The 141,414-nt window shown below is 49.4% G+C and overlaps 3 protein-coding genes across 4 annotated transcripts; 1 reads left to right on the top strand and 2 right to left on the bottom strand.

The window, feature by feature from the left end:
- The first annotated feature begins 12,295 nt into the window (after positions 1-12,295).
- Positions 12,296-15,632, top strand: PRR22 (proline rich 22). The gene is made up of 3 exons (XM_026691600.2): positions 12,296-12,425; positions 13,311-13,367; positions 14,491-15,632. The coding sequence occupies exons 1-3, from the start codon at positions 12,296-12,298 to the stop codon at positions 15,630-15,632; spliced, it is 1,329 nt and encodes a 442-aa protein (XP_026547385.2).
- A 6,941-nt stretch (positions 15,633-22,573) lies between these two features.
- RFX2 (regulatory factor X2) lies at positions 22,574-84,164 on the bottom strand. The gene is given in 22 exon segments (XM_087948776.1): positions 22,574-22,766; positions 22,768-22,801; positions 22,891-22,933; positions 24,377-24,530; positions 25,324-25,532; positions 32,522-32,671; positions 33,395-33,492; positions 35,908-36,059; positions 36,395-36,513; positions 36,689-36,807; positions 38,705-38,820; positions 41,362-41,481; positions 43,035-43,216; positions 48,776-48,825; positions 48,828-48,849; positions 50,491-50,652; positions 50,655-50,757; positions 52,161-52,194; positions 52,197-52,239; positions 56,092-56,169; positions 57,624-57,721; positions 84,060-84,164. Coding segments are annotated over 21 exon segments (2,139 nt in total). The 5' UTR covers positions 57,714-57,721; positions 84,060-84,164; the 3' UTR covers positions 22,574-22,705.
- A 4,654-nt stretch (positions 84,165-88,818) lies between these two features.
- ACSBG2 (acyl-CoA synthetase bubblegum family member 2) lies at positions 88,819-140,894 on the bottom strand. Of its 2 annotated transcripts, XM_087948766.1 has the most exons (15): positions 140,826-140,894; positions 124,882-125,077; positions 114,201-114,262; positions 113,357-113,598; positions 112,191-112,279; positions 111,387-111,507; positions 108,376-108,456; positions 106,562-106,711; positions 105,475-105,651; positions 103,735-103,916; positions 98,644-98,877; positions 95,618-95,835; positions 94,356-94,495; positions 91,727-91,973; positions 88,819-90,892 (listed from the first exon to the last, which is right to left on the bottom strand). In XM_087948766.1, the coding sequence occupies exons 2-15, from the start codon at positions 124,995-124,997 to the stop codon at positions 90,804-90,806; spliced, it is 2,148 nt and encodes a 715-aa protein (XP_087804892.1). In that variant the 5' UTR covers positions 124,998-125,077; positions 140,826-140,894; the 3' UTR covers positions 88,819-90,803. The 2 variants fall into 2 exon arrangements, with proteins under 2 accessions (XP_087804892.1, XP_087804893.1); XM_087948767.1 differs by lacking the exons at positions 88,819-90,892; positions 91,727-91,973 and adding an exon at positions 94,092-94,268 and having other exon boundaries at positions 94,340-94,495.
- Between the last annotated feature and the right edge of the window lie 520 nt (positions 140,895-141,414).

The following is a 141,414-nucleotide window of genomic DNA, read 5'->3' as shown; positions in this document are numbered from 1 at the left end:
AAATGTTCAATTGATAATAGAAGTCCCAAAGAGCACCTGTGTAAACATTCTCCAGTGCTCTTCCCTCTATCTTATCGTTTCCAGTGACCTTGAGAGAAATTTTTTTCACAGCTCTCAACTTCAAATAAAGTATTTTCAAGCCTCTAGTTGGCAGTGTTACAAAGTTTCTTTAATCCACTCCCCTTCTTTCCCCCCAAAAGCCTATATATATATATATATATATATATATATATATATATATATATGTATGTATGTATGTATGTATGTATGTATGTATGTATGTATATGTATATGTATATGTATATGTATATGTATATGTATATCTATATCTATATCTATATCTATATCTATATCTATATCATCTATATCTATATACATTTAAAAAAAGATACTAAAGGGACCTCTATTTTAAAAAATATAAACAGTCAAAAAGGAGAAAAAAGAGCAAGTAAATATAAAAGAAAAACCAGTCTGATTAACTAGATCACAATAGAAGTTCAGTGAAGAAAAAAAAGTAAAAGTAAAAAGCCAAGCCTCACTTTGACATTCTTTGAAAAATTGCCACTAAGTCAAATTTTGTCAAGGATTTTACAGATTTCTTCTCACTCTAGAGTGTCCTTAAGTCCCAAGTATTAAAAAAAAAGTCCTTACCAGCCGATACACTTTCTCTTTCTGTCTCTTCCTTCCGGAGCTGTCCCAGCTTCAGCAGCTTGATGGTAAAGGGGCTTCTCCTGGATCCACCAGGGACTTTGCGATGTCCCTGGGATCAACAGAACGCACCCCTTACTGTCACCGTCTCTACGGGACGGTTTAGGTCCGTTGGGACCGACCAGGGGCGAAGATATCAGCTGCGATCTCGGAGCCCCGAGATTGCAGCTGTATCGCAGCGACGAAGCTCCGCCTTCTCCCCAAGGTTTGGGGAGACCTTTGAGGTCTTCTAGTCCAACCCCCTGCTCAAGCAGGACACCCCCTCCCACTTTGGACAAAGAGGTATCCAGTCTCTCCTTAAAAACCTCCAGTGATGAAGCACCCACAACTTCTGGTGGCAGGCAGTTCCACTGGTTAACTGTCCTCCCTGTCAGAAAGTTTCTCCCGAGTTCCAGGTTGCTTCTCCCCTGGATTAGTTTCTACCTGTTGTTCCTGGTCTGGCCTTTTGGTGCTTTGGAGAAGAGGTGGACCCCCCCCTCATCTTTGGGGCAGCCCCTCAAATATTGGAAGACTACTATCACATCCTCCATAATCCTTTTCATTAAACTAGACCTACCCAGTTCCTGCAACCGTTCTTCGTATATTTTAGCCTCCAGTCCCCTAAATCCTCTTTCTCGCTCTTCTCTGCACTCTTTCCACAGTCTCCACATCTTTTTTTTAATATCGTGGAGACCAAAACTGGCTGCCAACTATTCCAAGGGTGGCCTTACCAAGGATTTATAAACCAGGACTAACCCTTCACCAGATCTTGATTCTATCTCTCTGTTTAGGCATCCTGAATCAGAATAGAGCTGGAAGGGACCTCGGAGGTCTTCTAGCCCAACCCCTCCCCCCCCTGGCTCAAACGGGTGGCCCTCCAGTCTTTTCTTTACTTAACGTACTTGTTTTGTCAGCCAGGGTCAAATCCACCTGGGGGTGATGCTGTCGATCCCACGTTTTTTCTAGCTTATTGAGAAGTAAATTGTGGTCTACCGTGTTTCTCATATAATAAGGCTGGGTCTTATTTTTTTTTGAGCCCCGAAAAAATGGCTAGGTCGTCTTTTCGGGGGTGACTTAATTCCCTCCCCTTGCATCTTTGGGCAGGTGGCGACGGCTTGGATGTTGACCTCAGCATTGGTGGGGCACTTCGTATCGGGGTCAATGCAGGCAGCACCATATCCGGGTGTGCAACAAAAGTACTTCCTAACGGCAAGCCCCCCCACCATTCCCCACCATTTTGCATGTTTTAATATAGGCCTTAATTTGGGGGGAGGAGCTTAATTTCATTTCATGCCTATAAAACATGCTGGGACTTCCTATTGGGGGAGGCTGTATTGTTGGAGAAACAGGGTACCTTGTCAAATGCCTTATGGAAGTCCAGCTATGCTCTCTCCACAGCATTTCGCTGGTTTACTCATTTAGTCACTTTGTCAAGCCGTGCTGACTGCTAGTTACAACTTCATTTGTTTCTAGATCTTCGCAGATCCGGTTTTTTTATTCCCCCCACCCCAATCTATTCCCAGGCACTTTTCTAAAGTGGTTTTTTTTTTAAGTGCCGTGTCCTAAATGGCAGCCTGGCACTCGCTTCAAACCAAGTTTGTTCGATAAGGCCATTCAATTTAAAAGGGAGAAAAACTTGAGCAGGGCGCCCTATACCATTTCAGACAATTGACTGTCCACTCTTGTCTTTAAAAAAAAAAACCTCCGAGGAGTGCATTGGCTTGGCTTTTTTTGGCAGCCGCAGCATAGCACAGACTCATGCTCCAATAATGGCCTATGAAGACACCGACTCTAGGACCATTTCACAGGTGCTATGGTGCCCCCTCTTCCCTACCTGCGCATGAGCAAAGCATGGCGCTTCCTCCTGCTGCGGGAGAGAGGGCAAAATCAGCGGATAGAATTGGCGAGGTCTAGGTCTCCCCACCCCTCCATCCCCCGCAACACAGGAAGCCCAGCCCCTCCCTCTCTGAGGCATCGGATCTTAGCGGTGTCCCAAAGGCCCAGCTAGAAAAAAAATCAAGATTGCAGCCGCGACTTTGTGGTGGAAACTCTGCCAGTTCCTTACATGCATTGCAAGCACCATCAGTGACTTGAGCAATGATCCTAGAGAGAACTTGGTCTTCCCAGAGCGATTCATTGCCTGAATTCTGCAGGATTTCCTTTCTGGGACCTCTCCTTGGCCTCTGTTCCCTTGGCTAAGCACCCAGCTCCTTCCTTTCCCTTTTTTATAACAGGGGTCCCCAACCTCAACCCCCCCCAGGCCAGGCCATGGCAAGCCAGAAACCAGGCCTCACATATAAATGAAGCTTCGTCTACGGAATGCAAGCAGGATGCAAAACTATGTCCCCCTACGGTCCACGGGAAAAACCGCTCTCCGTGAAACCGGCCCCTGGTGCCCGAAAGGTTGTTTCTAATTGCCTCGCCCCGCCTCCTGGTCCTTCCTCGATTTCTCCAGTCCTCCTTAATATGACTCAGAATGCCTGGAGCACCATATTTGGGGTGGGGGCGGAGGGAATCTGACCAACTCACAATAAAAGGGAACCATTTTCTTTTTCTCGGATTCAGAAAATATTGTTCCGTTGAAGCTGTCCCGAATGGCATTCACCTTTTTTTTTTGCCGCTGGATGAGAGTGCTGGCTCTGTCGGTGTGTTTTTCAAGACTCTTTTTCAAGATAAAAATCTCTTCAAATCTTGTATGCAATTGATTTGAATTGTCCTGGGAGAGAGGGAGAGTGGAACATAGAACATAGAATAATAGGATTGAGAGGGATCTTGGAAATCCAACCCCCTTCCTACAGCAAGAAACCATATACCATGTCAGGCAAATGGAAGAAAAGGAAGTGTAAGGTCCCAAAATGTACTTGAGTCATCAGAATGCCAAAGAGAGGCTTTGGGGGAAATATCAGCTTTTATTTGTAAATAAAGAGAGCTGGATAGACATCCCACAACATACAGACAAACAGCAGGCAGTGAAAGGCCCCACCTTGGAGAAGGTATGGCGTCCTTTTATACCTTCAGAGACATCAGCTTAGTACCAATTCTGGGCCCCTGACCCATGCCTTCCCTGTAGGCCTGCATTGGCCGTGCAGCAAGGAACAGGGGGAGCTTGGTGCTTAGCAACACAGGTATTTGCCTGGTGTAACCCTGCCAAGTTATGACATATTCCATTCCAGGCATCAAGTTATAGAAAAAAACACCCCAAGATAACTGAAGTTAGATCACTGGTGGAAGCAAATGGCAGAGGGAATTATAATGCTTACAGAAGTGAAATAGCAAGTAACTATTATGTCCTTTCATTCCTCCTTTTTCTTTAAGGGCAGGATTCCTCCTGTCAATGGTGGACTAGGGGAGCATATTTAAAGGGGACAGTCTGGAGGACCATGATACTTGCTGGTGTATTGGGAGGGGTAGCAGACTCCCAATGAGCTGGATTAAAGGGATGAAACAGGTGAGGAGAAGGAGACCTCCAAAGGTTAACAACACTAGACATCCAATCCTGCTGTTTAGCTATTAAATTTAAAGCAATAGCAGTTTCATTAGTTATTATTTCAAGCACTGCCTATAATAACCTTATAATTCCAATCAGCATATTAATGGGAGTTCTGTAACTTATACATACTATCTTCTGCTCAAATGGCTGGTCCTTATATCTGACATTCTTTCTGGAGGCCGCACATCATCCTTCCTCATAAACAAGTACACCCAGTCATTCACCTTGTTAGATGGGCAGTAGGGAAGAAAAAAAACTAGGTTTCACAGAGCCTCATACACCTACTCCATATCAGCGGCCAGAAAATTGCACATAGGCAAAGTTTCCACATATCAAATATAAGCCATCTGGAGCGTGACGATTAAGAGTTACCACATCCATCCATAACTCAATCAGTCTAGTTATATTTTCACATTACTAGGTTGTGTCAGGGTCATTGCAGATTGAAAGGTCACATCAAGCAAAGAAAACATCCTTGCTTGTAATATGTGATGTTTCACACTGATCATTGCATTATATTCTCCTCCTATTAGTGCTTTGCATAAGAAAATTATTCCAGAATCAAATCAAATCGAATAGAATCGAATAGAATAAGGCATAGAATAGAATTCTTTATTGGCCAAGTGTGATTGGACACACAAGGAATTTGTCTTTGGTGCATAAGCTCTCAGTGTACATAAAGGGAAAAAATACATTCATCAAGAATCATAAGACATAACACTTAGTGATAGTTATAGGTCATATAAGTAAGTCATAGTCATAGGTTATAGTCATAGTTTACTAATAATCATAGTCACAATCATCATCATCATCATCATCATCTAATAATCAGAATCATAATAATAATCCTAGTCATAATAATCCTGGTCATAGATGATCATGGGTTACTAATAATTGAACCATTGCATTAAATCAATCCATTCTATATCTTCAGGGTTTATGATATCACAATCTCCTAGGTAGATTCAATTCAGGTTGATCTGAATTCAATGCCTCAATATACAGAGTTTATTATATGGGAGCAATCCTGTGCACAGCTCCACAATCACAGCATCCCACTATTCCCCGCAGGCGTGTATCAGTTCACAATCACAACAATAATGACAACAATATTCAATTCCCACCACGGAACCAACACAATTGGTAGAGTGCAAAGTTGCGCAGTTTCTTTTGGGATCTTCAGATGGAATAAGAGAGGCCTCAGGCTGGAAAGACCAAAAAGTTGCTACTTTCTACAACAAGAAAAATCACCAACAAAAACCATTCATACCACCATGACCACAACTGTTTTGGGGGATGTTTATTCTCAGCGGGTCTTCTCCAGGAATCACTTCCCACTCTTTTAAGTTCTTCCACTGGTCCTTTGACATGTGTGTGATGGTCCATGCTTGGTTTTTAGTTTGGACGGCTGTTTCAGTGGTCAGCAGGTAGGGCCTGCCCAGAGCTTGGCTAGGTTTTTCCTCAGGTCAGCTTTTATCATCAGGCTGGAACTTATGGACAGCAAATTCGAGAGGCAGAGTTTGAGCTAGAAGTCCTTTGTTTCAGAGGTAAGATTAAGAGGAAGAGAGGCCAAGTATACAGTTCTTTACAGATTTACAGATTAACAGAGTTGGAAGGGACCTTGTAGGTCATCAAGTCCAGGGGTCGCCAACCTTTTGGACCTCAGGGACCACCAAACTCATCATTTTAAATCCCGTGGACCAGAGACTTTGGGAAAATTCCCCCCAAAAAGCCTGCAGGAAAATCCCCAACCCCGTTTTCCTACCAATTGATCGTTCTTTATTTGGGATGGCAGGATACCGTCTCCAGCTCCGTTCTCAGGGAAAGAGAGAGACTTTTGGCTTCATGCAAGGAAAGCAGCAGAAGCTGCAGAAGTCTTTCTTTCTCTCCCCCAAACTCCGCCAGAAAGGAGCCTTTGCCGGCTCAGCCTCTTGGAGCAGGAAGCCTTGCAGGGTCCCAAAGACTCATTTCTGGCAGAGTTTGGGGGAGAAAAAGAAAGACTTTTGCTGCTTTCCTTGCGTGCAGCCAAAAGCAGAAGAAGAAAGAAGCGGAAAGAAGCAGCCCAGTGGAAAGAAGCAGCCAGGCGCATGGGGTGAGTGGGGCAAGTTCCCCCCCTCCACCCTTTCCCCCTTCCACTCACTACAGATTACAGATTACAGATAATCAGAGTTGGAAGGGACCTTGTAGGTCATCTAGTCCAACCCCCTGCCCAAGTGGGAGACCCTACACCATTTCTGACAGATGGCAGTCCAATCTCTTCTTGAAAGTCTCAAGTGATGGCGCTCGCACAACGTCCGAGGGCAACTTCTGTTCCATTGGTTGATTGTTCTCTGCAAAAAGTTTCCCCTTATTTCCAGGTTGAATCTCTCCTTGTTCAGTTTCCATCCATTATGCCTTGTCTGGCCTACAGGAGCTTTAGAAAATAGCTTGACCCCTTTCTGCTCCCTGTGGCAGCCCCTCAAATACTGGAAGACCGCTATCATGTCTCCCCTGGTCCTTCTCTTTACTAGACTAGCCAGGCCCAGTTCCTGCAACCGTTATTCGTATGTTTTAGCCTCCAGTCCCCTCATCATCTTGGTTGCTCTTCTCTGTACTATTTCTAGAGTCTCAACACTACCTCGTGTTGTTCGCAATGCAAGTGACGCAAGCCTTGTGTTCCCACGCAGCCTGGATTAATTGCTTGGGGGTGACATTTCTCTGTGGACCACCAGTGGTCCCCGGCCCACTGTTTGGCGACCACTGAACTAGTCCAATCCCCCGCCTAAACCGGAGACAAAGAGCGTGCAGTGGAAGGCCCCACCTTGGAGAAGGTATGGCGTCCTTTTATACCTTCAGAGACATCAGCTTAGTACCAATTCTGGGCCCCTGACCCATGCCTTCCCTGTAGGCCTGCATTGGCCGTGCAGCAAGGAACTGGTGGTGGTGGTGAGGGGATGTCTGGAGCCACCACTCCATCTTCCCTTTCACTCCACCATGGTTTGTTGGCAAGCTGAGAAACAATAATGGCTGCAACAGCAAAAGTGCTCTTCAGAACTTAACCCCCTAAAATGTAGGTGATACCTGGAACAGCTGTTAAGTGAGCAACATGGTTGTTAAGTGAATCGAGCTTCCCCCTGGACTTTGCTTGTCAGTAGGTCACAAAAGGGGATCATGTGACCCTGGAACACACACATACACAGTGGCGGGACTTATCTCCGGGGGTGGGTGGGATGAGTCTGCCTACCGAGATGAGGTGGACCGGTTGCTTTCATGGTGTGGAGACAATAATTTGGTCCTCAACACCAATAAGACTAAGGAGCTTATAGTGGACGAGAGAAAGAACAGATCAGACCTCCAGCCGTTGCTTATGAATGGAGAACGAGGGGAGCAAGTGGCCAGTTTTAAGTTTCTGGGTGTTACCCTAAAAGAGGACCTGACCTGGGGGGCTCACATTGCAGCCCTGGTCAAAAAGGCCCAGCAGAGATTAGACTACCTGAGGCTTCTCAGGAAACAACAACTGGATGGAAAACTGCTGGTGACCTTCTACCGCTGAGCAATTGCTTTATTTTTGCCGATGATGTAAAGCTATTCAACACCACCAACAATACTGCTACCCTTCAAAAAGACCTCGACTATGTATCAGAATGGTCAAACAAATGGCAACTTCAAATCTCAACAAATAAATGCTCCGTCTTACATATTGGCAAAAAAATATATAAAAAATCAGAAAATAAAATACAAGCTGGATAGTCAAGACCTTGTTGATGATCCAAGCTCTGTCAAGGACCTTGGAGTCCAGTCCTCTAAGTACTGGAGCCCACTGTAACTACATAGCCAAAAAGGTGTTAAGAGTTGTTAACCTAATCTTACGTAGCTTTTTCTCTGGTAATATCACACTACTAACTAGAGCATACAAAACATTTGTTAGACCAATACTGGAATACAGCTCATCAGTCTGGAACCCACATTACCTATCTGATATTAACACAGTTGAGAAAGTCCAGAAATATTTCACAAGAAGATTTTCCACTCCTCTACTCATTGCAGAATACCTTATGCCACCAGACTTGAAATTCTAGACCTAGAAAACCTAGAATTACGCCGCCTTCGGTGTGATCTAAGTATGGTATATAAAATCATACATTGCATTGTCCTACCTGTCAATGAATACTTCAGCTTCAACCACAACAACACAAGAGCACACAATAGATACAAACTCAAGGTTAATCGCACCAAACTTGATTGCAGGAAATGCGACTTCAGCCACAGAGCGGTCAATGTCTGGAATTCTCTACCTGACTCTGTGGTTTCTTCCCTAAACCCCAAAAACTTTAACCTTAGACTGTCTACTATTGACCTCAACCCCTTTCCTAAGAGGTCTGAGGGGGCGTGCATAAGCGCACCAACACATCCCTGTCCTATTGTTTCTTTGATTTTTCTTATATGTATCCATGTATTCATAGCTATGTTTTTACTTATACCTATTATCTTGTAAGCAATTGACAAAAATAAATTAATAAATAAAATAATAATAATTATTTTTTTAACTTACGGCACCTCTGTATGGTTTGCCAATTGCACAGGGGCAGATAGGAAAGCACTCCAGAGGGTCAACATCATTGCCCAGAGGATCAATTGGTTGCCCCCTCCCCTCTTTGGAAGAGCTTTATAGCTCCTGCTGCCTTAAGAAAGTTCAAAACATTCCCAAAGATCCATCTCGTCCTGGGCACACACACACACACACACACACCTTTTTTTTTTTTTAACTATTACCATCTGGCAGATGGTATGGGATAATAAAAACAAGGACAAATAGGCTGAAAAACAGCTTTTATCCCAAGGCAGTAACTCTTTTGAATTCTACTGTATAGTGCAGTGTTGGTGTGGTGTTGGGGATTCTCAGTTCCATGTGTGGCGTGTGAAGGATGTGTGTTTGTGTTTATTTTCCATGGTCATGATGTGCACTGAAGATGGTGTTTGATTTCGTTGTATGAGGTGCAAGGACAATAAAGTAAACTAAACATGAAAGCATTTTAGAGATACAACCAATAAGAGGAAAACATCTGTAGCTCAGAGCTGTGGGGTCCTTAGTAACATCCTTAGCTACAGCCCTGATGATATTACTTAGTTGGGTAATGTAACGTCTGCAACAAAACCACCAAGCTAAGAGAGCGCCAAAAATTCCACAGAGAAAGAAACAGGGATTAACACCAGACAAACCAGCAATACTTTAATCAAGGCACTATTAAGGGAGAAATCGCTCTCCTACCAACACAGACAAGGCAAGCCACTAGTATATGAAGAGAGAGCAAACTCCACACCTCCTACTAGCACTGATGATGTTATCTAGCTTGGTAATGAAATGTCTGCAACAAAATCACCAAGCTCAGAGAACACCAAGGAATTCACAGAAAGAGAAACTCAGATAAGCAGGGATTCACACCAGACAAATAATCAAGCAATATTCTAATCAAGGGACTATCAAGAGAAAGCCCCACACTCCCTATTGGTGGTCTAGTGGTTAGGATTCCTGGTCATCAATCCAGTCCCAGTGCAACTGAAGTTGCCCCGACTGTTAGGGAAAATACACCTAGGTATTCCATAGTAGCCTCTTAAAACCTGTGGGATCGACCCGAAAATGGGACATGTGGAGGCCAAAAAATGGGATGCACAGAGGCCAAAAACGGGGTGTGGCGGCTGAAAACAGTGTGCACGGAGGCAGCCATAGGCTACAGCAACCCCTGCAGCCTGAAACAGCTGATCGTTGGGAGGCCAATCCAAGCGACTATCAGCCGCTTGTGCTAATCAGGCTGTGCTGAAGCTGAAACAGGCTGTTTGCTGCAAAGGCAGATGTTTGTTTTTTCTTGTTTTCCTCCCCAAAAGCTAGGCATGTCTTATACTTTGAAAAATATGGTACCTAGTTGGGTAATGAAACGTCTGCAAGAAAAAGCACCAAACGGAGATAAGCAGTGTGTCAAACCTGAAGCTGGTTTGGCTGCAGCCTTTTTTTTTTTTTGCAGGGTTTTTCCTATTGGGGTTTCTTGGATGGATTCAGGTTGACACAGCTTGGAGCTGAAGGGAGGGTAGAGATAGATGGTGGTTGTAGCCAAAACAGAATAGTTCTCTTATGAGTCAGAGACATTCCAACAACTGGCTGGCCAGAGAAGGAGGGGAGACGTAACCAGGCAACCAGCCACTATCCAGATTGGACAATGTGGTTTATTGTTTTGAGAAAACAGGAAGCGTTTACTTTTTAATGTGGTGGAAAGTGCGGGAACATTCAGAGTTGGCTTTCCACCAGTTTATGCCAAGATTCAGCACTGGCTTTCTACCAGTTGATCTCCAAATAAAACTGTTCTTTGAGGAACCAATTTGGCTCGGAGTTCTGCTTGCAATGGGTGTATTACTTGGAATCTTGACACACTGGCCGCTCCTCACAGTCATAATGAAATTGACTTAATAATGACTTGAAATTCTAAAACTAGAAAACCTTGAATTACGCCGTCTTCGGTCTGACTTAAGCATGGTATATAAAATCATACATTGCAATGTCCTACCTGTCAATGAATACTTCAGCTTCAACCATAACAACACAAGAGCACACAATAGATACAAACTCAAAGTAAACCGCACCAAACTTGATTGCAGGAAATACGACTTCAGCAATAGAGTGGTCAATGTCTGGAATACTCTACCCGACTCTGTAGTTTCTTCCCCAAACCCCAAAAACTTTAACCTTAGACTGTCTACTATTGACCTCACCCCTTTCCTAAGAGGTCTGTAGGGGCGTGCATAAGCGCACCAACGTGCCTACCGTCCCTGTCCTATTGTTTCTCTTATTCTTTTATTTTTCTTATATGTACCCATTTCATGTATTCACAACTATGTATACACTTATACTTATTATCTTGTAAACAATTGGCAAATCAAATAAATAAATAAATAAAAATAAATAAATAATGTACACGGAAGATGGTATTTAATTTTGTTGTACGAGGTGCAATGACAATAAAGTAAACGAATTCATCCAAGAGTCAAGCAATATCCTAATCAAGGAAGTACCAAGAGGAAAAAATACTCTCCCATCAATACTGACAGGACAAGCCATTAGCAGATAAACAGAGAGCAAATCCCACACTCCCTACTAGCACTCTGATGAGGTTGCCTAGCTGGGTAAGGAACCACCTGCAGGAAAACCACCAAGCTCAGAGAACAGAAGGAGAAATTCAGATAAGCAGGGATTAACCCCAGACAAATAATCAAGCAATACCCTAATCAAAGAAGCCCCAAGGGAGGAAAATACATTCCTCCACCAACACTGATAGGACAAGCCACTGCTGTATAAACAGAGAGCAAACCCCACACCCCCTACTAGCACTGACGATGTTGCCTAGTTGGGTAGTGAAACATCTGCAAGAAAACCCCACAGCCCAGAGAGCACCAAGGACTCCCACCAAGATGCAACGGATCGGAAGGGCAAAGCCTTCAGAACAAGACCCAAACAAACCAGAGCACCACGGACACTCTGCCCCCTCCCCACAATATCCAGGACCCCAATGGGCTTGGGAGGGGGGGAAGGAGAGAGCAGGGAGACCCAGAAAAGGCCAGCCACGGACAGATCCTAACTGCCACACAAAGGGCAGAGCTTCAATTAGACACCAGGGTGGCCATCTTGCCTTTTTTGACTGCCCCTGCAGGTTTCAGGGATGAGGGGGAGGACACACCTCAGATTTGGGGAGCGGCCAGCCCTCTTGGTGCCCACGTGGCTCCTCCGTTCCACAGATGTGACTCTTGGAATGCCCAAAGGAGGTTCAAAAAGGATGACAATGGGGGCCCTGGATCTTCTGCCCACCCCAGAGAACCCCTTGCCCCATCTTGGTTCTCCCTTGCCCACCTTTTCTCCCCCAGCCCCTTTCTCTCTTTCCCACCCCCCCACCCCCACCCTGCTGTCCGTCCATCCGTCTGTCTGCCCCACAGGGGTCAAGGGGATGCAGAACTTGAAGGACCCACCTGGAACCTGTTTCTGAGTAACCATGCAAACAGAAGAAGGGTGCCCATGGCAACGGACTCCAGGAAGCCACGCCCCTCCCTCCACGGGGGTCCAGATGGGAAGACGGTCCTTCGGCCCCCAGAAGGAGCATGCAGCAGCCCAAAGTCTTCTACCCCCAGCACGAGACCTACGCCTCTCGACCCTTGGAGCGAACAGACGGGCAACAGCGCAACCGATGCTTCCCGGCGTTTGTCCTGCCCGAAAACCTTGCCTCTGTAGGTAGGCATCCCTTACTCGACCCATAGCTGGAGTGGCAGCCCTGGGGTGGGGTGGGGGGCTCATCTATGCCTTCCCAGGCTTGGACCCTCTTCTGGGAGGGCACAGTGCCCCATTGCAACTTCCTGGACCCAGATGGACCTCACGGACATCCCCAGGGAGCCCATGGGATGTTGCCCAAGGAAAGGGATGAATCAGTCTTATGGGTCAACAACCCCCCCTCCTGGGTTCATTCTTGGTGGGGCATCCTGGCTTTCCTACCCCCTTGAAAGGACAGGGCTGCAACCCCCCTCTTTCACTGCTTGAAACCCCCCCTCCGAGGGGATGACTGGACAGATGAAATTCTCAGCTGGGACAGGGGTGGTAGATTTTCACCATTTCTGCCAAGAAGGGACCCTTGGACCCCTTGCACTCAAAATCAACCTCTCTTGAAATGCCCTGATGGGATGGGGGTTGAAGACGCCCCTTCGCCCCCCAGGTAGCTGGTTTCCTACCACCCCTTTTCCTCCTCCCAGCAATTCTTCAACCTTGGAAGGAGATACAAAACTTCTTGCAAACTTCTGCAGGGGTGAAGTTGATGCAGCTTTCTGCTCCATTCCCCCACCCACCCACCCCCAATGGTTTCACCCAAACTTAAACCACCATCTGGCACAAATAGGAGGCCAACGGGTGGGAAAGGCACTTTAGAAGGCAAGGTCAAGCTAAACCAGGATTGGCGGCCCCTAAAAGCCGGCGGCCACACTTTCATCCGAACTCTACGCTGTTCAAAATGGGAAGCCAGAGTATAAAAACAGCAGCCAGAAGTGGTAAATGGGGGGAAGCCACCACTCCTGGCTTAATCAGCGAACCCTGGAAAGTGGCTGAATCGTCTTTGTGTTGTCATTACAGGAACACCCAGTTTGTACCACCCGCCCAGTCAAGACCTTTGCGCAGCGCCCCCAGCAGGTAAATATTCTGTGGTGCCGTAGAAAGGAGCCATTGTGGCAGAGTGGCCTTTGTGCAACACCAGGATGCTGGCTTGTCCCTTCTGTGCTCGCCGTTGCGGTTCACATCTCATCTCCAACCCGTTGGTGCAATATTTTATGGGGATGGTGGAGCAGGGGAGGGTTAAGGGAAACCGGAGTTATTTAAAAATAAAAGTTCTTGGGAGGAAAATTGTAGAAACTGGACAGGCATCTTGCAGGGGTCCTGGGGGATGGGTGGGAATTACCCTCCCCATTCTGAAGGTAGAGCTCCCCCCTCCCCGTCCAGGGGAAAAGACCAGGACTGGACATTGTGGTGTCCATCAATGTTCCTCTAATGCTCAAGATGATTGATTCATGTTGCAATTACCTTTTCTCTCTCTCATCTATCATTCTCTCATCTATCTATGTGTCAAATATCTATCATCATTCCCTCTAGTTTCATCATCCATCCATCTCTCTCTCTCTCCCTCTCTCTCTCTCTCTCTCTCTGTCAATCGATCATCTCTCCCTCTCTCATCTCTCATTCCCTCTATCTTCATCATATCTAATCTATCCCCTATCAATTCTCCTCTCTCTCATCTATCATTTTCTCTTTATCTTCATCCTATCTCTCTCTCTCTCTCATCTCTCATTCTCTTTATCTTCATCATATCTAATCTATCATCTGTCTATCGTCTCTCCTCTCTCTCCTCTCATCTATCATTCTCTTATTTCTCTCTTTCTCATCTATCTAATAGATCATCTGCCACGTCTCTCTCCTCTCTCTGTCTCTCTCTCTCTCTCTCTTCATCCTATCCATCATCTACCTACCTACCTACCATCTATCACCTGCCTACCTCGGCCTCCTGCGTCTGTCCCTCTTCCTGGCCTATGCAGTGCAGGAGGTGGGAATGGGGCTCCTTGCATGTAAAGCATCCGTGTATGGGCACCTGCTTCGGCTGGGCAAGGCCTTCTTCCCCGGACTTCAGGGCATCTCTGGCACAAGGAAAGCCATTTTGGACGCTTCCCAACCAACGGCGTTGCCCATCACATCCCGGCTGGGCTTAGGCCCCGGACTGGTTCCTCCCCTCCAGCTGTTCCTGACCTTTCGCCCTTCGTTGCAGGCTTCCACATGGCGCCCTGCGGCTGCTTCTTCGACCCCCGAATCTACCGCATCGAATGGGCCACGGCCAACTTCGTCCAGCCCTCAATGTACAAACTGTCCGGCGGGCCCAACCCCCAAAACTCGTATCTTCTGGACAACCAGAAGTATCTCAAGGGCTCCGTCCAGCCGCTGCCCTACGCCCCCTACCAACCCGTGGCCGGCAACCCCCTGTTTGCCATGCCCTTCTTCAAACCCGAGGGCTCCCCCGCCAAGCTGACTGACCACATCGGCTTTGTGGCCAACCTGGCCCATGGCTCCCCGTTTGTGGAGGTGCCCCGTCTGCCCGGCGAGAGCCTGATGCCCGTGGAAGACCACAAACTGTTGGCCGTGGTCCAGAGTTCGAGTCTCAAGGACCCGCAGCAGCATCCCAGCCAGATGGGCCCCTACCAACCTCTTGACCCCAGGCCCGGCCTAGCTTTCCCCGTCTTCAAGGGCTTCCCGGTGGAGGAAGCCGACTTCAAGGTCAGCGAGGTGCCCCTGGGGATGGGGGAGCTCCCCCTGAGCCCTGGCATCCACCCTGAAGAGCCAGTCCCCTGCGGGGGGATGGAACAGCTGGAGCCTTGCGTGAACCTGGAGGGGATTCTTCCCCGGGAGACGTCCTTGATGGAGGAGCCAGGCGGGGCCTTTCAGCTGCTGGACCAGGTCCCCCTGGAAGATGCCATGAAGCTGTTTGACTGCTCGCCCATCCATTCGGACACCGAGGCCCCCCTGGATGACCTGGGAGGCGGAGGGCAGGCGGCTCTTCCAGGGGAGGCTGTGGTGCAGGAGGGCTGCTTCTCCGGCGGCGAGGACTCATCCAGCGACATCCGGTCCCTCAACCTGCCGGACGAGCTGCTCTCCTTTGACTACAGCGTGCCGGAGATCCTCAGCGCCGTGACCAGTTTGGATTATCTCTACGACGTGAACTCCTTCGGGGAGGAGATCCCGTGGGAAGGCAGGCTGGGCTCTCCGCTGCCTCTCCCGAGACTCCTCGGGTCTCCCGCGGGCCTGGAGGAGAAGAGGAGGAACCTGGCACCCGCCAACAGAGCCAGGAAGCCCGAATGGGCCTGCATTCAGGGGGGCGACAGGGAGACCCCGGACTCTGCCCTGCTGGCCCTCTGAGACGGGGCAACCTGGGACGTATCTTTGATCGCAGAGAGTTGGAAGATGGATCTGGCGCATTAAAAAAAAAAAAAAGGGAGCGTATCCTGATACGCAGCAGCGGCCCCTGCAATGCGTGTGGCTCCTTTTCTGTCGTCCGGATTCGGCTTCATGGGAACCTGGGTTAGTTGCCCTGGAATCCTGAAGTTGGAGTGATCTCTCTCCACCCCCCCCCCCAATTCCCTGAGGACATCTAGTCCAACCCCTGGATTGGTGCAGGGGTCCAAGCGGAAGGGTCCCCGGGAGGGAGGGAAATTTGCCCATCTGGGAAAAGGGATATTTATTATGCAGAGGAAATTGGAAAGAATGTGTGGTGGGTCCGCCTTTAAATCCGCGAATGCCACAGGTGGGGGGGCTTGACTGGCTCTGCCAGGGTGGGAGTTAAACCCAGGTGGGAGTGGGAGGGCAGCACTGTGCTTTAATATACTGGGCTTGTTTAATTTCCTGTGTTGCTGATGTGAGCCATCCAGCAATATTATAAAAGTTCCTTCCTTCCTTCCTTCCTTCCTTCCTTCCTTCCATCCAACCTTCCTTCCTTCCTTCCTTCCTTCCATCCAACCTTCCTTCCTTCCTTCCTTTCCTTCCTTCCACCCAACCTTCCTTCCTTCCAACCTTCCTTCCTTCCACCCAACCTTCCTTCCTTCCTTCCTTCCTTCCTTCCATCCATCCAACCTTCCTTCCTTCCCTCCAACCTTCCTTCCTTCCCTCCAACCTTCCTTCCATCCTTCCTTCCATCCAACCTTCCTTCCTTCCTTCCTTCCTTCCTTCCTTCCTTCCTTCCTTTCCTTCCATCCAACCTTCCTTCCTTCCAACCTTCCTTCCTTCCACCCAACCTTCCTTCCTTCCTTCCTTCCTTCCTTCCTTCCTTCCTTCCATCCATCCAACCTTCCTTCCTTCCTTCCTTCCATCCAACCTTCCTTCCTTCCCTCCAACCTTCCTTCCATCCTTCCATCCTTCCTTCCATCCAACCTTCCTTCCTTCCTTCCTTCCTTCCTTCCTTCCTTCCCTACTTTACCCTTTCGTTTGATATGCTACCCATGTCAATAGCAGTAGTGATTAGACATATTTACCCCAGTGCTTTCCAGCCCTCTCTAAGTGGTTTACAGAGTCAGCCTCTTGACCCCCAACAATCTGGTCCCTCATTTTACCCACCTCGGAAGGATAGAAGGCTGAGTCAACCTTGAGCTGGCCAGGATCGAACCACTGGCAGTCGGCAGAGCTAGCCTGCAATACTGCATTCTAATACTGTGTTTCCCTGAAAATAAGACTCTGTCTTTTATACTCTTTTTGCCACCACAAAAGTCACCAGGTCTTATTTTGGGGGGATGTCCTCCTCTGAAAACCTCACTTGTGCGAGTCGCCCCCAGGCTCCTGTTCGCTGTCCGAGGCCTTCAAGAACTTCTTCTGTGGCCGGCAAGACTTCCCGGAAGGCCCCTGCAGCCGATAACAGAGCTCAGGATCGATCCAGAGCTTTTTTATCAGCTCCGGAGGCCTTCAGGAAAACCTTGCCGGCCTTGCTGGCTGCAGAAGAAATGGGCCGGCAAGGCAGGGGTCGGGGTGTGCCAGGCCTGGCTACAACTGTCCAAAGGTAAGTAAGTAGGGCAGCTCCATCCCCACCATACCTTAATTTTTACCCATCTACTCGGGAGTGGGTGGGATCTTAATTAGGGCTTATTTTGGGGGTCGGGCTTATATTGGGTGCATGTGTAAAAATCAAGCTAGGACTTTATTTCAGGGTAGGTCATATTTTCGGGGAAACAGGATAGATTGGATTAAGACAGAAGAAAGATAGATAGATAGATAGATAGATAGATAGATAGATGATAGATGGATGGATGGATGGATGGATAGATAGATAGATAGATAGATAGATAGATAGATAGATGATAGATAGATGATAGATAGATAGATAGATAGATAGATAGATAGATAGATAGATGATAGATAGATAGATAGATAGATAGATAGATAGATAGATAGATGATAGATAGATAGATAGATAGATAGATGATAGATAGATAGATAGATAGATAGATAGATAGATAGATAGATAGATAGACAGATACATAGATGATAGAAGATAGATGATAGATAGATAGATAGCTGGATAGATAGATAGATAGATAGATAGATAGATAGATAGATAGATAGATAGATAGATAGATGATAGATAGATAGATAGATGATAGATAGATAGATAGATAGATAATAGATGATAGATAGATAGATGATAGATAGATAGATGATAGATAGATAGATAGATAGATAGATAGATAGATGATAGATAGATAGATGATAGATAGATAGATAGATAGATAGATAGATAGATAGATAGATAGATAGATGATAGATAGATAGATAGATAGATAGATAGATAGATAGATGATAGATAGATAGATGATAGATAGATAGATAGATAGATAGATAGATGATAGATAGATAGATGATAGATAGATAGATAGATAGATAGATAGATAGATGATAGATAGATAGATGATAGATAGATAGATAGATAGATAGATAGATAGATAGATAGATGATAGATAGATAGATGATAGATAGATAGATAGATAGATAGATAGATAGATAGATAGATAGATGATAGATAGATAGATGATAGATAGATAGATAGATAGATAGATAGATAGATGATAGATAGATAGATAGATGATAGATAGATAGATAGATAGATAGATAGATAGATAGATGATAGATAGATAGATAGATAGATGATAGATAGATAGATAGATAGATGATAGATAGATAGATGATAGATAGATAGATAGATAGATAGATGATAGATAGATAGATGATAGATAGATAGATAGATAGATAGATAGATAGATATAGATAGATAGATGATAGATGATAGATAGATAGATGATAGATAGATAGATAGATAGATAGATAGATAGATGATAGATAGATAGATAGATGACAGATAGATAGATGATAGATAGATAGATAGATAGATAGATGATAGATAGATAGATGATAGATAGATAGATAGATAGATAGATAGATAGATAGATAGATAGATGATAGATAGATGGATGATAGATAGACAGAGACAGAGAGAAACAGCAATAGACTTATGGACTGCTTCACAGTCAGCCTCTTGCCTCCTCGTTTTACTGACCTTGGAAGGCTGAGTCAACCTTGAGCCGGTCAGGATTGAACCGCTGGCAGTGAGCAGTGAGTTAGCTTGCAATGCTGCGTTCTGATCACTATGGCTCTTACAAGGGGAAGGAAGGAAGAGAAAGAAAGAAAAGGAGAAAGAAAAAGGAGGGAGGGAAGAAGGAAGGAGAGAAAAGAAGAGGGAGAGAAAAAGAGAAGAGAAATAAGAGATGGAGAGGAGAGAAAGAAAAAAATGGAGAAAAAGAAGGGAAGGAAGGAAGGAGAGAGAGAAGAAAAAAAGATAGAAAGAAAAGGGCACAAAGTAAGAAGAGAGGAAATGAAGAGTAGTAACACTTAGACTTATATACTTTACAACCCTCTCTAAGTGGTTTACAGAGTCAGCCTATTTTCCCCCAACAATCTGGGTTCCCGTTTCATCGATCTTGGAAGGAAGGATGGAAGGCTGAGTCAACCTTGAACTGATGAGAGTCGAACCACTGGCAGTTGGCAGAATTAGCCTGCAGTACCACATTTAACCACTGTGCCACCATTCTCTGGGCTGCTTAAATCTTTTAAATTATTCTCTCAATCATGAAACCGAATGAAGGAAGGAAGGAATGAATGAATCTAACCAATGAAATACACAAATATTTTGCACGCCACTCTGTCGCTGCATTCATAGCCAAGCTCGTAACTTTGGTGTTCCCGTTTTTGGGCTGTCTCTCGCACGCCCACGATTGAAACCTGTGTGTGCAGTTGGCTAAAGAGAGACCCCACTTGTAAGCAGGCCAGCAATTCCCACAGGGGTACCTGGGCACATAAGAGTCCTGTTAAACCTTGGCATGCTGGGGTTGGCCTTTGTAGCTTGCTGAGGATTGTGGGGGGACCTGCAGGAGGATCCGGGTGCAACAACCTGGGGAGTTCTGGGAAGTCTGCTTGCAGGAAGAGGATTTTGCCATTGTGCCAGTCAAGTGGCTGCTTGAGGTGGGAGCACAGGTAGTCCTGGACTCAGCCCAACATTTCTGACGCCAAGCAAGAAATTGGTTCGGCAAGTTTGGCCTCCGTTTTACAACCTGTCTTGCCGCCGTTGAGTGAATGACTGCACTTGATCGGTTAGTAACCCAGTTGTTAAGTGAATCCAGCTTCCCCGTTGACTTTGATTGGCAGGTGGTTGCAAAAGGGGGTCACCTGGAACATTGCAACCATCATAAATACCCCGTTTCCCTGAAAATAATTATCCAAAAATAAGACCTAGCTCGATTTTTTTTTACACGTGTGTCCAATATAAGCCCTACCCCCCCAAAAATAAGCCCTAGTTAAGACCTCACCCCACTCTGGGAGCACAGCGTGGGGCGAGGTGCACAGGTAAAAATCAAGGTAGGGTGGAGATGGGGAAGGTGGAGCTGCCCTACCGATACTTACCTTCGGACAGTTGCAGCCAGGCCTCACCCCCCCCGACACCTGCCTCACCTTGCCGGCCCACTTCTTCTGTGGCCACTGATACGCGCCAATCCGGAGCTCTGTTTATTGGCTGCAGAGGCCTTTCCTGACGGCCTCTGAGGGCAAAACGAGGCCAGGGGTGAGGCAGGCGTCCACCAGGAGCCCGTTTCTCAGCTGCAGAGGCCTTTCCTGAAGGCCTCTGACAAAAGAACGGAGCCCAGGGACGATGCACTCAAGCAGCGGCAAGTGGCTACAGATGTGGGCTGGCAGCGGGCTCCTGTTAAGCGGGGCGAGTCAGCGGAAGGTGTCCCCCGAAAATAAGACTTGGTACCAGGAGTGGAATTCAAATTTTGTAACAACTGGTTCTGTGGGCCGTGGCTTTTTTGCAGCAACCCCCCTCCCCCCATTTTTGGGGCCTTCTGGGCCTCAGGGAATCTCCTGGATGGAGCAGTAAGTAAGCGAGGAGAATCCTGGCATAGCTAATCATAGGAACAGCTGATCATCGGGAGGGGGGGAAAAAAAGGAAATACCTTAAGGCAGGGTCCCCAACCTTTTTGTGCCAGGGACCAATTTCAAGCACAAACACTTTTTCAAGGACCGGGGAGTCCGAGTTTGGTGGTTTGCTTGCAGACGTTTCATTACCTGACTAGGTAACATCTGATGTTGTTACCTAGTCGGGTAATAAACGCCTGCCAGCAAACCACCAAGTTCAGGGAGCGCCTCGGCCCTGCCTCCCTCAGCCCCATCCCTCAGGTGTCTCCCTCCCTCCCTCAGGTGTCTGCCTGTTCTCTCTCAGTCGCTCTCTCAGCTGCTCCACCAGCCCAGGAAGAAACTGCTTCAAAGGAGCTGGGGGTGGGGTGGCTTTCCTGTCGCCGCAGCTCCTCCGAGCGCCCAGTCACCCCCACCCCGCCCGCCCACGCGGTTCAACCCAGTGCTCCGTTCTGCCTGCCTGCCTGCCTGCCTTCGCTTCGAGCAGCTTCGGCTGATAAAAAGAGGCGAATAGTTATTATTCTCAGCTGAAGCTGCTCCCAAACAACCAGACAGGCAGGCAGGCAGAACGGAGCACTGGGTTGAACTGCGCGCGGGCGGGCGGGTGGGGGTGACTGGGCGCTCGGAGGAGCTGCGGCGACAGGAAAAGCCACCCCCGGCTTCTTTGAAGCAGTTTCTTCCTGGGCTGGTGGAGCAGCGAGAGAGCGACTGAGAGAGGAACGAGGCGGGAGGAAACCGAAGCCGCTGAGCCAGAGAGCAGGACAGGCTTGGTTGCTTCCTCCCTCCCCTTCTTTCATTTGTGTCCTTGATCCCCGATCCCAGCAGCATTCACCGAAGGCGAAGAAAGCCGCCATTTTTTTTTCTTTGCGGCCCGGTACAGAGTGCTCCACGGACCGGTACCGGTCCGTGGCCCGGTGGTTGAGGACCCCTGCCTTAAGGAGTGACTGGATGGGGAAGAACACAGTCAGCTCGGTCATGTGCGCAATGTTGTGCATGCGCGATAAGAACTGACTGGGAGGGAAGGGGTGGGTGGAGAGGGGTGGGCCCAGCCAGGGGCATGATTTGCTGGTTTTCCAAACTGTGCAGAATCATAACAACCGGTTCTATAGAACCAGTCCGAACTGGTAGAATGCCACCCCTGCCTGGTACCTTTTTGGTGGTAAAAAAAATAAAAATAAAACCAGGTCTTATTTTCGGAGAAACACGGTATGAGCTGGGGACTGACAAGCACCTGAATTTGGATCCCGTGACAGCCAAGAATGCCGCAAGAGTCATAAGCTGGAAAAAAAAAAGGTCCCGAGTACCCTTTTTTCCAGGTCCCTTTAACTTGGAATGGTCGCTAAATGAAACCCTCGAGGACCACCGGCACTGCTCAACCTGGCTGGGGAGCTGAAGTCCAACCCATCTTCAAGCAGCTCAGGTTGAAAAACTCTCTCCTAGAGTATCCCACCTCGGGTGGTGGCTCCTTGAGGGCCCAGGAGAAGACGGCGCTTAGCCAGGTGAGACGATGGGCAAAGAGGAATGGAAGGATGACGATGGATGTTCGTGGTTGGCCACAAGTGCCCGTTTATTTAGCAAGAGTCGGAGAGGACACCGGAAGGACGCCCTTCCCCTTCTCTCGCGAGGCGCAGAATCGACCAGCGGCCCCGGATCACAGTGGCACCTTGGCAGGGTTTCCCCCCTCGGGGAGTGGAGTCAGTTAAGGCAAAAAGCATCAGAGCAGGAGGGAGGACGGGAAGTGGGCCGGCCGGGGGGCCCTTGCAAAGAGAAGGACCGGCCGACGGTCGAGGACCTTCTCTGTCTTGCCGGACACCGGCCCGTCTTTGGCAAAGACCCGTAAAAGCATGAGGAGGAGGAGGAGGAGGAGGGACGAAGAGGCACAGCGGCGTCCGGGAGGGCCAGGAGTCCTCGCAGGGCATCGTTCGGAAAGCTTTGGCACTCTCGGTGGAGTCGGGATAGAGGGGACGGGCGCACGGCTTGCCCGTCGGTTAGATCTCCTGCAAGGATGGTCCGGGGTCGCTGTGCTCTCGCTTTACCCGGGCTTCACCCGGCTCCGGCCTCGTGTCCCAAGGTGCCGAAGGCGTCTGTGGGAAAGAAGATAGGCCCAGCTTTACTCTGGGGTGAGGGTGGCCAGGGGACCCCTCCTCGTGGGGGAAGGCCAGAGGGCCCCTACCTTTCTCGAGCACCGCCGGGGACAGGGAGGCGAGGTCGCTGAACTGGAAGAGAGAAGACGACGGGGGTTTGAATGGGGGCTCCGGAGACCAGGCAGGGAGGGGCCGCTCTCCCACCCGGGCCCTCTCCCAGGGGTGCATGCAGCAATGGCGGCAGCAACGCTCAGGTCTACAGCCCCCGTGCAGCAGCCCGGAGGCCAAAGGGAGGGGGGGGGTCTCTGGAGGGTCTGCCAGAACTGAGCAGGACTCTCCCAGAAAGGGAGGAGGTGTCTCCAGCCCCTCCCGGGGTGTGTGTGTGTGTTATTTTTAAACGGGGAGAATCATCCAGCTGGCCAGCCTTCCATGGGACAACTCAGGGCAGGACGACTGAACCATTCAATGGGATTATTTCAAATAAATGGAAAAAGATGATTGTAATTTTTGTTCATCCACATTTCATGGTGCCTCCTTTTGCATCCGTTCTCTTTAATTGCCATAGCAACAGCACTTGGACTTATATGCTGCTTCACAGTGCTTTGCAGGCCTCTCTAAGCGCTTTACTGAGTCAGCCTCTTGCCCCCCAACAAACTGAGTCCTCGTTTGACCAACCTTGGAAGGGTGGAAGGCTGAGTCAACCTTGAGCCGATTAGGATCGAACTTGCTGGCAGTGAGCAGTGAGTTAGGCTGCAATACTGCATCCTGACCACTGAGCCACTACGGCTCTTCCTTCCTTCCTTCCTTCCTTCCTTCCTTCCTTCCTTCCTTCCTTCCTTCCTTCCTTCCTTCCTTCCTTCCTTCCTTCCTTCCTTCTCTTTCTTTGCCTTCCTTCCTTCCTTCCTTCTTTGCCTTCCTTCCTTCTCTTTCTTTTCCTTCCTTCCTTCTCTTTCTTTTCCTTCCTTCCTTCCTTCCTTCCTTCCTTCCTTCCTTCCTTCCTTCCCTTTTCCTTCCCTTCCTTCCTTCCTTCTTCTTTCTTTTCCTTCCTTCCTTCCTTCCTTTCTTTCCTTCCCTTCCTTCCCTTTCTTTTCCTTCCTTCCTTCCCACTTAGCACTTAGACTTATATACTGCTTCAGAGGGCTTTTACAACCCTCTCTAAGGGGTTTACAGAGTCAGCCTATTGCCCCGCAACAATCTGGCTCCTCCTTTTACCGACCTCGGAACGATGGACAGAAGGCTGGTCAGCCTGGAGCCGGTCAGGATCGAACTGCTGGCAGTCAACAGAATTAGCCTGCAATGCTGCCTTGTAACCACTGCATCCCTCCCTTTCCCTCGACATTAGTGCAAGTCTTGTCCTGCAGCGAGTTTTCCCGTGGCATAGACCGCCCCCCACTAAGCAGGGGACCCATGTTCTCCTGCCTCCCCGGCCATGATTCCTGCCCTGCAAGGTCTCCTGCTCCAGCAGGGGGTTGGACTAGAAGACCTCCAAGGGTTCCCTCCCAACTCTGGTTCTTCTGTTACACCCCTGGCTTGTTCCATGCAAGGCGGATGGGGAGCCGTTCCCGGCGCTCTCACCTCTCCCATCACCGCGATGGGCGTCTCCCCCGTGGCTTCGGCCACCCGGTGCTCCACCAGGTAGAACATGTACTCGTCGTACAGGAGGCGGATCAGGTGGAAGGAGCCGAAACTGGCGGCGCTGCGCAAGGTGAGGTCGCGGATCACCATGGAGCTGGGGGAGAAAGGAAGGGATGCCCGGCAGCTCAGCCTGAGACCCTGGGGGTGGGGGTGGGGGGGGGGAGCCCTCCCTGCCTTGGTAAGAGAGGAGGGGCTTTTCCTGCCCGGGGAGTGGGGAGGGCTCTCGGCAAAGCGACTTGTGTCTGGGTGTTTGTGTGTGCGTGCGTGTGCTGATAGAAGGGAGTATTTGCAGGGTTGAACTGAGAGGTCCTGGGGGGTGTCTCTGAACTAGACTGTTTTCTTGTAGACGTTTCATGGCCCAGATAGGTAATGTCATCAGTGCTAGAAGGAAATGGAGTTTGTAGGGAGGAGGAGGAGGAGGAGGACAGAGGGAGAGAGAGGGAAGGAGGAGGACTGTGGGGTCCTTGGGGGGTCTCTGATCATGGTTGTTTTCTTGCAGATGTTTTATTACTCCACTAGGTAACATTGTCAGTACTAGCAGGAAGAAGAAGAAGAAGAAGAAGAAGAACAACAACAACAACTGTGGGGTCCTTGGTGCTCTCTGAACTTGGCTGTTTGTTTGCAGACGTTTCATTACCCAGCTGGGTAACATCATCACTACAACTCCAGTGCATGATCGTGTCGGTGTGCATGTTTAGATACAACTTGATGGCGTAACAACATGCTCTTCCAGGTAAGAGAACCCTCCCCAAGGAGAAAGCTAGCAGAGCAGACCGCAATACCGGTCAGTTTCTACACACACACACACACACACACACAGAGGCCTCAGGTTCAGGCTCTGGCCCCAGAGGAGGGGCCGGGAGGGGCGAGGCGGGGGGGGGGCTTACCTGTAGAAGGACCACTTCAGCAGGAACTGCCGGGCCGCCCGGGGGAAGCTGGCCGCGCCCTCGTGGGGCTTCAGCACCTGCGACACCACCTGGCCCAGCCACCTCGCCCACTGGTCCAGGGAGCTCTGCTGCTGCAGCGTCACCTTGAAATCGTGCTCCAGTTTCTGCACCAGCCCCTCTTCGCACTGGCAGACCCAGGAGGCTTGCTCCTGTCCGGGGGAGGGAGAGGGGGGAGGGAGAGAGACCCAGAGAAGAGGAGGTTGGAGGAGCTGGGCGGGTTTTCTTGCAGGCGTCTCATGACCCAACTTGGTAACTTCATCAGTGCCAGAAGGGAGGAGGGTTTGCAGAAGGTTTGCAGGGAGGAGAAAGAGGAGGAGGACAGGGGGACCCTGTGTGCTCTCTGAGCTTTCTTGCAGACGTTTTATGACCCTGTTAAATAACATCATCAGAGCTAGGGAAGGAGGGTGGAGGAGGAGGAGGACAACGACAGAGGGGTTCTGGGTGGTCTATGAGCTTGGTGGCTTTCTTGCAGATGTTTCACTGCCCAACTAGGTAGCATCATCAGTACTAGAAGACAGTGGTTTTGCACTGCAGAGTGGTGGTGGAGGAGGAGGAGAAACAGGAGGAGGAGGAGGATTGTGGGGTCCTTAGGGGTCTCTGAGATTTGTGGTTTTCTTGCAGATGTTTCATGACCCAACTAGGTAGCATCATCAGTGTTAGAATGTAGCTGAATGCAACGAAATTTCATTTTAGTGTATGCCGACTAGAGCACATTCTATTTTATCATCTATCTATCTATCTATCTATCTATCTATCTATCTATCTATCTATCTATCATCTATCTATCTATCTATCTATCTTATCTTCTATCTATCTATCTATCTATCTATCTATCTATCTATCATCTATCTATCTATTTTATCTTCTATCTATCTATCTATGTTATCTTCTATCTATTATCATCTATCTATCTATCTTATCTTCTATCTATCATCTATCTATCTATCTATCTATCTATCTATCTATCTATCTATCTATCTATCTATCTATCATCTATCTGTCTCTGTGTGTCTTCTGTCTGTCTATCTATCTATCTATCTATCTATCTATCTATCTATCTATCTATCTATCTATCTATCTACATACCTACTTACCTATCTATCATGTCTCTGAGTGTGTGTGTGTCTACCTACCTACCTACCTACCTACCTACCTACCTATCAACCAACCTATTATCTGCCTGCCTATCTATCTACCTACTTATCTACCCACCCACCCACTCACCCATCCATCATCTATCCATTATCTGTCTGTCTATCAATCTTTATCTACCTACCTACAGTACCTACTTACTTTGTCTCTGCCTGCCTACCTACAAACCTACTTATCTATCTATCTATCTATCATCTATCTATCTATCTATCATCTATCTATCTATCTATCCTCTCTCTCTCTCTCTCTCTCTCTCCCCCTCCTCCTCCCTCCCTCCCTCCCTCCCTCCTCCCTCCCTCTCTCTCTCTCTCTGGAAGTTGCTCTGTGTTTACATATGGTAGCTTGGCTTGCCAGCGTTGATTATTTGTCTGGTGTTGATCCCTGCTTATCTGGGTTTCTCTTTCAGTGGGGGCCCTTGGTGGTGGTCTTCTTGCAGACATTTCACTACCCAACATGATAACACCGTCACTTGCCAGTATTAATGAGGAGTGTTGATTTTCTCCTTGGTAAGGTCCTGTACCTAAACAGGGAGCCCATCCTGTTTTCAGCCTGGGTGTTTGCAGCCAGGGTGTGAAACAGACGGCTTCCCCGCTGCCGCCCCTCCTTCCCTCTTCCCTCTTCCCCAAATTGCAAATCTGGACTTTCTCTTTAAAAGGACAGTAACTTTGGACTTTCAATAAATAGGGAAGTATTGTTATAACCAAACTCCTCTGAAGATTGGAAGCAATTTTATTTCCTGTGATAGAAGCAAAGAAGTATATTGAAGCCAGGAGCGAATGCTCAATACAAATCGTGGAGTCGACATAGTAAAAATATAAACTGTTCAAATTGCCAGTGCAAGACTATCTTTCTTTCTCTTTCTCTTAAAAGCAACAAACTTGGAAAGCATATTTAAATTAACTAGGAGGGGGCAAGAAATCCCATTCATCAAGGGAAAACAAAACAAAACGTTTCCTTTTGCCTCCCAGTGAATTGTTCTGTTTATCTCTGCTGAAGAAGGGGCCAGAGACCCCCCCGTCAACATCTTTGCATCTTTACAATCTCAAAAACTCAATCTACAAAACAAGAAAGGGAGTGTAAACCCTTGTTCATTGATTGTTTTTAAACAGCCCAGGAAAAGAGACCTCATGCCAGTTTATCAAGGGTTATAAACCTATTCTCAGATATAAGCAACAACTAAGCAAAACAAAGCAAAGCTTTAACCTTTACTTACCAACTCTGAATACTGCTTCATACTACTTACTTTCATTATCTCAAAAAATCAATTTCTTTAAAATAATCAATTTTCATCAAATGATTAATTGATTTATTGTTTTTTGCTTAGTACGATTGAATGCTTAGTGCATATAGTGTAATTACTGAATATCTGATTAGTAAAATCAGTGATTTAGTGAATTTAATTGACCAGTGTGTTTAGTAATTACTGTAATAAATTAGGCTGTTCGTTGCCGAGCAAAATTTGATTAGAGTGATTTGAATAACCAATTGATCGATATAAGCAACATTGGTTTTGATTTGTTCTCTAACATATCAATTACATTTATTAATTACCAACATTCATTAAGTAACTCTTTACCTATCACATTAACTAGCTATTGTAATTGATTACTGTACCATGCCAGCGAAAAACTCCAAACCAAAACAAAAGAAAAATATCTTTACCAATGACCTCCAGACTCCTGCACGTTTCAAATGTCTTGAAACCATCAATGAAAGCGAAATTTACATCAAATGCCACCTATGCGATAATCTAGCCCACCCTGCCTACTTAAACGCAAACAAAAACCTAGCTGATATGGTTAAAAATTCAGATACATTCTTTTTTCTATGTCCATCATGTTCTCCTAAGCTAAACAAAGTACCCTACCTGACAGAGTTGAAAGCATAGAATCACTCATTCACTCAATAGAAGAACGCTTTGCAACAAATTTTGAAACAACTATACAAGCAAGCCTAATCTCTCTTGAAAAAAAAAATACAGCACAGATAAGTGAGTACCTATCAGCTCAAAATCAAATCCCACAACAACCACAACCACTACCTCAACTACAATCACAACTACAACCAAAAATAACCACCAAACCACAACCACAAACAATTACTATCCCTTCAAATAATTCCACAAATAATATCTCCTTACTCATCAGAGACACCATGGAACGTGAACAGAAACGTCCAAATGCCATCTTATTTGGACTCGAAGACACCAAAGTTCGTGATATCATAAGCAACTCTAATACAACAAACATCTCTCCTGAAGATATCATTGAAATAACCAGAGATGGCCATGGGTACAAATACAATGACGGCTCTGTGGCCCCAAGATTTTGTAGAGTTGTATGCAAAAATGAGTCCAGCAAACGCATATTCATTCATACAATAAATGCCATTGCAAAAACCAATCCCAACCACAAAAAACTTCGCTCGAGACCAGACTTATCCATACTGCAAAGAATCCGCTCCCATGAACTCCACGCAGAACTCAAAAACCGTCTAGACAATGGAGAAAAGGACCCGTACATTGACTATAGAGCTGACTGAATCAAAAGAAAGTCACACAACCCACAACTCCGCATCCAACCCCACCCCACCCAATCCAACATCGCTCAAAACTAGGCATGCACGCCCCTAACTACCTCTATTCCAACCACAACTGGCCTTAAATGCAAGCTAGTCAATGCAAGAAGCCTTGTAATTTCTCCTCTTAATAAATATGGCTAAATTCGACATTATATTTGTCTGTGAAACATGGCTCAGCGCATCTCTTCCTGACTTCCATTACCTCAGTAAGAGACTATCATGTTTACCAATCAGATCGTGAAATCCGTAGAGGAGGTGGTGTTGCTATCTTCTATAAAAAGTCCCTATATCTAAAAAACATCCAAGTTACCCAGGAGCTTGCTATTCCTCAGACCATCATCTGTGAACTGTCCTTAAATATCACATTTCGGTTCTTATTATATTACAGAGCCCCTGATTATGACATCGAACATGCAAACAAGCTAAATACACTACTAACATGGGAAGCATCCTGCCCACACGCGTTTATCTTTCTTGGTGACTTCAATCTACCTCATATTAACTGGATCCTAAATGAATGTACAACTGAACCCACACATACAACCTTTTACAATGCAGTAACAAATCTGGGAATAGAACAACTAGTAAGTAACAACACTAGACTTAACAACTGCCTCGATCTCATCTTCTGAAATAGTTTGAATTCAATTTACGGAATACGAATTAAAGAACCCTTTTCCAACAGTGACCATAACATGATTGACTTTTGTCTCAACATACGTCCACACAAAAATCATCACAAAGACAGAATCCCCAATTATAACTTCAAAAAAGGCAACTATGATATTATAAACAACGATCTCTCTCTTGGCAATTTCTATTCTCTGGATGCAATACTGTAGAAGACCATTACAACATATTTTTACTTGAAGTCAAAAGAGCCATCAAACTATATGTACCAATAACAACTCCCAAAACCAGGAAAAAACAACAAATTACCCATAACAATAAGGAAGCTTCAATCCAAAAAGAAACACTTTGGCGGAAAAACAAATCTGGTCACGTTGCCAATTTCAAAAGCCAATACAAAAATTTATGCCACCAGATAAAAACTGAATGCACCAATTATCACATTAAACAAGAAGAAAACCTTCTACACACCAATTCCACCCACACCTTCTACAGTTTTATAAACAACAAACTAAAAGACTCAAGGTCCATCCCACCCCTGAAAGGACCTAATGGTAAAGACTGCAACAACAAAACTATTAAAACCAACCTCTTTAACACATTCTTTGGCTCAGTATTTGTAAAGAGCAATGGATCATGCCCAGTATTTCCTAGTTGAACCACAGACAACTACAATGATCTAATACAATTCGATTTTACAGAAGACATTGTTGAAAAAGCACTGCGCAATCTAAAACCATCTCTATCTATTGAACCGGACGGAATATGTGCCTACTTCTTAAAAAAGCTATCCACTGCTGTAGCCGAACCTCTAAGCATAATCTTTGAAAAATCTTTCAGGACCAGCTCCTTGCCAAAACTATGGTCACAAGCCACGGTCATCCCCACCTTCAAAATGGGAGACCCCAGCCTAGTTGAAAATTACAGACCAATCTCTTTATGCTGCGTCACCTGTAAAGTCATGGAATCAATTATTAACCAATCCATCATCCTCCACTTAGAGATAAACAACCTACTCTCCAATAAACAATTTGGTTTCAGAAAAAAACTATCCTGCAATCTGCAACTCTTACACTGCAAAAACATATGGACGACACAACTTGACCAGGGCAAAGCAATAGACGCAATCTACATAGACTTCTGTAAAGCCTTTGATTCAGTGGTACACGACAAACTACTCCTAAAACTAAAATCCTATGGTATCTCTGGACAACTGAATAACTGGATAGAAGCATTCCTGGCAAACAGACAACAAATGGTCAAAATTGGGAGCGTCCTATCAAATTCTGTACCTGTCAATAGTGGTGTCCCCCAAGGCAGTGTTCTAGGACCAACTCTCTTCATACTCTACATAAATGACCTCTGTGATCATATTAAGAGCAATTGCGTTCTTTTCGCTGATGATGTAAAGCTGTTCAATACCACAGACAATACTGCTACCCTTCAAAAAGACCTCGACTATGTATCAGAATGGTCAAACAAATGGCAACTTCAAATCTCAACAAATAAATGCTCTGTCTTACATATTGGCAAAAAAAATCAGAAAATAAAATACAAGCTGAATAGTCAAGACCTTGTTGATGATCCAAACTCTGTCAAGGACCTTGGAATACTCACCTCTAATGATCTAAGTGCTAGAGCCCACTGCAACTACATAGCCAAAAAGGCATTAAGAGTTGTTAACCTAATCGTAACTTTGGTAATATCACACTACTAACTAGAGTATACAAAACATTTGCTAGACCAATACTCGAATACAGCTCATCAGTCTGGAACCCACATTATGTATCTGATATTAGCACAGTTGAGAAAGTCCAGAAATATTTCACAAGAGTTCTCCACTCCTCTACTCATTGCAGAATACCTTATGCCACCAGACTTGAAATTCTAGACCTAGAAAACCTAGAATTACGCTGCCTTCGGTCTGATCTAAGTATGGTATATAAAATCATACATTGCAATGTCCTACCTGTCAATGAATACTTCAGCTTCAACCACAACAACACTAGAGCAAACAATAGATGCAAACTTAAGGTTAACCGCACCAAACTTGACTGCAGGAAATATGACTTCAGCCACAGAGTGGTCAATGTCTGGAATACTCTACCTGACTCTGTGGTTTCTTCCCCAAACCCCAAAAACTTTAACCTTAGACTGTCTACTATTGACCTCACCCCTTTCCTAAGAGCTCTGTAGGGGGCGTGCATAAGCGCACCAACGTGCCTACCGTCCCTGTCCTATTGTTTCTTTTTATTTTTCTTGTTCGTATCCATGTATTCATAACTATGTTTTTACTTATACCTATTATCTTGTAAGCAATTGACAAATAAAAATAAATAAATAAAAGTAAATAAAAGATTCACTAGCACCGATGATGTTCCCTAGTCGGATCATGAAACGTCTACAAGAAACACCACCAAGCTCAGAGAGCACTGAGGAACCCAAAGTCATTCTCCTCCTCTTCCTCCTCCTCCACCTCCTCTCTGCAAACCCCACTCCCTTCTATCACTGATGAAGTTCCCTAGTTGGGTCATGAAACGTCTGCAAGAAACACCACCAAGCTCAGAGAGCCCCAAGCGACCCCCTACTCTAATTCCAAAATTCTCACTATTTCTGGCAAACAAAAACTCTATTATACAGTATCGTTTTCGGGCCGCGTCCTGCTACAGAAGTGCCGGACTAGGAGTCCCATCCGGCAGTGTGCCTGTGGCCGCAAGGCAGCCCTCCCTGCTGCCTCCCCCACCCCGCCCAGGAGACCCCCGAGTCCTGAACTGACCTGCACGTTGGCAAAATCCACCCGGTTGAGATCGCTGAGCATTTGGTTGATCTGGGAGGTGTTCTGGAGGACGGCCCGGGCGGCCTGGGCCAGGTGGTTCAGAGAGGTGTACCTGCGCAGGGTCTGGGCAAAGGCACTCACCACGCTCACCTGGGGGAAGAGAGAGCAGGAGGCTGCCCAGGTAGGAAGCCAGGAGGAAGCAGCCCCCCCAGATACTTATGGTGACACCTGCCAGTTCCAAGCAATGCACCCATGGAAAGCAGACCTCCAAGGCAGACAAAATTCCCCAAGGAACATTCGATTGGATACATCATATGGGCACAAACTGGTGAAAACCGACTCTGAAAGTTCCCGCGGCTTTCGCCGGATTAAAAGTCAAAGTTTCCCTCTTTTTCCCCAAACAAACAGTCGCACGGTCCAATCCAAATGCTGTCCGGTTGCTTGGTTACTTGGCTCCTCCTCTGGCCAGCCCCCTGTGAGAAGGTCCTCGGTTCCCACAAGGTAACTTTCTCGTTTCGGCTACGAAACCCCCATCTGGCTATTTGCCCCCCCTTTTTCTGTTGGGTGGCAACCCCGAAGCCTCCGAGATGGCCATGGCCAGGCTCACTTTCAGGGTTGACCTTCCCTTTCTATATTTAAAAGACATTTTGTGTGTGTGTGTGCGCCCGAGATGAGATTAGGTCGGTCATGGGTCTCCACGGAATCCCACCACGGATGCAAACGGCATCATCGCATCCTTGGCAAGATGAGGTCAAGAGCCGGGCCTGGCATCCCGGTGCCCCCTTCAAGGAGGAAGAGGGTAGCGAGGGTGGCATTTTGGGTGGGAATTTTGTTCCAGGGGGGGTGGGGGAGACCGCAGCGCTGCTGGCTTACCTTGCTCTGGACCACGGGCTGCGGGAACTCGCTCATGGCACTCATCAGCCAGCCCTCCAGGCTCTTGGCAAAGTTGCGGATGGCTTGGGTCAAGGTGCCTGCGGGGGAAGAGAAGGGAGCGGCCTCAGCCGAGTCGGGCAGCTGCGATCCCTGACTGGAAGACCCCAAGGTGCTTCTTCCCCCCCCCCTCCCAAAAAAAAGCAACTGGACTTTTCTGATTTTTCTTTTGGAGAGGTTTCGCTTCTCCTCCAAGAAGCTTCTTCAGCTCTAGCTGGATGGTTGGGGAAGGGAAGGATTGATACTCCTTGCAGACAGCTGGTCGTTTGCATCCTTTTTAGAGAGTCGTTGAGGCCACTTGGTGGTTTATCTGTGACCTCTGGGGTCACCTTGGAACTGCTGAATGGACTCTATGCTAGACCAGAGATAGACGATGTGGTCAGCAGTTCCAAGGAGGCCCCACACCCCATTTGCACCACTCAGGTGATCCTATGGCTCGCAACAATCTGGGTCCTCCTTGTACTGACCTCAGAAGGAAGGATGGAAGGTTGAGTCAACCTTGAGTCTGTCAGGATCGAACTGCTGGCTGTGGACAGAGTTAGCCCGGAATACGGCATTCTAACCATTGTGCCACCATGACACCCCTGATTTAGGAAATATCTTCAGTGCTAGAATGGAGAGGGGTTTGTGGAATGGGGAGAGGAAAGGCGGAGGAGGAGGAAGAGGAGGAGGAGGAGGAGGAGGAGGAGGAGGAGGAGGAGGAGGAAGAGGAGGAGGAGAAAGAGGAGGATTGTGGGGTCCTTGGTGCTCATAGGTGACACAAGTAGGTGACATCATCAGAGTTGAAGGGAGTGCTGTTTAGATACAAGTGGGTTGCCCTGTTTAGTGTAGGTACAGGAGGAGCATTGATTTTAGTTCCTAAAACAGCTGTTTGTCAACTAAAAAAATACTCCTTTGATCTTTTTAGTTGCCAGCAGAAAGGAAGTGAGGGAAAGCAGCGCATTCCTTAAATGCTTCAGATAATTGCTAGGCAGTCCAAAGCTGTCTGCGTGCAAGATTATTATTGGAGAGCATGATTGATGACTCTTGGCTATGGATGTGTCCCATTGGAGAATATACACCCAGGGGGTGGGAGGAAGACCAGGGTGATGAATGAATGTATTTTAGTGTCAGCTGCACCCAGGCTAATGCCAACATGGCCACTCCTAATAAATCATATATTTTTTTTACTCTGAGAGATGTGGCTAGAGACTTATGATTTGAATGGGGGTGGATTTGTTGGGAGCTATTTTTCACAAATCCAAAATACGTTAGAGAATTGTGTGAGACTGAGGCAAACCAGCCATCAACAGGCACAGAGAGATATATAGCACGTACACACCGTTCAGAACCACAAGACCAAAAGGGGAATTCTGGGAGTTGGAAGTCTACCCATTTTAAAATAGGTGAGACTGAGAAACCCGGCCAGGGCAGGAATCTGTATTTTGGTACCCGCTAAACCCCTCCCCACCAAAAGAGAACCCGCCACTGCCCAAAGCAGTATGTTTCCACTGATGAACGGCGCTTTCTCCCCATGGCTGGTTATTGAAATCCAGTTCCTTATCCTACCCTCTGGAACAACCCTGAGGTTTTTCAGGCTGGCGAGAACCTCAAACTCTCCACCGATGCCCCGTGGTTGAATTCCTTAAAGAACGGGAAGCTTAAAAAAAGGCCCCCAAGGTATTGTACCAGAGATATACAGTAGAGAACTGATATATTTGATTGTGAATGTACTAACAGCAGCTAGAATTGTTATTTGCAAAGAATTGGAAAAAGGAGAAAATACCAACACAGGAGGAAGTTATTAAGAAAATAGTGGAATGTGCTGAAATGAGTAAATTGACATTTGAAATTAGAGGACAAGGAAAAAAAAACAATATTATAAGATATGGGATTCATTTTATCAATGGTAAGAAAAAAAAGTGTGGAAATGATATATTTTATAGATAACTTTACAATATAAAAATAATAGAATTTAAGAGAAAATGAAATAAGAATGTACTTTTTATTAGATGAAGTGGCAATGGAAGTTACATTACATATTGGTTTAAAATGTTGAATATCCTATATGAAGTGGTGGAACAAATAGTTATTGTTAAATGAAAGAACCATAATGATAATAATATATATATATATACACACACACACACACACACACACACAAAATGGAAAATATGAGAATTTATGGGACCTGTGAAGGAGGACTATAGACACGTAGCACAAAATAAATGCAACCAGTCGACACACTGTACGCAATTGAAAGATGGTTTTATGTTTTTATGTATTGTTTTGTCTGTGTTTGTTTAGAAAAATAAAAAAACTTTATATATATAAAAAAAAGGCCCCCAAGGATTTGCGGAGAGGAAATATGATCGAAAACTCGGTGATGGAGGAGTCTGAGCTGAATGGGGAAGAGGAAGAGGCGGGTCCGTGCACACACGCACGCACGCACACACACCCTGGTCCCTTTTACGCACCGGGAACAGGCCGGAGAACGTCCGGGATGAGAATCTCCACCAGGGTTTGGTACAAGAGGTGGTCACAGCTCCGCATCCAGGCCAGGATGGGCTCGTGTTTGCACAAGGCGATCAGCTGGTGTCTCGGGAGGATGGCTTCATAGGACTCTTCGCTGCAAAGGGAAGGCATGACTGAAAGCATCCGGGCCGCCCCTCTTCCTAAAAAAAAACCCCTCCAAGGACTCGTCTCTGCATTCGGAGCCGACGCTCCGAGGGCAGAGTTAAAATACAGGTGGTCCCCCCTGTCCACTAAAAAAATATGCTCCTTTGGTCTTTTTAGTTGACAGCAGAAAGGGAGCGTGTCATGCCCTTGTTAACAGTCAGGCTCTGAGGGAGAGGAGGGACAGCCGACAGGGAGTGGAGGTGTGATTGCGGAGGTTGTGGAGGCCGCCTCTGAATTCACTTTGAGCCTAACTGTCACGGGAAGCAGAGAGGCCTGTGGTGTTACCTGGAGGCTCCGGCGGCAGAAGCGCCCGTCCGGCTGGGGATGGATTCGGAATTCCAGAAGGAACGCCAAAGTTTCTCGAGGAATGGCAGCTGGAGGCTCACCACCACTTCGACGTTGGCCTGCAGGGACAGACGCCCCCCGCATCAGATTTGGTTCCAGCGTGGGGAGACAGAGGGAGCAAGGCATTTCTGGACAGAGGTGCTCCTGTGGTTGCCAAATGGACGCCGCACAGCGAGCCAAAGGTGGCAGGGCCCTCCAGGAAGGGCCGCATCAAACCTGGCCCCACAGAATCACCTCGCAATGCCGGCGGTAGAAGAGCTGCAGAGCCTGGAGGTCGCGCGTCTCGATCCCTTCCTGCAGGAGGACGCTTTCCGGATTCAGGACTGGGAATTCAGGCAGCACGTGAGTGACGTCTGCGGGGTAAGAAAAAATAATAATAATCGTTTGGGAGGGGTTTTGTTTGTTTTATGCACCGTTGTCATAATTGTAGTATCAGGGTTCCAGTTAACACACCCATTTCGGAAGCATCTTCAGGGCAGCCATGTAGTTTCAGTCAATGTGGCTAAATTTTTGTTATATGGCTGGCAAAATTAGGCGGAATCTTAACTGCCCACTGGTGATCCACCGCGAATCGCAAGATATTACCAGTAGCCCTTCTGACTTACGACCACAATTGTGACCCAAGTTTCCATGGTTAATACGTTGTGTCCCGTTTTACGACTTTTCTGGCCACAGTGGCTAAGGGGGAACCACTGTGGTGGTAAAGTTAGTCCCTCGGTCGTGAAGTGAATCCCCATTGACTTCGCTTATCAGAAGGTCACGATCCTGGGCCACTTGACCACGGGGACATGGCAATGGTCGTAAGGGTGAAAAACAGTCACTTTTTTTCAGTGCCGTCGTAACGTCAGTCACTAAACAAATGCTTGAAAGCAGAGGGCTCTCTGTACTTCAAAGCATTGCACGATCTGGCTTTGAGGCGCTGGCTTGGAGCCTGGGATTCAAATTTATATATAGATTAAATTTATGCAACATCTACCTGGCAGGGGCCTACCTGCCCTGGCCCCCCTCGACACCCCTAAAAGTTTCTCCCAAAGTTAGTGGGGTTTTTTCATCCATCCTGTTCTGACCCAGCTCCCCAAACACGAAAAAAAAAAACCTGACGTGAACTCAGAAGATTCCTTTATTAGGAATTCCAGCAGCTCCGGCAAAAGGTTTCTTTCGCAGGGTAAAAAGCCCGTCCAGCCGAAAGATGAAGTTGTCCATCACACCTGTTCATCTCCGCCCCCTGCCTTTTATCCCCAGAGCTAGTATGGGGCCTTGCTAGCAGCGGTGGCTCTTCCGTCCCAAGGACCGGCCCATAGATTTCCCCTGCTCTCCTCTCCTCTGCCTTCTGCACATCTGTGCGTCAGGCACTGGAGCCGGCTGTTCCTCCTCTTCCTCATCAGCCACCTCCAGACCTGGGGGCTGTTGACTCTCCACCTGAGGGCTGACAGACAGCCCAGGCTCCGCCTCTGTCTCTCTCTCTGCCAGCTCCATTCCCTCTTCCCCCTTGGAGCTCCTAGGTGTTCTGACCCACGCCCTTTTCCAACAAATCAAACACAAATCCAAAAGGAACAGAAACCTTGTAATGCTTTTGCAAAATAATTAGCTGCGATAAGCACGAGCCTTGCCAAACTGTGCGAGGCTTGCCAAAAGATAACAGACAAGAAATAATTTGCAAAATAAGAATCTTCAAATATAAACTCAGGATACTGGAATGTCCACGAGGCTGGAGTTTTCAAAATGTCTTTGCTTCCTGCAAAGTACGTTCTCTGCACAGCTGCCTTTTATCTTCTTGAAGGAGGGGCCATTACTTTGCAGCCTTACTCTTGAGTCGCCCGTGCTGTTGTAACTGCTCTTTCCTCCGAGCAACCCTCTGCGTGCATGTGCGCTTGGCACAGGCTCCTCGGGAACCTCCTCATTGCTGCTGCCAGCCTCCACAATCTCCCAAGGCAGCAGTCCACTCCCTAATGGTCCTGGCCCCTCATCTGAGTCCTCGCTCTCCTCCGCCGTCTGCACCTGCTGCCGGCTAACCACACCATCAGGTTACCCTGAGGCTGACCCTGACTCCCACACCTCCTCCTCCTCCTCCTCCTCCTCCTGATTTGGCTGCCGGAGGGCTGCCGGCACATCATGTCGGATAAGGATATAGGGTGACAAGTAAATCGAATCATTAAACCCAAAGAAGATCAAACTTCAAGTATTTGGGGGTCCTGTAAAATGCACTTTATTGACAAAGACTGACAGCAGGCATTCGAAAACATTTCTCACCAATGTATTGCTGGTGGTGTTGACACTGGGCCGCTACTGACTCTTCGGGGCTAGTGTGGGGGGCACTGATGCCCCCTCCCTCCGTTGCACCATCCAACTTCTGGGAAGGTCGGTACCTGCAGAACGAGAGGGGAAGAGACTCCTTTTATGTGGGCTTTCAGGGAAGGAAGGAAGAATAAGAGCGTAAAAGAATTGGAAGGGACCTGGGAGGTCCTCTAGTCCAACCCCGCTTGAGCAAGAGACCATGTTGGACAAACGGTTGTCCGATCTCTTCTTCAAAACTTCCAGTGCTGAAGCACCCAGAACGTCTGGATTGCTAGACTATATAATAACAGAATTGGAAGGGACCTTGGAGGTCTTCAAGTCTAACCCCGTTCGAGTAGGAGACCCTATACCATTCTGGACAAATGGTTATCCCATCTCTTCTTAAAAGCCTCCACAACTTCTGGAGGCAAGAAGTTCCACTGGTTCACTGTTCTCCCTGTCAGGAAATTCCTCCTTATGGCTAGTTTGCTTCTCTCCTGGATGAGTTTCCATCGTTTACTTTTCTTATCCTCGTGTGTTTTACAGAGTAGAATAACAGAGATGGAAGGGACCTGGGAGGTCTTCTAGTCCAACCCCCAGCCCAAGCAGGAGCCCTTATGTCATTTCAGACAAATGGTGGTCCAGTCTATTTTTAAAAATCTCCAGTGTTGGAGCAGGTAGAACTTCTGGTGGCAAGCTGTTCCACTGGTTCATTGTTCTTAGCGTCAGGAAATTTCTCCTTATGTCTAGGTTGGATGCAAAAATTTAGCAACCGGTTCTGTGGCCCAGTTGCTGGGTGGGCGTGGCCACGGTGGGCGTGGCCTAGTCAGCATCCTGCACTACCCTGGCCTGGGAGCAGAAACGGGTTGTGGGGGGCTGCTTTCACCCTCCCCAGGCTCCGGAGGCATCTCTGGAGGCTGGAAACGGGCCCATTTCTGGCCTTCCAGAACTTCCAGGCGGCCCATTTTTTGCCCTCCCTGAGCCTCCGCGTGGGCCCTGTACTTTCCTGCGATCCAAAACAGGCCATGCAGGCACTCCTGGGTGGGGCCAGGCGAGGGTGGATTTGCCGGTTTGCCAAACTGGCCACAAAATCAACAACCGGTTCGGCCGAACCAGTGTGAACCGTTTGAGCAGATGATTCCCTGGTTGGATTTCTCTTTGATAAACTTCCACCTGTTACTTCTTGTCCCGGCCTTGCGTGCTTTGGAAAACAGGTTCATCCCTAGTTGTGTGTTTGTGTGTGTGTGTGTATGTGGTTGGGTGGGGGGACAGCTGGTCAGACGGGACTTCTGGAAACTTCCAATTTCCTCAAGGCAAGCCGGGCATTCAGCTACAGGTTTATTTGTTTTGATTGATTAGCCCTTGGGCCGTGTGGAAGGGCAGAGTTCCAAGTGTCAGGATTCCGGCAGTTACCCCCCATTTAAATCATGAGTCTCGAGCCAAACTTCCAAAACTCAAAAAGGATTTATTGGGAGTTAACATGTCTGGCACTGCTTGGGTGTAGCCGACTCTGAGATATAGCATTCACTGTCACCCTTGACCCTGGTTTCCCCCCCACACCCCCTGGGGGTATTGTAATTCATATCCTCCAATGGGACACATCCATAGTGTCATGCCCCTGGTGGAGACTGACTCCGAGACAGCCGACAGGGAGTGGAAGTGGGGCTCCGGGGGTTGTGGAGGAGGCTGGGGAAGGGCAGAGGCCGGCTGGGCAGTCAGAGGAGGACCCAGGCCCATCTTCCATCCTAGGGCAGGAAGGGAGGAGCGGATAAGGGAGAAATGTGAATGGCGTGGTCTACGGGGGAGGAAAGGGCCCTGATCCCCTTCATGGGCTGCAGCTGTGACAACTGAATAAGAGGACGGACATGCGTATTGGCAAACGCTGGAAACAAAGCATGGAAATATCTCTAGTTTATGGTTTCTCTCTGGGTTTGGCGTCCTTCCCATTGTGTTCTGTTATCTGTGGACGTCCTCCAGCCCTTTTCTCGCCTGGTTTGTGTTGCTTTTTTCCTTCTTCTTGTAACTGCTTGTGTGGGAGATTTTTGTCTTCCCCCCAAGGATATTCAGAACTTGGAAGCAAAGTGAAGGAATAAAAGGGGCTTCCCCTGTTTTCTGTGACTGTGTTTGTTTGGTCTCTCCACCCTGGGTCATCACACATAGCCCAGAGTCATCAATCACGATCTCCAGGTAGAATTGTGCATGGCAGAAGCTTCAGTCACCTAGTTTACTATCTTTGAAAACATTTGTGGAATGCACTTTCCATTTCCAAGCTGCCAGCAGTGCTCTTTCAAACCCCTTTCCCTCCTCCTTTTCTGTTGGCAACTCTAAAAAGACCATAGAAATATTTCATGAGTTGACACCAGAAACAAATCATTACTAAAGATTTGGTAACAGTGATTTCAAACGGAACACAGGTACACGGGCTTTCTGGATGGAGTGATGGGGTTTGTAGTGGCACACCGACTTCGCCTTATATTTTTGAGGAAGCCACCTTAAAAACAACAAAAACATGGAATTTCTTTCTCCTTTGCGGTGTGTGGGGGTGGTGTCTTCCTCTGCCCCGGTTTGAAAGGCCTTCTGTCACTCCATGAGGACTAGCAACGTGAGTTTGCAACGTGCCGCTAAGCTCCTACCTCTGCTTCTGGTGGGCTGTTTGCTGCCTCATGGCCATGTACTGGGCATCTTCCTGCAAACGGTTGAGCGGCGACTCTGGCTTGAGACGGATCCCGTAGTAATGGTACTTGGAGTTCCCCCTGTGGAGGATAATGGGCAGCGGGTTATTTCCAAGTGGGGTCGACTCCCACCGTCTCCATCCTCACTACCCTCTTCGTCCTTGAGGGGGCGCCATGAGGCCATGTCCAGTTCTGACGTCATTAGCAGAGCTGGAAGTTATTATTACCTTTATGGTCCGAGTACAACAGGTGTACAATGAGATTGGCTGAGCCTCTCACGGCCCCCAACACAACTCGCAGTGAGGAGAGAAGTCCCTAACCCAGTCCCAATCTTATTACACGGTCTAATAAGGGACCCTGTAGGTCATCTAGTCCAACCCCCTGCCCAAGAGGAGACCCTATGCCATTTAACAGATTAACAGAGTAGGAAGGGACCCTGTAGGTCATCTAGTCCCACCCCCTGCCCAAGCAGGAGACCCTAAGCCATTTAACAGATTAACATAGTTGGAAGGGACCCTGTAGGTCATCTAGTCCAACCCCATGCCCAAGCAGGAGACCCTACGCCATTACACAGATTAACAGAGTAGGAAGGGACCCTGTAGGTCATCTAGTCCCACCCCTGCCCAAGAGGAGACCCTACGCCACAGAGTAGGAAGGGACCCTGTAGGTCATCTAGTCCCACCCCTGCCCAAGAGGAGACCCTACGCCACAGAGTTGGAAGGGACCTTGTAGGTCATCTAGTCCCACCCCCTGCCCAAGAGGAGACCCTACGCCAGAGTTGGAAGGGACCCTGTAGGTCATCTAGTCCAACCCCCTGCCCAAGCAGAAGACCCTACACCATTTCTGACAGATGGGAGTTCAGTCTCTTCTCGAAAGCCTCCAGTATTGGAGCACCCACAACTTCCGAAGGCAACTTCTGTTCCATGGGTTCCCTTGGTCATCATCCAAACAACATGTTGATGCCCACGGGTGTGTGTGTGTGTGTGTGTGTGTGTGTGTGTGTGTGTTTAAAGAGACCCTCTCTGTCCCCTCTCTCACCCAGAGTTCCCTGCAGCCAAGGCCGGGAAACCCTTCTCGGAAAGCAGCCCTGGACGCCATAGAAAAAGCCAAAAAAAAACAAAAAAAAGGGGGAGAGATGAAAAAAAAGGCTGGCCCAGTTGGGGAAAGGGTCCCGAATGCCTTGCAGAAGGGAATTCCCCCTCCGCCCCCTCCTCCTGAACCCGGGGATCCTTTCTGGGCTCGGAGCTGCTGCTGTGTGTGTGTGTGTGTGTGTGTCTGTGTCAAAAAAGGGCATGATGGCAGCTTCTCCCAAATAAGTGGACCCCCAAATATCCGGCGTCCCCTTCCAGCTCGGAATGAGACCACTCCACTGCGGCCGCCTCTCCACCGCCAACTCGCCAAGGGACAGTTTAACTATTCAAATGACTTAAAATGAAGCCAGAAAATCTTGGAATTGTGGCGGTTCTCTCCCATTGGGTTCCCCTCCCTCCCTCCCTCCCTCCCTCGGCCTCCGTCCTTTTGACCAGTCCGTTCCACCCTTTCTTCGCGTCACTCTTGCCCCGTGGAGAGCCGGGCCGTGGCCAGGGAGCCGTGGCCAGTGGTCCTAGACGCCCCCACCCCCCACCCTTGCAGACCTGGTGCCCAGCCGGCGCGTCCTCAGGCCCATGAAGACGGAGCGGATCAGCTTCCCGAAGGAGGCGGCGTTGACCGGGTCCAGCTTGTGCTCCTGGCAGTGGCGCAGGTAATGGTTGTAGAGGGAGCTGCGGGGCAGGCTGACCCCTTCCGCCGTTTCGTAGTTGTCCAGCAGCCACTGTAGCTGCTTGGAGGAAGGGGAGATGAGGCAAGGGTGAGAGGAGAGAAGGAGAGGAGGGGAGAAGAAGAGAGGAGAGGAGAGAAAGAGAGGAAAAGAAAGAAGGGAAGGGAAGGGAAGAAAAGAAAAGGTAAGAGAACAGAAGAGAAGAGAAAAGAGAAAGACGGAAGGGAACAGAAGAGAAGGGAAGGAAAGAGAAAAGAAAAAACAAGAAAAGAGAGAAGGGAAGTGAAGAGAGGAAAAGGGAGGGGAACAGAAGAGAAGGGAAGGGAAGGAAGGGAAGAGAAAGAGAAAAGAAAAAAGGAGAAAAGGGAGAAGGGAAGAAAAGGGAACAGAAGAGAAGGAAAGGAAAGAGAAGAGAGAAGAGAACGGAAGGGAAGGGAAAGAGAAAGAGGAGAAAAGAGAGAAGGGGAGGGAAGAGAAGAAAAGGGACCAGAAGAGAAGGGAAGGAAAGAGAAAAGATAGAAAAAACAAGAAAAGAGAGAAGGGAAGAGAGGAAAAGGGAAGGGAACAGAAGAGAAGGGAAGGGAAAGGAAAGAAAGAGAAAAAGAAGAGAAAGTGAACAAAAGGGAAGAGAAGAGAAAGAGAAGAGAAAGAAAAGGGAAGGGAAGAAAGAAAAGGGAACAGAAGAGAAGAGAAGAGAAGGGAAGGAAAGAGAAGAGAAAGAAAAGGGAAGAGAAGAAGGGAAGAGAAAGAGAAGAAGAGAAAAAAGAGAAAGAGAAGAGAAAAAAAAGGGAAGGGAAGAAAAGAGAAGGGAACAGAAAAGAAGAGAAAGAGAAGAGAAGAGAAAGAGAAGAGAAAAAAAGAGAAGAACAAGAGGAGAGAAAAAAAGAGAAACGAAGAGAAGAGAGAAGAAGAGAAAGAGTAAAGGAAAGAGAAAGAGAAGAGAGGAGAGGGGAAGAGAAGACAAAGATCAGAGGCCATCCCATCCCAAAGAGGACCTGACCAAGTGGGGACACAACATCTGGGAGATGGGAAAGGCGGCTCAGCCTCCTTGGGGAGTGTGGGGGGGGTCACCTTCTGGGGCCCCCCGTACCTCTTTTCACCCTTTCCCCCCCCCGCTCCAAGAAGCAGGGCCCCACCTGGGAGGGGCCCCCACAGCAAGGCAATGGCCGGGAGCCCTGGGGCCCTGCGCAGCGGGCAGAATGCAGTACAGGTAGTCCTCCACTTACAATGCTTCATTCAGCGACCGTTCAAAGTTACAACGGCGATGAAACAGGTGACTTATAGGGCCCCGTGATCAAAACTCAGATGCTTGGCAAGGGACCCACACTTATGACGGTTGCAGCGTCCCTGGGAGGGGGTGTCACGTGATCCCCTTTGGTGACCTTCTGACAAGCCAAGTCAAGGGGAAAAGCCGGGTTCGCTTAACGACTGGGTGGCTAACTTATCAACGGCGGTGATCCACTTAACAACCGAGGCAAGGAAGGTCATCAAAATGGGGCTTAATGAGTGTCTCACTTAGCAACATAAATGTTGGGCTCAATCCGTGGCCGTAAGTCGAGAACTACCCGCATTGCAGGCAAACTCTTACGTTCCCACAGCCAGCGGTTCGATCCTGACCGGCTGAAGATCAACTCGTCCTTCTGTCTTTCTGAGGTCAATAAAACGAGGACCCGGATTGTTGGGGGGGGGGGGAAATGGAGGAGTGGTCCCTCCAACCTTTCCCCCTTGGAGGCCTGTTAGAATCTGACTCCGAGGGAGAGGAGGAACAGCCGACAGGGAATGGAGGTGTGGCTCCGGAGGTTGTGGAGGAGGCTGGGGAAGGGCAGAGGTCGGCTGGGCAGTCAGAGGAAGACCCAGGCCCATCCCCTCTTCATACTAGGGCACACAGGGAGGAGCGGATAAGGGAGCAACATGAATGGCGTGGTCTACGGGGGAGGAAGAGGCCTTGATCCCCTTCATGGGCTGCAGCTGTGAGCCCTGTTTAAAAGGACAAAGTGCGCATGGCAAAGTTGCTGGAAGAAAAGCGTGAAAATATTTCCAGTCTGTCAGTTCTTATCTGAGTTCTGGCGTCCTTCCCAGTGTGTGTGCATTTCGGTATCTGTGGACGTCTTCAAGCCCTTACCTTCCTTGTCTCCTTAATTGCTTCCGTGTGGTTTGCGTTGTTTTTTTCTATTTATAATTTATATGTATTTTGAGTTTGAACGGCATTTCTTCCTTTTCACAACTGTTTGTGGGGGAGTTTTTTTCTCTCCAGTCAATGATAATTGGACCTTTAAAGCCAAGTTGAAGGAATTAAAGGGACTTCACCGGTTTTTGTGACTTTGTCGCTTTTGTAACCCACCCTGGGTCATCACACCTGGCCTGCCGCAGGGAGGGGAAACGTGTGGGTGGCAGGCGTCCACGCACCCGCCTTCCGCTCACACGAGGGTTTCGCGCAGGAGCGCAAGGTGCCCACCACTTGCACGAGGGTGGTAACCACGCCATGACCCATCGCTTTTGCATCCTGGGTTGAAACAGGATACGGCCCAGTAGTGGGCTGTGATCCGTGGCGGGGTGGGGTGGGGGGGCTGTGGGCCACGGAGTACCTGATGCCCCCTTGCCCAACGCATCCCACCAACCCATCCGAGCCCAGGCCCTCAGAGGCGAAGGGAAGGGGAAGCCAAGCGCCAGGCAGGAAAAGAGGCCGGGGTCCCCGGGGGAGCGAAAGAGAAAGGGGGGGCGCGTGTTAGAAGCCAAGAGGGCTGGGGCAGCGGGATCAAACTCGACATCAGCTTTGGAAGCCACGTTCCACGCTGCCACATAGCCTGAGAAAGTGGGTTGTTATATGTTTATTGGATCACTCTGTGTGTGTGTGTGTGTGTGTAATAGCAGGGTTATTGTAAATTACAGGGTTAGGCTGTGTTAATTGTTATAGAGTCAGTGTGGGGAGGTGGTTGCTCTCCACTCTGACTTTGAACAGATCATTGTTACTGTCAATACTGAATGTCACCTGGATATTCTACGTTAAAACTTTTTCATCGGGTTTCACCGACTTGTGAAAGCCAGCGAGTAACGTGATTTGTGGTAAATGTATCCCGTGCGTAGCAGGCTGTGACAGGGTGTGTGTGTGTGTGTGTGCGTGTGATTTCAATTGAGTATCTCTAAGTAGACAAAATAAAATTATTTTCTTAGTTCAAGGTCATGGAGTGTGGCACAGGAGGGAAATAAGGATCTTACTCTGGGATGGATCAGGATTGGTCCGTGTGATGTGATGATGGGAGAAAAGGGGAGGGGTTTGTCGTTTGGGACCTTGTGGGAAGTCCAGGAAACTTCCACAGAGGTGCCAGGTGCGATTTCTAACCAAGGCACTTTTGAGATGAGGCTTGTCTTGGAGTTCCTGATCGGAACGGAGGCTCCCTGGAACACTGACGTTCAATTTCATTGAGGGCCGCCTCTGCGTTGTGTTTGATCTTGGAGGTCATGGCCAGCTCAATGTCACTCCCCGAGGCTCCGTTTTCGACCACGACAGCTCCTGCCGCCCTCTCCCAGGGAAAATGGAGCAGGCGGCCTCGTCGGGCCTCCGTTTCGCTGGCAGAGGTCTGCAGGAGGTCCGTCGTGGCCCAAAACGGGAGCCTGGTTGACCACGCATGCTCGCCCCAAGCTCCGTTTTCGCTGGCAGAGGGCTGCAGGAGGCCGTCATGGCCCAAAACGGAGCCTGGTTGGACCACGCATGCTCGCCCCAAGCTCCGTTTTCACTGGTAGAAGGCTACGGGAGGCCGTCGTGGCCTGAAACGGAGCCTGGGCGAGCCTTGCGTGGCTTTCCTGAACTCCGTTTTCACTGGCAGAAGCACCGCGAGCTGGTCCTTTGCTGTTTCAAGGTGGTCCCCGTGGGCCCCCCGCCGGGTCCGATCCGGGGCCCCGGGCCTTGAGTTTGACCCCCTTGGCTTAGAGGCTTCTCTCCATCTTGGTGCCAAGGCCAAGAGAAGGTGGGGTAGGAGAGTAAGGGGCGAGGTGGGAGGGGAGAGGGAAGGCATTGGAGTGGAAGGGCAGGTTGGGATGCGGTTGGGAGCCCGAGACAGAGCTAACTCCTCAAGGTCGCCGGATGTGGAAGTCCAAGGCAGACGGAAGGTTCCCGAAACCAAGAAGGTTAGAGGGATTATGGGTTAAGGGGAGGTCCAAGGAGGAAGGTTTTCCTATGTTTGTCGGTGGAGATTCTCCATCATGCGGGTCATGGTAGTCCCAAAGGTGCTTCCCCCCCCCAAGGAGGCAACTGGACTTTCTGGCTTTTTTCTTCTGAAGACCTTTCGCTTCCCCTTGAAGAAGCTTCTTCAGCTCTGACTGGGGGGGAAAGGGAAGGATTGATACTCCTTGCAGAACAAGCGGGTCATTTGCACCCTTTTAGAGCAAGGCTCTTCGAACTTTTAAGACTTGTGGACTTCAACTCCCAGAATTCCTGAGCTAACATGGCTGGTGGAAGAATTCTGGGAGCTGAAGTCCACAAGTCTTAATGCTCTCAGGTTTGAAGTCCCCTGTTTTAGAGAGACGTTGAGGCCGCCTGGAGGTTTATCTCAGGTGTCCTCGGGGCCACCGGAGTGGTGCAAATAGGTGTGGAGCCTTCTTGGAACTGCTGAAAGGACTCTGTTGTAGACTGGAGATAGAGGATGTCGTACCCCTCCCTCCTCAGTTGAGGGAGGGCTGTTCAATTTGGACACTTCATGGCCTCTTGGTCCCCTCTTTCAAACCAGCGGTCCTCTCTGTCCAAAATGTGGACTTGGTTGTCTTCCAAAGGGCGGCCTGTGTCTTTTAAAATGCAGACGGACTGCTGAATCGAGTCCTGAAGGGTTTGTCCTCCCAGGTTGTGCCGTGCGCTTGTGAAGTGGCTGTTTTGTTTCCCCAATGCACAGATCTGCACAGGGCTCACCGCATTGTGCTGCACGTACCATGTTGCTCAGTTTGGCCTGGGGGTTTGATCCTTGGGGTGGACATAATCTGTCTCCAGACTACAACACAGTCCTTTCAGCAGTTCCAAGAATTATCCACCCCCACCTGCACCACTCAGATGACCCTGAGGATGCAGACAAACCTTGGAGCATCCTCAGCAACTCTCTAAAAGTATGCAAATGACCAAGCTGTTTGCACCCACCCCGACCCTGGATGTCAGGGGACCAAGACAGGAGAAGGAGGGAAGGAAGGAAGGAAGGAAGGAAGGAAGGAAGGAAGGAAGGAAGGAAGGAAGGAAGGAAGGAAGGAAGGAAGGAAGGAAGGAAGGAAGGAAGGAAGGAAGGAAGAAGGAAAGGAGGGAGGGTGGGGAGGGAAGGAAAGAAGAGGAAGGGAAGGAAAATTGGAGGGAGGGAGGGAAAAAGGAAGAGAAAAAGAAGGAAAGGAACGAAGGGAAATTGGAGGCAGGCAGGCAGGAATAATAATAGCACTTAGACGTATATGCAGCTTCACAGTGAAGGAAGGAAGGAAGGAAGGAAGGAAGGAAGGAAGGAAGGAAGGAAGGAAGGAAGGAAGGAAGGAAGGAAGGAAGGAAGGAAGGAAGGAAGGAAGGAAGGAAGGAAGGAAGGAGGAAGGAAAGGAGGAAGGAAGGGAAGGAAGGAAAGGAAAGGAGGGAGGGTGGGGAGGACAATCAAAACTTACATGGCTGTTCAGCAGGGTGCTTTTGTGCGACGTAATGCCTTCGTTTTTTGGAGGTTCTCAATGGCCATTTCGAGCTACCCGAAGGAAGCCGGCCGGAAAGAGAAAGAGGGTGGGGGGAAAGGGAAGAAAAAGGCAAATCAGGCAACGGGGCATGGGCTGAGCTCCCGCCGGCACCATGATCTCCGGGTCTTCCCCTCCCCAAACAGGCCAAAGCGAAACTTTGGAAGGCAGGAGAGGGTTAGTGCGGCAGAGACGCGAAGGGGGAACTGCGTAGGACGGCATGCGGAAGAAGCCACACGGCACAGCAGTGAACGCAAAGGGCGGGGCGGGGGCGGAATACGGGGCAGAGAAAGGATGGCATCTGCTCGCCACGTCTTGCACAGAGGGCCGTGCTTCTAGTCCTCAGTGACTTCCAAACGGGTGACATTCCCCACGAGTCCTAGGGAATTTCGCTCGCTATCTACACGTCTGCTGTTTTGTCGGCGGCGCGACAGACGGGGGCTCTCCCCACACGGCGCTGTGCGTCGCCCCTCTGGTTTAGCCGAGGGGTCTGGGATGCCTCTCTTGAGCTCGGTGGTGTTCTTGCCGACGTTTCATAATGACCAAACGCACTGATGATGTTACCTAGTTGGGTCATGAAACGCCTGCAAAAGAACTACCAAGTTGAGAGAGCAGCAAGACCCCAATCCTCCCTGGAGCTGGGATGGGCAACTATGGCTGCTAACTTGCACGTAGCCGACTCTTGAGATACGTAATTCACTGTCACCCTTGACCCTGCTTCCCCCTCCCCATCCCTCTGGGTGTACCATCCAATGAAACAACTCCATAGCCAAGAGTCATCAATCATGCTCTCCAATTAGATTTTTTTTTGTCGCAGAAGCTTCGGTTATCTAATCGGTCTTTGAAGAAAATATGAATGGAATGTACTTTCGATTCCACACTGCCGCCTGCTCTTTGAAACTACCCCCCCACATCTTTCTGTTGACAACTATAAAACATGTATACAAAATGTTTCATGAGTTGACATCAAACTTCCAAAACTTAAAAAAAAGGACTTATTGGGAGTTAACATGCCGGGACTGCCTGGGTGTAGCCGACTCTGAGACACATCCTTCCTTGTCACCCTTGACCCTGGTTTTCCCTCCACCCCTCTGGGTGGATCATAATTCATATTCCCCAATGGGACACCTCCATAGCCCAGAGTCTGATGACTCTCCATCACTATTGTACTTTCCAGTTAGAATTTTGCACGGCAGAAACTTTAGTCGCCTAGATCAGGGGTCTCCAACCTTAGCAACTTTAAGCCTGGAGGACTTCAACTCCTAGAATGCCCCAGCCAGCAAAGCTGAAACTATCTAGAAAACTAGAAACTATCTTTGAAAACATTTATGGAATGCACTTTCGGTTTGCAAGCTGCCGCACTGCTCTCCCCTCCCTTTCAGTTGGCAACTTTAAAAAGACCCGAGAAATAGGTTATATGAGTTGACCGTCTGTGGATTTCAACTCCCAGCAATTCTGGGAATTGAAGTCCACGGGTCGTTGCTAATCCCCGCTTCGGGAGGGAGAGCTAAACGGTAAACTAGTTTGAGAAAAGGGTGTTCCCCCCTCACCCCCAGTTGTAGAATGTGCAATTGGGATGGTGCGCCCACTCCACAGCTCCCCGCCCATGTCCAGTTGGGACCCAGCCCCCTTGGCCCCCTTTCATGGGGACTTACCGTGGCCGGAGAGGAGCGGGAGGTGTGCGACAACGTGTGCCGGGCATTCTCCAACCCGCCATGGATGAGATAGGTGCCGGAGCTGGTGACGATCTGGCTGGTGCCCGTGCTGTCCAGGGCGAGGCCCACCATGCCATGGGAGGATGGCGGTGGGGAGGAGGAAGCCCCGGGCTAACCTGAGCGCTGCCTCCTTGCGGCTCGAAGTAGGCCGTGGCGCTGCCTGGTGCGTAAATCTGGGCCTCCGTGTTGTAGGTGTAGGTGGCGCGCCTGTCGAGAAGGAGAGGGAGGAGAGAGAGAGACTCCCTTTAGCCTGCGGAACTGACGGACACTTGGATTAAGGCTGCCGAATTTTCTCAAGAGCTGGAGGGGGGCACCCCTTCCCCAGGCGGGAATGGTCTGGGCCCCCCTCCTGTTCCTTAGGAAGGACCTCAGGTCAACTCATCAAACGTTCCTTTGCCTGTTTTAATAGTTGCCATAAAAAAAAGGGGGGGGGAGAAGGAAGGAACTCTGGGTGAGCAGGAAGCGAAAGTTACATTCCAACTCTTCTCTTTATCAGGTTGTAACTAAACTACCAGAGCTTTTGCCCGCAAATATATGAATATATATATTCAAGGGGCCGGTCGTTAAGTGGGACAAACGGCCATAAGTCACTTTTACCCATCGTGTGGTAACTTCGAACGGTCACTAAACAAACTGTTGTAAGTTGACGACTACCATACCTATAGCTCAACCTGGGGGAACTTGAAAGGTAGGTAGACTCTGCTGGCTGGGGGAATTCTGGGAGTTGAAGTCCACCTGTCTTCCATTCCCCCGAGGGAGAGAGAGACCCTGTCCCAGACCCTCCCTCCCCCTTCTTCTCACGTCTCCCCCTTCCTTCTTTCCCACCCCCTTTGCCCCCTTGGAAGCAGTGAAGGGCCTTCGAAGCCTTCTTCCCAGTAGACCAGGCCGGGCCGGGGTGATGCCTCTCCTCCCCTTCCCCTGAGGGCCAGAGAGGGGAGAGGGCCCCCCTTCCCCCACCCCCCAGGCCTCCTCTTCCAGGGTTCCCCAACCTCTGCTTGAAGGCTGGCTCTCTGCCCCCACATTCTAAGCTTGGGAGGCAAAATTGGTCACAAAGAGAGACAGGGAGGGAGAGGGAAAGAGGCAGAGGGAGGAGGGAGGAAGAGGAGAGAATGAGAGAGAGAGGGGAAGAGGGAGGGAGAGGGAGAGAGAGAAACAGGGAGAGAGGAAGTGGGAGAGAAAATGAGAGAGAGAGAGGGAGGGAGAGAGAGAGAATAAGAGGAAGGGAGAGGAAGAAAGAGAGGGGGAGAGAGAGGGGGAGAGAGAGGGAGAGAAAAAGAGAAAGAGAGAAAGAGGGAGAGAGAATGAGAGAGGGGGAAGAGAGAGAGAGAGAGAGAGAGAATAAGAGGAAGGGAGAGGAAGAAAGAGAGGGGGGAGAGAGAGAATGGGGGAGAGAGAGGGAGAGAAAAAGAGAAAGAGAGAATGAGAGGGGGAAGAGGGAGAGAGAGAGAGAGGGGAGACAGAATAAGAAAGGGAGAGGAAGAAAGAAAGAGAGAGACAGGGAGAATGAGAGGGGGAAAGAGGGAGAGAGAAAGGGAGAGACAGAATGAGAGAGAAAGAAAGAAAGAGGGAAAGAGAATTAGAGGAAGAGAGAGAGGAGCGGGGGCACCTACAGAGTCCCGTTGGCGTAGACGGCCTCTCCTCCTCGATATACTGGACTTCGGCTGGGTAGACGTGCTGCACCGTTTGCACCTGGAGGGAAGGGGAGATTTAAATTGGGGTGGAGGGGGGGAGATAAAGGGCCATGCAGAGGCTCCAGCCTTGCTCTGGGAAAGAGGCTGAGTTCTTATCCAGTGCATACACACACACACACACACACACACACACACACACACACACGCGCACACACACGCACACCTGTGGAGGGGTCAGCCGTCCGCCTGCCCCCAGCTGGACTCTCTCAGTGAACAGGCCAGCCCGCCCCTGCACCATGGGAGAAGGGAGGGAGCCATGGGCAACTGGCCGGATCCACCCCATGCAACCCCCAGGCCAAAGGAAAACCTTGGGATCCCTCTGGACATCGTCCCACCCTGGAGCCTCCTTCTCTTCTCTCTTCTCCTCCCTTCCCTTCCTTTTCCCTTCTTCCCTTCCCTTCTATTCTATCGCTTCTTCTCTTCTCCTTCTTTCCCCTCCCTTCCCTTTTCTTTTCCTTTAGTTTCTTTTTCTTCCTTCCTTCCTTTTCTTTCTTTCCTTACTCCCTCTTTCCTTCCTTACTTCCTTCCCTCCCTCCCTTCCTTCCCTCCTGTTGGCAACCTTCCAAGTGGCCAAGTTGAGCGGGCAAAGCCGGATGGCCTTAAACGGACCCGGGTGACCAATTTGAGAACTGTGGGGGATTTCGCTTAAGGGACGCAGCGAGGAGAGCCGTTGAAGCGGGGCCAAACTGCCCTTGAGCACAAACGTCTCACTTAACGACGTCCATTTTGGTTGTACTGAAAGTGTGTGTGTGTGTGTGGGGGGGTGTTTTAATTAAATCCTGTAAAAACTCGCCAGTCCAAAGCTCCTCTTTCAAGACCAAATTTCTCTTGTTGGCTTTTCAACATAAAACAGACATAAATCTTTGCTTGTTCGAAGGGGATTGGTGGCTTTGTGTGTGTGTGTGTGTGTGCACATTTGTGTATAGAAAACAAAAACAGTGCAGTCTTTTCTGGCCACAAGGTGGCATTAGAAACCAGGCCATATCCAGGTAGTCAGATAACAGATCATCAGAGTTGGAAGGGACCTTGTAGGTCATCTAGTCCAACCCCTGCCCAGCGGGAGTCCCTACACCATTTCTGACCAATGGCAGTCCAATCTCTTCTTGAAGGTCTCAAGGGATGGCGCTCCTCAACTTCCGACCACAATGGACCCCAAGTAATATCCATTGCTAAGCGAGGCAATTGTTAAGTAAGCCTTTGCCCCGCTTTTACGACCATTCTTGACACGCAGGGGGGTGTTAAACCAATCCCTGAAATTCTTCAGTTAGTAAACACACCCCCCGGTTGTTAAGTGAAACCCGGCTCCCCCCCCCCGACTTGGCTGGTCAGAAGGTCGCAAAAGGGGATCCGGTGGCATCGTCGTAAATAGGAGTCGGCCGGCAAGCGGCTGATCGCGGGGGATGCTGGGATGGCTGCAAGTGTGAAAAACTTGGTGGCGAGTCACTTCTTTTCAGGTTGCTTGTCATTTCGAACGGTCACTAAACGAACGCTCGTAAGTCGAGGAATACCTGTTATTAAGGCTTTAAAAAACCCACAAAACTAATGCAAACTAGGAAAAATATAAAAGGAGGGGAAAAAGGAGCCCGGGGAAAAAAAAAGGGAGGGAGGAGAATGGATTTTTTGAAACCAACCAGAGGAAGGCGTCTTAAAATTAATTGAATTCAAAATCTGATGGAAAACAGATTCACAGAGTTGGAAGGGACCTTGTAGGTCATCTAGTCCAACCCACCTCCCAAGCAGGAGACCCTACGCCATTTCTGGCAAAGGGCATATAATGACAAATGAAACAATAGAAATTGGAGTGACACACACATACACACGAAAAGAAAAGTCATCAAACTACACCGGTCGTGTGACTGAACTGTTTTACAACCGCTGAGACCTTAACGTGCGGGCTCTGTTACCGTCGTAACTCGAGGACTAGCATCTAAACCGGGTCTAATTTAGACAGAAACCGTTAGGGTTAGGATTTGGGCGGGAGAGCATCCGGAAACCGATTTCGGAATGTTACAAATGGACGAAAGTTTAGATCAGGGTGTCAACCTTGGTAGCGTTAAGCCTGGAGGACTTCACTCCCAGAATTCCCCAGCCAGCTTTGCTGGCTGGGGAATTCTGGGAGTTGAAGTCCTCCAGGCTTAACGTTACTAAGGTTGGACACCCCTGGCCTAGATGGAGGGGAAATAAGATTTTTTTAATCCAATTCATTATAAGCAGGGGTGGGATTCCAAAATGGGAGTGGCCGTGGTGGGCGTGGCCTACCGGAACTTCCGGGAGGGGCCGTTTTTCACCTTCCCCAGAGTCCGGAGGCTTCCCTCGGGCCTCTGAGAAGGCGAAACGGCCTCCCCAGGCTCTGGAGGCCCTTCCGAAGCCGGAAACAGGCCCGTTTCCGGACTTCCGTAACTTGCAGGATGGCTGTTTTTCGCCCCCAGAGCCTCTGGTGGACCCTGCCCTTACCTTACCCTGCCCTTACCCTTACCCTTTCGCTTGCTTTGTTTAAAAATCCATTTTTAACACCTCCCTCCTCTCAGCTCCTTTTCTTCTTCTTTTATAATTTTTCTTACTTTGCGTGAGTTTTTTTTAACCTTAGTGTCATGTGACAACTATAAAACGTGTGGCTCGAGGCTCATGATTTAATTGGAGTAACTGCCGGAATCTGATCCCTGTCGGAATCTGATTCGGAGGGGGAGGCCGAGCAGCTGACAGGGAGCGGGAGTGGCTCCGGTGGCTGTGGAGGAAACTGGGGAAGGGCAAAGTCTGGCTGGGCAGAGTAGAGAAGAGGTAGAACAAAGGAGAGGGAATTCAGAGGAAGACCCAGGCCCACCCACCCCACTCTTCATCCTAAGGCACACAGGGAGGAATGGAGAAGGGAGCAACGGGACTTGCGTGGCTTACGGGGGAGGAAAGGGCCCTGATTCCCTTCATTAGCTGTAGCTGGGAACACAGTGTTTAAAAAGGGAAGCTGCGCACAGCAAGTCGTTGGGAGCAAATCGTGAATTATCTGGTATTGTCGTTGCTTATCTGGGTTCTTGGCGTCTTCCCAACTTTGTGAGTTTTGCCATGCTTTCCAGTCTGAAATTCTTGCTCCTGCCCTGCCAAACTAATTACTTCAGTTTGGCTTGTTTGGACTTTAAGTTGCAGTTTGTGTTGACCCTGTTTTGGACTGAATTCTCTGCAGCCAAAGGCTGTTCCTGGGAGAGTTTTTTCTCCAGCCAGAAGGTAACCTGGACATTGGGGGCAAAGTTGGAGATAATAAAGGGATTTTTATGGATCATCTGACTGTGTTGCCTTTGTGCCACGCCCCTTTGGGTCATCACACTTAGCACATTTAAACCTTTAACACAGGTAGGCCTCGAACTTATGAACTATTTGTTGAGCGACTTTTCAAAATGACAGCGCCCTGGGAGAGGAAAAGAAGTGACTTATCCCCGAGTTTCACACTTCATGACCGTGGCCAGGGGATCGACATTCCAGACGCTTGGCAACCAACTCGCCTTTTATGACGGTTGCAGTGCCCCAGGGTGATGTGGTCCCCTTTTGCGACCTTCTGACAAGCGGAGTCGAGGAGGGGAAGGGAAGGGTCGCTTAACGGCCGCACGATGCAGTTAATGTTGCAGGGGGTAGCGGGGGGTTTCAATTGTGGTCGTAAGTCAAGGACTCGCCTGTATCCCAGTTGGTTGTTTCTGCTGTTCTCCCTCTGAATTTGGAGGAGAAACCTTTGCAGGCTGCAAATTCTCCCCTCTTCTTCTTCCCTGTTAGCTGAGCCCTTGTTCCGGGGGAAGGGGTGGGTGGGTGTGGGTGGGTAGCAGGGTGATTGCCCCCCCTCCCTTTGTGTCCCTCCCCAAGAGTTTACCTGTTGGGCTCTGGGCAGAGTCAGCTCCGACATTGGCACGCCTTTGGGGGCGGAACTCGTGGCTTGGACCAAAACTCTCTGGGGAGAAAGAAAAAGGAAAGGGTGGGTAGGTAGGGGTCAGTTGTGGGGGGCAGAGGTGGGATTCAGCAGGTTCTGACCGGTTCTGGAGAACCGGTAGCGGAAACTTGGAGAACCAGCCAATCCCACCTCTGACTGGCCCCGCCAACCCCATCTCTTCCCTGCCTCCCATCGAGTAACCCAGCTGATCGGCTGGGTCTTCTTTGGTTACCCTGCAGAGGAGAACGGAGCTGGAAAGCAGGTTAAGTGGGGTGGGGAGGGAAGGGGGATTTTGTAGTATATCCTTCCCCTGCCACGCCCACCAAGCCACGCCCACAGGCCCAGGAGTAAAAAAAAAAAAATGAATCCCACCATTGGGGTGGGGGCTGACACAGTAAGACCATACCTAGAGTACCGCATCCACTTTTGGTCACCACACTATAAAAATATCAAAAGATGTTGAGACTCTAGAAAGAGGGCAGAGAAGAGACTAAGGCATAGGATGGACAGTTGCAGGAACTGGGCCTGGCTGGTCTAGGGAAGAGAAGGACCAGGGGAGACAGGAGAGCAGCCTTCCCAATATTGGAGGGGCTGCCACAGAGAGGAGGAGGAAGGGGTCAAGCTATTTCCTAAAGCACCTGTAGGCCAGACAAGGAACAATGGATGGAAACTGATCCAGGAGAGATTCAAACTAAGAAATAAGGAGAAACTTTCTGACTGGGAGAACAATCCACCCATGGAACGGAAGTTGCCTTTGGAAGTTGTGGGAGTTTCACCCCTGGAGGCTTCCAAGAAGAGACTGGACTGCCATTGGTCAGAAACGGTGTAGGATCTCCTGCTTGGGTGGTGGGTTGGACTAGATGACCCACAAGGTCCCTCCCAACTCAGTTAATTTGTTAAATGGTGTAGGTTCTCCTACTTGGGTGGGGGGGGTTTGGACTAGATGACCTCCAAGGTCCCTTCCAATTGTGTTAAATCTGTTAAATGGTGTAGGTTCTCCTGCTTGGGTGGGGTGGGGTTGGACTACATGACCTTCAAGGTCCCTCCCAACTCTGCTAATCTGTTAAATGGTGTAGGTTCTCCTGCTTGGGTGGGTGGGTGGGGTTGGACTACATGACCTTCAAGGTCCCTCCCAACTCTGCTAACCTGTATCTAAACACCTTTTTTTTTTGCTCTTCTGGGAACTCTTCCTAAAATCTCAGCATCTTCCTTACATTGTGGCGACCCAAACCGGCTGCAGTGTTGACCCTTGGCCAGCGCAGCTCTGCTCCTGCGTCCAGCTGGCCTCTGTGGACGGTCTTGTCCGATTCAAGGATTCGGACCTTCGTTTGCCCTGCGTTGTGGAGGAAGTTCGGAACCCCAGGAGTCCCGGCTGCTCCCTGGAGAGAACCAGAGGAGACGGGCCCCGGGGGGAAAGGGCCAAGGTGGGACTCCATGGGGGAGCCAGGTGGGTCTCCTCCGGCCAGGGGCCTTACCTGCTGGGAAGCCGGGCCGGGCTGGGCGGAGGCCGAGGTGCGCAGGGCCACGGGGGTGGCCGAATTGGAGCCCTCCTCGGAAGTCTGCATGCTTGGCTCTGGGAGAGGAGGGGGGAAAAATGGGGAGGGGTCGTTTCAGCCTCTTTTTGGGCCGAGAAGCCAGGATGACAAGTTTGAAAGCGGAAGGTCTGGGAGGAACTCATCAACTCAACAATTTGAATCAATCCTTCCTTCAATAGTTCTCTCTCTCTCTCTCTCTCTCTCTCTCTCTCTTTTTCTCTCTCTCACTCACTTCCTCTTTCTCCCTTTCTTCCTCCTTTTCTCTCTTCCCCTCACTCTCCTTCTTTCCTCTCTCCCCCTCCTTTCCCTTACTCTCTCTCCCTCACTGTTTCTCCCTCCCTCCCTCTCTTCATCTCGCTCCCTCTTTTTCTCTCTCCCTTTTTCTCTTCCTCTTTCTCTCTCCCTCTCTTCTTTCTCTTCATCTTGTTCCCTCTTTCCGCTCTCTCACTCACTTCCTCTTCCTCTCTTCCTTTTTCTCTCTTCCTCTTGCTCCCTCTTCCTCTCTCTCTCTCCCTTTCTATTTCTCTCCCTCTCTTCTTTCTCTTTCTTAGTCTGTCTCCCTTACTGTTTCTCTCTCCATCCCTCTCTTCTTCTTTCTCTTCATCTCACTCCCTCTTTCTTCTCTCTCACTTCCTCTTTCTCCCTTTCTCTTCTTCCCTCTTTTCTCTTTCTCACTCCCTCTTTTTCTCTCTCTCCTTCCTTTATCTCTCTTCCTCTTCCTCTTTTCCTGTCTGTCCCTTTCTTTCCTTCCATTTCTCTCTCTCTCCTCCTTTATCTGTCTCTCCCTTTCTTTCTTTTGCTCTCTCTCTTTCTTTTTCTCTCTCTTCCTCTTCCTCTTCCTCCCTTTCGTTTTTTCCTCTCTCCCTCTTTCCTCTCTCAACTATGTCAGAATTAAAACCTTTAAAATTGTTCTTTTAAATTAATTTTTTAAATTTTATTTTAATACAAAAATCCATCTTCAGTTAAACAGGGTGTCTCCTGGGTACAAATATCTTGTGCAATAACAATTACAATTTACAGCCATATTCATTAAATTAGTATTAATTCTCTACTCTTAGCTTAATACTGGTATGCATTGTAAATCTAATACTGTTACAGCCCTCTTCTTAATTCATTTCATTTTTGTTAGCATATTTTCTATAGTCCACTAATCTTTTCTTTCTAACTGTCATATTTATTCTCAAGCCATCAATAAAATAATTCCCATATCATATAATATTCGGTTTGTTCTTTCTCTATGATTGCAAGCGTTAGCCTATTCATTTCTGCACATTCTAATATTTTCCTGATCACATTCTCTTCAGCAGGAATCTCTTCATTTTTTCAGTTTTGCACAAATACAATTCTAGCTGCAGTTAATACCTGGATAATCAAATAGACATTCTCTTTGCTATAAGTTTTGGATAAAATCCCCAACAGAAATATTTCGGGTTTAAATCAATGTGCTGTTGTATCATTTTTTCCAACCACGTATGTATTTTTGTCCAATACTTTTTGGCTTCTACACATGTCTATCACCCAGGGGTCTGGTAGCATTTTCAACATTTCCTTTAAAATTGTAAAGTCGCACAACCAAGCAGAGCATTCCTTGGCCCAGGTGAAGTATTAACCCATAATTCTTTTCAAGAAAGAAGCCATCAATTTCATGACATCCCCAAGAATACGGCGAGAACTATTTTTGTCCAAATGAAAAGAGGATAATAATCATCATAATAAAACAGGGAGATTCTCTTGGCAACCTTTTGATCTTCACAGGAACCAGGAACTACAAGAGAAGGATGAGGGAGGCTTTTCAAAACTGAAATAGGAATTTGAAAAAGAGGCTTATTTTTATCCAAGCCGAACCTTCCCTCTCCAGTTGCAAAGCCCGGGGCAACTTCTACAGGCTTCGTGCCTGGAGAATAGCCACATCCATCGGATTTCTGGATTCTATGCCAGATTAACAATCAATAACAATCAGAATAGAGCTGGAAAGGACCTTGGAGGTCTTCTAGTCCAACCCAAACTAATCCCACTCTATAAAGCTTGAGTAACACCACACCTAGAGTAGTGCATCCAGTTTTGGTCACCACACTATAAAAAAAGATGTTGAGACTCTAGAAAAAGTGCAGAGAAGAGCAACCAGGATGATGAGGGGACTAGAAGCTAAAAGATACGATGAACGGTTGCAGGAACTGGGCCTGGCTAGTCTAGGGAAGAGAAGGACCAGGGGAGACAGGAGAGCATCTTCCAATATTGGAGGGGCTGCCACAGAGAGGAGGAAGGGGTCAAGCTATTTTCCAAAGCCCCCAAAGGCCAGACAAGGAATAATGGATGGAAACTGAACAAGGAGAGAGATTCAACCTGGAAATAAGGAGAAACTTTCTGACAGGGAGAACAATCCACCCATGGAACAGAAGTTGCCTTCGGAAATTGTGGGAGCTTCATCCCTGGAAGCTTCCAAGAAGAGACTGGACTGCCACCTGTCAGAAATGGTGTAAGGGTCTCCTGCTTGGGCAGGGAGGGGGGGTTGGACTAGATGACCCACAAGGTCCCTTCCAATTCTGTGTTAAACCCCTGCTCAAGCAAGAAGGCCCTATATAATTCGAGACAAGTGGCTGTCCAGTCTCTTTGCAACAAAAATAAACCACCCACGGTTGGAGCACCCACAACTTCTGCAGGCAAGTTGTTCTACTGAATAATTGTCAGGAAATTTCTGGTTAGTTCTAAGTTGCTTCTCTCCTGGTCTGCAGATCCTAAGTTGGTACCCAGGATGAAATTCAGCCTTCAGGAACTCGGCCTTAACTACCCCAGAGCAGAATATATAACCCTCAATACTAGTTGTTGGAAATTTGTCCCTTGAGTAAGTACTGAGCCCCCCAAAAGAGGTAGTTAGAATAACAATTGGAAGGGATCTTGGAGGTCTTCTAGTCCAACCCTTTCGCACAAGCAGGAGACCCCAGCTGACCCCCCCCTTCTTTGGGGCGGCCCCTCGTTTTGTGGTGAGGAGTCAGAGATAGGTGGCATCCGAATTTGAGGGAGGAGAAACGCCAGGCCGGCGGCCGAACTGCCCCGTGGGAATTCAGGAGCTGGCTAAGAGAAGGCCGTCTTGCAAACTGCCTGCATCATCACACCACACACAAACTCCGGCAAGTGAGCGCCAGTCGGACAGATGGCGTCGCTAGCAACCGTCTGTTTACTCCGTTTCCAGGCAGAGAGCGTGCAAGAGGAAAACCAGGCACTTCTTCGCAAAAGGGAGGAGAGAGAGAGAGAGGGAGGGAGGGGGAAAGGAAAGATGGAAGGAAAAGAAGAGAAAGGAAAGGAAAGAGAGGAAGAGGAAAGAGGGGAAGGAAGGGAAGGAAAGGGAAAGGAAAGAGGGGAAGGAAAGAAAAGAGGGGAAGGATAGGAAAGGAATGAAAGGGAAAGGAAAGGGGGAAAGAAAAGAGGGAAAGGAAAGGAATGAAAGGGAAAGGAAAGGAAAGAGGGGAAGGAAAGAGGGGAAGGAAAGGAAAGGAATGAAAGGGAAAGGAAAGGAAAGAGGGAAAGGAAAGTGGGGAAGAAAAGAAAGGAAAGGGAAAGGAAAGGAATGAAAGGGAAAGGAAAAGAAAGAGGAAAGGAAAAAGGGGAAGGAAAGGAATGAAAGGAAAGGAATGAAAGGGGAAGGAAAGGAATGAAAGGGAAAGGAAAGGAATAAAAGGGAAAGGAAAGGAAAGAGGGAAAGGAAAGGAAAAGGGGGAAGGAAAGGAATGAAAGGGAAAGGAAAGGAATAAAAGGGAAAGGAAAGGAAAGAGGGAAAGGAAAGGAAAAGGGGAAGGAAAGGAATGAAAGGGAAAGGAATTAAAGGGAAAGGAAAGGAAAGAGGGAAAGGAAAGGAATGAAAGGGAAAGGAAAGGGATGAAAGGGAAAGGAAAGGAATAAAAGGGAAAGGAAAGGAAAGAGGGAAAGGAAAGGAATGAAAGGGAAAGGAAAGGGATGAAAAGGAAATGAAAGGAAAGAGGGAAAGGAAAGGAATGAAAGGGAAAGGAAAGGGATGAAAGGGAAAGGAAAGGAATAAAAGGGAAAGGAAAGGAATGAAAGGGAAAGGAAAGGGATGAAAGGGAAAGGAAAGGAATGAAAGGGAAAGGAAAGGAAAGAGGGGAAGGAAAGGAATGAAAGGGAAAGGAAAGGGATGAAAGGGAAAGGAAAGGAATGAAAGGGAAAGGAAAGGAAAGAGGGGAAGGAAATGAATGAAAGGGAAAGGAAAGGAAAGAGGGGAAGGAAAGGAATGAAAGGGAAAGGAAAGGAAAGAGGGAAAGGAGAGGGCAAAGAAAGAGCTTTGTCAGCCCCTCGGGGGTTCAGGAGAAGCCCCCTTCCCTCTCCCCTCAGGATCTCTTGAGGCCTCTGAGCTCCCAAGGCCCCCTGCAAAGGGCAGCAACTTTGGCAGTGTTGCCCTTGGGTTTATTTTTAAAGGGGAGGAGAGCAAAACGGAGTGGGAATGAGAGAGCTGGGAGGGACCCTTGGAGGTCTTCTCCTCCAGCCCCCCCTGCTCAAGCAGGAGAACCTATCCTACTTCAGACCAATGTCTGTCCACTCTCTTCTTTTAACAGATTAGCAGAGTTGGAAGGGACCTTGGAGGTCATCTAGCCCAACCCCCCCAAGCAGGAGACCCTTACACCATTTCTGACCGATGGCCAGTCCAGTCTCTTCTTGGAAGCCTCCAGGGATGAAGCTCCCACAATTTCCGAAGGCAACTTGATTCATTGTCCTCACGGTTAGAAAAACTCCTCCTTATTTCTACGTTGAATCTCTCCTTGGTCAGTTTCCATCCATTATTCCTTGTCTGGCCTATAGGAGCTTTAGAAAATAGCTTGACCCCTTCCTCCTCCCTGTGGCAGCCCCTCCCTCAAATATTGGAAGACCTCTATCCTGTCTCCCCTGGTCCTCCTCTTCCCTAGACTAGCCAAGCCCAGTTCCTGCAACCATTCATCTTATGTTTTAACCTCCAGTCCCCTTATCATTGGGGGTGGGGGTGGGGGGTTGGACTAGATGACCTACAAGGTCCCTTCCAACTCTGATTATCCATCCTGGTTGCTCTTCTCAGCCCTCTTTCCAGAGTCTCCACGCCTTTTTTTATAGTGTGCTGACCAAAACTGGATGCAGGACTCTAGGTGTGGCCTTACTAAGGCTTTATAGCAGGGGTGTCCAACCTTGGCCACTTTAAGACTTGTGGACTTCAACTCCCAGAATTCCTCAGCCAGCTTTGCTGGCTGAGGAATTCTGGGAGTTGAAGTCCACAAGTCTTAAAGTAGCCAAGGTTGGACACCCCTGCTTTATAGAGTAGTATTAGTCCCTCCCTTGATTTGACTGGCTCCCTCTGTTTCAATCCCTTCCTGATTTTAACCTCACACCTGCAAGGTAGGCCAGGCTGGACCAGGCAGCCACCATCAGTCAACCAGCCTTAGGTGGGCTGGTTGAAGGCTTTGAACTCAACAATCTGGTCTAAAGAAAAGAAGAATTAGGGGTGGGACATGAGAGCAGTCTTCCAATATCTCAGGGGCTGCCCCAAAGTAGAAGAGCCAGTCAGATGATTCTCCAAGGCACCAGAAGGCAGGGCAAGAATCAACGGACGGATGCTAATCAAAGAGAGAAGCAACCTAGAACTTAGGAGGAACTTCCTGACAGGGAGGACAATTAAACCGGTGGAACTGCTTGCCACCAGATATTGTGGGCGCTTCATCCCTGGAGGTTTTTAAGAAGAGACTGGACAGCCATGTGTCTGGGATGGGGATAGGCTTTCTTGCTTGAGCAGGGGGTTGGACTAGAAGACCTCTGAGGTCCCTTCCAAGCTCCGGTATAGGCAGTCCTTGACTTACGGCCACAATGGAGCCCACATTTCTGTTGCTAACTGAGGCGTTTTGTCCAAGTGAGTTTTGCCCCATTGGATGACTTTGCTTGCCGCCGTTGTTAAGTGAATCATCACTCTGGTTCAATTAGTAACCTGGTGGTTAAAAGTGGACTTGGCTTGTCGGAAGGTCGCAAAAGGGGATTCCCGTGGACTCCGGAACGCTGCGACTGTCATAAATATGAGTCAGCTACCAAGTGCCTGGATTTTGAAACATGACCAGGGCGCAGGCAGAGGTGGGGTGGAGAGATATTGCAACTGTCTTATGATTTAGGATGAATGTATTTTTTACGATTGGCAACTTGTGGCTTTTATGCACACCGAAAGCTTCTGCGCGTGAGACAAATTCATTGTGTGTCCAATCACACGTGGCCAATAAGGAATTCTCTTCTCTTCTCTTCCCTTCCCTTCTCTTCCATATCCTATTCTGCAACCTATTCTATATTTTATAAACTGTATTTATTTTATTCTGCATTCTATTCTCTATTCTATTCTGCATTATATTGTATTCTATTTTCTATTATATTCTATTTATATTCTATTCTGCAATCTATTCTATTTATATTCTATTCTGCATTCTAATCTATGTTCTATTCTATTCTGCATTCTATTCTATATTCTATTCTATTCTATTCTATATTTATTCTGTATTCTATTCTATTTTATATATTTTATTCTGCATTCTATTCTGCATTCTATTCTATGTTCTATTCTATATTTTATATATTTTATTCTGCATTCTATTCTATGTTCTATTCTATTCTATATTCTATTCTATATTTTATATATTTTATTCTGCATTCTATTCTATTCTATATTCTATTCTATATTTTATATATTTTATTCTGCATTCTATTCTATTCTAAACTTATTCTGTATTCTATTCTATATTTTATATATTTTATTCTGCATTCTGTTCTGCATTCTATTCTACGTTCTATTCTATTCTATATTCTATTCTAAATTTTATATATTTTATTCTGCATTCTGTTCTATTCTCTATAAGCCTTCTGGTCCCGTCCCCCCCCATCATATCCAAAAAGATGGACTGCAAAGTGGGGAGGGCGGGGGAGGGGGGGGGGGCTTTTCAAAGGACATGATTGCAAAGCGCCCGGCGGCTTCTCCGCAGTCTCCATAGAGAGGCGATTTCAGACCCGCCGCCGCCGCCCGCCTCGGAAGGCTTGACCCAACAGCCCGACGCAGGTCGTGCGCTTCAGAGGGAGGGGAAACGGAACAGCTTTTGTTTGGTTTGGGAAGCTTTCTCTGCGTCGCCGGGGCAACCGTCGGCGGGAACCAATCGGGAGCCGAGCGCGTCGCCCGGGGCAACGGTTGTTACTCGGTCAACAATGCGGCGGTTCCCGGGATTAATTGCTCATCTGCAGGCTTCGCTCCGGCTGCTGTCCCCCCCCGCGCCCTCTCTTGCACCCGGTGCTTTCGCTGCGCAACGGGAGGATGGCGCTCCATCCATTGCACCAAGTTGCGCGGGGGAAGCGAAAGCAGAGCAGCTCAAACTCCCCCCCCTCCCGTCGCTGTCCCCTGTCCGGATTTTCCCGGAGCGGGAGGGATGATGACCCCCGTTGGGTCCGCCCGGCCTCTGCCTTGCACCCTCAGCCGAGCAAAGGCGACCCTGGTCCGGGATAATCTCCTTGGAAGGAGCAAGTTTTTCCCCTCCGGGAGGAAAGGGGCAGCGGCGCAGGCGATGTGCAATTTGTGCAAATGAGGATCAGGCGCAAACATCCGACTGACAGAGTCTTTCTTGGCCCAGTGGGATTGGGACACAGAAGGAATTTGTCTCTGGTGCAAATGCTCTCAGTGTCCATAAAAGACATTCGTCAAGAATCATCAGGTACAACATTTCAAGATAGCCCTAGGGGACCTCTGGCACACGGGCCAGAACCTATGGCACACGTGTGCCAGAGGTGGCATGCAGAGCTCCTCTCTCTCTGGGCACACCAGCTGTTGCCCCAGCTCAGCTCCTGCCGGCCAGCTGCTCTTTTGGGTCTCTGCTGCGAATGCACGGGGGAGGGGCATGCGTAGGGATGTGTGCCCATGCGCAGGGCACCTACACAGGGACATGCGCACATGCGTGGGGGCATGAGGCATGTTGCACGGGGGGACATGTGCACGTTGCACTTGGGGGATGATGCACACGCACGCACGCTTTGGGCACTTGGTGCCCAAAGGTTAGCCATCGCTGTCATAAGGTATATATAGTAGATAGAATATAGTCAAGAGGGGACAATAAGCAATCAAATCCTACTAGGACACAGTCCATATAAATCGTAAGGATACAAGCGACTAAGTTACAGTCCTACAGTCCCAAGTGGGAGGGGATGGGCGATAAGGAGGGATGAGATTAATAGTAATAGTAGTGCAGACTTTGTAAAGAGTTGGACAGCGTTGAGGGAAGTATTTGTTTAGCAGAGTGATGGCGTTGGGAAAAACACTGTCCTTGTGTCTAGTTGTTCTGGTGTGCAGGGCTCTGTAGCGTCGTTTTGAGGGTAGGAGTTGAAACAGTTTATGTCCGGGATGTGAGGGGTCTATGGATACTTTTCCAGCCCTCTTTCTGTAAAAACAATGTGTGGTTTCTCTCCAGAAGTTGTGGGTGCTCCAACCCTGGAGGCTTTCAAGGAAAGACTGGGCTGCCACCTGTCAGAAACGGGTGTAGTAGGGTCCTGCTTGGGTGGGTGGGGAGGTTGGACTAGATGACCTCCAAGGTCCCTTCCAAATCTGTTATTTGTTTCCTGGATCTGATCGGCCCCTTCGGGGCAAACCTTGAAGCTGGGGCTCTCCAACCTCTTTCCTCTACCAAAAGAAAAAAATAAGGAAGTCCAGTGGCCTCCGGAAAAAGACACCTTTGGGACAACTATGACCTGGAGCAGCGATCGCCAACCTTTCGGACCTCAGGGACCATCAAACTCATCATTTTAAATCCCGCGGACCAGAGACCCTGGGAAAATCCCCCCAAAAAAGTCTGCAGGAAAATCCCCCACCTGTTTTCCTACCGATCGATCGTTCTTTATTTGGGATGGCAGGATACCGTCTCCAGCTCTGTTCTCGGGGGAGGGGGGGAGGGGAGAATGAGAGAGAGGGAGAGACTTTTGGCTTCATGCAAGGAAAGCAGCAGAAGCTGCAGAAGTCTTTCTTTCTCTCCCCACAAACTCCGCCAGAAATGAGTCTTTGCAGGCGCAGCATCTTGGAGCAGGAGGCCTTGCAGGGTCCCAAAGACTCATTTCTGGCAGAGTTTGGGGGAGAGAAAGAAAGATTTTGGCTGGTTTCCTTGTGTGCAGCCAAAAGCAGAAGAAGAAAGAAGCGGAAAGAAGCAGCCCGGTGGCCAGGCGAGACGCGTGGGGGGGGGACAAGCCCCCCTCCACCCTTTCCCCCTCCCCTCACTACCCCGTGTTGTTCGCAATGCAAGCGACACAAGACTTGTGTTCCCGCAGGCCATGTGGGCGGGGCAGCCTTGTGTTCCCACACAGCCTGGATTCATTGCTTTGAGGGGCATTTCTCTGAGGACCACCCGAATTTTCTCGTGGACCACCAGTGGTCCCCGGCCCAGGGGTTGGCAACCACTGCTCCAGAAGTTGTAGGTGCTTCATCCCTGAAGGCTTTTAAGAAGAGATTGGGCGCTGGCTTGTCTGAAATGGGGTAGGGTCTCCTCCTTGAGTGGAGGATTGGACTAAAAGACCTCCAAGGACCCTTCCTGGTCTATTCTGATCGATCGATTGATTTTCCAAAGAAGGCAGGACAAGAAGCAACGGGTGGAAACTAACCAAGGAGAGAAGCAACCTGGGATTAAGGAGAAACTTTCTAACAGTGAAGACTATTAAGCAGGGGAACTGCTTGTCACCAGAAGTTGTGGGTAATCCAGCGCTGGAGGCTTTTAAGAAGAGACCGGACAGTCATTGGTTTGGAATGGTAGAGGGTCTCCGGCTTGAGCAGGGGGCTGGACTAGAAGACCTCCAAGGTCCCTTCCAACTCTGTCATCCCCTTGAAACCGCTGCACATGGTTCTCCACAATGATCCTCCCCTGCCCTCCCCCCAGGTGCAGGGGGTCTCCCACGTGTGTGCACGAGGGTGCCAAGTTTCCCTCTCCGGAAATAGCTTTCCAAGGGCTCCGCCGAAGGCGCCCCTTTCGTCCCATGGAGCGTCACGGCCTGACTAAGCAGGGACGGAGGGTGGCGCGTGGCCCCGGCACACCCCCCAAAACACACCAGCAACTGGGGGGAAGTAAGCAGCGGTTGCTGTTTATAGGGTGGAGATCTTGGAGACGGGACACACGCACAAACACACCCGCACACAACCCCCCCCCCTTCTCGATGGCAGCGATTCAAGGAGGAACTTCAGTCCTCCTGTTTGTAAACCTTCCGACCGTGCCCGGAGTGTGCAGCTGCCGTGTCTTGAGAAGCAAACCCCGAGCGGGAGGGGGAAACCCTCCAGGCAGCAACCACAAACACACACCCAGAGGCACACAGATGGCTCTGACAGCACCCCAGAGGCCAGATGGGGGTAGAGTTTCGATTCTTCGGTGGTGGAGTAGTAACACAATGAGATCTTGTTGAGGACTAGCTTTCTGGGTGATGCATTTCAACCCGAGGGGCCCGGCGGCTTCTGACTTAGGAAAAAAGCTGGGCTATTAGTGAGATAAACGACACAGGTCTTCCATTCAGAATCAGAATAGAGCTGAAAGGGACCTTGGAGGTCTTCTAGTCCAGCCCTGCAGGAGAGCCTACACCTTTTCACACAAGGGACTCCCTTAAAGAGAGTCTTTTCTTAAAAGCTCCAGTGATGAAGCACCCACAACTTCTGGCGGCAAGGAGTTCCACGGGTTCTTGGATCAGTTTCCATCCTTCACTTCTTGTCCTGAATTTGGAAAACTCTTTTATAAATGAATTTTATAACTTTTATGAAGGAACTCTTGATAAATGAGAAGGGTGAAGGGAAGTTTAATCACATAATACAGAATTAAAGGCTTAGAAGGGATCTCAGAGGCCTTCTAGTCCAACCCACCCATTCAAGCAGGAGACTTTATTTATATCCTTAGTTCCCTGCCAAGATGGCGTCAACTATGGCTGCCTCGGTGGAAATGCTCTCTAATGGTTTCTTTATTCCTTATTATTATCTGCAATTCACTACGGATTTCATACGAGACCATCTGCTAAGAATTAGGCCATGTTTCCTTAAGGAGCAGCTCTCTGATTCCTCACCCCCACCTGTCTTTGCAAATGTGGAGGAGATTCTAACTAATTCCCGGTGCTATGGATTACAACAAAGAAAGGAGGAAAGCGGCCACGCCAGAAAAGGAGACGAGATAAACGAGCGGGAATTTTAAACAGACTAAGGAATAGGGGGAAAAAAACTCCTCTTCCTTCAATCTTTCTGACTAATTCACGCTCACATGCTAACAAGATGGATGAAATTCATCTCTTAAATAGATGGAATTCTGATTTTTACAATTCAGCTGTTCTTTGTTTTATTGAAACCTGGCTTAATCCACAAATTCATGGGGATAACACCATATACATCCCAGGATTTCAGACATTTAGATCAGACAGAATTGAAGAGACATCAGGTAAAACAAAGGGTGGAGGATTATGTTTATATATCAACAACAGCTGGTCTCAGGATATAACTATAATATATAAGTTCTGTGATGAAAACTTTGAGTCTTTAAATATCAACTGCGAGCCATTTTATTCTCCACGTGAGTTCTCCTCATTTCTCCTAATAGCTGTGTATGTTCCTTCACAAGCCTGTGTAAACAAGGCATTACAAACTCTTGCTGATCAAATTATGGAGGCTGAAGCCAAACACCCAGGTTCCCTTCCCATCATTTAGGAGATTTCAGTCAAGCAAATTTAAGGAAAGAGCTCTCAAAATATTCCCAGCATGTCAATTGCCCCACCAGAGGCAAAAATACTTTAGACCACTGCTACACAACAGTAAAAGAGGCTTATAGGTCTTTACCACTAGCAGCTGTGGGACACGCTGACCACTGCATGATTCACCTTGCACCTGCCTACAGACAAAGACTTAAAACCATGAAACCAACAATTAAATCATTGAGGACTTGGTCGGATGAGGGAAAGCTGAAGCTCCAGGCCTGCCTTGATTGCACTGATTGGAGTGTTTTTGAAGATGCCTCTGCAGACATAGATGAGCTCACAGATACTGTCATCATATGTCAGCTTCTGCGAAGACTTATGTGTACCAACAAGGAACCTGCAAATATATATGTAGTAACAATAAACCTTGGTTCACAGCTAAACTTAAGCAGCTACATTGTTCCAAAGAGGAAGCCTACAGAAAAGGTGATAGAATGCTATACAACCAGGCCAGAAACATATTAACAAGAGAGATCAGAGCAGCAAAAAGAAGCTACTCTGAAAAGTTAAGGAATCAATTCCCAACAAATGAACCAGCAAACATGAAAACTCTTAAAAACACCACTGGCTTCAGCAAACCTCCTTCCCAGGCAGAAGGAAATCAACAACTAGCAGATGACCTGAATGTGTTTTACTGCAGGTTTGAAAAGAAACTACAGCTACCTATCTCCACAACCCACATCTCAAACACACCAACAACAGCCAAGCCTCCTACAACTGGCCCCAATCCATTGGGCTCACAACCTCTGGTGATCCCAGAAAAAGAAGTGCAAGATCTATTTCACAGACAGAAGCCAGGAAAAGCACCAGGCCAGACAAGATAACTCCTTCTTGCTTAAAAGTCTGTGCTGACCAATTGGCCCCCATCATCACCCGAATCTTCAATAGATCATAAGAAATATGAACTATGTTCTTTCTTGCCTCAAATGCTCTACCATCATCCCAGTGCCAAAGAAGCCCTCCATCAAGGGACTGAATGACTACAGACCAGTTGCTCTAACATCTGTAGTTATGAAAATCTTTGAAAGGCTTGTGCTGTCCCACCTGAAAACCATCACGGATCCGCTGTTAGATCCCATAAAGTTTGCATATCGAGCAATCAGATCGACAGATGATGCTGTTAACATGGCTCTGCATTACATCCGTCAACACCTTGAATCTCCAAATACCTTCGCAAGGGTCCTCTTTGTAGACTTCAGTTCAGCATTCAATACCATCATTCCAAACACTCTTCTAAGTAAATTAAACCAACTAGCAGTACTTGAACACACTTCCTAACAGACAGAAAGCAGCAGGTGAAGCTAGGCAGGATCACATCCGATACCTGTACAATCAGCACAGGGGCCCCCCAAGGCTGTGTGCCATCTCCACTTCTCTTCTCCCTATATACCAATGACTGCATCTCAAACGATCCATTTGTTAAAATATTGAAGTTTGCTGATGACACAACAGTGACTGGTCTCATTCGAGATGACAAATCCGCATATAGGCAGGAGGTTATACAACTTGCCTCGTGGTGTAACTGGAACAATCTGGAACTGAACACACTCAAAACCATAGAAATGGTGGTAGACTTTAGAAGAAACCCTCCCACACTACCACCTCCGACAATACTAGACAACACAGCATCAACAGTAGAGACCTTCAAATTTCTAGGTTCTACTATATCACATGACCTAAAATGGAAACCTAACATCAAAAACATCATCAAAAAAGCCCAACAAAGAATGTTCTTTCTGCGCCAACTGCCCAAGGAGCTGCTGATCCAGTTCTACAGAGGAATGATGGAGTCTGTCATCTGCACCTCTATGACTGTCTGGTTTGGTTCTGCAACCCAACAGGACAGACACAGACTTCAGAGAGTAATTAGGACTGCAGAAAAAACAATTACTACTCACCTGCCTTCAATCAAGGACCTGTATCCTGCACCAATCAAAAAGAGGGCTGTGAAAATATCTACAGACCCCTCACATCCCGGACATAAACTGTTTCAACTCCTTCCCTCAAAACGACGCTATAGGGCACTATACACCAGAACAACTAGACACAAGGAGAGTTTTTTCCCCAAACGCCATCACTCTGCTAAACAAATAATTCCCTCAACACTGTTCAACTATTACAAAGTCTGCACTACTATTACTATTAATCTTCTCATCACTCCTTATCACCCATCCCCTCCCACTTGTGATTGTAGGACTGTAACTTTGTCGCTTGTATCCTTACGATTTACATTGACGGTTTCCTAGTATGATTTGATTGTTGATTGTACCCTATGACTATCATTAAGTGTTGTACATTATGATTCTTGATTCTTTACGAATGTATCTTTCCTTTTATGTACACTGAGAGTATTTTCACCAAGACAAATTCCTTGTGTGTCCAATCACACTTGGCCAAGAAAGTTCTCTATCATCCTGGTCAAATGGCTCTCCAGTCTCTTCTTAAAATCCTCCAGTGTTGGAGCCGCCACAACTTCTGGAGGCAAAAGCCATTCCAAGGATTAATCGTTCTCGCTGTCAGGAAATGTCTTCTTAATTTTAGGTTGGATCTCTCTTCAACAAGCTTCCACCCATTGTTACTCCTTGTTCTTCCCTCGGGGGGCTTTGGAGAATAGGATTTATAGACGTTCTATAAAGAATCTTGAGTTAAACCGACCATCTTTTCTTTGTGGGAGATTTATCTCCTCTTTCCCACATTAGCCAGGTTTTTCTGCCCACGTTCCCAAAGTTTGCAGGCTACTTCCAAACCCCCCCCCCCATTTTATGGTGACCAAAAAGGAAAGGAATATATGGGGAACCCTCCCATCCACTGCCTGTAAATGGAATGCCAATCAATCACGCTGACCTTAAATCAAAGGTCACTTTTTGTTCTGGACCTTACTTTCGCTGTCTCTCCACCGTGCGAGAAGGTCATCTAGGTTGTTCTGCAGCGTGCTGATTCCCTCGGGAGACAGCTTACTTGTTGGGGCTTCGCAGATATCCAGGAGCTCCGTCCATAAGTCTGCATAGCGGCGATCCTGCCTGTCCCAATCCCTCCTATAGCATGACTCCATAGGTTCGGTAAGCTTCCTATGCTGTCCGAGGTCATAGGCTTTCTGAGGTATCGTCGCTTCTGCGGAGGTTGGGACATCCAAAACTGGGTTTTGGGAACCAGGCTCCACGTTTACATCGAGGGTGGGTGGAGGGTTCAAGTCCTCTGGTACATCAGAGACATCTGTCATGGCTGAAGACGTCGCCATGCTTCAAATTGGCAAAAGGCGAATGTTGGAAAATTTAGTGGTTTTCTGTGTAATTCCCTTTTGTCCACTAGGGTGTGGCTGCAAGCAGGTATCTGAATGTAGAAACTTCTGCGAAATTCAGTACTTGACCATGTAGATGGCGCTGCAGGCGTGTGGCTGAATTGAGAAAATTCAGTCAATTTCACTGGTTGACCACTAGAGGTGTGCGTTGCAAGGTCTAGAAGACGTTGGCGCAGTACACTGGTTGGCCGCTTGAGGGTGCGTTGCGAGGTCTGGAAGACAGCGCATTGCACAGATTGGCCTGTTAATGGTACTTGCTAGGTCTGGGAGACACTGTTGTGATGCACAGATTGGTCTCTCAGTGATGCTGGACCCTTGGGTTAAAGTGGCAAGAAGTTGCTAAAATTAGGAAACTTCCTGTAAATTCAGTACTTGCCACAAGGTGGAGCTAGACAGCAAGGATTGCTGTAAGCTTAGTTTAAAAAAGGGGTTGTTTTTTTTGTTTAGAATTTTCCTGTGAAATTTTCTACTTGCCACCAGATGGTGCTGTAGGCTATTAGTTGAATGGCAGCCAATTAGGCTGAGATGAATAATTAAAGAGATGCAATACTTTAGTACATTGCATGAACACTGTGATTAAATAATTTCTCTTTGCTGAGCAATGTAGGCTGTTAGACTGGCCTTTAAATTATTTTCTAAATTGTATGTAAAGGAAAAAATCTTGCTCTGTCAGCAAAGAGAGAGGCAAACTGCTTTAGGTTTCTCTCTTCAGGGGGCGGGGATGTGCCCCATTGCTCTGGAGACGGCCGAATCCAAGGAATTTTTACGACCCTGTTGCTTAGAGATCCCGCCGTAAACTAATTAAAGGGGCCTCTTTAGTGCTTTGCCTCCCTTCCAGATGAGCAGAGGAAATCAACAATTATCCCTTTCTGACTGAAGCCTTAGGAATTAACACCTTTTCTTACTTCAATCCTGTTTCTTGTTTGCAAAAAAGAAGTCTTGGAGGTTCCAAGGAGAGACAGGGATGATGTTGCTTGTCTCTGGCAAGTGGGGGGATTTCCGGCCCCTCCCAATAATTCAAACATGCCGTATAACTTCGGTTGCTCAAAGGGAGACACAGAGAGAGAGAGTCCTTCACAGGCAAACTGATCAATTTATATCTTTACTTTGGAAACTCAGATTAGCATTGTGCTTTGACTTGGGAGTTCAGATTTCAATATCCTTGTACTTTTCATGGGAATTCGAAGACAGAACCATCCTTTTACTGTTCTGGACCTTACAACCACTATCTGATTATAAAGCAGACAGATTAAACTCCACAAAGGCATCCATACAAAGTCTCTTTATTCGTTCATCAAGACATCCTCAAATATAACTCACAGTTAAGTCGAGATTCACCTCAATGTCCAATTCTCTGCATAGCTGACTTTCTGGTGTAAAAGGATGGTAATCTTTCATCCCATATTGCAGGAGCAAGGAAGTGAGATCTAGCACATTGCTGGGTTCAGGCAAGAGTGGAGAAACCTCCCCCAACCCACCAAGGGTCGATTCAAGTGACCAATCAGGATTACAGAGGTGGCCACATGACATGGACTACATTTCCCAGGATACCTTAACTACATTTACCATGATGCATTCCCTTAAGGGAACAGCTCCTAATTCCTAACTAACTATCCCAAATCCCTATTAACTATAACTGGCTGGACGGCACACTTTTCAATCCCTTCTTTCTTGGCTAGAAAGAAGCCAAACACAGATTCAGAGCAAGGAAGACAGTTATTGCGGTAAAGTTACACGGAGGCCTCCTTGTGCTAAAGGCCATCCCTGAGAAGCCGTATCCAGAGGGACCCCAGAGGAATGCCATTGTTTGGGAAAATCCACATTTCTGACTTTATGGCCCCAGACGGAATAACCTATTAAAACCTGCTTGGGGGCCAGAAAGGTTTCATTGGAAGAAAAGCAAAGTGGAAGGAAGTCCTTTTTCTCATTTTAATGTTTTCACATCCAGAAAAAGAGAGAAGCAGTGGGGGGGCTTCAAATAATTTAACAACCAGTTCTGGCAAATAAATGGGGAAGAAATAAATGGAGGCAGGGACAGATGTTATTTTCCTGGGCTCCAATGGGACCGCAGATGGGGGCTGCAGCCAAGAAATCCAGAGATGCTTGCTCCTGGGGAGGAAAGCTATGGCAAACCTGGACAGCACACTCAAAAGCAGAGACAAAAGGGCGTAGAGTCGAGGCTGTGGTTTTTCCCAGTTGCCATGCATGGCTGTGAAAGTTGGACCGTAAGGAAGGCTGAGCGCCAAAGCATGGAGGCCTTTGAACCCTGGGGCTGGAGGAGAAGGTTCCTGCGAGTCCCTTGGGCTGCAAGGCGATCAAATCGATCGGTCCTAGGGGAGATCCACCCTGGCTGCTCTTTAAAAGGCCAGACCCTGAAGACGAAACTCAAGGACTTTGGCCACCCAATGAGAAGGACTCCCTGGAGAAGAGCTGAATGCTGGGAACGATGGAGGGCAGAAGAAGAAGAAGGGGACGGCAGAGAACGAGGGGGCTAGATGGAGTCCCCGAATCCGTCAGTGTGAGCTTAAATGGGCTCACTAGAAGACCTCCAAGGCCCCTTCCAGCTCAGGTTCTGGTTCTGGTTCTGGTTCTGATTCTGATTCTGATTGATTCTGATTCTGATTGATTCTGATTCTGATTCTGATTCTGATTCTATCTATCTATCTATCTATCTATCTATCTATCTATCTATCTATCTATCATCTATCTATCTATCTATCTATCTATCTATCTATCTATCTATCTATCTATCTATTATCCTACCTACCTACCTACATACCTACCTACCTACCTACCTACCATTTATCTGTGTCTGTCTGCCATCTGATCTACCTACCTATTATCTATTTATCTGTCTGCCGGTCTGTCTGTCTGATCTATCCATCCATCCATCTCTATCGCTGTGGTGGCGCAGTGGTTAGAATGCAGTACTGCAGACTATTTCTGCTGACTGCCAGCTGCCCGTAGTTTGGCAGTTCGATCTTGACCAAGGTTGACTCAGCCTTCCGTCCTTTTGAGGACAGTAAAAAGAGGACGCAGATTGTTGCGGGGGGGCAAGAGGCTGACTCTGTAAAACCACTTAGAGAGGGTGATAAAAGCTCTGTGAAGCGGTATATAAGTCTAAAGTGCTGCAGCTATTGCTATCCGGAAGAGTCAGACTCTTTTACCATGTTTTCCACCTCATTTAACAGGAACCGGTCTCTTCTTCCATCCTCGTTTTACCCGCCACGTTTTATTGAGTGTTTTACACGGTTTGTATGGTTTTAATTGTATGCTGTCCAAAGTCACTCAAGAGCGAAACGGGGGAGGGGACGGGTCTCTTAAGTTTGATAAATTAAAAATTGAAACTGAAACACCAAGCAGAAAAAATATATGTGCCTTTCATTGTAAGGAGGAGTCTTTCACCTTTATGTAGGCAAGAAAAGGGAGAGTGGAACTGACAGGGGGGGAAAAAGAGACTTCTAGCACTGATGAATGAATGAATGAATTCTTTATTGGCCAAGTGTGATTAGATACACAAGGAATTTACCGAGGATGTTACCTGGTTGGGTCATGAAACATCTGCAAGGAAACAACCCAGCTCAGAGAGCCATAAGGACCCCGTAAAAAAGACTTGGGAAAAGCACAGTCACCTTCCTGAGGGAGATCTTGAGATGCTTCATGATTTGAGGCCACTGCAGGTGAGTGGTTGACTTGGTTTGTATTGGAATTAAAATTCTTTTTTTGGCCAACTGGGATTGGACAGACAAGGAATTTGTCCCCGGTGCATAAGCTCTCAATGATGGAGCGTTGATCTGTCATGGCATCTCCAGGTGAGATCCGGACAGGACTTCCTGGACAAGCAACGTGGACCAAGAACAAATACCCTGAAGGAGCTTCCTATGTCCTTTGGAAGTCGTCTCCTGATTCAGAAACCTGAGGGCTGGACCTTTGCTCTGGGTTTCCGTGCCAATTTTGAGACAAGAATTTAGTCTCTGACAGCTACAGGCCCATGGCTGTCCTCACTGGGGAAGGTAGAGATAAAGATTTGAGTTCTCTTGGGAGCTTGCATTTATTTGACTTCTTCTGCCTGTAGACGACAACAGAAATTCAGCAGCTTGTTCTGGGTGGGGTTTTTTTGCAGATGTTTTATAACCCTACTATGTAATATCATCAGTGCTAGAAGGAGAAAGAGAAAAAGAGGAGGAGGAGGAGGAGGAGGAGGAGGAGGAGGAGAATATGATCCTTGGTCTCTGAGCTTGGTGGTTTTCTTGCAGATATTTCATTACCCAACTAGGTAACATCATTTTTCCCACAACGCCATCACTCTGCTAAACAAATAATTCCCTCAACCCTGTTCAACTATTACAAAGTCTGCCCTAGTATTACTGTTAACCTTCTCATCACTCCTTAGCACCCATCTCCTCCCACTTGTGACTGTATGACTGTAACTTTATCGCTTCTATACTTACAATTTATATTGACTGTTTCCTAGTATGACTGATTACTTATTGTACCCTCTGACTATCATTAAGTGTGTAACTTATGATTCTCGACTCTTGACAAATGTATCTTTTCTTTTATGCATACTGAGAGTATTTACACCGAGACAAATTCCTTGTGTGTCCAATCACACTTGGCCAATAAAGAATTCTATTCTATTATTCTATTCTATTCTATTCTATTCTATTCTATTCTATTCTATTCTATTCTTATTCATCAGTGCTAAAATGAGGAAGAGGAGGGGGGAGGAGGAAGAAGAAGCAGGAAAAGGAGGAGGAGGAAGGAGAAGTAGGAGGAGAAGAAGAGGAGGAGGAGGAAAAGGAGTATGACAATACGATTCTGGGTGATCTATGAGCTCGGTGATTTTCTTTCAGATGTTTCATTACCCAACTAGGTAACATCATCAGTGCTAGAAGGAGGAAGAGGAGGAGGAGGAAGAGGGAGTGGGAAGAGGAAAACAATGTTCTCTGAGTGTTCTCATCAATTGGTGCCCAAACTCAGTGCAACAACCCTGAACATTAGAAAAAAAAGAAACAGAGCATCGATGCAACATTTTCCAACACAGTGGATATCCACGCAACTTTATCAAAAAGTGCCTGACTCAACCCAATACCGCACAACCAACACAAGCCCTAATTTTAAAAAACAACAACGCTGCCATGCATCATCTACTACTATAACCACTACTACAACATCTACCGCTACAACCACGTGGAATCAGCATAGCAGACAAGCCAACAACAGCCCTTCACCATAACCTACGCAGACCAAAAGACACAGCGGCCCCAGAATTAAAACAACAACAACGAAGAATCATATTCTACAACATGCAGTGCGACAACCACTATCTAGGAGAAACAGGCAGAAGACTGGCAGAAGGCATCCAGGAACGCCAACTGCATGAGGAAAACGCTTTCATTGTACAACATATGCACAGACTTTTAACCATATGGCCCCTCCTGGACCAAGCCAACTCCGAAAACGCCAGGGAATTCCTAGACGTCTGGCACCTGGACAAATCGGCCATCAACAGATACATAGACGTAAACAGTATCTTCATGCTATCCAAAAGAGACCATCAACGGGCCCAAAAGGGAACAAAAACGCTTCCCCACCAGCAGTCAGTCCCCAGATGAGCACAGATTAACTCCGAGGTTGACATCAGACTAGCAAGCAGACTTCAGACCAACATTTCCTGACAGTGAGAACCATCAACCAATGGAACGGCTTTCCCTCCATAAGTTGGGAATGCTCCAACACTGGAAGCTTTGTAAGAAGAGATTGGACAGCCAATTTATTTGTCTGAAGTGGTGTCATCTGAAATAATTAACATTTGTGGGGCACCGTGCAAAAGCGATAAAACGGGTGGCAAAAAATAGCTCAGCTGTAGTACGGCTTTTGCCGAGAGGAATCCTTTGGCGTGGCATGAAATGGTTTATTTCATCTTAACGTTTCAAGTGGGAAATCTTAGTTCCTGCCCTCATGGAAGGTCCTGCCTGGCCCGTCTTCTCAAGAAAGCAGAACTCTTGAACCGGAAGCCGTTTCAAAAGGAAACTTTTATTTGGAAGATTGTGAGAGCGAGAGGATGGAGGCAGGAACTGAGGTTTCTGGCTGGAAACAATTAGATTAAACCATCGCAAACAGAGCCCCTGCCCCAAGTCCACTCCATCATATTCAAGCCAATCCCTGAGGTGTGAAGATGTTATGGGAAACTCCTGGCCCGAGAAGGTGATAAACGCCAAACGCAGCCGGTGTCCAAGGCAACGCTGCCTGTCTTCTCCAGAGACGAGATAAGGCAGCTGGCTCCAGGCACATTCCTTTCCCCCCCTCCCAAGGTCCCAAAAGTTACAGCGAACCAAAGCGAAGAATAGAAACAGAAACTCCATTCAGAGATATACCCCCCCCCAAACCTCTCCACTCCCACCAGAATGACAAGCATCCTATAGGGATCTATGGGCCTGAGATATGGCATAAGGCGGCGTTGGCGAACCTTTTCGGCACTGAGTGTTGAAACGGGAGTGCGTGTGCACGGGAGCGCCAGAAACTGGAAGAGCAGCTCCCCGGCGTGCATGTGTATGCCGGGAAGCTGAGCTTCCGGTTTCCAGCATGTACATGCGCACCGGCCACCCGGTCTTCCGGTTTTTGGCATGCATGCGCGCGCAAAGACCGCCTGGCTTCAGGGAATCACCTGAGTTGTGTAAATGGGTGTGTAGCCTTCTTGGAACTGCTGACAACCATCATCTACCTCCAGTCTACAACACGGCCCGTTCAGCGGTTCCAAGAAGGCTCCACCCTCATTTGCACAGGTGACCCTGAGGGGACAGCTAAACCTCCAAGCGGGCTCAACCACCCTCTAAAATGAATGCAAAGAATGCTGTCTTGCCAGGAGTATAAACCCTTCCCTTCCCCATCATCCAGACAGAGATGAAGAAGCTTCTTGGAGGAGAAGCGAAACGTTTAAAAAACAACAACACCCCTGAAACAGCACATGACCTGAGGACACAGATAAACCTCCAAGCGGCCTCAGCGACCCTCTAAAAAGGATGCAAACGACCAGCTTTCTGCAAGGAGTATAAATCCTTCCCTTCCCCCACCATCCAATCAGAGATGAAGAAGCTTCTTGGAGGAGAAGCGAAACGTCGTCAAAGAAAAATCAGAAAGTCCGTTTTGCCTCTTTGAAAAAAAAGCACCTTTGGGATACCAAACTCAGAGGGCACCCAGGACCCCAGAAGGGAGTTTGACTGAGAGGGAAAAGGAGTTGAATATCTCCATGCTCGGCCGGGGCCATTTGTCTGACATGGTACCTAGGCTTTCCTGACGGGGAAGAAGGTTGGAGTAGAAGACCCGCAAAGGGGTCCCTCCCCAACTCTTGTTATTCCGCTTCTTGGGATTTCTAAATCTGCAGCCTTTCGAGGTCTCCGGACCGGCACTCCAACCCGGAGGTAGTTCAGTCAGGGCTCTCCAAAAGCGAAAGTAAAAAACATCGGCCAGGCAGCTCCAAGGTCTCTGCAGGCCATGCAGGGTAATGGAAACACCCACCCCACCCCCACCCGCCCGGCCCTGGAAGAAACTTTACTGCAGAAAGCCAAAAAGGACAGGAAGGGGGGAGGGCAGGAAGAGGAGGCCAGCCTGTTGCAACACCGGGGCAGTGACGCTGCATTTCTTCCCCATTTGTGCACGGAAGAGAGCGGCCAACGAAGGGAAGAGCCGAGTTGGCACCGCAGCGATGAACGAGGGCAGCCGGGGCATTGAAGCAAAGTGGGCGCCGCGGTCCGGATGAGGCAAGGGAGGGCAGAGAATAGGACTGGATTTCCAGGTTGGCATCAAAGCTGTTCTCCCCGTCCTCTTTCAATGGAATGGCCCTATCCAGCAAACGTCCATTCAGTTTGGGTTTGAAGTGGGTCGTTGCAGCCTTTTTTTCTCACCAGGCTGCCGTTTAGGACATGGCAGTTTTAAAAAAAAAACACTTTAGAAAAGTGCCTGGGAAGATACTGGAAAAAGAAAAAAAAGAATTGAAAAACAAACCCAGATTGCGAAGATGTAGAAACAAATAAATAAGCCAGCACGGGTTGGTTGAAAACAGGCCGTGCCCAACGAATCTCATTTCATCCTTTGACAAAGTGACTAAATGAGTAGACCAGCGAAATGCTGTGGAGAGAGCATACTTGGGAGTTCAATAAGGCATTCGACAAAGTAGACCACAGCCTACTTCTCGATAAGCTAGAACAGGGGTGTCCAACCTTGGCAACTTTAAGACTTGTGGACTTCAACTCCCAGAATTCCTCAGCCAGCAAAGCTGGCTGAGGAATTCTGGGAGTTGAAGTCCACAAGTCTTAAAGTTGCCAAGGTTGGACACCCTGAGCTAGAACAATGTGGGATAGACAGCATCACCCCAGATGGATTCGTAACTGGCTGAAACGACTGCCTGAAATGCTATAGGGCAGTGATGGCGAACCTTTTTTCTTGTGGTGTGCCGGCACCTACAATGTGATGCGCAGTGCACATGCAACACCCCCGCCCCTTTACCTGCACTGTGCATGCGCGTGCCTCCCAACTGTTTTTTGGTCCCTTTGAGGCCTTTCTCGGCCTCCCAGAGGCTTGTGGGAAGCCTCTGCAGCCTTGGGAGGCTGAAAAACAGGCCCGTTTCGGCACTTCCGGTATTTCCTCGAAAGGGCCGAAAATCAGCTGGCAGGCAGGCACATGCGCAGTGCGGGTAAGCTTGGCTGGGGCTCGCGTGCACGCACAAACGGCTTCCATAGGTTCGCCATTGCGGCTCTAGGGTCCCCTGCTTGAGCTGGGGGAGGGGGGGGGTTGGACTAGAAGACCTCCAAGGTCCCTTCCAGCTCTATTCTGATTAAACCTCTTAACTCTTGTACATCCGCCTCTTCTTAACTGCATGCTGAGAACAGTAATCCTAAACCATAAACCCATTAAACCATGGGCGTGTCTGGCCAATTGCATCTCGGGTTAATAAGCAGAGGTAGGAGCGAGAGCCTTAGGCCCAAACGGGACCTGTTGCTCCCAATGTGTCCGTTTCCCCGTCTGGATGAAAACCGAACTAAAATTCCGACTAAAAAGAACGATTCAGCCCAAAAGAAGAAGAAGAAGAGAGTGTGATTATCTCAGTTTCCTGAGCCGGGCTTTGATCATTCATGGCGGGGGGCTGTGGGAGTGTCTCGTCAACAGATAAACCATCCTCGCCGTCATAAACGCTCTTATCTCTTATCGTTCACACAGCTGAGAGTAGCTTTATCAGGAACCGCAGCAGCAAAAGGCACTGCCAGCCTTCCTCCCCTCCTCCTTGCATCATGTCAATCTGCGTCATGCCACTAAGGTCACTTCCAAATGTTTGCAAAGTGGCTCAAAACTCATCCACAGCTCGTCCATCCGTGCTCCAAATCCCGGGGCCAAACGGGCTCGCCCTTTTTTCCTGCTCCTCTCTGGTTCAATTTCAGAGAGAGAGAGACAGACAGACAAGGATCAGCCCAGCATGCAATGGAAAAGGAAGGCCGGGTTGAGCTTATGTGAAATCTAATCTCTCCAACGCCGGAGTCGAGGGAGGAGGCAGCCGCGGCAAGTCCTGGCACGCCAAGCCAGACAGAAGTCAGCTCCAGCAGGAATGTCAGCCAGATTTGAAGAGTGCTGGCATTTGAGAGGGGAGGGGGATGTTTTAAATAGATCGGGGCGGCTCTGGCCAAGACCCCTGGGCTGCCTGGAAGGAATTCCACCAGGATCTGCACCGCAAACCAAGTTCAGTCCTGATTCCCCAGCCTCCCTTCAAGAGAAGCCAGGTGGTAAAAAGGCCAGAAATAGGGAAAAGTCCCTGCCACAAACAGCAACCCAAGAATGCCGGAGGATTCTTCCTGTCTGTCTTTCTGTCTTTCCTCTTCCTATTCCCTCCCTACTCCCTTCTCCTTTCTTTTCTTTGTTTCTCTTTCTTCCCTTCCTCTTCCTATCCCCTTCCTTCCTGCCTACCTGCCTTCTTTCTTTCTTTCTTTCTTTCTTTCTTTCTTTCTTTCTTTCTTTCTTTTTCTGTCTTTCTCTCTCTCTCTTTCTTTCTTTTTCTTTCTTCCTATTCCCTCCCTACTCCCTCCTTCCTTCCCCTTTCTTTTCTGTTCTTTCTCTTTTTTTCTTCCCTTCCTCTTCCTATCCCTATCTTCCTTCCTGACTACCTGCTTTCCCTCCCTACCCTTTCTTTCTTTCTTTCTCTTTTTCTTATCTCCTCCTCCTTCTCCTTCCCTTCCTATCTCTTTCCTTCCATCCTTCCCCTACCCCTTCCTCTCTTTCTTTCTTTGCTTCTTTCTTTTTCTTTGCTTCTTTCTTTCTTTCTCTCTTTTCTTATCTCTCTCCTTTCTCCTTCCCTTCCTATCTCTTTGCTTCCTTCCTCTCCCTATCTCTTTCCTTCCACCCTTCCCCTATCCCCTTCCTCTCTTTCTTTCTTTCTTTCTTTCTTTCTTTCTTTCTTTCTTTCTTTCTTTCTTTCTTTCTCTCTCTCTCTCTCTCTCTCTCTCTCTCTCTCTCTCTCTCTCTCTCTCTCTCCCTTCCTTTCTCCCTCCCTCCCCCACAACACACCAGAGTCAGCCCTAGCAGGAAAGCCAGGAGGTCCCTTGACAGCTCGCACCTTCAACCACCATGTGTGTCATTTCCCTGCCAATCCCAACTGGATTCCCGGCAGCAGACGCTCCCCGTACAAGGATGCCCTCCACCCCAGGCTGCCACTCAAAGCCACCCCCCTCCCTTTGCCACCCATCCTAATGAATGGAGGCGAGAAAGGGGGCAAGGCAGAGTACCCCCACCCCCAAAATGAACCAGGGGCTTTGGGAGCCCAGGAGGGGCATGGAGCAAAAGAGTTTGGGAAAAAATATCTAGAATTTCCCACGCTCAGCAACTTTTAAGATGGGCGGACTTCAACTCCCAGAATTCCCCAGCCAGCTTAATTCTGGGAGTTGAAATCCGCCCATCTTAAAAGTTGCTGAGCCCGTCCAGGGAGCCCCCCGAACTCAGTTTAATCGCCCCTAGACCAAAATTACAGGGTGGGGGGACCCTGAGCCAGGCCCTCCTGTAGGGAAAGCTTGCAAACAAGGGTTGGGGGCAGCAAATGGGGGTCCCTGGTCCACGGGTGTGTGGGGGGTGCCTGCAGCCCTCCCCAGGGGCTCCATCTGCACCTCGGCCGTCCGTTGCTTCTCGGGGCCAACTTGCTCTGGAGTCACTCCGGATTAACGCGGCCTCCTACCACCCCCCACCCCCGCGCCCCGCCGCTCCCCAAACATCCCGGAACTCCTGTCCGGCTCCGGAACGCTTCGAGTCCCGGCCGCGGAGCCCTTCCGGAGGGGAACCCCGCCGCGGCTTACCTGGCCTCCCCGGGGCTCCGGGGCTCCCCGCGGGGCTGCGCTGGGTTCCGGCGGCCGGGGGTGCAGGCGGCGCCGGCGGCGGCTCCCGTTGGCAAGTAACCGTCTCCAGGGCTACGGTCACTATGGCGCCTCCTCGCGCGGGGGTTTCGAGGCAACTGTTGCTAGCCTGCCCCGTGACGACAGCGGGCACGCCCCTCCCGGGCGGCCCCGCCCATTCGGCTCGCTCCGATTGGGCGGCTGTCATAAGGCGGGGCGGGGGGCGGAAGAGAGGAGGAGGGGCCGGCGGTTGGCGCGTGTTTTGGCGCCAAAGCGCCTGAGGAGAATGAGGGAGGGAGAAGGGGCGGGTGCTGAGGGCCTCTGGGCGTGTGCAGAGCGCCTAAGGGGGAGAGAATCCCGCCTTACGCGAAAAATACAGCTGGTTTTGAAGCGCCCACATGAGCCTTTTTTTTTTGGGGGGTTGTCATGTTGAGCCATGTTGTCCATTCCGCTGGGGATGATGGGACTTCATGTCTATACAGGTTCTCTGTCATCCAGGTTGTCCCATTTGTTTTCAAGAGGCAACTGGATTTTTTTTGGGGGGGGGGGTGTGTGTTTCCTTGAAGAGGTTTTGCTTCTCATCTGAGTAGCTTCTTCCACTCTATAAGACAGAGCAGAAGAAGCTTTTCCAAGGAGAAGCGAAATGTCTTCAAAGAACCTCCCCCCCCCCAAAAAAAAGTCCAGTTGCTTCTTTAAAAAAAGCACCTTTGGGATGGGACAATGTTTAGGCTGCCATACCAGCCGCCCCTTTTTTGGGGGGGAGTGAACAGTGGTGGCTAATCTTTTTGGGGTCCTGTGCCGAAAATTGCATGCGCACTTGTGTGCCAGCACCCAGAAGGCAATGTGTGCGGGGAGGGGGGCATGCCCCCTGTGCATGTGTGCACGACCCCCGTGTGCAATGCATCTGCACATGTGTGCGAGACACCCCCTGCTCATGCCATGTGTCTCTGTGCATGCGCACGCTTTTCCTGCAACCCCCCGCCCCTGCGCATCAGATAACCGACAATCAGCTGGCGGGTGCGCACTGCGCGCACATGTACAGTACACCTGCTCTGGGCGAGGGCTCGCATGCCGGTAGTAATGGCTCTGCTTGCCACTTCCGGCACACATGCCATAGGGAATAGAATATTGGAATGAAGAATATAATATTGGAATGAAGAATAGAAATAGAATATAATATTGGAATGAAGAATAGAATAGAAATAGAATATTGGAATGAAGAATAGAATAGAAACAGAATAGAACATTGGAATGAAGAATAGAATAGAAATAGAATATTGGAATGAAGAATAGAATAGAAATAGAATAGAATATTGGAATGAAGAATAGAATATTGGAAAGAAGAATAGAATAGAAATAGAATAGAATAGTGGGATGAAGAATAGAATAGAAATAGAATAAAATATTGGAATGAAGAATAGAATATTGGAATGAAGAATAGAATAGAAATAGAACATTGGAAAGAAGAATAGAATAGAAATATAATATAATATTGGAATGAAGAATAGAAATAGAATATAATATTGGAATGAAGAATAGAATAGAAATAGAATATTGGAATGAAGAATAGAATAGAAATAGAATATAACACTGGAATGAAGAATAGAATAGAATATTGGAATGAAGAATAGAATATTGGAATGAAGAATAGAATATTGGAATGAAGAATAGAATATTGGAATGAAGAATAGAATAGAAATAGAATATTGGAATGAAGAATAGAATAGAAATAGAATAGAATATTGGAATGAAGAATAGAATATTGGAAAGAAGAATAGAATAGAAATAGAATAGAATATTGGGATGAAGAATAGAATAGAAATAGAATAGAATATTGGAATGAAGAATAGAATATTGGAATGAAGAATAGAATAGAAATAGAATAGAATATTGGAATGAAGAATAGAATAGAAATAGAATATTGGAATGAAGAATAGAATAGAAATAGAATAGAATATTGGAATGAAGAATAGAATATTGGAATGAAGAATAGAATAGAAATAGAATAGAATATTGGAATGAAGAATGGAATATTGGAATGAAGAATAGAATAGAAATAATTAGAATAGAATAGAATAGGAGCTGAAAGGGACCTTGGAGGTCTTCTAGTCCAGCCCCCTGCTCAAGCAGGAAAAACTATACCATTTCAGATAAGTGACCGTCTAGTAATATCTTAAAAACCTCCAGTGATAGTGTGCTGGAGGTTATACTTATATACATATACAGGTAGTCCTCAATTTACGACCACAATTGAGCCCAAAGTTTCTAAGTGAGACACCTGTGAAGTGAGTTTTGTCCCTGTGTTACGACCTTCCTTGCCACAGTTCTTAAGCGAACTACCGCAGTCCAAGAAGTTACTAGCAGGGTTGCTAAGTGAATCAGTCTTCCCTGTGCGATTTTTGATTGTCCCAAAAGTTGCAAAAGGGGGATCACGTGATTTGGGGGGCACAGCAACGGTCGTAAGTATGAGTCAGTTGCCAGGCGTCCGAATGTTGACCACATGATCACGGGGATGCTACAAAGGTCCTTAAGTGTGAAAAACAAATCATTAGTCTGAACTGCTGTTTCCCAGGGTATAATTTTGTATTTCTTGATTCATTCTGTTATGGTTATGTAGTGAATATTGGAGAGTTGTATGCAGCGGAATTTCATTTTAAGGTATGCCAATTAGTGTACATTCAACGCGACAATAAAGTTTTTCTTTTTTTAGTGGCGTTGCCACTTTGAACAGTCATTAAATGCTTCCCCGCTTCACAATACTTTACAGCGGGGGTCACCAACCTTTGGGACCTCGGGGACCCTCAAACTCATATTTTTAAATCCCGCAGACCAGAGACCCTGGGAAAATCCCCCCAAAAAAGTCTGCAGGAAAATCCCCCACCCCGTTTTCCTACCGATCGATTGTTCTTAATTTGGGATGGCAGGATACCGTCTCCAGCTCCGTTCTCAGGGAGGGAGGGAGGGAGACTTTTGGCTTCATGCAAGGAAAGCAGCAGAAGCAGAAAAACTTCTTCAGCTTTGCCAGCAAAGAAAAACAGGCAGGCTGTGTTTAGATTCCCTCTTAAAGGTGTGTGTGTGTGTGGGGGGGGGTTATGGCCCATTTCTATGGAGATGGCTTATCCTAAAGAATTTACGACTCTGTTGCCTGGAGACCACCGTCATAAACTTGGGTAGAAGTGGACCTCTTTATGACTCTTTCCTCCCAATGAACGGAGGGGAATCAACTTTTGATTCTGGTGATTGGAGAGGCAAGAAATAGCACAGCTTTCAAACAATTCTGTCTCTTTTGCAAAACAGTCATTGAGGCAACACAAGAGAAACCGCAGAATACAAAGAGAGCCAGCAAGGACGCTACTGGTTTGTCTCTTGCGAATGGGGCAAAATTCTGGCCCCTCCCAGTAATTCAAACAGGCTTTTTAAAATTTCCTTGCTCCGGGAGATATAGAGAGCGAATGCAGGGTTTAAATCCTTCCTCTTTACTTTCCTAGGATATCAGCTTTACCATATACTTTCACTCTTTCACAGGCAATCTTCACTTTGGGAGTTCCGATTTAACTGTATTTTTACTTCATAGGAATGCAGATAAAACTGTATTTTTACTTCGGGATTTCCTGTGAAGATTAAAATACAGTTAAATCGGAACTCCCAAAGTAAAATACAGTTTAATCAGAAATCCCACAGTAAAAATATAGTTTTATCTGAATTCCTGTGAAGGATAAGTCCCATCTCCTCTTAAGCAAAGTAAAAATACTATTAAATCGGAACTCCCAAAGTAAAGATATATGTTAATCAGATTGCCTGTGAGAGTGAAAGTATTGTAAACCTGTTTATGTATGTAACTGGAAGATGGTTTATGTTTTTTGTTTTGTTTGTGTATGTTTGTCTAAAAATAAAAATTCTTATTAAAAAAAACCACAGAAGTCTTTCTTTCTCTCCCCCAAACTCTGCCAGAAATGAGTCTTTGTTGCGCTGGTGCAGCCTCTTCGGGCAGGAGGCCTTGCAGGGTCCCAAAGACTCATTTCTGGCGGAGTTTGGGGGAGAGAAAGGAAGACTTTGGCTGCTTTCCTTGTGTGCAGCCAAAAGCAGAAGAAGAAAGAAGCGGAAAGAAGCAGCCAGGCCAGGCGCGTGGGGCAAATGGGGTGAGTTCCCCCCTCCGCCCTTTCCCCGCTCCCCTCACAACCTCGTGTTGTTTGCAACGCAAGCGACGCAAGCCTTGTGCTCCCGCGGGCCATGTGGGAGGGGCAGCCTTGTGTTCCTGCGCAGCCTGGATTAATTGCTTTGGGGGGTTTGACATTTCTTTGTGGAGCACCAACATTTTCTCGCGGACCACCAGTGGTCCCCGGTCACTGGTTGGCGACCACTGCTTTACAGGACTCCCGCGAGCCTCCTGCCTGTCCCATTGACCATGGTTTCGTGGGGCTCGTGGTGTTTTACGCCCTGCAACACCCATGGGGAACTTTGCAGCCAGATCCAGCTTAGCCTGCCACGACACTCCTGCGGGGCTCTGTTAGCTGCAGAGAGAAGTTCACGCAGAAGAATCTTGAACAAGGGCCTTCAACCTTGGCAAGTTTAAGACCTGTGGACTTCAACTCCCAGAATTCCTCAGCTAACGTGATTGGAGGAGGAATTCTGGGAGGGGAAGTCCCCCAAGGCTTAAAGCTGTCAAGTTTGAAGGCCCCTGCCCTTGAGAGACGCTACAAAAAACAACAACACTCAAGACAAGTTTTGAGCTTGCATCCTTTTTTTATTCTGAAATATTTTCCTGACATGATTCCAAAGGGCCTTAGACAAACCTGGGACCACATAAAGAACAGCAGGCCCTGAAACAGACAGGTGGAAAAATTTGCAGAATTTCTACTTATAATGTCTCCCCCCACCTGGCTTTTGCACCCCGATTTCCTGGGACTCCACTTAGAGAAGCTGGAAGATCAAGAAGCCGGACCCCAAAATTTGAGGCAATGCTAAGTCACGGAAGGCGAACTTCAAAGCTCACCATAACATAACCACGTTTGCAAGGAAAAGGTGAGTCTGAAAAACTCTAAGCCAACATCTGCATATTTTGCAAAATATATATAGAGAGACCTTGTTACAATATGTGGTGTCCTTCCCAGCTTTGGATGGCCTTTAAGAAAAGATACTCCTAATAAAAATGGACACATTCATCACATTTGATTCCTTAAGGCAGGTTTCCTTTGCCCCCAATCCATAAATTACAGGGAATTCCTGTTATCACATTTACAAGGAGAAGAAATAGTCTTCCCACGAAAACAAAGCAGCCTTATGAACCTTTATCAAACATGCCCCCTCCCCTCACGTTCATACTAGAAGCTAAAAGTGATTTGGTTTAGCTCACACTATTAAAAATTATAATCCATGATTGCCCCCCGCGCTTCAAGACCCGTTTGCCCAATTCAACGTTAAACATGACCAAACATCAACATTAAATAAGCCCCTCTTTGCACAGAAAAGCGGCTCTACTTCACAGGGGCCCATTTTTGGCTCTTCTACACATTTTGGTTTTTGAATCCAGAGCAGTGCTTGCAATTTTATATAGATTTAACGGCAGCAGGCACAGCTAGCAGCTTCACACCACCACCCCCAAACCCCGATATAATCTGGCTGAAATTTTAAATCTTAGGTTCGTGCAGAACAAGTGCAAGGTTAAACTTTGGCTGGACCCTAAAATTCAAGTCAGGGGGCTCGTCCAGGTTCCCAGATGTGTTCCCAAGACATTTGTGAGCAAGGTAAGGGAGATTTCTGCCCATTCCTTCCTTCCCCACTGGGAAACTGGTCCCCCTGGCACAAGAGGGGCAAAGTGGAGCTCAAGATCTGCTCTCAAATTGAACTTTGCTATGTAAACACCCCACCCCACCCCAGGTAAAAACAGTGAGAAGGCTTTTAAAGTGTTCCGGGCTTCCTTGCAGGAAGAAATGTTGCCGCTGTGTGTGCAAGCATGGACACCAGCCGTCTGTGGAAGGAGAAAAAGTGCCCCACGCAAAGACTTGCCCGACAAGCTACCCCATGGCATCGCAAGAACACACAATGTTCACCCAGCCTGTGGCATCGCTGCAATGTTTTCCTTTGGTTCGCTATCCCACCCTTGAAGAAAGAGAGAGAGAGAGAGAGAGAGAAGGAGGGAGGGAGGGAGGAAGAAGAAAGGAATGAAAAGAAACAGAGGAGGAGGGAGGGAGGAAAAAGACAGACAGAAAGAAGAAAAAAGGAAGAAGGGAGAAAGAAGGAAAAAAAGAGAAAGACAGACAGAAAGAGTGGAAGGGAAGAAGAAGGGAGGGAGGAAGAAGGAAGAAAAAAGAAAGAAAAGGAAGTGGGAGGGAGGAAAAAAGAGAGACAGGCAGAAAGAAGGAAAAAAGAGAGCGAAGGAAGAAGGAAAAAAGACAGAAAGATAGTCAGAAAGAAAGAGGTTGGGTGGAAGGGAGGAAGAAGGGAGAGAGGAAAGAAAGGAAAGAAAGAGAGAGAAACCCTGAGGTTGGTACATTCCTTTCAGGAAGAGGGACCCTGGGGTCACAACAGCCGGCGAGGGTCTTCCGGAGGCTTCCCGCTGGCACAGCCAGAGTCCCAAGGGCAAGAGAAGACAACATGCCGTTATCGGGGGGAAAAAACCTCGTTTATCAAGGGAAGCCTCCCCAGAGGCTCCGGGAAAGCTGCTGCCGCACTTTGGACAGAGGCCGGCGGAGAGACGCGCATCCTGGTTCAGAAATTCGGTGTTTCTGAGTAAAGCTGTTGGATCTGTTCTTCATACATCTTGCTTACCACGGGCCTCTTCAGCTTCATGGTTGGGCCTGGAAGGCAGACACATGGGTGTGTGTGGGTGTGTGTGTGTGTCACATTAGCACCAAAGCCCCCTCCCCTCTATCCCCCTTTCAATTTTTTCCGAAGCTCTGCAGAACCAAGATCCAGAGGAAATCCCTTGCAACGTCTGGAGGGAGGTGGGAGGAAGGACGCTTCTTGCTCCCTTAACACCACGAGGAGCGGGCTTACCAGACCCCTCCCCAGGTGGAGGCTGCCCTTACACTGGACAACCCAGAGCTAGGAGTCTCCTTGGCGTTGCCCCAATGGACGGAGGCAGCTTTCCTTAAAACCTTGGAGGATTCCGCCCCGGAGTAAGGCAACCATTCCACTTGGACAAGGGAGCAGACGCTGCTTCCCTCTTTCAATTTAGCATCTTGGAGGACGCAGTGCCGAAACAGGAGCGTGCCGGTGCCGAAAAGGCACCGAGAGCCAAAACGCACACGCGCAACCCGGAAAACTAGAAGAGCAGTTCCCGGCGCACGCATGCACAACGGCCACCTGGTCTTCCGGTTTCTAACACGCCTGCATGCGCCGACCAGCTGATCTTCAAGCGCACCGGCCAGCTGGTCTTTGCGCGTGGCATTAGAAACCAGAAGACCCGGTGGCTGGCGCGCAGGCACGCGCCGGGAGCTGCTCTTCCGCTTTTCCCACACTCCCGCGTGCGCGAAAGACCAGCCGGGCGGCACAAACCGGAACCCAGAAGAGCAACAGGCGATGCCTCTGCATGCCACTTCTGGCACCCTCGCCATGCTGGGGTTAGGGCAAGGACGTTTAAACCGTGCCCGCCACCCCCTGGGCCCTTTCCCCTCGTAAAAAAGCCTTACCAAGCTCGCCACTCTGGACGGAGAAGTCCTTGTTCAGAAGGAGCCACTTCTGGATTTTCTGAGCGTTGGAGGTGGCCTGATCGTTGACCTTCATGACCCCCTTCTGGATGGCGGTGTACACAGCCAAGTCTTTGTTCCCCACGATGTCGGAGACCTTGGTGGATTTGCTGCCCAGCTTCTTGCAAAACTCCACGGCTTCGGGGGTCAGTTCGTCTTCCGAGAGTCCCGTTTCCAAGTTCATCTTGCTCTAAGGGGGGCAGAGGAGCGGCGTTGGGGCGGCCATAAGAAGGCCTGCAGTGCCACCCTCTGGTGGCCGCTGGCCCTGCCCCAGTGCTTGTCCCAGAAGCCGGTAGCCGAGCGGGGGGTTGTGTGGGGCATTCAGACAATGTGGAGAGACAAGGCAACGAGTGTGTAGTTCAAGGCGGAGGCCAGAAACTTTTGCCCCTTGGAGACCATTTCTGGGCCCGCGGCAGGAACAACCTCATCCTTTCCCAACAGTGACAGGTGTGGAGCACAGAAGGGGAGGAGGACTTTCTCCCTCCCCCACCCCCAGCATAGGACCAGCCCCATCCTAAGCTAAGTGACTCCTTGGGAGCATTTGGGACTTCAATAACCAAACATCGGAAGACTTCAATTGGCTGCAGAAGGGCAGGATTCTGCAAAACGGAAGAGCAAAACTCCCCGCGGTTGCAGCTTTCAGTTCAAAATCCTAGTCCTCAAGCTTTCAGAGTTCTGAAAGGTCAACTTGTTTTGCTTGGAACTGATCCCCAAGAATGCCTTTCCGAAAGGGGTGACCCCCCCGCCCCAGATCAACCTTCTAGACGGAGCGGTGCTTCTCCACTTTGGCCACTGTAAGATGGCTGGACTTCAACTCTCAGCATTCCCCGGCCAGCCAATTCTGGGAGCTGAAGCCCACCCAACTTAAAACAGCAAATCTGGCAAACACACTGGGGAAGCCCAATTTGAATGTAGAATAGAATACAGCTACAGAGTTGGAAGGGACCTTGGAGGTCATCTAGTCCAACCCCCACCCAAGAAGGAGACCCTACACCAGGGGTCCCCAACCGCGGTCCGCGGACCGGCCGGCGCGGAACAAGCCTTACCGGGCCGCTGGTTGCTGGGCGCCGCCATCTTTTTGGTAAAAAAGCAATTTTTCGTCAAAAAGATGGCGGCGCCAGCCGGTGAGCTTTTCTGGGTAGAAAGCCATTTCTACCCAAAAAGCTCACCGAGCTGCGCCGCCATTTTTGATAAAATCACTTCCGTGACGCCACCGGAAGTGATTTTTCAAAAAAGATGGCGGCGCCCAGCTGACGCCGAACCGGGCATGGCGCCCAGCTGACACCGGAACCGGGCGCGGCGTCGAAAGGTTGGGGATCCCTGCCCTACACCATTTCTGAGAGAGGGCAGTCCAGTCTCTTCTTGAAAGCCTCCAGGGACGAAGTTCCCACAACTTCCATGGGTTGATTGTTCTCACTGTTAGAAAGTTTCTCCTTGTTTCCAAGTTGAATCTCTCCATGATCCGTTTCCATCCATTGTTCCTTCTCTGGCCTCCAGGTGCCTTGGAGAATAGCTTGACCACCCTCCTCCTCTCTGGGGCAGCCCCTCAAATACTGGAGCACTGCTATCCTGTCTCCCCTGGTCCTTCTCTTCCCTAGACTAGCCAGGCCCAGTTCATTGTATGTTTTAGCCTCCAGTCACTCTCTCTTGCTTTCTTTCCCTTTCTTTCTTTCTTTCTTTCTTTCTTTCTTTCTTTCTTTCTTTCTTTCTTTCTTTCTTTCTTTCTTTCTTTCTTTCTTTCTTTCTTTCTTTCTTTCTTTCTCTCCTTCCTTCCTTCCTTCCTTTCTCTCTCACTCTTTCTCTCTTTTTTTCTTTCTCTCCTTCCTTCCTTCCTCTTTCTCTTGTTCTTTACTTTTCTTTCCCTCCCTTTCCCTTCAAATATTGGAGCACTGCTCTCCTGTCTCCCCTGGTCCTTCTCTTCCCTGGACTAGCCAGGCCCAGTTCCTGCAACCGTTCATTGTATGTTTGAACCTCCAGCCCCCTCATCATCCTGGTTGCTCTTCTCTGCCCTCTTTCTAGAGTCTCAACCTCTTTTTTATCGTGTGGGGACCAAAACTGGATGCAGTACTCTAGGTGTGGCCTTACTAAGGCTTTACAGAGGGGTGGTAGTAATACTTCACATAATTTTGATTCTGTGCCTCTGTATATACAACCAAGGATTGCATTAGCTTTTTTGGCTGCTGCTGCACACGGCTGGCTCATGTTTAAGGGGTCGCCCACTAGGATTCCAAGATTTCCCTCACAGTTACTGTACTTGTCCCTTTGGCTTTTTCCTGCCCAGGTGTAAAACCTTTTCTCCACCTTAAATGTTATGCTGTTGGATAGGGCCCATTCTTCACTTGCGCCAAGGCCTTTTTGGCTCCTGAGCTTGTCATCTGGGGTTATTCCTGTCGGCTTAGTGTCATCTTCCAATTTGACGAGTTCCCCTTCTGTCCCCTCATCGATGTCGTTGATGAAGAATTTGGATCATGAAAGATCTGATGGGGTTGGGAATGGCCACCCCTGGAGTTCGTCTCCCCCACCCTTCTCGGGGTCCCGGGGAGGGGAGGCAGGTAGACAACCCGGCACTCACCTTAAGGGTCATCAGCATGACGAGGTATTTGGCTTTGTCTCCCACCAACATGACATTACTGAGAATGGGGACGGCCTCCTTGACAGCGTCTTCGATCGGGATTGGGGGAATATTCTCTCCCCCCGCGGTGATGATCAGCTCTGGAACAGAAATGGCGTCAGAACCCCTCCAAGGAAAGTTATTCGGTCGGTTCACGCTTGCAGTCTACGGGACAAACATGCCGCGGAAACCAGTCATCCTCGCCTTCCAATCGTTCCTTTAGTGACCATCCCAAATGGCAAAGGCCCTGGAGAAAGCGACTTAGGACTGGTTTTCACCCTTACGACCAAATCACTTTATCAAAATCCAGGAACTTGACTTCGGATAGTCCTGAAGGTTGCTTTTCCAAGAGGCAACTGGGCTTTCTTTTTCTTTGAAGACGTTTCACTTCTGATCCAAGAAGCTTCTTCAGCTCTGACTGGTGGGGAATGGAAGTCTGTAGCGGTTCTCAGTCAACCAGTCGTCCTGGTTGTCCCAAAGGTGCCTTTTTTTCCCCCAGGAGGCAACTGGACTTTGGTTTTTTTTTTCTTTGAAGACATTTCCCTTCTCATCCAAGAAGCTTCTTCAGCTCTGACTTCCCAAACATCCAATAAGAGCTGAAGAAGCTTCTTGGATGAGAAGGGAAATGTCTTCAAAGAAAAAAAAAAACCCAAGGAAAGTCCAGTTGCCTCCTGAAAAAAGCACCTTTGCGGAAGGGAAGGATTTATATTCCTTGCAGACAGCTGGTCATTTGCATCCTTTGAGAGGGTCGTTGAGGCCACTTGGAGGTTTATCTGTCTCCTCAGGGTCCTCAGTGTTGTAGACCAGAGATAGATGATGTCCTCAGCAGTTCCAAGAAGGCTCCACGCCCATTTGCACCACTCAGGTGACTCTGAGGACACAGGTAGATCTCCAAGTGGCCTCAACAACTCTCTAAAAAGGATGCAAATGATCAGCTGACTGCGAGGCGTATCAATCCTTCCATTCCCCACTATCCTGTCAGAGCTGAAGAAGCTTCTTGGATGAGAAGCGAAATGTCTTCAAAAGAAATAACCAAGAAAGTCCAGTTGCCTCTTAAAAAAAAAAAGCACCGTTTGGGACAACCAAGACCTGGATGGCTGAGAATCCCTACGGACGTTTGGCTACCGGTATGTATCTGTGAGGGTTGCAGCATCCCACGGACATGGTATCACCGCGTGGCCTTCCCTGGGGACTTTCCCTCATGACCCAGGGGACTGGATTACCTTTGATTCTCCCGGTGATGTAGAGGAAGCCGTCCTCGTCGTACCGGCCCAGATCCCCGGAATGGAGCCAGCCCTCGCTGTCAACTGCTTCTTTCGTTTTGTCTTCCATGTTCAGGTAGCCCATAAAGACATGGCGCCCGGCAAAGCACACCTCGCCGACTCCTTCCTGGTCTGGCTTGAAAAACATTGTCTGGCAGCCTGTAATCTCCTTGCCGCAGCTGGAGGGAGGGGGGGGGAGAAGGTGTCAAGGAAAGGGTCAAGGGCTGGCGAGAGCGTGGCCCACACGCGGACTGCCCATTGCGGCGAAGCAGAGCAGACGCTCCACGCTCACAATGTGGGGTGGTATAAAAGAAAACCTGAAGAGATTCTTGTTTAACAAAACAACACATCCTGATTTAACAGTCTTCGGTTCAGCGGAGCTTGGATACAACAGACAATCTGTGTACGGTGTCTGATTTAACAGGCGTTCCCTCCCCATCAGTCCGTTAAATCGAGAGTTTAGCTGAATAACAAGAGCTGAGGGCTCCTTGCTGTTCTTTGAGCTTGCTTGTTTTCTTGCAGGTGTTCACTAGGTAACACCATCAATGCTAGTTAACCTGAGTTGGAAGGGACCTTGGAGGTCTTCTAGCCCAACCCCCTGCCCTGCTCAGGCCGGAAACCTTGCTGCACTGAATTTCCAACACGGCCACCCAAAATGTTTACAACTTTTTTGATATTTAGGGTCCTTTTACTCAGAACTTGGTCCGTTCAGGTTCCCCCCCCCCCTAATTTCTAATTTCCTTTCAGCTCTCTCTTCTTTCTCTCTCCCCAACCGTAAAAATGCAAGAGGCCCATGTTAACAGCTCCCCAATGCCAGCCTTGCAATCTAGACTTTCAGAGTGTTTGCACAACAAACCCAACCATCTGCTTGGAACCCCTAACACTTGGCGGCCAGCTTTCAAATCTCAGCCAGAAATTTTCAGCACAACACAGCCGGTCGTGCCAGGGAACCCAGCCCCAAACTGCCGTGGGAATTTTCCTCCTGCGACCTGTTCATCTGGGCACGCCGCAATCTCCTCCATCTGGGAAATTTAAATTTTTGCAAGGGACACGTGGCAGCCAATTCATCCAGGAACTCAAAGAGATTCCTAAATAAGAAAAAGCTTCAAATCTCTTCCCAGCTGGAAGTGAAATACAGGCCATCCTCAACTTACAACCTCACATAGTGGCCACTCAAAAGTTATGGCAGACTCCCAACTTATGACCTGGTTACAAATTTATGATGGCACACCTCCCCCCATGGCCATGTGATTCTATCTTGGGCTCTTGGCAACTGACCTGCAATTAATCATATATATTTTTTTGAGGAAAATTGACATTTGTTTCTAGTTTTCAGCAAAAATGCCTTACAAACAATAGCTCTGCTTAATGACCGCAATGTTCATTTAACAACTGCTGCAGAAAAGGGTCGTAAAATCTGCTATGGATGTGACGCCATGCTTTCTTTTCCAATGGGCAGGCTACAGTTCGTTCAGTGACCATTCAAAGTTGCAACAGCATTGAAAAAAGTGGCTTACGACCATTTTTCACGCTTATGACCATTGGAGCATCCCCACGGTCACATGATCAAAATCTGGACGCTTGGCAACGGATTCATATTTATGACGGTTGCAGTGTCCCGAGGTCCACGTGATCCCCTTTGGCGACCTTCTGACAGACAAAGTCGATGGGGAAGCCGGATTCACTTAGTAACTTAACGGCTGCAGTGATCTGCTTAGCAACTGTGGCAAGAATGGTCATAAAATGGGGCAAACTCACAACAAACGCTTTATTTAGCAACAGAAATTCTGGGCTCAACTGTGGATGAGAACTGTGGTGGTGCAGTGGTTAGAATTCAGTACTGCAGGCTACTTCTGCTGACTGCCTGCAGTTTGGCAGTTCAATCCTGACCGGATCAAGGTTGACTCAGACTTCCGTCCTTTCAAGGTCAGTAAACGAGGACCCAGATTGTTGGGGGGGAGGGACAAGAGGCTGGCTCTGTATACTGCCTAGAGAGGGTTGTAAAGCACTATGAAGTGGTATATAACTCTAGGAACGAAGGAGAGATGGGAGGGAGGGAGGGAAGAAGAAAGGAAGGAGAGAGAGAATGGGAGGGAGGGATGGAGGGATGGGAGGGAGGGATGGGAGGGAGGGAGGAAGAAAGGAAGGAGAGAGAGAATGGGAGGGAGGGAGGGAGAGATGGGAGGGAGGGAGGAAGAAAGGAAGGAGAGAGAGAATGGGAGGGAGGGAGGGAGAGATGGGAGGGAGGGAGGAAGAAAGGAAGGAGAGAGAGAATGGGAGGGAGGGAGGGAGAGATGGGAGGGAGGAAGAAAGGAAGGAGAGAGAGAATGGGAGGGAGGGAGGGAGAGATGGGAGGGAGGGAGGGAAGAAGAAAGGAAGGAGAGAGAGAATGGGAGGGAGGGAGGGAGAGATGGGAGGGAGGAAGAAAGGAAGGAGAGAGAATGGGAGGGAGGAAGGGAGAGATGGGAGGGAGGAAGAAAGGAAGGAGAGAGAGAATGGGAGGGAGGGAGGGAGAGATGGGAGGGAGGGAAGAAGAAAGGAAGGAGAGAGAGAATGGGAGGGAGGGAGGGAGAGATGGGAGGGAGGAGGAAGAAAGGAAGGAGAGAGAGAGATGGGAGGGAGGGAGGGAGAGATGGGAGGGAGGGAGGAAGAAAGGAAGGAGAGAGAGAATGGGAGGGAGGGAGGGAGAGATGGGAGGGAGGGAGGAAGAAAGGAGAGGAAGGAGGTAGAAGGAAGGAAGTGGTGGTGCCGTAGTTAGAATCCAGTACTGTAGGTTAACTCTGCCCACAGCCAGGAATCCGATGCTGACCAGTTCCAGATTGACTCAGCCTTCCGTCCTTCTGAGGTCGGTAAAATGAGGACCCAGATAGTTGGGGGCAAGAGGCTGACTCTGTAAACTCCTCAGAAAGAGCTGTAAAAAAGGATTATGAAGCGGTATATAAGTCTAAGTGCTATTGCTATGGTTGTAAGTCGAGTTTTGACTCTACCTTGACATCCTGTACGACGTTGGATGCGAAACAGTGTGAGGGCCCGAACTTTCGCTCATGCCGTAGAGCTCGTAGACCACAATGTCCAGGCTCAGGAAAAACTCCAAGGTGTCCTTCGTGATGGGAGCCGCCCCCGTGTAACATTTGGTGCAGCGGTCCAAACCCAGCGCTTTCCGGACCTTTTTATAAACCAGCGCCCTCGCCAGCCGGTAGTTCATCGGGAGCTCAACGGATCTGCGGGAAAAATATGCGTGAGGTTGGGAGTGAAACCAGACCCCCCGCTCTCTGCAAGGATTCCCCCCTCCCCACATACGCGCAGGACAATAGGTGCTTATTCAAACAGGCCTTCGGAAACGGGTCTCCCCGTGGCGCCGGTCTGGACTCCAAGCTTGCAATGGCAAGAGTCACCGTCGCGTAACCGAGCCCAACGGCACACATAAACTCCAGGAAAACAATCCAAGATTTGAACGGGTCGGGATACACGGCGTGAGCACACAAGGCACGGAATTGGACACAATATGCAAATCCCCGGGGTGGGATTAAGTAGGCGACGCCAGTGCAGCCCTTCATGAGAGGTGAAGTTGCCTCCTCACGTGTAGTCTAGCCCAGTGGCCCCCAACCTTTTTTGTGCCACGGCCCGGTACCGGCATCACAAAATGATCCGCGGCCCGGTACCGGCATCAGCACCCAAGGCAAGGCGAGCCGAGCGACCGCCAGCCAGCCGTCCCCTGCTTCTCCCCGCCACCTTCAACTCCTCCTTTGTACCTTTGTCGATGGGCTTCGGGACGGCCGCTCGGCTCGCCTTGCCTTGGGTGCTGAAAGAATCCTCGCGCCTTAGTTTCGTTCAAGCTGCCCCCTTCGATGAAACTAAGGCGCGAGGATTCCTTCAGGACCAAACGCCGCTTTCCAACCGGAAAAGCTCACCGGAAGCACTTTCTCATCAAAACAAGATGGCTGCGCCCAGCAAACCGGCGGCCCGGTAGAAAATGTTCCACGGACCAGTACCGGTCCGGGGCCAGGTGGTTGGGGACCCCTTGTCTAGCCGACCAGCGTTGTCCCTGCCTCCTCTCTGTCCTACGTGTCCTCGGATCGGGAGGAGGTGATGGACTCTACCTCCCCCTCCTTGCTAGTGGGCATCAGCTGGGACCCTCCTGGCCAACTGGCCTGGCCCTGTCGCTCATCCGATTGGCCCCGCCCAGCCTGCTCCATCAGGAGAGCACTCTCCGAGCGCCGATCCTGACCAACGCTCAACTCCGTGCCTTCCCCCCCTGCAGATTCCAATTTTTCCTTCCTCCCCTGAACCGAAGGGTTGGGATGGGGGAACCATGACGGGGGCTGAGGAGACGTCCGGCCACTTGGGATGGTCAAATCGCAATAAGATGGTTGTCCGGATTCCAGGAAGCCAACTTGAACGGGGGCACAAAGACCCCAAAGGCAGGAGAATCCTCACAGCCTGCCTGGGGAAGCGAGGAAGCCCGGAATTGCAAAGGGTGTTTTTTTTTGTGTGTGTGTGTGTGATTATTTACAAGTCGTTCTCGACTTACAACAGTTTTTGTTTAGTGACCGTTCAAAGTTCCAACGGCCTTGAAAATAGTTTTGCACACTTACGACCATTACCGCATCCCCATGATTATGTGTTCAAAGTTCAGATGCTTGACAACTGACTCATACTTATGACAGCGGGAGCGGCCCCCTTTGGTGACCTTCTGACAAGCAAACTCAACGGGGAAGCCAGATTCACTTAATGACCCTACGACTATCTTAACAACTGCAGGGACTCCCTTAACAACCATAGCAAGAGAGGTCGTAAAGTGAGGCAAAGCTCACTTAAAACAAACGTCTCATGTAGCAACATAAATTCCGTCCTCCATTGTGGTCGTAAGCTGAGGACTGCCGGTACAAGCTTGGAAGTGGTTTGCTTAGGCAGGCCAGTATTTCCCAAACTTACCCACTCGAAGGAAAGTCCCCAGCAGGTAGTCCTCGACTTATGACCGGTTGCTTAGCAATCATTTGAAGTTATGACGGAACCCCCCCCCCCCAAAAAAAAAGGTACTTAAGAACCCTGGGATCCTGACGGCCGCCTCCCCCTGGTAGTCATGTGACTGAATTTTGGTCACTTGGCCACTAGTCCAAATTAACAGCCATTTGCAATGTCCGGTCACATGACGATTTGTGACATTTCTGTTGAAAAAGAGGTGTTTAGTTCCGGCGTTCAGCAAAACAAACACCCCACGGTCACCGCATCTGCTTAATGACTGCCGTTTCATTTAACAACCAGGCCAATTTGCTTCATGAGCGCTGCAGAAACAAAGGGGTTAAAAATCAGGTCGGGCACGTGATGACCCACTTTACAATCAGCATGGCACCATTATGGGCGTTAAGTCGAGGACTACCTACAAAGCATTCTTACATGGTTTTTTTTTAAAAAAAAAAGTCTCTTCCTAATCCACGTTTCTCTCAGCCAGTGATGGTATGCTGCCGGTTCGCACCGGTTTAGCGACCCGGTTGCCCCGGCCAGCAGTTGGCCTTGTCCACTCGCAGCTGCCCTTTCCCGTCTTACATTTCCTTCGTTTGTAGCTCAGCTGATAGGTGTGGCCATCACACCTCAGCTGCTTTACCCACCAGCGCTGATGGCCAGGTAAGTTTTAATACTTAAAATTTCCTGTTTCCGAAGACGCCACACACCCCCGCCCCCCGCCAGAACCGGTAGTCAAATATTTTGAATTCCACCCCTGCTCCGTGGGATTTCTTCGCTTTTGTTTCTAACCCAAGGGCAGGGAAGGTGTCACGTTGAAGGACTTTGGGATCCCGTCTCTTATTTCCACAACAAACGTCATCAAGGCAAAGAGAAAAAGTCGGTTTGGCTTTTGTGAAAAATACAAAGTAAACAACTTTATATCCCCGAGGAGGAACAAAGAGCTTCGTGTTACCTCAGGCTTGGAACAAAACCGAGTTTTCTCCACCCCTAGCAACTTTTCAGGTGTATGAACTTTTCGAGGCCCAGAATATTTCCTGGCCAGCCAACCACCATATGGGAAACACTGACATACAGGGCAGTCCTTGACTTAACAACCACAACAGTTTGGCCGTTAAGCAAGACAGTCCTTGCCACAGTTAAACGAAGCACTACGGTTAAGTCAGCCACAGGGTTGTTCAGCGAAGCCAGCCTTCCCCCATGGACTTCGCTAGTCAGGAGGCCTCAAAAAGGGGATCGTGGGACACGCCGAGACTGTCGTAAGCATGAAGCGGTTGCCAAACATCCAAATTTCGATCCTGTGATCACGGGGAAGGTTGCAATGGTCGTAAGCATGAAACACCGGCCGTAAGCCACTTTTTCCCCCCCAATGTTGCGGTTAACTTTGAATAGTCACTAAATGAACTTTTGTTAAGTTGAGGACCGTTGCAGAGCCAGATATTTTCAAGGGGAAGGAAGGGAACTCAAAGCTCACCGTTCGGTCTTCATCCCAGAAGGGCAACAATGGAAGAAGGGCCATTTCTCTCTCTCTTTTTAATATTAATATCTTTTTAATATTAATTTCCATAATCCACCCAGGAAGCCACGCAATCCAAGAGACCCTTTGGCAGTCGGCCCAAATGTGGCTGAAAAAAAAATGGACTTACGGCCCTGTTTCACGCTTATGACCATTGCTGCATCCCCCGGGGTCGCCTCCATCCAAATTTGGACTCTTGGCAATTGACTCTCATTTTATGACTGTTGTCAATGTTGTCAATGCGAATTCCGGTCCTTCCTTAGGCGTGGAAAGGAGTCTGGGCAACTTTTGCCTCTCAGCCTTACCCACCTTGGAGGATTCCCGTTGCAGGGAAAACAGGAAGGACAGAAGAACACAGGCAGTCCCCGACTTATGGCAGTTCATTTAGCGACCATTCAAAGTTACAATGGCATTTTTTTTGGGGGGGGGAAGGGACTTGTGACCATTTTTCACCCTTACAACTATTGCCGCCACCCCCATGATCAAAATTCGGGTGCTTGGCCCTTGACTCATATTTACGACAGTTGCAGTGCCCCGGCATCACGCGAATCTCCTTTTGCAACCTTTTGACAAGCCAAGTCCATGGGGACTCCAGATTCACTTAACAAACTTGTCATTAATTTAAGAACGGCAGCGATTCTCTTTACGAAACGGGGCGAGGAACGTCGTAACACGGGGCAAAACGCATTTCTTAACGCATTTCTCACTGAAGCGACATAAAAAGGGCTCGATGGTGGCTGTAAGTTGAGGATCGGTTAAAGAGAGAAAATGCCTAAGAGCCCCTTTGGGTCTTTAGACCCCTGCAAGAAACAAAAAGCGGGGAGTGGGCACCAACAGGAAGACCCTTTGACCAAGGCTCAGGATGAGCAGAGTGTCAGCTTTGGAAGCCATATTGAGACCAGATGCTCCCATGCTGCCACAACTGCGCCTGGGAAAATGGGAGGGGGGAATTTCTTGGAGCGTATGTAGTTAGACGTAATAAAATTCTTTTTCTGATTCAAGGTCAGGTGGTGTGGTGCCTAAGTGAGGGGAAGTCTCAAGTTGGGACAGATGGGGATTGGGCCGTGTGATGCGATGGTGGGTGCAGGGGATGGATTTGTAGTTTTTTTACTTAGTGCAAGGAAGCCCGGAACTTTCTGATTCGGGATTCCCCAGTTGTGCCAGTTTAACTATCCAAATCAATGGAAGGTTTGAGAGATGTCTGTCTCGATGTTGGAATGGAGGTTTGCTGGAACGCTGACATAGAGTGTCCACAACAGGTCCTGCTGGGACGCGGGCCAGAAATCTTGGGTTCAGGGGACGACGACGGAGGGGGGGGGGTCCTTGGGGGAGGAATTACCCTTCTTTGTAAGGGGGCTGGGCTCCTTCTCCTGGGGGTAGCCGCAGGTGGCACGGTGGGCTCAGAATTGGGAGGAAGGGGCTGCAGAACCAGGGGAGGGTCCTGAAAGGTTCACGCCTTGCGGAGGCTGCCCAGGCCGCTTCTGCCTCCCTCCCGTCCCTCGATTCGGAGGAGCAGCAAGGCTCCCACCTTTAACCACCCCACCACCACCCCCCGGGCCCATAAAAAGGGTCTGTGACTCAGCCGCCCCCAGCCTCCTACCCGTTCATGCGCTTCAGGTTGGTCTCCAGCCCCACGGCTTTGGCCCACACGGCAATTTTCTTCCTCAGCGTGGAGGACTTGGCCCCCACTGACTTCATCCGCTCCTGCATCTTCTCCCACACGCGGGGGACGCCCATGAACGCCGTGGGCCTCACTTCCCGCAGGGTGTCCACCAGGCTGCCCTGCCGGACCCAAGGCAAAGGAGGCGGGTTGGGGGATGAAGGGAGAAGAGGGCAGAGAAAAACCCACCCTGAATTCCCTCCACCCCCGGAATATTGGGGATCTGCCCCCCCCTACCCTTTGGGACATTGCTTTCATTTATCTATCTGTCTATCTGTCTTTCTGTTGATCTGTCCCTCTATCCATCCATTCATCCGTCTATCTATCCATCCGTCAATCTCTATCAATCTGTGTATCCATCCGTTTTATCTGTTTGTCAATCTACCCATCTCTATTTCAAACTATCCCAAAAATTTCTCTAGCCGTCTATATTTACATCTGTCTACCTATCTTTCCATCCATCCATCTTTTATCTCTCTCGATGTCTGTCTGTCTGTCTGTCTGCCTATCTCTATATCTCTATGTCTGTCTATCATCTACCTACTTCTGTATCACTATATCTCTACCTATCTCTATATGTCTGCCTACCTATTCGTCCATCCATCCATCCATCCATCCATCCATCCATCCATCTATCTACCTACCTCTGCTATACCTTAGTCAACCATCTCCCTCAGAAAGAACCTATTTGGTTCTATATTAAGGTTTTGTGACAGCAACACCTGGATGACCTCAGCAAATCAAAAATGCTAAGTAGAACCTAACCTAGCTAGCATATATGAATGGGAAACCACCAGGAAACCCCACAGTCAAAGTATCACCTGGGAAGTGAAAACACACCCTGGAAGAATCAATTCCCTATCACCTACGGCCAAAGCTTAATAGGCGGTTCTTGTTTAATGACTGCAACAGGGACTAATCACTCTGTTGTTAAAGTATCATCGTTGTTAAATGAAACATGGTGGGACTGTGACAGACTGAAGTCACTTCCCATTCGGTCATTAAGCGAGACCTCAAATTGCGATTCTACTGCAGGATCCATTTATCAGAAGCCGGCATGAAAGTCGCAAATGGCGACTAGGGTGACTCCGCAGCAGCTATAAGTGCCAAAATCTGTCCTAATGTTTACTTTTCCAGCCCTGTTCTAACTTCAAGCGGTCACTAAACAGAGCAGATGTAAAAGGAGACCTGCCTCTAATAAGGAATCGAGTTGTACTGAAGGGAACTTTTGTTTTCCCCACTAGGGGGCAGCACCTAGGCAACCTCAGCTGATCCCCAGGATGGTGCACCACTAGGAAATCCCACCACTGACCGTACCCATGGGGGGGTCACTAGAAGCTGAGCTCGAATTTTAAGGCAATAGCTCACTTCTCTTTCAACTCTGACCCATTGTCCAGTCTACCTCGCAGGGTTGCTGTTGTTAGACCGATCAACCCATGGAACAACCTCCCTCCAGAAGTTGCTGGTGCTCCATCACTGGGAGGTTTTTAAGAAGAGACCGGACAGCCACTTGTCTGGAACGGTGTAAGCTTTTTTTCTTGAGCGGGGGACTGGACTAGAAGACCTCCAAGGTCCCTCCCAGCCCTGTCATTCTTGCCATTGTGGGGATGATGTGAAAGGATCACCCCGCAAAAGCCCCCCTCGGTCTGCCAAAGGGAGAAGCAGGACATGCCAACTAACCTTCAGGGCGTCGGGCTGAGCAAAGTAGGTTTCCACGCCAAAGGTGACGGGCAGCCAGATGTCAATCATCTGTGCGGCGACATGGCTGAGTGGTAGGTAGCTGACCACGCTCTCCTGGCCCTCCAAGCCCGTCTTCAGGTGCACGTACTCTCCGGCCGCTCTGGCCGTCCACGTGATCTGCAAGACAAAGAGGGCGTGGCTGCCACGGAGGGACGTCGGGCCCCCCTGCGGGATCACACAAGAATCTCAGGCCACCTTTGGGTTATCACGACACTTCAAGGAAACACAATGTCAGGATTCCGGCAATTGCCCCCATTTAAATCAATAACGGAGATGAAGCTTCTTGGATGAGAAGCGAAACGTCTTTCAAGGAAAAACCAAGAAAGTCCAGTTGCCTCTTGAAAAAACAAAAAGCACCTTTGGGTCAACCACGACCTGGATGCCCGAGACACTAATTTAAATATTAAATGCCCCGTACAGATTGTTCTGCAAAAGGCAGGAAATGCGGTAACGTCTCCGCAACCAATTTATTTGCTCCTGCAAACCTCTGCATCTTAGGACCTTTAAGGGGAAAACCCACAGATGTAGGTAGTTCTCAACTTATGACCGATCACTGTGTGCATCTTGATTATGTGACGGACGAGGCTGGTGGGAGCCAGGAGGGGCCCTTTCCAGTCAGAGGGGCCTCAGGAGGAATGGGGCTACTTGCCATGTGCTTTATTGAAGAACTGAAGAAGCTCCTTGGATGAGAAGCAAAACCTTTTCAAGAGAAAACCAAACAAACTCGGCTGCCTTTGGGGCAAAAAAATAAAATAAAATGCACCTTTGGGGCATTTAAATGAGCGCCTGAAGAAACTTGTAAATTAACCACAGCTAACTCGCCTTGAACAATTCAATTATTTAAGATAAATATAAATTTTTTAAAAATTTTTTTTGTCTGCCACGTTTCATTCTGGTCCCTGCTTTCTTCAATCATTCTATTCCACCATTTCTTTGATATTCGTGTAACTCTTCTTCCCGTGGCGAGCTGGCCATGCCAAACTGCCCTAGAAACAACCCCGGGGTCCCCAGGCACGCAGGCACTCACGTTGTCGTGGCTAAGCATGACTCCTTTGGGGTTCCCGGTGGTCCCCGACGTATAGATGATGGTGCAACACTGGTTGGGCTTCAGGCTGGCCAGGACCTTGTCCAGCTGCTCATCTGGGACGGACCTGCCCAGCTCCATGAATTCCTCCCACTGGCCAGAAAGAAAGAAAGAAAGAAAAAAAAAAAGCACAGCCTCGGGTGAGGAGGCGGCAGTTGGTGCATTGGAAGGGGTCAAGAAGTGGTATTCGGCTGGCTCAGACCGGTTCTGCAGAACCGGTTGCGAAAATTTTAAGTAGCTTGGAGCAGGGTCTCCAACCTTGGCACTTTAAGACTTGTGAGTTCAACTCCCAGAGTTCCTCAGCCAGCAAAGCTGGCTGAGGAACTCTGGGAGTTGAAGTCCACAAGTCTTAAAGTTGCCAAGGTTGGAGACCCCTGGCTTGGAGAACCGGCCAATACTACCTCTGACTGGGCCCGCCCACCTGTCCCCACCTTTAACTCTCCGAGATTCCCTTGTTTGATTGTTTTTTAAATTTTATTGGGGTTTCACAAAACATAATACAGATCAAATATCTTTTTGAGGACAGCATGATTCCAGGTGATCACTTCTCTATACTGACATAAACTCAATTTACATATTCATCTTTCTATTCTATGCCATCTTTTATAATTTTATTTTATCACTTTCTCAATAATTTCCCCCTTCCCTTACTGTAGAGTTGTAATTGCAGGAATGTTCCAATCTCGGACGGCAAACCTCAGATAAAGAATGTTTCCAAGCAAATACAACTCAGGCAAACAAAGTCACTAATCTCAAGGAGGATTAGAGAGAGGAAGTCAACATATGTTAGACTTTAACTAGAGATAATTAATTGTGTTAATTATTATTATGCTAAACAGTAACGAAAGTTAAGCAGTAACCAAAGTTAACCAATGTTGGAGGATTACTAAAAATGTGTATAAATGCAAGACTAGACTCCAATAAAGTTCATCATGGTTCAGTTGATCATGATCAAGCAACTCGACTGCCTCGTCATTACAACACCTTACTTTCTTCAACCTTATTTTTAATTACCTCCTTCCTTTCTAAATTCAATGACTGGTCTTTTTCTAAATTCCGGTATCTTTCTAATCATTATGCAGCATTTATACTTTTGTCTGTCCTGCTTTATATTTCCCTTGGTTTTTTTTTAGCTCAGCTGATCCGCACGGCAGAGCACACATGGCTGCGCCTCAGCTGAGCTAAAAAAAACAGCTCAGCTCACCAGCGCTAACACAGAGGGCGGTTGTGGGGCGCGGTTGTCGTGCAGCCTTCTGCATCCATCCCTCCCGAGCTCCGTTTTCGCCGACAAGAGGCACCGCTGGCCAATCCCTTCCATGTTTCCAGGGTGGCCCTGCGGGGCCGGATCTAAGCACCCCACTGGGCTGAATCCGGGCCTTGAGTTTCGACACCCCTGCTTCATGCACTCCAAGGCACAAGGCCTCCTCGTGGGACGCTACCCACTGGCCTCTCCTGCCCTCTGCCCAGGGCTGCCCAAGAGGGCCGCTCAGAAGCACGACGTTCCTGCATGGGATTTCGAGGGGACTTTCCTAGCAAGCAAAGCTAATGGGGGGTGGGTGGGAGGGGAAACCGGAATCCGCTTAACGACTGAACGATTCGCTTTTTTAACCACCACAGTGATTTGCGTCACCGCCGTGGGAAAAAAAAAAGCCCGTAAAATCCCACGGCCGAATTCACTTCAGCAGCTTCGTTGGTTTAGCTGCAGAACTTCTGGTCGTAAGTCGGGGAGCGTCAGAAAGGGAAGGGAAGCTACTCACGCTGTAGAGGTTGGGCCTCTTCTCTTTGATGTCATCTTTGTAGTAGACGATAGCTTTTAGGAGAGGCAGCTTTTTCTCCACCTGTGGGGGGGGGGAGGGGGGCAAGCAAGAGATCCTTCACCCCAAATGTCTTCACTGGGATTCCCCAATAATCCCCCTGGGGAAAAAAAATCACCCCCCAAAACCCCCTCTAGGGTGAAGTTTAGCCAGGGGTGGGATTCAACCGGTTTGGACTGGTTTGGGCAGACCGGGTGTTAAATGGACACCTGGTTTGCTGAACCAGTAGTTGAACTGACCAGCTGGCCCCACCCACCCCAAGGAGTCTCCATGTCGTCCATTTTGGATGCAGGTAAGTGCAGGAGGCTCTGGGAGGGAGAAAAACGGCCCAGAAGCCCAGAAATAGGCCTGTTTCCAGCTTCCGGAGGGCCTCCAGAGTCCGGGGGGGGGGAGGCCATTTTTGTCTTCCCATAGGCCCGAGGGAAGCCTCCGGACTCTGGAAAAGGCGAAAAACTCCCCCGTTCAGAAGTTCCAGTAGGCCACGCCCACCATGGCCACGCCCAACCAGCAATGGGGCAGTGAACCGGTTGCTGGGATTTTGGAATCCCACCTCTGAGTTTTAGCCCCACAAGGAAGAAGCCAAGCCATTGGGAAGCCCCCCCGCCCCCCCCGATCTCGACTGTGACCCTGAAGAGACCCTACAAATTCCTTTGCTGGGGTCTCACTTCGTTTTGTTTTGGAGACCCCGGGTGGGATGTTCTCATTTGAACGACAGGAAGTCCTCGTTGAGGAACCGTCGTTTGGACCGGCCGCTTGGTCACTAAGCAAAGTGGCCGCTAAAATGAAACCGCCCTCAAGACTTACGGCGCGATTTACAGCTTTCCAGACGTGGGAAGGTCATAAATGCGAGGATCGGCTGTCAAGTTACTTTGCGATTGCCAGTGGTCACTAAATGAGGACTATTTATAGTCCTAGGGTTGGAGTGCTCTGGGGCTCTTCATTTTGCTTTGGGTGTCTTTTACACAGGTTAGTCCTCAATTCACACCCGTTCATTTAGTGACTATTTTAAGTTACAGCGGCACTGGAAAAAGCGACTCCCGACCCATGTTTCACACTTACGACCATTGTAGCATCCTCGTGGTCACGGGATGAAAATCCAGATGCTCGGCAACCGGTTCCTATTTATGATGGTCGCAGTGTCCCCGGTGTGTGTGTGTGTGTGTGTGTGTGTGTGTGACGTGATCCCCTTTTGCGACCTTCTGTCAAAAGGGGAAGCCAGATTCGCTTCACAACCACCTGACTAGGTTTAACAACTGCTGCGATTGATTCACTTAACCAAAATGGCTCCACGTTCACTTAGTGTCTCGCTTAGCGTCAGAAATGTGGGCCTTTTTTCTACAAGCCAGGCTAGTGAGCATTGTTCTATTATGGTGGTGGCCTAGAAATACGTTGAATAAACCCGGCGTTCTGACCCGGCTCCCCAAACACGACCAACCCTCTGAAGTGAACTCAAAAGGTTCCTTTATTAGGAGCGCCGGCAAAAATTTTCTCTCTCACTAACAAGTCCATCGGGCTGGGACACTATTCGTCGTCTGCCACATCCATTCATCTCCACCCCCTGCCTTTTATCCCCAGAACTAGGGTGGGGTCTCACTAGCAGCGTACAAGGTAGTTCTTCCGTCCCAAGGACCGGCCCATAGATTTCCACTGCTCTCCTCTCCTTTTATCCCCCAGAGTCAGGGTGGGGCTTTGCTAGCAGCAGTGCCTCTTCCATCCCAAGGACCGGCCCATAGATTTCCACTGCTCTCCTCTCCTTTTATCCCCCAGAGTCAGGGTGGGGCTTCGCTAGCAGCAGTGGCTCTTCCATCCCAAGGACCGGCCCATAGATTTCCACTGCTCTCCTCTCCTTTTATCCCCCAGAGTCAGGGTGGGGCTTCGCTAGCAGCCATGGCTCTTCCATCCCAAGGACCGGCCCATAGATTTCCACTGCTCTCCTCTCCTTTTATCCCCCAGAGTCAGGGTGGGGCTTCGCTAGCAGCAGTGGCTCTTCCATCCCAAGGACCGGCCCATAGATTTCCACTGCTCTCCTCTCCTTTTATCCCCCAGAGTCAGGGTGGGGCTTTGCTAGCAGCAGTGCCTCTTCCATCCCAAGGACCGGCCCATAGATTTCCACTGCTCTCCTCTCCTTTTATCCCCCCAGAGTCAGGGTGGGGCTTCGCTAGCAGCAGTGGCTCTTCCATCCCAAGGACCAGCCCATAGATTTCCACTGCTCTCCTCTCCTTTTATCCCCCAGAGTCAGGGTGGGGCTTCGCTAGCAGCAGTGGCTCTTCCATCCCAAGGACCGGCCCATAGATTTCCACTGCTCTCCTCTCCTTTTATCCCCCAGAGTCAGGGTGGGGCTTCGCTAGCAGCCATGGCTCTTCCATCCCAAGGACCAGCCCATAGATTTCCACTGCTCTCCTCTCCTTTTATCCCTCAGAGGGGCTCAGCACCATGGCTGGGGCTTTTCCACTGCTCTCTCTCCTTTTATCCCCAGAGTCTGGGGCTTCGCTAGCAGCCATGGCTCTTCCATCCCAAGGACCGGCCCATAGATTTCCACTGCTCTCCTCTCCTGTCTTCTGTGCATCCTCAGGCACTGGACCCGGCTGTTCCTCCTCTTCCTCATCAGCCACCTCCACACCTGGGGGCTGTTGACTCTCCATCGGAGGGCTGATGGACGGCCCAGGCTCTGCCTCTCGGCCCTCTCTAACCCCCCCCTCTCTCCCTCTCAGCTCCCTTCCTTCTTCCCCCTGGGAGCTCTGACTGGGGAATTCTGGGAGTTGAAGTCCGCCCATCTTAATATTGCTGGGGGAAAGAGACCGAGAGTTTCCATCTCAAAAGGTTGGGTGGGCCATCCAAACACCCAGAGACGTCGCTGCTCCATCCCTGGAAGCCCTCACGAACAACCCTCTCCTGGGCCAGAGGGTGGGCTAGAAGACCTCCCAAGGCCCCACCCTTCCCTGTCTGGCTCTCACCTCCAGGATCTTCTGCAGCTGCTTGTCGTTCTCCACCACGATGATGTTGGCCCCGCAATTCTCCGCCACGTAGTGACAGGCCTCGGGGGAGTTGGTGGTGTAGATGCCGACGGCAAAACCCCTGCAAAGAGACCGTTTCAAAGCCCACCCTTCTCCCCCCACCCCCAACTGGCAGAGACCCAGGGGAGATTGGCTCGCTGCCATTTGGGGAGGGGGTTGCATGGCTTTCCACCCTTGGGAGGCTTCCGGTGCTTCCAACCGAGGGGCTCAGGGAGCGAGGAAAATTGTGGCTAGTGATTGCCCCTCCGCCCCGGGGTGCAGTTTCCCTCATCCACCCACCGGGGCAGTTTCCACTCCGCAGGAGGAGGAGGAGGAGGACCTGAGCTGGGTGGAGGAGGAGGAGGACCTGAGCTGGGTGGTTTCCTTGCAGACGTTTCATGACCCAACTAGGTAATGCCATCAAGTGCCAGAAAGAAGTGGAGTTTGCATAGAGGAGGAGGAGGAGGAGGAGGAGGGAGTGAGAATGAGGAGGAAGGAGAAAGGGAAAGGAGGAAGGGAGGAGGAGCTCCAAGGAAGGGGCTCCCCTTCAAAGGCTGGGGCTGAGCCGGAGACCCCTCCCCTCGGCCCCGACCTGAAGCGTAAAAAAAAGAGAAGGGGAGGGAGGGAGGGAGGGACTGAGGAAGAAGTGGCTGGGCTCGAACCCTCCTCGGTATCGGAGATGTTGTCGATCTCTCCAGGTGGGGGCTGCCCCATCCTTTCTTTCCTCCCCCAAGGGGGAGGCCGGGGCCTGTGTGGTGGTCTCACCCAGCAAAGATGGCACCGACGTCCGCCAGGAACCACTCCAGGGAGTTGAAGCCCAGGATGCAAACGCTGTTGAACCGCCCCAGGCCCAGCTGTGGGGGAGAAGCAGAGACGTCAGTGAGACCCCTCCTCCCCTCACCACCCCCACCCCTTCAGAGCACCCACTGACCCCCCCATCCCCAAAGCTGGAAACATCCATGCCGCCACCCCCCAGAGTCCCAAGGCCAGCCAGTGCCGCTGTCAGGGCTCCGACAATCCACCCCCCCAATTCAAATCTCTAGCTGCATCTCTCAGAGTTTAAAGATGATTTATTAGGAATGACCATGTCAGCATGACCTGCGTGCAGCTGACTCTGAGACACACCAACCCTTTCTCTCTTGACCCTGGTCTTCCCCCCACCCCTTGGATGTATATTCTGTCAGAGTCTATTCATGAACTGGGATAGAGCTTGCTAACAAGGCCAGCCAAGGAATAGGCACAGCGACGAGTCAGCCAATGAGGACTGTTTGGAAACTGAAACTAGAAGTAGCCTAGGCGTGGCTCTGTATTAAGCTCTGCAGGTCTGAAGCTATGTCGAGTTCGGAGTCTGTCTATCGAAGATGAAACCAACCAACTTGCTTGCCTGCTGAACTAAAGGGAAACTGAGGTCTGTTTCTGAGCTCCTGAGTGGCTACTGAAGTGACTTACTTGCAACCTGTTTCTGTCTGAGTTTGCTCCGTGTTGGAGAAATCTACAACTGGTTTGTAAAATCTACGTACTATGTTTATAAAGATGTTAAATGAAGCATCAGCCATCGGTGTTTTAATTTTTCTGGCGCTGAATTAACGCTGCAAAACCCTGAACATATCCTCCAATGGGACACATCCATAGCCAAGAGCCATCAATCAGGCTCCCCAGTAATAATCTTGCGTGCCAGAAGCTTCAGCCGCCTAGAAATTATCTGAAGCATTTAAGGAATGCACTGCTGCTCCCACTCCCTTTTCTGCTGGCAACTCTAAAAGGCCAGAGAAATATTTTTGAGTTGACAGCCGCCTTCCACAGCCCTCCTACCTCGCAGGGCTCGCGTGAACTGATGGCGATGCGGTGCAGTGAAGCGTGTGCGTACCACCCTCCCCTCCCCAATTCTCTCCCACTCCCACCCCCACCAACTCCAACCCCCGCCCTGAGACCTTGAGGAAGCTTTTGGCGGTCTTGCGGCACTCCTCGTAGTACTGGCGGTAGGTCAGCTTGAACCACCGGCCCTGCTTTTTCGAAGCCAGCGCCGGCAAGTGGCCGTATTTCTCCACGGTGGCCAGGAAGAGGTCGTGGATGGTGATGGGGGTCTCGGAGCCGATGCCGCTCTCGTCCATCCGCAGCTTGACCTCTCCGTCGCGCTTGGTGGTCCACAGACCCCCAGCACTGGGGGCCGGCCCTGGAGGGGAGCAGGCAAGGACGCCGTCCTGTTCTACGACGGTCACAAGGGGGAGAAAACCCTCCTCCCCACGTTCCCCCAAATCCGCTTCCCACCCTATTGCAGGTGGTCCTCGACTTACGATGACAAATGGAGCCCATTGGTTAAGTGGGTTTTGCTCCATTTTTTTCCCGCCCTTTCTTTCCCAGGGGCCGTTGTTAAGGGAGTCATGCGGTTGTTAAGTGAATCTGGCTTCCCCTGTGGACTTGGCTGGTTGCCAGGAATTGGGCAAAAAACAGTTGCAAGTTGCAGGACGTGGGAGCCAGTCATTAAGTGACTCAGTAGTCAAGCATCCGAACTGGTGATTCAGGTCTGTGCGAACGCAGGTCGTAAGTCGCTTTTTCCGAGGCCGTTGTGACTTTGAACCGTTGGATGCAAATCAAGGACTACCCTGTATGGGTAGTCGTTGATTAACGACTGTTTGTCGGCTAACGTTACAACGGCCTCATGAAAAGTTTCTTACTCCAGCTAGAAGTGGCTACGGTTGGGGGGAAACACTGGTAAGCTGTCCCTGCCGGCTAGGCTCGGATCTCCTGGTGGTCCCCTTTCCGCCATTTTCCTACCTTTGCCTTTCGACATCTCAGCTTCTGGCTCCTCCACAGGCTGCTGGGGCTGGGGCCTAGTCCTGCAGGAAAACCAGAAGATAAAGTCAGACCGGGGGGGTCCCCGATCCACCCCCCTCTCTCCCCCGGGCTGTGACCTGTTCGCAACTGGGCCACATAATGTGGCGGGCTGGCATGCACATGTGCACAATGCCACTTGCAGGCAAACTGGCATGCACATGTGTGCGCGCAATTATGTACTGCAGAAATTAGAAATGGTGACTCAGCATACCCAAGAACAAAATAAACCAGAGAGGGAGGAGTTCTATAAAGAAGAGGCCAACATTGAAGGACAAAACGAACAACAATTATTTAAACAGGGGCGGGGGGGAAGGAATTAGAACTAAAAAATTTGTGGTCTGATGGGATGATAAAAGAGAGAATGGTTCGGAAAATGGATAAAGGGAGAGGGAAAAAGCAGAAAAGCAAAAGAGGGCAAGAGAAAAGTTTAATAACTGGAATGAGAAATGGAGGGGAATAAGAATGGGAAAAAAGGGAATTAAGAGAAAACAAAGAGGAATAGGAAACAAACAAGGATGAAAAGAAAGTATATTGTCCAAAGAATGAGAGATAATGGGTGAAAAAAAAAAAGGGTAAGGAAGGAGATTCCGCAAGGTAATATGTTGTGATGTGCAAGAATATATTGAAAATAGTATTTTGTAATTTATAGGTAATTCATAAGGTGTTTGATAAAATATAATGCAGAAGCATAAGATTGGAAGTATCTAGGCAACGTTTCGATGAAGTCTCATTCATCATCTTCAGGCTTCTGTCTTCAGCTCTGTGCTTCTCAGAGTGTGCTTCTCTGTGCTTCACTCTGAGAAGCACAGAGCCAAGACACAAGCCTGAAGATGATGAATGAGACTTCATCAAATGTTGCCTAGATACTTCCAATCTTACGCGGGAGAAAACCCATCTGCCATCATCAGGCTTCTGTCTTGTGTTCGTCTGTGAGTCAATACAGAAGCCTGATGATGGCAGATTCTGCCGAAACGTTGCTACAACTTTAAAAGCACAATTATAATGACGTGGGAAAATACCCGAACAAAGCTGAATACCATACATACATACGTGTTATATACTAGATAGGGAGATTGATATTAAGGTAGAATGAAGGTGGTTAGCTCGAATTATTAACCAGAGGGGACAATTATATTTACAGATAAGGATTGATAAAATGACAAAATGTGACAGAAAAAAGTAATATGAGAAATGACAGCAGAAATGAGATGAGAATTTTAGATAACATTGTAAAATAAGATATGAGAATGTATCAAAATAACATGAATTGGAATTGGACAAGCATAAACAATTTAACAATAAGGATGATGCAATATGAAACTAAACAAATATAATGAACAGGTAACTATGGTCATGTTTGTATTGAGATGTGAAACCTGGAACCTCACTGCTTGCCAAATGAGAATTTTTTATTTAAAAAAAAATAAAATAAAAGCAGGGAGAAAATTGAATAATGGGATTACTAGGTATGTTTAACTGATAGGGTGGTAGGCATTTGGAGAGAGTTTTGAAAGGTTGAAAATAAGCATTGGAGGATTATGAATTAATGTGAAATATATGCATTGAGAGATATGATTGGTATTATTAATTTTGCCAGTACTAAAACATATGATATATTGATGCCACACTGTTAATGTATTGTTCTGCATATGCAGATTGAAATTAAAAAAATATTAAGGGTGGGGGGGAGGAAAATGACCATTCCCTCTGCCCCCAGTCTGGTTCATTTTCTGTCTTCTTTGGAATTAACAGGGCAGCCTTGCCCTTTTTCTTGAAAGCCTCCAGTGATGGAGCTACCACAACTTCTGTTCCATGGGTTGATTGTTCTCACCGTCAGAAAATTTCTCCTTATTTCCAGGTTGAATCTCTCCTTGGATCAGTTTCCATCCATTATTCCTTGTCTGTCCTTCAGGTGCTTTGGAAAATAGCTTGGCCCCTTCCTCCTCTCTGAGGGCAGCCCCTCCAATATTGGAAGATGCTATCCTGTCTCCCCTGGTCCTTCTCTTCCCTAGACCAGCCAGGCCCAGTTCCTGCAACCAGTTCATCGTATGTTTCAGCCTCCAGTCCCCTCATCATCCTGGTTGCTCTTCTCTGTACTTTTTCTAGAGTCTCAACATCTTTTTTATAATGTGGTGACCAAAACTGGATGCAGTACTCTAGGTGTGGCCTTACTAAGGCTTTATATAGTAGTATTAGTACCTCCCTTGATCTTGATTGTATCCCTCTGTTAATACAACTTAGGATTGCATTGACTTTTTTGGCTGCTGCTGCACCCTGCTGGCTCCTATTTAGCTGGTTGTCCACTAGGACTCCAAGATCCCTCTGACAGTTCCTGCTATTGAGCCTGGTTTCACCCAGTCTATATGGGTCCTTTTGGTTTTTCTTGCCTAAGTGTGGGACTTTCCTTTTCTCTACATTGAATTTCATTTTATTAGATACGGCCCAGGGTTCTAGTCTGTCAAGATCCCTCTGGACCTTGAGCCTATCTTCTGGGGTGTTGGCTATTCCTGCCAGCTTAGTACCACCTGGCCATGCAAACCCATACCGAGACGCACCTGGAGCCTGTTTCGTTGTTCCTCTCCTGCAGCAGGTGACCCAATGGGTTGCTGTTTGGGATGTGGCATCTTTTAGCCTCGGGCTTGGTGGACTGGTCTTCCGGAGAGGCCCAGGGTCCCCCCAAAAGGGCACCCTCTCCCTGCCCCTGGGGAGGAGGGTGCCCTCTGCAGCAAGGGGCAGCTGCTTTCTGCCAACCGCAGAGTTCCAGAAGGGCTGCTTGTGACCTCACCCACAGCACCAGCCCTCCGGAGTTCTGCCGGAGCTGCCCTGGGCAAGGGGCGTGCAAAGTTGGCACCGCTGCTCCTCCACGCAGGGACCAGCGGGCCCTCCTTGGGCAATGGGCCCTGATGCCAAAGGAGCTTCTTCGGGAGCCCCTGCGCCACCAATGCTGCATTCGTGGCTTTTTCAGGGGCTCCTGGGCGTAGCTTTGCCCCAGAATATGCCAGGCCCCGGCTGCCAAGAATTGATATCCCTCTGACATTATGCCACTTAAGAGACTTACTTTCCTTCCTTCCTTCCTTCCTTCCTTCCTTCCTTCCTTCCTTCCTTCCCTCCCTCTTTCCTTCCTTCCCTTCCTTCCTTCCTTCCTTCCTTTCCTTCCTTCCTTCCTCTTTCCTTCCTTCCTTTCCTTCCGTCCTTTTCCTTTCCTTTCCTTCCTTCCTTCCTTCCTTCCTTCCTTCCTTCCTTCCTCTTTCCTTCCTTCCTTCCTTCTTTCCTTCCTTCCTTCCTTCCTTCCTCTTTCCTTCCTTCCTTCCTTCCTTCCTTCCGTCCTCTTTCCTTTCCTTTCCTTTCCTTCCTTCCTTCCTTCCTTCCTTCCTTTCCTTCCTTCTTTCCTTCCTTCCTCTTTCCAACTTTCCATCCTTCTTCCTCCCTCCCTCACCTCCTTTCCTCTTTCCTTCTTTCCATTATTCCTCTTTCCAACTTTCCTTCCTTCCTTCCTGTTTTCCCAACATTCCTTCTTTCCTTCCTTTTCTTTTTCCTTTCCTTCCATCCTTCCGCTTTCCAACTTTTTTCTTCCTTCCTTCCAACTTTTCTTCATTCAGTCTTCCTTTTCTCTTTTCTTTACATCTTCCTTTCTTTCCAACTTTGCTTCCTTCCTGATTTTCCAAAACACCTTCCTCTTTTCTTTTTTCCTTCCTTCCATCCTTCCTCTAAATGTTTCCTTCCTTCCTTCTTTCCTCCTTCCAACATTTCTTCAGTTTTCCTTTTCTTTTTTCATTCTTTCCATCCTTCCTTCCTTTCCAACTTTCCTTCCTTTCTGGTTTTCCAACATACCTTCTTTCCTCTTCTTTTTTCCTTCTTTCCATCCTTCCTTCTTCCAACTTCCTTCCCATTTTCCCAACATTCCTTCCTTCCTTCAGCTTTCCTTCCTTTCCCCCCTTTTTCCTTCTTTTCATCATTCCTTCCTCTTTCCAACTTTCCTTCCTTCTCCCTTCCCTCCTTTCCTTTCCTCCTTCCTGCTTTCCATTCTTCCTCTCTTTCCAACTTTTCTTCCTTCCTTGTAACATTTCTTCATTCAGGTTTCTGTTCTTTTTTTTCCTTCTTTCCATCCTTCCTTCCCATTTTTCCAACCTACCCTTCCTTCCTTTCCTTCCTTCCTTCCTTTCCTTCCTTCCTTCCTTCCTTCCTTCCTTCCTTCCTTCAGCTTTCCTTCCTTTCTCCCTTTTCCCCTTCTTTCCATCCTTCCTTCCTCTTTCCAACTTTCCTTCCTTCCTTTTCATTTTTCCAACATTCCTTCTTTCCTCTTTCCTCCCTCCTTTCTTTTTTTTTCCATCTACAAGCTGGCTGAGGAATTCTGGGAATTGACATCCACAACTCCTCAAGCTGCCAAGACGGAAGAGCTCTGCTTTACGGACATCTCTGTTTCTTTCTGATTGGGACTCACAGCGCGCCTCGAACCTGGCTAGCCAAACGGTCCTTGACATTATTTTGGGATTCCCCGGTTGCCTGGAAAGGGAGAAGAGGAAATACGCCCGCTCGATCTGGGAAGAGTTCATTTCATAACAGAAACCCTTTTGTGCAAAGGATCTTCCTGAGAAGAAGGCCAAAGGAAAGACAAGCTGGAACGTTCTCAAAAATAAAAATAAAAATAAAATACCTTGTGCTTTTCCAGCTTCCACTGAGCTGAGGGTTAAGAGAGACTTCTGCAAACACGGGAAGGCAAAACAGCGAGGATCTTGTAGGAAAGCCAAAGGAACTTAAATGGGATCCATAACAGCCGCCGGAAGGAAGAGATTGAATGGCTGACGTGGATAGGAAAAGGGAAGTGGAGCACTAAGTGGGACCTGCTCCCCAGGACAGGGGCGTCACTCCTCTTCCTTCCAGGAGGCAGACCCTAAAAACGTGGGCTTCGAATGTTGAGGAAGACGATTTCATGGGATCACTGGGAAAGCGCAATTCAAAATAGAGCAGGAAGGGACCTTGGAGGTCTTCTAGTCCACCCCCTTGCTCAAGCAGGAGACCCTAGACCATTTCAGACAAGTGACTGTCCGGTCTCTCCTTAAAAAACCTCCCGTGATGAAGCGCCCACGATTCCTGGTGGCCAGCAGTTCCACTGGTTCGTGGTTCTCACGGTTAGGAAGCTTCTCCTTCATTCCAGGTTGCGTCTCTCCTGGATGAGTTTCCACATATTGTTTCTTATCTTGCCTTCTGGTCGTTTGGAAAAAAAGTTGACACCCCCCCCCTCTTCTTTGGGGGAGCCCCTCAAATCCTGGAATATTTCTATTCTTCTCAATTCTTCCTTTTCTCTAGAGTGGCCAGACCCCAATTTCTGCTTATTTTGTCCCATGTTTTAGTCTCCAGGCCTCTAATCACCTTTAGTTGCTCTTCTTTGCACTTTCTCCAAAGTCTGAACACCCTTTTTTTTGTAATGCGGGGAACCCAAACTGGATGCAGTTATTATTCCCGGCTCTTCCACAGGGCTTTTATCTGGACCAGATATGAATTCCTCCCCCGAGCAATCCCAACAGCCAAGAGTTTTATTCGCTCAATGGTTCCGCAGGGATCTTAAAAACGATCTTAAAAGAGAGGCAAAGCTCATGGCTTTGCCCTTTGCCTGGCCTGAGAGAGAGAGAGAGAGAGAGAGAGAGAAGAGAGAGGAGGGGGAGAGAGAAAACTAGAGAGAGAGAGAGAGAGAGAGAGAGAGAGAGAGAGAGAGAGAGAGAGAGAGAGAGAGAGAGGGAGAGAGAGAGAGAGAGAGAGAGAGAGAGAGAAGAGAAAGAGAGAGAATGAGAGGGGAGAGAGAAAACTAGAGAGAGAGAGAGAGGGGAAGGGAGAGAGAAAACTAGAGAGAGAGAGAGAGAATGAATGAGAGGGGAGAGAGAGAAAACAGAGAGAAAAGAGAGAGAGAGAGAGAGAGAAGAGAGAGAGAGAGAGAATGAGAGAATGAGAGAGAGAGAGAGAGAGAGAGAATGAGAGGGGGAAGAGAGAGAGGGGAGAAGAGAGAGAAAAAGAGAGAGAGAATGAGAGGGAGAGAGAGAATGAGAGAGAGAGAGAGAGAGAGAGGAGAGGGAGAGAGAAAACTAGAGAGAGAGAAAAAAGAGAGAATGAGAGGGGGAGAAGAGAGAGAAAAAGAGAGAGAGAAGAGAGAGAGAGAGAGAAAAGAGAGAGAGAGAGAGATGAGAGAATGAGAGAGAGAGAGAGAGAGAGAATGAGAGGGAAGAGAGAGAGGGGAGAAGAGAGAGAAAAGAGAGAGAGAGAAGAGAGGGAGAGAGGAAGAGAGAGAGAGAGAGAGAGAGAGAGGGGAGAGAGAAAACTAGAGAGAGAGAAAGAGAGGGGGGAATGAGAGAGAAAACAAGAGAGAGAAAACGAGAGAGAGAGAGAGAGAGAGAAAGAGAGAGAGAGAGAGAATGAGAGAATGAGAGAGAGAGAGAGAGAGAGAGAGAGAGAGACCAGTTTGAACCCCTCCAGCATAGGACAGAACCCCTCCTGGGCCTTCTTTCCCCAGGGCCAAAACTAGCTTAACGGAGACACTTCCCCAATTGTTCTGTCTGGGACACCAAAGGGAAACTGAGGCAGGGAAGAATGCTCATCATTATCCCGCCCCCCCCCCCGCTAAAAGGCCAGTTTGGATCTCCTCTAGCAAAGCATCGTGGCCTGGCCAGCTGGCTGTGAAAATTGCCCCGACCCTGGCTTGAAACTGGAGTTTCCATCAAAATAGAGCTGGAAGGGACCTTGGAGGTCTTCTAGTCCAGCCCCGCAGGAGAGCCTACACCTTTCCAGACAAGTGACTCTCTTAAAGCGAGTCTCTCCCCTTAAATAGCTCCAGGGATGGAGCCGCCACAACTTCTGGTGGCAAGGAGTCCCCCTGGTTAATGGTCCCCCCTGTTTAGTAGGAAGTTTCGCCTTCTTCCCAGCTTGCTTCTCTCCTTGGTCAGTTTCCATGGTTGTGAAAGGAGACACCAACTGGCCAGGAGGGTCTCCAAGCCTCCTTCCCCACCGAATCCTGGGAGACTTGGAATGGGCGAACTGCGCCCGTCCATCTCCCGAGCGTTTCGCCGGTTCTGTGAGAAGGGCGACACCCTGTCATTCACAAGCCACAAAAGGCTGGGGTGGCGCAGGACATTCACTGTAGGGCGTACCCCAAATTATAGGGCTGGCCTCCTCGGTTGCCACACACCCCGGCCTTCACCCGAAGGAAGGAAGGAAGGAAGGAAGGAAGGAAGGAAGGAAGGAAGGAAGAAGAAAGAAAGAAAGAAAGAAAGAAAGAAAGAAAGAAAGAAAGAAAGAAAGAAAGAAAGAAAGAAAGAAAGAAAAACCCAACTATCAGGTTTTCCTTTCTGAGAAAGCCAAGCCGGAGCCTTTTCGAGCCTGCTGAACTGAGGAGCTGTGGGGCAGCCCTGCCCAAACCCGGCCCCTCCTTCCACAGCTCTGCCACCCTGGCCAAACCTCCCTTCCCTGGACCGTCACAGAGAGGGACCGAACCCCTCGCCTCGGTCGGCGAGACCCCTTGTTTTTGAGCAGAGCAAAAGCAGAAAATCTCTCCCTTCCCCCTCTCTCTTTCTTCTTCCCTCTTCCTCCCTCCCTCTTTCTCCTTTCTCTTCCTCTCTCCTCCCTCCCTCCCTCTCTTTCTCCTTCCCTCCTCTCTTGCTCTCCCTCCCTTTCCTTCCCTCTCCCTCTCCCTCTTTCTCCCTCCTTCCCTCTCTCTCCTTGCTCTCCCTCCCTTTCTCCTCTTCCTCCCTCCCTCTTCTCCCTCCCTCCCTCCTTCTCTCTCTCCCTCCTTCCCTTTCTCCTCCTTCTCTCTCCCTTCCTTGCTCTCCCTCCTCTCCTTCCTCTCCCTCCCTCCCTTGCTCTCCCTCTCCTTCCTTCCTTCCTCCCTCTTTCTCCCTCCCCTCTCCCCTCCCTCCTTCTCTCTCCCTCCCTCTTTCTCCTTCCCTTTCCCCCTCCCTTTCTCCTTCCCTCTCTCCCTCCCTCGCTCTCCCCCTCCCTCTCCTTCCTTCCTTCCCTTCCTCCTCTTTCTATTCACATACACCCACTGGGTGTCCCTGATGGTGGTGTCTAGTTCCTCCAACGCCCAGCATTTCTGCAAAGGCCATTTCGTATGTGGAGAGACTCCTCCGCTAACGGAGAAAGGAAGCCGTGGGGGAAGAAGGGGCAGCTGGCACGGGGTGCACGAGACTGCCCAGCCTGGAAACAGCACCCCTTCCTCCCCCAAAAGAGGGTGACTCACATGCAACTGGGCTTTTCCTGCACCCCCTTCCCCCCAGCGTCCCTCGAGGTGCTGCCCACCTGTGTGCCAAGCTGGGAAGGAGGCACCAAATAGAATCTCTTGGATATTCGGCAGCTGAGATCAGCATTTGCCTTCCCCAAACTACGCCAAGGCCCTCCTCGCTGCCCCCCAAGAGTGGCTGTCAAAGCCGCTCCACCCCTCCACTCAGCCCCCAATCCAGCCCTACTAAGGATTTGTAGTCCTTGTTTGAGGACAATGGCACCCAAAATTTCCGTCGCTAAGCGAGAGAGTGAAGTGAATTTTGTCTCGTTTTACGACCTTTCGCAATTTGTATTTCAAAGAACGGGGAAAGGATCCCTGCCTTGAGCAAGCGGGGGTGGACTGGATGGCCTCCAGGGCCCTCCCAGCCCTAGAATCCCACAAGAGGGGAGGAAATAAAGCTCCTTCCTGCTTTTCAAGGGAATCGGGGATGGCTTCCCTTGAGAAACGCCGATTTCGAAGAACGGGGAGATGTTGCATGAAGGGCGGGGTGAAACTGGGGCCACGGACAGGTGATCTGGAGAGGTGCGAGGGTTCTTTGCCAAAGGAGGATGGGTGGCTCCTTCCCTCCAGCACGGATGCCGCTGCCTAGTTGGGTAACGAAAGGGAGCCAGGCCAGATCACCGAGCTAACAGAACAGCAAGATCTCAGCGGACGGAACAGAGAAGCAGGGATGAACCCCAGACAAACGGAGAAGCAGGACCCGAACTAAGCCTAACTGCCATGGGGGGGGGACCCTCCCTCACCGACACTGACAGGGCAACCCATCAACTCTTCCTCCCTTCCTTCCAGCACTGATGATGTTACCTAGTTGGGTCATGAAACGCCTGCATGAAAAGAACTCGGCTCAGAGAGCCTCAGCCCTCCACTTCCTCCTCCTCCTATCCCTCTCATCCTCCTCTTCCTCCTCCTCTTATCCCTCTCATCCTCCTCTTCCTCCTCCTCCTATCCCTCTCCTCCTCCTCTTCCTCCTCTTATCCCTCTCCTCCTCCTCTCTTATCCCTCTCATCCTCTTCCTCCTCCTTATCCCTCTCCTCCTCCTCTTCCTCCTCTTATCCCTCTCCTCCTCCTCTTATCCATCTCATCCTCCTCTTCCTCCTCCTCTTATCCCTCTCATCCTCCTCTCTTCCTCCTCTTATCCCTCTCATCCTCCTCTTATCCATCTCATCCTCCTCTTCCTCCTCCTCTTATCCCTCTCATCCTCTTCTCCTCTTATCCCTCTCGTCCTCTTCCTCCTCCTCTCTGCCAAACCCTCCCCTCCCCTTCTAGCCCAGACATTCTTACCTCCTCTTCCTTCTCCTCCTCCTCTCCACAAACCCCACTCCCTCCTAGCATTGATGATGGTACCTAGCTGGGTCATGAAACGTCAACCACCCAGCTCAGAGAGCATCAAGGACCCTGTACAGTCCTCCTCCTCCCTCCCTTCTTCCCTCCCCCCTCCTCTCCGCAAACCCCTCCTCCCTTCCAGCACTGATGACTACCTCTATAGGTAGGCCTCGATTTACCAAGCGGCTGAAGTTTGATCACGTGACTGTAGGGATGTCACAACAATCGCAAGTGTGGAAAAATGGTCATACGTCGCCTTTTCCCCCCCAGTGCCGCTGTAACTTTGGTCACTAAAGGAACCTGTTGTAAGTCGAGGGCTACTTGCTGTTTTGAACCCTACACCTCTGGGTCCAGTTGTTCATGCCCGATGCACGTAGGGTGAAGCGTGGTCTGAGCAAACTGCGAATGTCTGGTTTATACAGACCACTACACTACAAACCAGGATGGTCAGTTCCATAGAACATAGAATAACAGAGCTGGAAGGGACCCTGGAGGTCTTCTAGTCCAACCCCCTGCCCAGGCAGGAAACCCTACACCACTTCAGACAAATGGCTATCCAATCTCTTCTTAACAACTTCCGGTGTTGGAGCATTTACAACTTCTGGAGGCAGGTTAATTCTTCTAACTGTCAGGAAATTTCTCCTTAGTTCTAAGTTGCTTCTCTCCTTGATCAGTTTCCACCCATTGCTCCTTGTCCTGCCCTCAGGTCCTTTGGAGAATAGCTTGACTGCCTCTTCTTTGGGGCAGCCCCTCAAATATTGGAGCACTGCTCTCCTGTCTCCCCTGGTCCTTCTCTTCCCTAGACCAGCCATGCCCAGTTCCTGCAACCGTTCGCCGTATGTTTGAGCCTTCAGTTCCAACAAGTTCAACCTTCTTTAACTAAATCTCCACCTAGCAGGTTTCCAAGGCAGGGGGTTAAAATTCCATCTGGATCCCCCCGTCAATAATGGCCCAAGCACCCCATAGTAAAAGTCTGTGTCCCCTTGGGTTGGTGGGTAGGGATGCGGGTAGAGACAGACAGGAAGCACCCACCTGGGCGAAGAGGGAGCCACCTCAATGTCGCTCAGCGAGACATCCGACGCTTCGGAGAAAGGAGGGGTCGCTGGTCCCGCGGGGACGGATCCAGTCACCAGGGCTGCCGCTGCCATCTTGACCGAGCCTTGACGTGGCCTGAAAACGGATCTCTTCCAATCCCTTCCACGGGTCTGGTCTCTTAAGCCGGTTTAGCCTGAAGGGAGAAATCGAAGAGGCCTCTTAGTGCCACCTTCTCCACTTCCGGGTGTTTGTGGGAAGCCCCATGAAGACAAGGAAGAGGAAAAAGAAAATGTGTGTGAGAGAGAGAGAGAGAGGGAGAGAGAGAGAGAGAGAGAGAGAGATGTTTTCTTAAGTTTTCGCGAGGATGGCAGATGAGATTCTGCCAAAACGTTGCTACAACTTTAAAAGCACAACTATAATGACGTGGGAAAATACCCGAACAAAGCTGAATACCATACATGTAAGTACCCGCGAAAACTTAATATATATATACACACACACATATATGTATACACCCCCTTCGGAGATGGAAGAGATTAAGGTGTGTGTGGCTTTTGCAAACCTCTGACGGACAGGCTGGACTAGATGACCCTTAAGGTCTCCCCAACCCTGTCCTTCTCAAAATAAGTGAAAAGCTGACACCACCCCACGCTTCTTTCCATCCCCAAGCCTCTGAATGCAAAAAATCCTTCACGATTCTTGCTGTCACTTTATCATCCGAAAGCCAGAATCAGAGAATTAGACGGGACCCTTGGAGGTCTTCTAGTCCAACCCCCTGGTCAAGCAGGAGACCCCACACCACTCCAGACTGGGGACTGTTCAGTCTCTCCTTAAAAACCTCCAGTGATGAAGCACCCACAACTTCTGGTGGCAGGCAGTTCCCCTGGTTAACTGTCCTCCCTGTCAGAAAGTTTCTCCTGAGTTCCAGGTTGCTTCTCCCCTGGATGAGTTTCTACCTGTTGTTCCTGGTCTGGCCTTTTGGTGCTTTGGAGAAGAGGTGGACCCCCCCCTCTCATCTTTGGGGCAGCCCCTCAAATATTGGAAGACTACTATCACATCCTCCATAATCCTTTTCATTAAACTAGACCTACCCAGTTCCCGCAACCGTTCTTCGTATATTTTAGCCTCCAGTCCCCTAAATCCTCTTTCTCGCTCTTCTCTGCACTCTTTCCACAGTCTCCACATCTTTTTTTCAATATCGTGGTGACCAAAACTGGCTGCCAACTATTCCAAGGGTGGCCTTACTAAGGATTTATAAAGCAGAACCAGAACTTCACGCGATCTTGATTCTATCCTCTCTCTTAACGCAATCGAGGATCGCGTTGGCTTTTTTGTTGGCTGCTGCTGGCTCATGTTTAAGTAACTGCCTACTAGCACTCCAAGTTCCCTCTGACTGTGATTGTTTTTGAGCCAGGTTTCACCTAATCTGTACCTGTATCTTCACGCCTGAGCGAAAGCCCTGCCCCGCTTAATTTCATTTTGCTGGGTGGGGCCCAGGGCGCCAGTCCTATCAAGATGGCATGTCATTAGTTTCCTTTATTGTCATTGAACCTTGTACAACCAAATTAAATGTAGCATTTAGTGCACATTATTATAACTATAAAAACGCAAACACACCTCCTTCGCATTCTATGCAATTGAATGGAAAACCCCCTGACATTGCATTCATATTGCACTATATTAGGGGTCCCCAAACTTGGCAGGTTTAAGGCGTGTGAACTTCAACTCCCAGAATTCCTCCTCCAGTCATGTTAGCTCAGGAATTCTGGGAGTTGGAAGTCCACAAGCCTTAAACTTGCCAAGTTTGGAGATCTCTGCGCTATACAGTATAGTTACTGCCCTGGGATAGAAGCTGTTTCTTTTGAGGAGGCCATAATGCTGGGAAAGAGGGAAAGAAAGAGAAGAGGAGGAGGAGGAGGAGGAGGAGGAGGAGGAGGAGGAGGAGGAGGAGGAGGAGGAGGAGGAGGAGGAGGAGGAGGAGGAGGAGGATGGACTCCCTCCAAGGGTTGGGAGACCTGAAGATTTGGAGTTGGAGAACCTCCTCGGTGGTCACCAAGTGTTGTGATTCGGTGCAGCCGGCAGCAGAATCGGACGGTGGGGAAGAACGGGGACCCGTCCAGGAGTCTGGGGAGGACTCGGACGAGGGTCCTGCATCCGATGCAGGGATGGGGCCGGGACCATCTGGGAGTGGGGTGCTGACTCCGGAGCCTTCGGAGTCTGGCAGCAGCGAGAGAGAGAAACAAGGGGAGCCTGTTCCCAGTGCATGCTTGCACAGAGCTGCTAGAAGGCGAGAGCAGCCGAGACAAATGAGGCAACTCGGGAGTAAGGCTGGGAGGTGATCGCCCCTCCCCTAAGGTATAAAGGACAGGCAAAGGTAGAGAAACCTTTGCAGGAAGCAAAGTCGTTCGTTCAGTTCAGATTCATTCTTGAAGCTCTTTGTACTTTGGTTGGTTTTTTGTTTTAGTTTATTTGATACTTGTGTTATTGGCAGCACTTCACAAGAAATAAAGGTGGATGCTTATCTCGAGGGATTGTTTGAGATTCATTACCGGCTGGGAATGAAAATAATTCCCAGCGTTGCAATAAAATAAGATGTTTTTAAAATAAGGGTGTGCATAATTACGGTCTCGGAAGCCTTGGTCAGAACATAAGGAATTGAAGGCAACCTCATGATCCAGCCCCCCCCCCCATCCAGGCGGCCTCTGGAGAAACAGCTTTGAGGAACTCCAGAAATAGCAATATTCAAAACCAACCCACTTGTCTTCTGGGAGAAAGGAGGAAGCTTCCCGGATGAGAAGTGAAACGTCTTCCAAAAAAAACCCCCCAGAAAGTTTCCAGTTGCCTCTTGGGGTGGAAAGCACTTTGGGGACAACCACACAGGATCTGGATGATGAAGAATCTCCATAGACCTCTCTCTCTCTCTCTTTTCCGTTCTTTCTTTCTTTTCCGTTCTTTCTTTCTTTCTTTCTTTCTTTCTTTCTTTCTTTCTTTCTTTCTTTCTTTCTTTCTTTCTTTCTTTCTTTCTTTCTCTTTCTCTCTTTCTCTCTTCCTCTCTTCCTCTCTTCCTCCTTTCTTCCTCCCTTTCTTCCTTCCTTCCTTCCTTCCTTTCTTTCTTTCTTTCTTTTCCTTCCTTCCTTCCTTCCTTCCTTCCTTCCTTCCTTCCTTCCTTCCTTTCTTTCTTTCTTTCTTTCTTTCTTTCTCATGAGTTACTAACATCTGGATTTCTCCCCTGTTGCAACTGGGGTGGGAGAAGCACAGGAAAAGGGACTCTGCTGCATCTATTTCCTCTCTGGAAACAGGAAATGTTCTCAGATCCAAAGTGCCCCCGGATTGCTCAAGGTCCCCCCGTCCCGCAAAGCCAGCCCCCCTCGGTTTGAGGTCACGCCCGGTCACGGGTGACGTGTCCCATCAGCCCATCATGGGCCCTCAACCTTGAATGGACCCACACTTGACTCCCTCCCACCTCCCACCTATTTCAAGAGGCTTCCAGCACGGTAAACCCCCGCAAAGGATTTCCGCTGGTTTGATGATCACAAATAACTTCCATTTTGTGCTTTTATGGCTGTGACTGAGGTGGGCAGGTGAGCCCAAAGTGGATTTGCAAGCCTTTTTTGAGGGGGTGGGAAAATTTCCAGCCTCTTTGGACCACAGACTTTTGACAAATTTTGCTGTGCCTCTGAGTTTTTTTTTTTTTTTTGCAAGAGTTGCATTGCCAGTTTTAAAACTTGCTCCCTGGAAGGAAGGTCTATTTAATGCGTAACTAATTTTAAAAAATAAAATAAAAATAAAAATAAATGTTCCTTGGATCCCCGGAGCCAAGCCACTAGAATTTTCAGCTAGACTGCCTCGGATCGTGGAAGCTCCGCTAAGGTATCAGGACCCAACGTCAGCAATAAATCTGCCCCCAAGCTAGATCAGCTAAAGGCTCAACTGGTCTGGCATCTTCCTTCTTCCCAGATTGCCGGGAGAGGAGATGTTCAGGTTAACAGAGTTGGAAGGGACCTTGTAGGTCATCTAGTCCAACCCCCTGCCCAAACAGGAGACCGTACGCCATTTCAGTCCAGTCTCTTCTTGAAAGCCTCCAGGGATGAAGCTCCCAGAGTTTACAAAGGCAACTTCTGCTCCACGGGTTGATTGTTCTTCTACTCCCAAGGCATGCAATAATATCTTTCCTGGTTGTCCCTTGATAGACTGCTCTTGGACAGGGAGGTTCAGTCTTCAAAACTACCTCGCCCTGCCTCCTGAGACAGACATTTTAAGCGATGTGCGGTCTCGTTCACCTCTTCTCCTGTTCCAAATTCTCTGCTTTGACCGGGTGAAAGTATTCGGAGCACGAAGGGGCCACAGGAAACCCCCCCCCCCCCACCTCAGGGATTTTGCTCCAGATCGAAATGCTCCCCTGCCCTCCTCCCCCTTAAAATTTGAACCCGAGCCCATTTCCCTTCAGTTCACAAACAAGTGTCAAGTCAAGGTGACAACTGCGGTTATCTCAACGATCGATCCAACAGGCCAACGCAAACACAACACCCCCGAAACAAAACAGGGGAGAGAAAAGGAGAGGGAGGGATAGAGATAGAAAGATAGAGAGGGAGAAAAGGGAGAGGGAGGGATAGAGATAGAAAGATAGGGAGGGGGAGAAAAAGGAGAGGGAGGGATAGAAATAGAAAGATAGGGAGGGAGAAAGGGAGAGAGGGAAGGACGGATAGAGATAGAAAGATAGAGGGAGAAAGGGAGGGGGGGATAGAGATAGAAAGATAGAGAGGGAGAAAGGGGAGAGAGGAAGGACGGATAGAGATAGAAAGATAGAGGGAGAAAGGGAGGGGAGGGATAGAGATAGAAAGATAGAGAGGGAGAAAGGGGAGAGAGGAAGGACGGATAGAGATAGAAAGATAGAGGGAGAAAGGGAGGGGGAGAGAAAGGGAGAGGGAGGGATAGAGATAGAAAGATAGAGAGGGAGAAAGGGGAGAGAGGGAAGGACGGATAGAGATAGAAAGATAGAGGGAGAAAGGGGAGAGAGGGAAGGACGGATAGAGATAGAAAGATAGAGGGAGAAAGGGAGGGGAGGGATAGAGATAGAAAGATAGAGAGGGAGAAAGGGAGAGAGGAAGGACGGATAGAGATAGAAAGATAGAGGGAGAAAGGGAGGGAGAGAAAGGAGAGGGAGGGATAGAGCTAGAAAGATAGGGAGGGAGAAAGGGGAGAGAGGGAAGGACGGATAGAGATAGAAAGATAGAGGGAGAAAGGGAGGGGAGGGATAGAGATAGAAAGATAGAGAGGGAGAAAGGGAGAGAGGGAAGGACGGATAGAGATAGAAAGATAGAGGAGAAAGGGAGGGGGAGAAAGGAGAGGAGGGATAGAGCTAGAAAGATAGGGAGGGAGAAAGGGAGAGAGGGAAGGACGGATAGAGATAGAAAGATAGAGGGAGAAAGGGAGGGGGAGGGATAGAGATAGAAAGATAGAGAGGGAGAAAGGGGAGAGAGGGAAGGACGGATAGAGATAGAAAGATAGAGGGAGAAAGGGAGGGAGGGATAGAGATAGAAAGATAGAGAGGGAGAAAGGGGAGGGAAGGACGGAGAGATAGAAAGATAGAGGGAGAAAGGGAGGGAGAGAAAAGGGAGAGGGAGGGATAGAGATAGAAAGATAGGGAGGGAGAAAGGGGAGAGAGGGAAGGACGGATAGAGATAGAAAGATAGAGGGAGAAAGGGAGGGGAGGGATAGAGATAGAAAGATAGGGAGGAGAAAGGGGAGAGAGGAAGGACGGATAGAGATAGAAAGATAGAGGAGAAAAGGAGAGGGAGGGATAGAGATAGAAAGATAGAGAGGGAGAAAGGGGAGAGAGGGAAGGACGGATAGAGATAGAAAGATAGGGGAGAAAGGGAGGGAGGGATAGAGCTAGAAAGATAGAGAGGGAGAAAGGGGAGAGAGGGAAGGACGGATAGAGATAGAAAGATAGAGGGAGAAAGGGAGGGGAGAGAAAAGGAGAGGGAGGGATAGAGATAGAAAGATAGGGAGGAGAAAGGGGAGAGGAAGGACGGATAGAGATAGAAAGATAGAGAAAGGAGAGGGAGGGATAGAGATAGAAAGATAGAGAGGGAGAAAGGGGAGAGAGGGAAGGACGGATAGAGATAGAAAGATAGAGGGAGAAAGGGGGGAAAAAGGAGAGGAGGGATAGAGATAGAAAGATAGGGAGGAGAAAGGGGAGAGAGGGAAGGACGGATAGAGATAGAAAGATGAGGGAGAAAGGGAGGGGAGGGATAGAGATAGAAAGATAGGGAGGAGAAAGGGGAGAGAGGAAGGACGGATAGAGATAGAAAGATAGAGAAAAGGAGAGGAGGGATAGAGATAGAAAGATAGAGGGAGAAAGGGGAGAAAGGGAAGGACGGATAGAGATAGAAAGATAGAGGAGAAAGGGAGGGGAGAGAAAAGGAGAGGAGGGATAGAGATAGAAAGATAGAGAGGGAGAGAGGGAAGGACGGATAGAGATAGAAAGATAGAGGGAGAAAGGGAGGGGAGGGATAGAGATAGAAAGATAGGGAGGGAAAGGGAGAGAGGGAAGGACGGATAGAGATAGAAAGATAGAGGGAGAGGGAGGGAGAGAGAAAGGAGGGAGGGATAGAGATAGAAAGATAGAAAGAGAGAGGAAGGACGGATAGAAATAGAAATAGAGAGAGAGGATATGATAGAGGGAGAGAGAGAGAGAGAGAAATATGCAGGTGTAATCCTGGCAAACACGAAGAGATAGAAGAAAAACCGCTAAGGTGTAATCCCTGCGGAATTACCTCTGCCCCCCCCCATTCCCAAGAGAAGGGCCAGAGAACCCAACTAAGGGGTCCCTGGAGCCGCCTCCTGCCACAGAAATAAGCCTCCCTGGGCAGCAGAGGAAATGGGGTTTCTTTCTTCAAAGGACTGGCACGGAGCCGCACAAGATACCAGCCTCCCTGTTTTCACCCATTCACTAGGAGTCCTTCGCCCCAGGCTGGCTGGCTGGCTGGCTGGGGGATTCTGGGAGTTGAAGTCTGAAAGCTGCCGTGGTTGAGGGAATAGAAAAGAATAACAGAGTTGGAAGGGACCTTGGAGGTCTTCTAGTCCAACCCCCTGCCTAGGCAGGAAACCCTACACCACTTCAGACACCAATGGTTATCCAACATCTTCTTAAAAACTTCCAGTGTTGGAGCAGCCACGACTTCTGGTGGCAAGCTGTTCCACTGGTTAATTGTTCTCACGGTCAGTAAATTTCTCCTTAGTTCTAAGTTGTTTCTCTCCATGATTAGTTTCCACCTGTTGCTTCTTGTCCTGCCCTCAATTGCTTTGGAGAATAGCTTGACTGCCTCTTCTTTGGGGCAGCCCCTGAGATATTGGAAAACTGCTATCAAGTCTCTCCTAGTCCTTCTTTTCATCAAACTAGAGATATTCACTTCCTGCAACTTCATGTTTTAGCCAACAGTCCCCTCATCCTTGTTATTGTTCTTCTCTGCACTCTTTCTAGAGTCTCAACATTTTTTTTACGTCATGGCGACCAAAACTGGACGCAGGATTCCGAGTGTGGCCTCTTCCCAAGGCCTTATAAGGCGGTATGAACGCTTCCTGTGATCTTAATTCTACGGTCCTTCTGTTTATGCAGCCTAGAACCGTGTTGGCTTTTTTTTGGCAGCTGCTGCTCACGGCTGGCTCCTGTTTCGGTGGAACTCTGCCCTACAGGGCTCCCTGCCCCATCCAGAAGGCGACACCGCAGAGAGACGGACAGTTGTTTGGCTACCCGGAGGGCGTTATCCATCGCATCACTCGCACTCAAGGCCAGCTGAGCTCTTCCACTTCCAGAAAGGCACCCAAGCAGGTCAAAGGGTCCTTCCAGAGTGCCAACGCTAACGCAAGAGCCCGACTATTTTTAGCAACCCTCCAGCTTATCTCTGAGTCAAATGTTTGAATTGCACACTTGGGAGAAGAAAGACAAAAGTCCCCAGACTTTCAGCAAACACAAATTAGTGCCAGCAGAGAGGAACCGGTCCAATAAACACCCAATAACAAGAGGGAGGGGGATCTTGGAGGTCTTCTAGTCTAACCCCCCCCCCAATCGTTTCAGACACTTCAGAAATTGTCAATTTGGACGATTCCAGGCATCTACCATTCTATCCTGCTTGCGGATGCCTGCCTTGGGCAATGGGTAGGACTAGAAGACCTCCAGAGGTCCCTTCTAACCTGCATGATTCTACTGTATGAGCCACTTTTCAGCCAACTTTCACTGGGATTCCTACACCAGAAATTCTTTTAATGTAAGCAGCAGCACCTGGCCTCCCACACAGTCTAGCTCAGGGGTCTCCAAAGTTGGCCACTTTAAGAGTTGCGGACTTCAATTCCCAGAATCCTCCAGCCAGCATAGCGGGGGAGTTGAAGGATTCTGGGAGTTGAAGTCCACAAGTCTTTAAAGTGGCCAAATTTGGGGACCCCGATAGATAAAGGTACTACGTATAACGGCAACCTGGCCATGAGCCTTACAAACCATGATTTAGTGCTTAGCAGGCTCTGTGAGCGATCTGCAGCTACACTTCAACAACATCCCGCTTTAAAGGGCCGAAAGGAAGCAAACGGAGAGAGCGAGCAAAGGAGCCAGGATCTGAAGAAAGATTTCGCAACTCCCCAAAATCAAGACAAGCTGACCCCCCCCCCCAACCCCACCCACAGAAGCCTTCTAGGCAGTGGTGGGGTTCAAATAACAACCGGTTCTCTGCCCTAATGACCAGCTGGGTGGGCATGGCCAGGGGGTGTGACAGGCAGCCCCCTGGGAGCAAAAACAGGTCACGGGCAGGGTGGGTGCCACCTCCCTGCATCCCGTTTTGGGCCTAGTGGGCCTCCTGCAGCCTCCTGGGAGGTTACTCCCTGGGCCACAGCCTCCTGGGGGCCTAGTGGGCCTCCCTGCAGCCTCCTGGGAGGCTTACTAGGCCCAAAAAACAGGCCATGGGGGGCAGTGCCACACACTACCCGCATCCCATTTGGGGCCTCTCTGCACTTCCCTGAGAACCAAAACGGGGACTCCTGGCAGGGGAAGAGCCAGCCAGCAATTTAACAACCGGTTCAGTTGAACCGGTGTGAACCGTTGAATCCCAGCACGGCTTGTAGGGAGGGATCTTTGCCATGGGCCCCTTGCCTATTGCAAAACTCCAGCTAGAAAAGAAAGGGTTAAAAAGTCAGACAACCACACGATGAGGACTACTGCTGCTGCTGCTTATTTGCACATCCTGTGTTGTTTGAAGTAAAGACAGCTGCTTCTCCGGCACAGCCCCAGTTTGCAACGGGCAGGGTTCGGATCCTATCCTCTCCCGCCCCGAGCCCCCCTGGCCACCTCTTACTGCAGGTGGGGCTCAAAGCCCCCTCACCCCGTCTTCCTGGCAACTTTCTTCTCCATTTTACTCTTCCAAGACTCTTCTTGACTGACGGGAAAACCTAGGTTCTCTTTTGCACCCACAATGGGTGTGTGTGGTGTGTGTGTGATCTGACTATTAGATGGAGGAAAGGCAGCTGGGGAAAAAAACAACACTTTGCCTCCAGAAGTTGGGAATGCTCCAACACTGGAAGTTTTTAAGAAGAAGAGATTGGAGAACCATTTGTCCAAAATACTACAGGGTTCCTGCCTAGGCAGGGGGGTTGGACTAGAAGACCTCCCGGGTCCCTTCCAACTCTGTTATTCTATTATCCTCTCTGGGGCAGCCCCTCCCTCAAATACTGGAAGGCTGCTCTCTTGTCTCCCCTGGTCCTTCTCTTCCCTAGACTAGCCAGGCCCGGTTCCTGCAATCGTCCTGGTTGATGTTCTCTGCATTCTGTCCGGAATTCATTTAATGCCCATTTTAACAGGACGCCAATCAGACCCTGGCCCCAAACCCCCCCCCTCTCAGCTGGCCCTGCAAAGAACAGCTGCAGCTTCCTGGCAGGGAGGGCTGAGGGAGGATTCCCAGGGAGGATTTGGGCTGCCGTTACTCTAGTTTCCCCCCCCATCCTCTAATTAGATCCGCCTGTTGCTCAACGCAGCCTTGGCTACACCTGCTGTTGAATCATCCAACTCTCCTCCACCAATGGGAGGGCTGAGCGGCAACATCCAAGCTCCGTCACGGGGCAAGACCGTCCCTAGACACTGTGTGTGTGTGTGTGTGTGTGTGTGTGTGTGTGTGTGTGTGTGTTATCAAGTGGCAGCAGCAGAGGGGGAGGAAGAGGGGGAGGAGGAAGAAGAGAAAGAGGAAGAAGAGAAGAGGAGGAAGAGGAAGAAAGAGGAGGAAGAGGAAAAGGAGGAAGAGAGAAAGAGAAAGACAAGGGAGAGGAGAAAGGAGAAGGGAGGATTGCTGGCAGACAGTTGTTTCGGAGGATGGTGCTCCTGCCCTTTCACCCAGGGCCTGGGGTGTGTGTGTGTGTGTGGGTGTGTGAGGATTGAGAGACATGCCAGCAGGCACCCACCCAGCCCCGGGCTCTGTGTGTGTGGGGGGGGCAGGAGCACCCCGTCTCCCACCTCCCCCTTCTGAGCAGGCGGCTGACGTGGCTCCCCAGCCGAGCAAGCAAACTGACTGCACGAAGAGGTGACTGGCGGGAGGGACAGATGCTCTTTGGGTGGCCCTAATCCGAGCAGCAGAAACCCCCCCCACCTCCCAGGGCCACAGTTCAAGCAAACCGGGCCGATGGGGCAGAGCAACCCAACCGCACAGCAGAAAAGGGTAGGCAGGCCGCCACTTAACGACCCTTCGTTTAGTGGGCGATCCAAGTGGCGACAGCACTGGAAAAACAACAACTGACAAGCGTTTTTTCACGCCGGCAAGTCAACCGTAGCGGCATCACCACTCGCGGGATCAGAATTTGGAAGCTTGACCACTGACTCCTCGTTCGGACAGTCGCCCTGTCCCAGGGTCCCCTTTTGCGATCTTCTGACAAGCAGATAACAGATAAGCAGAGTTGCAACTTGGAAGGGACCTTGTAGGTCATCTAGTCCAACCCCCGCCCAAGCAGGAGACCCTATGACATTTAACAGATGGAAGGGATCCTGTAGGTCATCTAGTCCAACCCCCGCCCAAGCAGGAGACCTTACGCCATTTGACTAACAGTTGGAAGGGACCCTGTAGGTCATCTAGTCCAACGCCCTCTGCCCAAGCGGGAGACCTTATGCCATTTCACAGATTAACAGAATCAGAAGGGACCTTGGAGGTCAACTAGTCCAACCCCCCGCCCAAGTGGGAGACCCTACACCATTTCTGACAGATGGGAGTCCAGTCTCTCCTTGGAAACCTCAAGTGGTGGCGCTCCCACAACACTCCCACAAAGTCAAGGGCGAAGCCAGATTCACTCAACAACAGCGTTACTAACTTAATGACTGCAACGATTCACTTAACAACTGGGCTACTAACTCTACAATTGCAATGATTCACTTAACAACGGTGGCAAGAAAAACCGTGAAATGGGGCAAAATTCACCGAACGAATGTTTCACTTAGCAACATAATTTGGGGGCTCAGCTGTGGTCGTAGGGCAAGCCCCCCCCACTAACCGAAAGAGAGGGAAGGAAGAGAGAAGATTGAGGGGGCCGTATGGCAGCCCCCCCCTCCCTAAGTGGGCCAGGGCCTCCCACCTCCTTCCCTTCAGGGTGCCTCTCGGGGGGCTTCGGTCCCAGGAAGGCCGAGTCCAACCCAGGAGGAAAAAAAAATGACTTTTGAGACCCAATCTAACTAAGTCCTCGACTTACGACCACAAAAAACTCGAGCCCAAAACTTCCACCGCTGAGCAAACACGGTCGCTAAGTGGGTTTGTCCCGTTTACGACCTTTCCTGCCAGAATTGTTAAGCCATTTGACACACACACACACCCTGATAACCCCGCGGCCGTCATAACTGTGAGTCGGTTGCCGAGCGTCCAAAATTTTGACCCCCTGACAACGTGGGGATTTTGCAACAGTTCTTGTCATTTCAAAGGGCCAGTAAATGAACTGTTATAAGTTGAGGACTTATCTGTATGGGGCTTGCTAAGAGTCTCACTGAAGGGACCGATAGCGCACCATCTACCCAAGGGATCCCAGAGCGGGATCAGTTTCTTCCCAGGGATCTGGTGAGCTCCTCTTCAAGGAGGCTTTAACCGGGATCCCTGCCTTGAGCAAGCGGGGGTGGACTGGATGGCCTCCAGGGCCCTCCCAGCCCTAGAATCCCACAAGAGGGGAGGAAATAAAACTCCTTCCTGCTTTTAAAGGGAATCGGGGATAAGCTTATCCCGATTCCCTTTAAAAGCAGGAAGGAGTTTTATTTCCTCCCTCTTGTGGGATTCTAGGGCTGGAGGGCCCTGGAGGCCATCCAGTCCACCCCCTTGAGAAACGCCGATTTCGAAGAACGGGGAGATGTTGCATGAAGGGCGGGGTGAAACTGGGGCCACGGACAGGTGATCTGGAGAGGTGCGAGGGTTCTTTGCCAAAGGAGGATGGGTGGCTCCTTCCCTCCAGCACGGATGCCGCTGCCTAGTTGGGTAACGAAAGGGAGCCAGGCCAGATCACCGAGTTAACAGAACAGCAAGATCTCCGCGGACGGAACAGAGAAGCAGGGATGAACACCAGACAAACGGAGAAGCAGGACCCGAACTAAGCCTAACTGCCATGGGGGAAACCCTCTCTCACCAACACTGACAGGGCAACCTATCAACTCTTCCTCCCTTCCTTCCAGCACTGATGATGTTACCTAGTTGGGTCATGAAACGCCTGCACGAAGAGAGCCTCAGCCCTCCTCTTCCTCCTCCTCTTATCCCTCTCATCCTCCTCTTCCTCCTCCTCCTCTTCCTCCTCCTCTCCCTCTCATCCTCCTCCTCCTCTCCATCTCATCCTCCTCTCTGCCAAACCCTCCCCTCCCCTTCAAGCCCAGACATTCTTACCTCCTCTTCCTTCTCCTCCTCCTCCTCTCCACAAACCCCACTCCCTCCTAGCATTGATGATGGTATCTAGCTGGGTCATGAAACGTCAACCACCCAGCTCAGAGAGCATCAAGGACCCCGCACTGTCCTCCTTCCCTCCCCCTCTCTCCGCAAACCCCTCCTCCCTTCCAGCACTGATGACGTTACCTAGCTGGGTCACGAGACGTCTGCAAACCAGGCACCAAGCTCAGAGACGACCCCCCGCCCAGATTGCTACCTGGAGGCTTCCTGAACACACGAAATCAGGATTAGGGGTGAAGCCAAAGCGTCCACGGCGAGGGGCTGCAGGATTTGGGGAAAGGGTCTCTACCCTCTTCCTTCCAGAGGCCACACTTACTGACCTCCAGAGACACAGCTGCAGGGGTGGCAGGCCCACCAGGAGGAAGGCTTTTTAAGGGGTCTTTGCAGAACTAACGCCCCCCCCAACCCCTTGGGAGTTCTAGCACTCCTGGCCTGGAACACCTTCCTTCCCAGGAGCGACAGATCGCGCACACACGCGCGCCCCTCTGCCCTTTCCAGCCCCTCAGTCGAGCTGAGACCCAACAACCAGGAGACCCAATTCCTGGTAGGCAGTCCTTGACTTACAATGGTTCATTTAGCGACCGTTTGGAGTTACGACGACGCTGGGGAAAAAAGGGACTTTTAACTGACTCCCCCCGGTGTTCAAGTGGTCAAAACCTGGACACTGGATAACTGGCTCCTACTTACGACGGTCACAGCTTCCCCGGTCATGGCATGGGAGGCCTTCTCGGACCCAAGGCGAGGGGGAAGCTGGAATCTCTTTAATGACCGTGTCACTGCGGCGATCCGCTTAACAACGGCGGCAAGAAGAGTCGTAAAACGGGACCGAAACCTCACCAAGGTCTCGCTTAGCCGTGGAAATCCGGGGCTCCGCTGCGTTTTTTGGGGAGTGGAGCAAGGAGTGGGGTTGGACCGAAGGCACGCCTAGTTTCTCCTTCCCCCTCGGGTATCGATTGGGACACCGCGGCCCCTGGGCCACAGCCCTCCAGGGCCCGCTCCCTTCTCTCCCCCTTGGGCCAAGGACTTCCTTCCTCCTCCTCTCCGTCTTCCCGGGTTGCCTGTCCCAGCTGAACCCCCCCTGCCCACGTGCGCCTGGTTGTATAAGTGGCCTGTTGCCACCGATCAATCGGAGCATTGTTCCAAAGGAGGAAACGACTTCGGGGAAATGTAAAGGAGAACGAGCCGCTTCAGTCACGGCTGGCTTTGCACGCTCGCCCAGGCGTGCGAGAGCCACCAGTTCCACACACACACACCCCACGTGGGTGTGTGGAAAGCCCCACCGCGAGGGGAACGATGGGAACCCACCGCCAGGGATTCTGCAACCGGGCTGGGAATTCCTCCTTCCTTCTCCCCCCCAGGAGGTTTTAAAAATCCCGCCCAGCTTCCCTAAAGCTTCGGAATAAAATTCGAGAGTAGGGAAAGGGGGTTCTCCCCCCCCCACTTTGGACCCCTCCCAGTTTTTTGGGGGTTCCCCTCACTTCCTCCTTTGGCGCATGCCAGGCGTCCCACCAGAAAGCATCCTGTAGAGCAGGGGGTCTCCAACCTTGGGCCCTTGAAGCCTGGGGGACTTCAACTCCCAAAATTCCCCAGCCAGCTTTGCTCTAATGCAGGGGAGGGTCTAATGGCAGCTTTGCTGGCTGGGGAATTCTGGGAGTTGAAGTCCCCCAGGCTTCAAGGGCCCAAGGTTGGAGACCCCCTGCTCTAGAAAAGGGAGGAGGAGGGGGATGAAGGTTTCCTGGAAGGTCTGGGAAGGGAGGGGAGATCAGGAGAGGCGGGGGGAAGGGGAGGAGGAAGGGGTCTCCCCCAATTTATTGGGCATTAGAGAGGAGGGGAGGAGTGGCCCAACCAGCCTAGCAAGATTTGCTTCCGTTGCAGCCCCCTTGGCAATAAGGCGAGAGTTCAAGTTCTTCCAGTCTGTGTGTGTCCCCCCCTTCCAAGAATGGGCAAGTCCTCCAGATGGGAGGGTCTCCCCTGCCCATCATCCCCAGCCCACCTGGCCTTCAGGAGCAGCTGGGATGATGAAATGCAAAGGAGACCCCTCCCCTCTCTTTGGGGGTTCGGTAGCCCCCAAAGCCGACCTCTTTGGCCCCAGGCTAGAGAGCCAGGGGACGGGAGGGGAATTCTAGTTCTGCCTTAGCCACAGAAGACACGCCGGGGGGACTTGGGGACCGTTGTCAGGTGCCGGCGACTCGTAGTTTTCCTCCTTAGGCAGGAAAGCCATGGGGTGCCTTAGGGACGCTCGCCCGAAGACGGCGAGTTCTAGTCCTGCCTTAGCCACGAAAGATGGCTGGCTAACTTTGGGCGGCTCAACCAGGAGACGGGGACTTCTAGTCCCGACTTGAGCGGTGGAAGTCTTGTGAGGACAACCGTTTGTCCGAAAGGGTCTGGGAGAGGGGGGGGGGTTCCTGCCTGAGCAGGGGGTTGGACTAGAAGAGCTCTAAGGGGCCCTTCCAAGGCTGTTAGGAAGATGGCCGCTCGCCAGGAGGTGGGGAGTTCGAGTGCCCCCTTAGCCAGGGGAGCCAGCTGGGGGAGTTGGCTCCCTCTCAGCCCCTTTCCCACCTCGCCGGGTTGTTGTGGGGTGGGGAAGGAGGAGGAGGAGGAGGAGGAAGGTCCCGTTACACGTCGAACATAACCAAGGCGGAGTAAGGAGAGCGGAGTAAAAGCCTCGGCTGGCCGTAAGAAGGAAGGGAGGGGGGGGCTTCCTTCCTTTCCTCCTCCCTCTCCAAAGCCCAGCCGGCCGGACTCCTCGTTTGTCGGCCAAGCCAGCGAAGCTCCCTCCGGACCGCCCCCGCTGTCTCCGCCGGGCTCCGCGAGCAGCTGGCGGGCGCCCGGTTGGCGGAGTCCGGGAGACCCCGAGCCGGCGGGGGGACGCGGAGCGGCGGGCGGGTCCTGCAGCTGCCCGCCTGAGCCGGCCTCGTTGGGCGGGGGTGGAGGGGGTGGGGTGGGGGTCCTTCTCGGCAGGCAAGCCCGGCTCTCCCCTCCACCCCCCACCGCCCGACTCACCCGCCTCCTCCGCTGCCTCCGCCGGCCGCCTCGCGAGTGAGCGGCGCTTCCCGGAGCCGGCGGCTTTTGGGAGGGGCGGGGGCGGGGCGGGGGCGGGGCCTGGCGCCGCGTGGAGGCCGGAGGGGGCGGGGGAGGGGAGGCGCGCGCGCCGGGTAACCCGCGGTCGTTGACCTCCTGCCTTCCTCTCCTTCTCTCCTCCCTCCCCTCCTTTCATTCCTCCTTTCCTCCCTTTTCCTTCCTTCCTCTCCTTCTCTCCTTCCTTTCCTCCCTTCCCTCCCTTTTCCTTCCTCTCTCCTTCTCTCCCTTCCTTCCCTCCTCCTTTTCATTCTCTCCTTCTTCCCTTCCCTCCTCCTTTCCTCCCTTTTCTTTCCTTCCTCTCCTTCTCTCCTTCCTTTCCTCCCTTCCCTCCCTCCTCCTTTTCCTTCCTCTCCTTCCTTTCCTCCCTTCCCTCCTTTTCCTTCCTCTCTTCTCTCCTTCCTTCCCTCCTCCTTTTCATTCTCTCCTTCTTCCCTTCCCTCCTCCTTTCCTCCCTTTTCTTTCCTTCCTCTCCTTCTCTCCTTCCTTTCCTCCCTTCCCTCCCTCCTCCTTT

The sequence above is a fragment of the Notechis scutatus genome, unplaced genomic scaffold (assembly GCF_049901735.1).
Source record: "Notechis scutatus isolate UNSWTSFEM ecotype Mainland unplaced genomic scaffold, rNotScu1.2 NSCUSCF19, whole genome shotgun sequence".
Classification (NCBI taxonomy): Eukaryota; Metazoa; Chordata; class Lepidosauria; order Squamata; family Elapidae; genus Notechis; species Notechis scutatus.
Note: the sequence above shows the minus strand (reverse complement) of the source record. Positions and strands in the feature narration are given on the sequence as shown.

Excerpts from the sequence above, each read along its gene's own strand:
- PRR22 (XM_026691600.2), top strand. The coding sequence starts at position 12,296 with ATGCAGCAGCCCAAAGTCTTCTACCCCCAGCACGAGACCTACGCCTCT. Across the intron at positions 12,426-13,310 it reads CGAAAACCTTGCCTCTGTAG|GAACACCCAGTTTGTACCAC; the intron begins GTAGGCATCCCT and ends TTGTCATTACAG. Across the intron at positions 13,368-14,490 it reads TTGCGCAGCGCCCCCAGCAG|GCTTCCACATGGCGCCCTGC; the intron begins GTAAATATTCTG and ends CCTTCGTTGCAG.
- ACSBG2 (XM_087948766.1), bottom strand. The coding sequence starts at position 124,997 with ATGGCAGCGGCAGCCCTGGTGACTGGATCCGTCCCCGCGGGACCAGCG. Across the intron at positions 106,712-108,375 it reads AGAGGCCCAACCTCTACAGC|TGGGAGGAATTCATGGAGCT; the intron begins GTGAGTAGCTTC and ends CTTTCTGGCCAG. Across the intron at positions 91,974-94,355 it reads TCATGCTGATGACCCTTAAG|AGCAAGATGAACTTGGAAAC; the intron begins GTGAGTGCCGGG and ends TGCCCCCCTTAG.